This window comes from Equus przewalskii, chromosome 9 (assembly GCF_037783145.1).
Source record: "Equus przewalskii isolate Varuska chromosome 9, EquPr2, whole genome shotgun sequence".
Taxonomy (NCBI): Eukaryota; Metazoa; Chordata; class Mammalia; order Perissodactyla; family Equidae; genus Equus; species Equus przewalskii.
The window spans coordinates 64091158-64213053 of NC_091839.1; the positions used below are offsets into that span (position 1 = coordinate 64091158).

A 121896-nucleotide genomic window follows, 5' to 3' on the forward strand; every position below is an offset into this window, starting at 1 on the left:
GACAGCTCTATATGACAGTCCTTAGAGAAATTCCAAGCTTCAACAAAATAACAGCAGCTTAATGTCTTCCTGGTTACGAGGCCCTTTTCAAATGTATGTTATCAACATGGTTTGCAAGCAGCCTTTTTCAAGGTTACTCACTCAAGATCCACCTTCCCCCCACAGCTTAGTATCGTGAAGTCTCCTCTCCTGTCCCTGAGTGTCGTGACATCGCTCCTCCCCTGTGACCAGCAAACAATGGGGAAGGTGATCTTAAGTAGCACTTGTATAAAAGAAAACCTACAATTTTGATGTATCTGGGAACTAAGGTGTAATGGGCCCCACTCTCCTTGTTTCCTGAAATGCAATTCTTTTAAAAGACAAAGTTCAATTCTAAATTCTGAGCCCATGCTCTTTTATTTCCTACAGCACTAACAAGTGATCACATAACCTGCCTGAGCCTGTGAAAACCTCCATGAAGGCCCATTCCATCTTTAGATGAGGCAGCCCACGGGAAGCATTTTTCTTACACTGAGTTCAAGGTTGTTGGCATACCTTTCTTGTCACATATCCTGCCCTCCCTGCTTTGACCTTGAGCTCCCACCGAGACAAACTACTTGATGCTCCTCACAGCACACTCCACTGTCCTCTGCCCTGAGTCTCTGCACTTGCTCTCCTCTCCCTGAGTTATCCCTCCTTTCTCCCTTTCCTTTCTTTATTTTAGGATTGAACTCAGGCGCACCATTCTCCAGAAAGCTAACTGTGACCACCCCAATCCCACACATACCCCTTCACCCACGTTTGTCCAACACTGTGCAAACTTCCTGTGTCTGTCGCTAGCGTGGTGTCCATTTCATTATCTTGTGATTATCTCTGTGCCTGATACCCTGGTTCTAAACCGTGAACCTCTTAAAAGCTTAGCTGCGTCTTATTCTACTTGATAATCCTAGTATCTGCTGCAAAGTAGTCTCTCAAAAATACTTGTTGAAAGAACAAACTGGGTTTTTTTCCTTCCTGCAACAGTCACTCATTTGTTCTACTTCGATCACGTAGAACTGAATACACGCCTAATTCCTCTTTGGCACAAGGGTCATTCGTCCATTTGAGGAGAGACATCATCTCATGTCGTATCATTCACATATCCATTAATTTGTTCATTTGGTCAGCAATTATTTAGTTAATAGTTTTCTACATGACAAGTATTATTGATGATACCATGGAAAAGAACAGATCAATGAAGTGTAAACCCTATCATTACGAAAAAGAGAATTTTGGATACTGTCCCTGGATTTTATCTTCTCCACTGTAAATTTCAACCACCCACCTCACCAGCCTCATTTTAAAAAATATTTTTTAATTTGGAAATACAGGCACATGGCCAAAATAAAATTAAACTTTAAAGGCTACATTGAGAAACTCAATTCCTACCTCATCCCTGGCTACTCCATTCCCACTCTGCCTGCTATGAGTGACTACATTTGGTAATTTCTATTTTGTTGTTTTATAATTTATTTATGAAAATGAAAACGAATATGACTATATATTATTTCCTCCGTTTCGTAGATAAAATGTAGCATACTATATATACTATGGTGCACCTTTACTTTTTGCTTAATAATATATCCTGAAAATCCTTCCCAGTTAGTACACAGAGAGCTTCCTTATTCTTTTTCATAACTACAGAGTATTCCATTGTGAGAGTCTATCATAGTTTATTTAATTATTGCCCCAATTATGGCTGTTCCTTTTGTCCCAATTTTAGACATCTCACATATCAAATTCTAGACTCTCCTGAGCGGGACCCTAGAGTCTCCCAATTTATTAAACCTAGGTTTGCATTAGCTTTAAAGCACTCGTGTTACTCTTCTGGCGTCATTAATATGTAAGCTTTTTAGCAAGTAAAATGTTCATCTTTTCCACATGAAATAGTATTAAATCATTTCTCCTCCATTTTGTACTTTAAATGATTTATTTTGGTATAAAGGGAAATTTTTGCATTTATCACCACTAAATTTCATTTGTTTGTTTCAATTCATCATTCCCACATTCCAATATGCCTTCCTGAATCTCAACTCTATTATCAATCATATTAGCTACTCCTCATAGATTGGTAGCATGCACAAATTTGATGTGTTTTCTATCTTTATCCAAATAATTGATCTTCTCAGTCCCCCACAATAAATCTCTTTCCCAGAGGATGGGATCTCCTTCCCCATTCCCACAACTTGCCCTTCTTCCTGGGCCCTTGGCTTCATCTCTTCCAAGAGCCTTGGTTCCATGTCCCTCAGTTACTCCCGCTCTCCACAGCACCTTCACTGCACCCTCTCCAGTCACATTATTTGTGTCCTATCCTTAGAATCCTTCCCTTCCCTCTTAGATCCACTTTAAAGAAAATCCACCGGACCTTGCTAACATCCTAATTTATGTGAAACTTCACAGGTAAACAACTCAGATGCACTATCTGTACTCAGAGTCTCTACTTCTTCCCCTTTTGTTCTGGCCAGCAAGTGACTGAAACATGACCACCAATGGTACCAGTCACCCCCAAGTCACCAGACTCCCCTGCATAGTCCACAGACGTTGAAAGCAACACAGGGCTCAGATGCCTCCCTGGCATCTGGCCATTGCTAAGTAGCAGCTAGCTGCCTGTTCTTGACAGAACCTTCTTAAACTCACCACACTTTCTGTTGTCTTATTTCCAACTCGAGTCGCTAAATGAGTGTGGGATCCCCGCTTTGAGGTAACAAGACTGAGTTCTAAACAAATACACCAAAACCACTCCACGTGACCCCTTCAGAGCAGAAGTCTTTACCTAATATGCATTTATTCCAGTGATATGGCCATTGCTTAAAATATTTAGCAACCTGTCTATAGTACATTCTTCTATGTAATCTTAGTGGCAACAAATCTTTTTTCTTGAAGGGTATGTGTAAATTCACCTTTCAGTCAAAAGTTATTTGAAAAGGTGAAATTTTAATTTGGCTAGCCAAATGTTTAGTCAAAAATAAAGAGCAACTAATTTGCATTGCAGAAAACTTTCCTGTGAAATCGTTTTACAAGGCGATTCTGAAAGAGTAATAAAAAATATTACTTGAATAATGGCAGTATTTTTATTACAATAAGCGTAGTTTTTTAAGGAAACTACCTTAAAGATCAACAACCTTCTCAATGTATATGGTTTGGTTTGTTTAAAAATGAAGTCTCTTTACTTACCCAACTGAAATTATGAAACTACCATCTCCAGCTTCCCTAATGCCACCACTAATGGGGACTGAGGAGAAAGAGGCCTCTGGTCTAAGAATTTACTAGTCCTAAGAAGCCTTGGTATGGTTTTTGTGTCGCTAAGGGAATATTCACTAACAAGTATATGGCCAGGTAACGGGGTAATTCTTGTTGCCTGAAAGCCCTAGAAGGATCTAGAAAGATCACTAAAGGGGAGAGAGGGATGAAGAAAAGGCAGTAATACTACTATACATATTAATTTGAAATCATATCTTCATTGTGAGATACAATGAACTTTGAAAATTATGTAGCAGCTAGGAAAATGTTTATCTGTTCTCTTATGAATTTAATATAAAGTATGAAATGATGGCACTGGCCTTCAGGTATGTCATGAAGGACCACATGCCATTGTTTTGTTTTATTTTTTTTTTGAAACAGAACCAATAGGAGATACATAGATATATAATTGGCTGCTCACACAATTATGGAGACAAGCCAGAGACCCAGGAGAGCCAATGGGGTAGTTCCAGTTCAAGTTTAGAGGCCCAAGAACCAGGAGAACTGATGAAGTAAGTTCCAGTCTGAAAGCCAGCAGGCTTAAGACCCAAGAAGAGCCAATTTTTAAGTTTGAATCCAAAGGTTTGAGAAGATGAATTTCCCAGCTCAACCAGTCAGGCAGGAAAAATTCCCTCTTACTCAGTATTTTTGTTCTCTTTTGGTCTTTAATTGATTGAATACGGCCCACCCACCTTAGGGAGGGCAATCTGCTGTACTCAGTCTACTGACTCAAATGTCTATTTCAGTCAAAAACACCCTCACCGATACACCCAGAATGATGTTTGATCAAATATCCGGGAACCCGTGGCTCAGTCGAATTGTCACATAACGCTAACCATCACAATACTCAAAATTCATTTGTTTTCTTCTTAAAAATACGGATTTCTGGCTCCTCTTGACATAATTCAAATTGTACGGCAACACTGGAGACTCGTGCCCATGTAGTAACAAAAATATGGAGAGAAGTAGAGGTTATCACAGTCCCCATCTCTCCCCATGACACTATGCTCCCCTTTTCACTTAATTTTCTTGGCTGGCCTCAGCACGCACTTGAGACCCACTAGCTGTATTGTCTATAAGAGAATATGATATTGGTCTGAGTGTGTGTGTGTGTGTGTGTGTATGTGCGTGTGTGGATGTAGCTATTATTTTAGACAATAGGAAAAACTAAGAGGCATATACACAACTTACATAAATGGGGAGACCTCAAAGAAGAACTGAAATTGGGATGCACAGGGCCACCCCAACACGTTCTAAAGGATTTGAAATATCAAGATCCCTTCTCCCATCCACTGACTAGCCTGAGGTGCAGAGAGTGGCAAAACCCACTACAGACTGTCTTACTGGAACTCCTGGGGCATTATTCCAGAGGGAATTATGCAGACTCAAGAAAATGTCATGTTGGGGACAAAAGACTAGATCTTGAGGCAGGACAATAAATCCTAGAGCTTTGCATTGATTGAAATAGAAGTGATTTTGAAAGTGAGTAAACACACTAGGAGATTGGTTACCAAGCACTTTTTTAAAACATTGATTTCTCAATCCTTAATTTCAGACAAATATTGGCTGTTTCTTAATGCCAAGAGGCATAAGCGAAGATGAAGCACTGAGCCAGAGAGCAGCTTTGGGCTAAAGGGAAAGAAAATCAAACTCCATTACAAAGTGCTGAATCCAAGTACTGAATCAATTAATGAGTGGTTGTTACCTACCTAGGTACCTGGGTCCCTCTGACATCTCCTTGCAGTCTCCACCAGGAACTCCTCAGGTGAATTTACATCAGCTACATGTACGTAGAGTCTGGAGGACTCTACGTTCCTTTAGGGAAAAAACACTCTATTCCCCATGGCTCTTAAAATAGAATTTTCACATCATAATGGCTCAATAACTATATATTAAATGAATGGATTTAATTTCATTAAATATATGCCTCATAGTTGAATACAACATTCAGGTTAACAAAAGGGCTGCCAACTAAAGAAAATGAAATTATTGTAGATAATAAAACACACACACACACACAAACAGTTAAAACACCTTAGCTTGTTGTTATTTAGTTAGCAAGGTGGATGTAGAAAGAGAGAGTCAATTCTCATATTTATAAATGTGTTCTCAGTCACATTTGCATAAGCCCTTTGTAATACATATTAATTGAATCTTCCAAATATTAATAGATTCCTATTTTGGCATGTTTCCCCTACCACTAACATGTACAGCTAGTTTATACTTGAAGACAATGGTAGACATGGAATTTCTGATCCCTCCATATGCAAAAATAGTAGAAAAATCAGAAAATCAGGTACAGAAGACTCATGTTGAAAAAACAGATTAAGGAAACAGAGCTAGATTGCAAAGCACTCTAATGATGTGCCCTTTTTGTTGAAATTGTGAGGACATCAGTGGCTTTTGAGAAGGGGACTAACATGATGTGTTGGTTTTCTAGGAAGAAATAATCTGGCAGGTTCTTCAGATACTCCCCTTCTGAGGTAGGGGGACAATCAGAGGATGCTGCGGTAATCCAGTGATCCAGGTGGGAGGAAATGGGTTTGCATCGGGGCATTGCTGATGAGAACAGAAAGATAGTGACATATATCAGACATGTTTTGAAGGGACAATTGACAAGGATCATGCCCGATAAAGAAAGCAAGAGAGAAGAAAAATAATCAAGTGCAATATCAAAGTTTCTTCCCTTTAGGATTGAGATAATGAGAATTCCATTGATATAAATAAGATTGATAGAATTAGAAATAACTAAATTGGTCCCGGATCTGCCAAGTCTGAGATGACAATAGGACATACCGCCTCTGTGCCACAGCTTCCTCCTCTACAAACTGAAGAAAGCAGCATCTGTTTTTAAGATTTTAATGAAGTTTAAATGAGATATTATAAAGCACTTAGAACAGTATCTGACACATGGCAAATGTGATCTAAGTCTTTGGTCAATATGTAAATATGTATCTATAAGCAGTTTCAGATGTAAAAGAGAATTTAAATATGAGGTCTTCTACTCAGATGTAGATTTAAATACCACCAACCTCTTTCCTGCCTCAGGTCCTTTATATTCGCTGATTTTTTTCTCCTGTCCTTCAGATGGCTAGCTTATTTCTAATCATTCATGTCTTATCTCACTTGTTACCCTCACAGGAACATATTTCCATGTCTAAATTAGCTCAGCCTCCAAGCCCCCACATCTGTCTGTCTTCTAGACCACCCTATTGCTATCATAAGTCTTAGTAACTGTTTTTGTTGGCTATGCCCACACACTAAGAAATAAGCTTCACAGAGACAAGAATGTCACCTGTTTTGTTCACCACTGAATCTCTAGCACTGAACAACATCCTTGGTTCCCAATGAGAAGTTGCGTCTGTAGGGATCAGAAGTTTGGGCAGGATTAAGGGACTCAAAAGAGATAGAGAGCCACACAAACTAGCAAGAAAAGGAAGCTGCCCTTAACTCCAGATCCAAATGGAGCAAGAGGAGGAAGTGGTGTTACCTGAGTCCAATGAGAGCTGCGGGGTAGAGAAGGGGCCAAGCAGAGCTGAAGCCAAAATTGTAGTTCAGCAGTGAAGAGGGAAAAGAAATAATTACCCCAACTCACTTTCCTCCCATCCTTCCACTGTCTAAATCCAACCATAGGCCAGGGCAAGGAGCCAGGATGATGCAATCTACGGAAATCCACCTCCCACAGCACATGGCAGAGCAGAGAAAAACCTGAGGGCAAGCAGAGAGTCACCAGTCCAGCGATCAGTGACACAAACACTTGTAGTTGTTAAATCTACATAGAGATGACAGTTAAAGCCAAAGGAGTGGACCAGAACTCTAGCAGAAGTGTATTTAGAGATGCACAGAAAATCCAGGAACAGATCTTAAGGAATGCCCACATTTAGAGAATGAGAAAAGAAAGGGAAGTTTAAAAGAAGGAGCATGACTTTTGCTGAGGTCACTCCATTTTATTATTTGCCTTTTTTCATGTACTGATTCCACGATTTCACTAGTGAATGTTTTCAATAACCAATCTTCCTATCTCACATTTCAGTTGAGACAAGTTTCTCATCCATTTTGAGGCTTATGATGTTCATTTGACTTTATTGGAACATAGAGTTCTACCTTTGAGTCCATTGGTAAGAAAAATAATGATAAATATAATAAAAAGAGGGAGAAATCAACTGATTGCAATCACTATATCTCTAAGCAAATTACTCTCTCTTTTTTTTTTTTTTTTTTTTTTGGTAAGGAAGACATCCCTGAGCTAACACCTGTGCCAGTCTTCCTCTATTTTGTATGCAGGATGCCATCACAGTATGGCTTGATGAGCAGTGCGTAGGTCTTCACCCAGGATCTGAACCCACAAACTGCAGGCCACCAAAGTGGAATGCACAAATGTAACCACTACACCACCAGGCTGGCCCCCAAATTACTCTATCTTTAAAGGCAAACTTGGAAAAGGCGAAGTAAGTAGGTATCAAATGTCCTGCTTTAACAGAGAACTCAGAAAAACCGAGGAGTGAAAAGTCATGAAAAACATAACAGACAAAAGAGGGAGGTCAATTTCAAACCTGAAGATTTAAGGAGATACTTCCTACTTGGAAATGGAGTAGACCATACACTAAGTCATTCTAGGGGATCACACCTATGGAGCACAATTGCTATCCAGACTACAGCACCTACACAGACTTCATTAGAACGTTCACAAAGTTTGGGAGATCCACAGTCCAAAATAGGATCAAAGTTTCTTGGCAACGAGGGTCTCCTAAGGCCCTTCTCTGCTTTGGTCTATTGATCAATGTTTAAAAGAGCACTGAGATTTCGTTGTTGTTGTTGTTACAGCAACAGAAACACTGCAGTCCACGAACCTCAGCTAGATCCTCACAGCAGAACTGAGTGAAATGCCTGTCCAGGCATCAACAGGATTTGTATTTTCAGTTTCTCTTTAAAAAGGCTATAATTGCTGCCAGTGTCCTTTTGTAGATCCCCAATGTGAACTACGATAACCTAAGCTTTAAAACATTAGATTTTTTTGCAAAAATATTTAAGCAAAGACTCTTAGATCATTTCATATTTAGTTCTATTTAAAATGTCTCTAGAAATTTTCAAAGACACAAAGAAAATTCTGGGGGCCGGTCCCATGGCCGAGTGGTTAAGTTCGTGCGCTCCGCTGCAGGCGGCCCAGTGTTTCGTCAGTTCGAATCCTGGGCGCGGACATGGCACTGCTCATCAGACCACGCTGAGGAAGCGTCCCACATGCCACAACTAGAAGAACCCACAACGAAGAATGCACAACTATGTACCGGGGGGCTTTGGGAAGAAAAAGGAAAAAAATTAAAAAAAAAATCTTTAATAAAAAAAAAAAAAGGAAAAGAAAAGTCTAGTAATCTTTATTTAACCAAGAGGTAGGATTGTCAATTCTCTGTTTTTCAGGCATAGGGAAGTTGAGAATAATTTTAAATAATCATCAAGGTGTTGGAATTTGGTTTGAGAAGAAGCTCAACTACATGGCAGTGCTGGTTGATTATTACAGTCTTTTAGAACTTGGGAGATTAACTACACAATTAGAAGCATTTTAGCTCCATCTCACCTTTCTATGCCTATAATACTGCCCTTCCAGTTAAGGAAACTGCAAGATTCAGGCAGGAATACTGGGTCAGAGTAAGGTTAAGGGTTAAATCACCCTTAGAAGATGGGGCAGAGACTGTGGACTATTTTGTTTGCCCAGTTATCTCCAGGGCCCAGAAAATACCTTGCACATCAGAGGCATTCAATAAATAATTCCTGATTGGAAATGAATGAATGAATGATCATTTCAACCTGATCTAAAACATCCATCTCCAAAATGGAGAAAAGCACTAATAGTGAATCATCCTGGGACTTAGCCTGAGTGTTGCTGAGTTAGATTGTAATGATAAATCTGTTTGACCTGGAAATTTCCTTTATGATTCTGGAAGCTGTTCTGGTAGAACCAGCCCATAGTGTGTCAACTTCTCAGTCTAAGATTTGACAGAGTGTTTCTTATCCTGACATTCAAGTCTCCTCATGTTATTGTCACAAGCCTGACAAACTGATATCAACTATAGCAGGCTTCATGGATACTTAATTTTTGTCTTAGCATGGATGAAAATGGAGACAACAAAAGTTCTTTTATCTAATTGATAAAAGTGAAATGATCCATCTTCACTAAATTCTGTCTCTATTGATCCCAACTAAGGTAACTTCTTTGATTTCACATTGGGAGAAGGGAATGGAGATAAAGAATCTTCATAATATTCAGCCCCGAAGGAAAATTAAACTTAATCCATTTGTTTTTATTTATCCTGGAAGCAGGTATTCTAATGAGTGAATCAGGAACCCTATCCTGTCGTTCCCTATGGAAAGCTTTCAGGAAAAGATTCAACACCACCTGATTTTTTGTAGAAAGAGTTGTAAGTAGACGACTAGTGGAGGATGTCTTTTGATTTGGCTTTCAGGCTACATTCTTCACATTTACTCTATGGTACCAACTGCAGGATGTCTTAATTAACTCGAGGCAGAAAGTTACATCACTTGGCCACCGGACACCAGCTGACCTGGATATATGCAAACCACACCATCTTCAGTATGCCCTTAGGGCAATGTTTAACTTGTTACCTGCTGAGAAGCTTGAAGCCGTGATTTTAGTTGTGGAGGTTTTGGCTGTCTCACACTTTCATTGATTCATGCAAATACCATGTATTGGTTGCCTACTATGCACCACACCGGCACTACAGTAAGAGTTGTCACTTGTGGTGTGAGGCCAGGTCTCTCTAGAACAAGGAATTCATTGTAATCTGCAAGGGCGTTCTGTTCATGAGCATGAACTACTTTCAAGGTAGATTGTTCAGGACCTTCTGTGCGCTGGTCACTTCCATATTCACTATTCCATGTGATACCCCTATTTTAGGAAGTTTTGAAAGTGAGACTTAGAGTGATTAATCAGTCAGCTCCAGGTCACAGAGTCAGGGAACAGGCCTCCTTATCCACACACTAAGTTCCCTCTACCAAACCTCATTCTGAGCTGCATCTACTACCCTGGAGCCAGCTCCCCTAAATCAGCACTTTCTCTTCCATAATATATGCCAGACATGAAGGAAAATGTGAGGCAAATAAACATATTGTATGAGGGTCAATAAATTCTAACATTCTCTAAAGAAAGAGATTAGTGTTTTTTAAATAGGGATAAAATGAAAAGAATAATCATAGTAACTTGAGAAATAAGGCTAATGAAGGTAAATAAAAATAGATTAAACACAAAACTAATTTTTTAAATGTTGATAAGATAAAAGGATCCCTAAGAATTAAACTGAATCTTTGATGAACTAAAAGGGTCAAAAGCTAAAGATGTAAAACTAAGTTCTTTCACGTCTTAAGAGAGGGGTCACAAGTTGAAAATCCTAATTAGAATTTCTTGGACAAAGATCTCCTGAGCTTAAAACTCAGGCTAGAAGCCTATACATTGTCTACCAATATTTTTTCAGACTAGAATATAGGCCCTTGGCTTAGCATGCAATTCCCTTCAAAACCTGGTGTTGGTATCCTCTTCCAACTTGGTCCAACCCTCCAGTCTGACCTCAGCGTATCTCCTGAGCCCTCATAATGGCCCATGCATGTCTGGGTAAGAGCACATACTACACTATGTTACAATGATTGGTTACTTATCCGTACTCCTCATTCATGACCATCTTGGAGGACAGAGACTGGATCTTCACAGCTAACATGGATTTAGTGCATAGCCATGCGCCAGATACCGTCCAAAGTGCTTTTATCATCTAATTCTCAAAGCAAGTCTGGTAATATCCCCATTTTACAGATAAGAAAACAGGTCAAAGAGGTTAAGTAACGTGCTCAAAGCTAACAACTAGTAACCTATATAGAGAATTCAAATCCAATAAGTCTAGCTCCAAAGCCTGACCACATAAGCACACCGGGCTTCCTCTATTATTCGTATTTTCATTCTCAGACCCTAACCCAGTGCCTGGCACAGAGCAAATGCTCCATAACTGTTGATGGATGACCGAACGAAAGCCAAAAGCAGTTCCTCCTCCACCATTCCCCACCTCCTTCTAGCTCAACCTCCATAGCAGGAGATTTACTGCAGAGACTAAAATTAAATTAGATTGCTTTCCCTAACTACACACTGACTAACTTGTGAAGGGAGACAGCTCAGAAATATATTACGTGGCAAGAAGATATCAGCCCAGAACTAAGTTCTCCACATAACCCACTAAGTAGTATTTGAGAGTTGGCTGTATTTGATAACACACACTTGGATCCAAATAGCTCAAGATCTTCATGAAATATTCATGGCTCTATGTTTATGAAACCCTCATTGCAATTCATAAATATTAACAATAATATTTTACCAAGAGCAAAAAAAGAAGGCTGATAGAATTAAGTGATTTGATTTGGCAAAGATCTATCAGTAAATCTCTGGCCAAGACGGAAATAGATACTATAAATCTGACTATGTAGTCTCAAGAGCGAAGAACTAGTTTTCTCCCACTAGCTCAGCATCTTGCTGTTTAACTACATTTTTTGCTTCTTCTTAGTTCCCTTTTTTCTCCTTTACCTCTTATCTCACTTCCCACCCTCTGCCAAACCTAGGGAGTATGAAGTAGGAAAAGTACATCAACCCTGTGTGGAATGTGTAAGGAAGAAATTTCCTAAATTCCTCGGAGAAAGATCCACTCTTTCATTTTCTGCTGCCCTTCTCTTTTCCTGAAACTACTTACTAGTTATAACAGGATTACTGAAAGCTGGCTGTGTAGGTAAATCAAGTGTTCTCTTAAGTGGGCCCAAAGGCAAAATTTTCTCTTAGCACAGCAGTCTGTCAGAACCATACTGAAATTCTAACATTCTGTATTTTCTCATCCATCTTACCCAAGAAACAGTAAGATCAACAAGATGTGAAGTCAACCCTCCACTGGCATTTTTCCAGCATGAACCAAGTAGTGTTTTCTTTCCTTAAAACTCTCTATGTAAGACACTGCCAGAATTTAACCAAATCATGTCAAAAATGAAAAAGAAAATATAATTGTATCACTTATGCAGGAAAAGTGCATGAATCTTTCTAAGTCTTCTTCACAATATTCGAAATCTGATTATCGTAGTAGAATGAACCTGAAGGACATAATTCTTCTTTAGTCAACAAATTATCTTAAAATCATAATATTGAGCAGATAATAAAGTACAGATAGATCAACTGGTTTTCAGATCCACCAAGAAGCATCCATGTGATTTAGGTAACATTAAAATGTTAACATAAAATCAATATTTGACATATTAATATATTTAAATTTTATGCTGAAAATGCATTAAATATTTAATGGAAGAAAATGAAAATATTCTGAAGTTCCAAATTAGGTAGAGTTAATACCACAAACAACATATCATTTTCACTGTTCCCTGAACTAAAAGTTCTAAAGCACAGTGGGGAAAAAATTGTGTAATTTTTCACTGGTATGGTAATAACTTAACTCTCCTGTGATTGAAAAAATGAATTATGGTTAGTAGTTAGTTTTGTGAGTTAGTATTGAAAATGTTTTACTTTTTGTATTAATAACAATCCAAACACCTGTAATTTTTAAAAATTAATTTCACAGAAGTCTGTTCATACTTCTTTGTTAAAAAAGTCAATAAGCAAAGAAAGCAAGCAGAGATATATAAAAGTATTTCAATGCTTTTGAAATATAATTGGGCATGTGGAAAGATATTCAGTGGCAACATAAAAATACATACAAAAATAAGAGCTGAAATATTAGAATCTACATTTCAAAACAGGAACATTCGTGAGGGCTTTATGCCATTAACTCTACTTTGGTGAGAAGCACTCAAAGTCACTTGGATAATTAAGGTTTGGTGAGAAGTGAACGATGTGATTTTGCATTTCTCTGAAACTGTAGGCACCGTGTTGTAATCTGTAATCAATGTCTTCACTGCGGGTCTGAGCATAGGTACTTACGACCAAGTGAGCTTCCTTTTAGTATTTTTTTTAACATGAACTGAATATTATATGAGAATTTCAGGTTATTTTTAAGGTTCTTTTCTTTTTTTCTTGTAATCATAAGCCCTTTGGCAGCAATCTGGGACCCATCTGCTGGTTAGCTTGAGAACTCATGAAATTAATTTACCCTGTTGCTTTGATTTTGCTGTTACTCAATGTTGGCACCCATTCTCATTTGCACAACATTGCACATCTTGCACGATTTAAAATATTTTTAATGTACAGAGACAAAATCACATCTTTGATTTTATCTTTGTTTTTCTCCAAACTGAGTGCCATAAGTTTCTCTAAAATACAGGGAAAAGACAATTAACTTGAGACAATCTTATTTATGCCAAGTCTTTTCTTGAAGATTTGCAAATAATTCTGCAAGGATTTAAAGAGTTTATGAAGCAGTTTCATTTGAAGGAAAATATCTCTCAAATAACTAAATATCCCTTGCTTTTTATTATTTTTGCTTCTGAGTTTTCATTGCAAAAGAAGGGGAAGAGCTCCTGAGAAATCAACTAGGAGAGGATCTCCAGGGTTCCTACCAGCTCTAAAATTCTGTGGTTCTGTGAAAATAGATTGATGAAGATAATGCCCAAGAAAGATTTTATTGTAAAATCACTTCTGTCTGACTCAGGTCCTAAAAATTTGAACTAAGGATACTTTAAAGCCAAATAAGAAAGTTTCTCATTATTCATAAGCCGATTAACCAGATAAAGGAAGAAACATTTCTGCTAAGACTTTGATAATATGTTTTCTTAAAATAGCTTTGTCTTTGTTTTCACTTTTCTTTCTTTTTCCCTTTTATTCTTTTTTACTGCTATATTCTTTGGGGGTGGTTCAGATGTCTTCCCCTGAAATATTAAAACTCAAGCTTCTTATCACCTCCTTGACACTTTTTTAACATGCTTTTAAATGGATTTCATAATTCATCTGCAATGAGCCATATTGTTTCATTTTGAACAATTAGACCTGACATCCATATTCAGGGAAAATGAACAGATATTTTACTTGGAATGCTTGAATTTTTTTCTTTCTTTCTTTTTTTTTTTTTACTGTTTCTCTAGTCCAGGTTAAACTTATATTTCTAAAGAAAAGCTACCTATCAACTCACAGAATATTAGCAAACTAGATCAATCTTAGGGAAACAGGTAAGAAAATTCCACCATGAAGTTTTCACTAAAACAAGGTAAATGGTCCTGGAATAAGAGTGTATCAGTTCAAAATATGTTTTTACTGCATTCCAGACTTTGGTTCCCCTAATAGACACAAATTCAATGAGCAAGATAGCACTTATTCTTTCAAATTTGAGTCACAAAATGTTCCTACACTACATATTCCGGCTGAAATAACTTGCAACAGCCATCCTAACAGCACTCAAACAAAATCTAGTCTCTCTGATTTTTAGAAACACACACACACCCCTCTGCGTGCCACATTCACTGTTACCTGTTGCCTGTCCTCTTACACTCACAACCACATGTGGGGAAAAGCTGCCAGGCCGTGGATGTTGTCCCCATTCACCTCTTGCTCGTGCCTCACACTACTACAGTCTCACTTTTCATCCCACTTTGGTGAAAATGCACTCTTAAGGACCACTATGTTGCTAAAAGTAATGGAAAACTTTCACTTTCCAAGGTCTTTGCCCTCTCATTAACAAGCAATACAATTGGAGGCTCCTTAATTCTTAGCTTCCATGATAACACTCTCCTGATTTCCCACCCACTTCCCTGGCTGCTTCTTCTCTGCCCCAATTTAAGCGCTCCATGTCCTCAGGGACTAATGCTGGGCCCTCTTTGTTTCTCATTCTCCACTCTCTTTCAGCAGTCCCCTTTCCTCATGTGGTTCCCTTATGCCAATTTCTCCTAAACTTTCAGTTGGTTTCATACTTCTCTTCCGAGCTCCAGGTACAGATATTCAACTGCTTAATTAACATCTCAAGTTGGATCTTTCATAGCAACTGATTAGCTAAATGACACCTATGATCATTATTCCCCTTACCTGCTTCTTTTCCGTTGTTCCATATCTAGTTGCTCCTAGAGGACACATGAGGTCATCCTTGATACCTAATTATTCCTCATCCACATAACCAAACACTTATTGAGTGCTGCTGATTCTACCTCCAGATGTCTCACATGTGTTCATTGTTTTCTATATCTCCAGCCGGCCACTCATCTGACCCATCTCATCTCTCCCCCAGACAAGTGGTCCTCCTCAATTGTCTTCTCATATCCTTCTCCATACATTAGTAAAAATAATATTTTAAAAATTCAAATTAAATCATGCTACCAATTTTTAAACTTTCAATGTCTTCCCATTAGGATTAAGAATAAGATTACTAACCTAGACTACACAGCCCTCATGATTGGGACAGGACTTGGCTGGCCAACGCTAACTTGTGCCTTTCCCCCTTATTCCGCACACTCTAGGTGACACTCTAGATCGAGTGGATCTCTTTCAGGTCTTCATCTGTGCCATTCTCTTTGTCTTTGCAGACTCTTTATCTTTGTCGTGCCTCCTTCACCCTGGAGTTAGTGAACATCTTCTCATCCTTCAGACCACACTTAAACATCACTTTCTCCATTTCTCCCCAACTCCTGGACCTGGTTACGGGTACTTGTTATTCACTGCCACAGCACCACACATTTCTACTCCATAATACTCAGTGCAGCCGTAGTTATGTAATTATTTGGTAATTTTTGTGGAATTTCCATGTGTGGTATGATACTATTTTAAGATGTTCATCGATGTTTTTCTCAGGTATTTTCTATTACACTTTGGTCCTTCCACATCAGGCTAGTAGTCAATGAGGCTTTTATTATCTAAAGGAAGGATTATTACAGTAGAAAATAGGAAAACAAGAGTCAAATTCTTGTCTTTTAAAATTCAAGGCTTTTGAAATGTAGTCATCAGTCTTCTGGTCTACCCTGTTCAACCCTACCATCCTAAAAGATGTAATATTCCAATGACAGGGGCAGAATGGAGCCCAAGGGATACATAAGAGGTCAATAGGGCCTTATTCTGAAATGTGAGGAGGAAGAATGTAAGGATTTCCAGATGGTTTGGAGAAACTGAGGGCAGTATTCCCAAGTAGAGTCTGAAAAGGAGGAACTCTTCAGGGTCCTTCCTGACACGTGGTCTGGTGCGGTGTACAGCAGCTCCTGGCCATGGAAGCATCTAGGCAGAGGGGTCAAATGCTTCTTTTGGACCCAAGAAGAATGAGGAAATAGATGATAAAGAGCTAAGACCCATAAGTCACTTCGGATGGAACAGAAGATATCTCAGTGATGGCCACAGGGACAGCTAATAAACTGATATCAGCACTAGACAATTCCAACTCCTACAAAACCTTAACATAAAGTAAGCACTGGGTACTTAGGAAAAACTCCTAGAAATAACTGAGTCTTATTTTCCAACACCTGGTGGAATGGAAGTTTCAAGTAGACAATGAGCCATTCAGAAATTGAGTGTTCTGAGCCAGCCCTGGTAGTCTAGGGGTTCAGATTTGGCTCTCTCACTGCCACAGCCCAGGTTCGTTTCCTGGTTGTGGAGCCACACCACCTGTCTGTCAGTTGTCATACTGTGACACTGGCTCACATAGAGAACTAAAACTAACAACTAGGATACACAATGCTGTACCGAAGCTTCAAAAAAAGAAAAGAGAAATTGCTCCAATCTCTATTGCTAGAGATCGGAAATAATAGTTGCTTAAATAGCACAATGTTTCTCTCCTGTAGTAGAATTTCTGAGGTCAGCAGTCCAAGGCAGGTGTGGCAGCTTTCCTGTCATCAAGGACCCAGACCCTCCTGAGAAGTGACTTCCATCTATAAGATTTCTTCACTATCTAAGATGGCCACTGAGTTCCAGAACTAAAACATAACAAAAGGGGAGAAGACAAGAAAAGGTCCATGCCAGTTCTCTGTCCACCTCTTATGGAACAGTCCTAGAAGTGCTGCCAAACAACTTTTTCTTACATCTCTTTGGTAACCCCTAGCTGCAAAAGAGGCTAAGAACTGTGATCTTTTAGCTGGGCTCCAATAAAATAGGTTCTATTATTAACAAGCAAGAAGAAAGTGGGTACTGGATAGCAGCTGGCACACAGTAAATTAATTCTTAGCAAGAAAACAAGAAGGTAAAATTGGACTCTTAGGTTTATGAGCTAAGATTCATATACTCCAAACTGCCTCCCCTGATAGATGGTAAACTTACAGAAAGCAGGGTCTGTTTCTCTCTTGTTCACAATTTTATCCAAGCATCTCGCCCAATGTCTGCTACTCATAGGCAATCAATTATATTTGCTTAATGAATGGATAAAGTAACTAAGTAAAAGGAATGGATAAATAAGGATACAGGGCTTCCACCACTCAGCATCACTTAAAATTTACTTGACACTATAATGTGCTGTGATAGTGTTAGTGCTGCTTACTGGATATTTCTGGCGCCCTACCTCTGGGTGCATAGTTGGCCTGCACTTCCCACACTCCTTGTGTCTGGGTAAGGCTATGTGATTGTGGCCATAGAGTTGTAAGTTGAAGGGACACGTCTATCTTCTGGGCCGGAGGACTTAATTGCCAACATAGACCCACTGAGCTCTCATTCCCACTGCCAGAGTAACTGTCAACGTAAGAGCTGGTGGTTTCTCCATCAGCTTGGGTCTCTGAGAAAGGTGACAAGAAGCAGCCGACCTGCAGTGAGTATGTGGCACAGGCAAGATCATATTCCCTGGACTCACAGACTTACCTTCTCCAACATACAAATGCAACCTCTTTAATTTAGTCAACTGAGGAAACATTTTACTTGCTATGAAACACATTAAACTCATGATGTGGGTCTGCAAACAACTTGACCTCCAAAAGAGTGACGTCAACTTTTAAAAGTCAAGTTAAAAATAACCAGTTTGAAATAACTAGCATAATGAATAAATCCAGTGTGAATAAAGATAGAACACTTTGGGTAAAATATATTTTCAAGAAAAGGCTTTGCCTTAGTATTTTAAAGAACACAGAAAGAGAAACTTTTAAAAAAATTAAATAGTTGCATTTGAGCCAAGGTAAGTAATTACATTACAATAAGTGGTACAATTAAAAGAGGTTTTTTTGAAATCCTTTTAGCTACATATATAAATTAATCATGTGTAATATACATCCACATGCAATTGTGCAATATAAATATTATTAAAAGGTATAATATAGAAATATACATTTTTTAGAGACAAAAATCTCACTGTGGTACCTTTAAAGTATACTAATCTGGCTAATCAGCTTTGTTTCCCACTTTCTGAATCTACAATTAAATGTCTATTTTGAAAAATGATTAAAAGCTGTGATATCTTTTACCCTGAAATTATGTGGACCATAAAAATTAAACGGAATTTGGTTATTATCAAGCAACTTTATCTTTCACAAATAGTTCAACCAAAGCCTTTATTCTAAAATCTCCGGAAATTATTACTAGACAATGTTTAGCTTCTTCCAAATCAAGCAATTTTAGTTGCTTTTAACCATTTTTCCCTAACATATGATTTCATGGTTGTTATGTTATATGCCTTGAACCCCCTGCACAGCAATAGACATAATGAGATACTTAGTCATGTTTCAGATTTGCTGCCCTTTTCTGGAGGGACTGATTATTTTCCATGAGGGTGAAAAAGATGTTACATTGAAGTCTGTTGCTTTAGATGACTAATGGATAAACTAACCACCCAGGCAAGAAGACTAAATGGAAATAATTAAGGGTCTCTTTCCTTATAACTTAATCTTCTCACTCCTATGTAGACAGTGTCATGTGAGTGCAGACGGAAGTTAAACTTGTTAAGGGTTCTGAATTCAGGGTCTGCATACAACTTTTATTCTCCAGTTTATTTCTAAATGTAATAAACAATTTAAGAGATTTACCATCACTTCCTTAACATAAAAAGAGAAAAATCCGAAGGAGTTTAATGGTGCAATGTAGGCTGTGAAAATTAAAATATTACTGGGGTCATGGATTTAAAAGATTTGTAAGTGTTCTCTACCAAAATTCCCAGCTTTTTTTTAAATCTTATGACACTGAATTTTTGGATCATGTTGAAGATTACAGACCAAAACTTCTCTATAATGATATAACAAAAGACAATACATTTCCAGATGAGCCCACTGGCAATTCAAATGCCCATCCATACAAACCTCATTTACTTATCTTTTAAAGCAGCCTTTCTCAAAGGGAGAACACAACGGCACAATTTGAATAAGTACACAAATTATTACCATTCTAGTTCACATAATGTGTCTTTGCAAAGAGTCCTGGAAAGTCACCACAGACACACTACTAGCCAGGGCATTTGGTCCAGAAACCACATACTCAACGACACCATGAAAGACGTTATTGCAGGTAGGGCATATTCTTGGCAAAGCCATGGATCACCAGCTGAGCCCACTTTCTCCAGGAAGCTCCAGCTGCATGACAGTCGGCATCCTTCCAAGGGCCATGGTTTCTTTTGGGCCATCAGAGAATCAAAAGAGTTTGGGCCCCTTATGGTTCAGTCAATCCGTGCAGTCACCATGCAGACACAAGCTGGAGTAGAATGAGTGAATGAAGGGGCCCAGTGTGCTATTTCCCCATGGCTCGTTCTTTGTCGTCCTTTAAGATTACCCACTCTCACAGTCCACTTTGCAGATGGCTGGTCACCTTGACTTTATCTTTGTTTTTGATGACACAATATTCGGGTTCCACAACTATCAGGAGCACATTCTCTTTCTCTTTTGACCATAGGTAATGTAGACCTATTTCCTTCCTAACCTTCTTAAAAGAGGCTTAATGGAATTTTGAATTTTTCCTACTGTAAAAATTCTTAGGCTTTTGTCAAAAGAGATTTGAAATACCACATGAAATGATCTACTCCCATCCCTCACCACCGCCTCCAAATAACTGAATTACATAAATAAAACATTACATAGAAAGTGCTTTGCTACAATTTATGGGAGGTAAATTTAACAAGAGCTGACTCATTGTAGGAAAATTCAACTTATCTTTTCCTGATCCTTTTATTCTATACAGGGAAAGAAATTTATGTCAGTTTAAAAAAAAAATCTATTACTGCTTCTCATAACTGAATCCATTATTTTTCTCCATGATTCATCAGGTAAAAACAAGAATAATAGATTGCTTTGACAGAATCTTGAACATAAATGTCTCCAAGAATCAAACATAGTAAGTTAAATGGGTTTCAGGTGATATTCAAACAAGAAAGGATAATCTTCCTTTTACATTTCAAAATCAAATCTTACTAAAAAATTTATTATTATTAGCTACCACAAAAAGACAATTATAGTAGTTGAATTTTCACAACAAAATAGCAATATTTCAATTCATTTCTATATACGTTCAAGCATGATTGAACTCCAAGCAGTGAACTTGTAGAAAATGAGCTATTTTCTTTGAATTTTTAATAACTGGTTATTTATAATTTGCTCCTTGATTGCATTAGACTCGATGACTTTAAATAAATAATTGAAGTTGTCCTATACATGGTCAACTAATTAAAAAGATTAGTGTTGACCTTATCTTACAAATATTTGCTGTTTATAAATGAATCAAGGGACTTTATAATCATTAGCTCCACATGACCCATTTTAGTTTCAGGACAGTTTGAGTGATGTATACACACCTACCTACTATATATATATATAATAGGGGATTTTCTCCTTAATAGACACCATCCAGCATCTAATCTTCTCTAATTTTATTCAGATAAGGCTACCTCCCAACTTGTCTCCAAGAAAGGTGAGCACATTCTCAGCTTCAGTGGCAAAATTTACTCTAAGCCAATCAGCACCTAACATTCACATTGTCTATAATTAGGACTGGGCATTTGACCCAATTTACCTGAACAGAAAAAGAATGATTTTTATGCAAGCTGAAAATGCAGAGAGAGAGGTTTCCCATTTTCTCCCATTAGATAAAGAGAAGAGGGTGTCCCAGTTGCTACTGATGGCCATCTGCAACCACGGGAATGAGGACAATGCTGATGGCAGAGGGGAGGGGAGGAAAGGACTGGGGTGTTGGTTAACATCATCCAACTGCTAATGGATTGTGCCTGGAGCCCGCTCTACCTCCTGTCTTCCAGTTAGAGAGTTTACAAATTTACTTAGTGCTTAATCCACGTTGAATTAGGGTTTTTATAACTGTTTAGATATGCTCTTCTTCCCCTTTAAAGAAAGATGACAGAATATACTCAAAATCTTGTTTTCTTCTGACTTCTTTCATTCATCTTGCTGAGCTTCAGAAGATCTTTGAACCACCTTTGAGAACTTTGTCTAATCATCTAATGAGACACAGAATTTGATACACCCTTTGCTTAAGAGGGCAGTCACATTCTTACAAAGTTTAATGCAAACTTAAGATGAGTAAAAATCCTCTTGTCCTACCAGACAAAAAATACAGTTTCATAACCAAAGTTAGACACTTTTCCTCCTCTCTAGATGGAAAGAGAGCTTGACCTGTTTTGTAATCAACTTAAAACTCTTGCTTTTATGCCAAAGGTACATTGTTTTAATTATTCAGAAATCCTAGGCCGTAACATCCTACTGCTCTCCTCTCATTTTCCGAAACTATTTTGATACCTATTTCTCAGATCCTGTGGGCTATTATATGTTTCTTGCATATTTCCATAGATAATAACTCATCAGCTTTACAATCTGATTCTTAACATTAAGAGATTAAAACGAATTTAGATGATTCTCAGATGACACATACTGAGGTACAGAAAAATTCCATCATTTCCTTCTACAAAATGAAAGAGATTTTAATTCTTTTTCTCAACAGCTGCTTCATTTGTTTCTGCATAGGAGAAAAAATATGTGCAATTACTCCAAGTACAATCAAGTCATTTAACATGGCTTTACCATCATTGTAGTTACAGGATATTTTAAAAGAGAAAAAAAATCTCAAAGCACAGGTCCTGCTGTGCAGCAAAGCAATCAGATTCCTTCATAATAACAGGCTGATGGGATTCAGCAATCCGAGGAATAATGAATAACCACTTTAATCAGTAAACAGGAAAATGCTACAACAGTCACTGAGTAAAAATTGACTATCATCTGTTGATCCTCTTGATCGGCATTTCAAACAATAAATAGAATTGTAAGTATCTTTTAAAAAGAAAAATAACTTTGTTTAGTGCCTTTCATCTTGTCAGGCAGTGAGGAGATGATGTATCATCTTAGATAGCCTGTCGTGTTGCCCAGTTAATAAAATGTACATATAATCTTTTTTATAATTCATGGCCAAATTACCCCATCACTTGAATATGTCAAGATAAACTCATTTTACAATTGGTTAACAGGGTCGTATTTCTGGACTGATTATTGAACTTTATTGCTACTTCATTATTTGATGTTCTTCTTCCATGTTCATCTTACGAAGTTTTCCGTATCTGAATATGAAGACGAGTCTGTTTCAAAATAATCCTCAAGTTTCCAATGCAGTGTCTCAAATGTTGGCCGCTCCTTGGGCTCTGCATTCCAACACTCCAACATGATGTTGTAGAATTGCAGTGGGCAGTTAGATGGTTGAGGGAGTCTGTAGTTTTGACCCAACATCTGGATGACCTGAGCACCTGTCATACCTGAAAAATATCAGGTGAAACCAACAAGAAACAAGTTAGAGCTCAGAGTCTTGAATTCATAGACACTTATGCTCTAGATTACAAAGCAAACTGATCTCTTTGGCTGACCTATTAGGTCTACCACCCCCTTCCCAGGCTGCAGAGATTAAACTAAATCCAGAGGCAAGTCATGTCTATAAGACTGTGATTCAGGAGCAAAGGAGAAGGAGGCAATAAAACACCTAATTAATGAAAATTATCATCATCAAATTTTATCTATTATGCTCCCACAGGCACACGGTGTGGTCAGCCTCATAACTCTGCCCTCCAAGTCTGGGCAAAGCAGTTAAAGTCACACCTAAGTAAGTGACCTGCAGCAGAAAGGCCCACTCCAGAATTAATTACTCACCACTATAAGGCATTTTGCCATAAGTAATGATTTCATAAAGAAGGATTCCGAACGACCACACATCGGACTTAATGCTGAATTTATTAGAACGAATGGCTTCAGGCGCGGTCCACTTCACCGGCAGCTTTATTTCGTGTTTAGATTCATAGATGTCTTCATTATCAACCTGTTAATGCATTAAGGAATCAGGCCAAGCTAAAGAGATTTTTTTTTTTTTACCACCCTCGTTCATCTGTAACCTGTTTCACATTAAAATTTAGAGGGAAAAGTTTCAAAATGAGCTTAGTTCAATTGATAATTACAGTAGGAAATTCCAAGTCTGGCACACAAGACTGAAAAATCCATGGGAAGTCATTAATAAAATATTATTTGAGAGGCTACTATGTGCTAAAAATAGCACTGGAAGGAGCATTCTACTAGATATGGGAGAATTCATGTGTGATGATATTGGCTTTACATCTGGTCTTTAGCAAATAAAATACTGAAAGTAAAGTCTGTTTTCTGATTTACTGCTGGTATTGAAGAGCCACTGACTTTGATAATTACTGTGTAACCACTTTCTAATATTGAAAAGTAGGACCGTATGATTTAAATTAATATATCGACTCACTGTTGTTCTAATTGATTTACAAAAAGAAAAGATGATGAATTCATGGAGATCAAAAGAGAATCATTTATTTGTTGTGTTTCATGTCCCAATCTTTATTTTTAGGGTACAATGTAGAAATAAAAAATTAAATTAGAGAAAAATACCTAATATTATATCTTCTATATCAGTTTCTTTTGGCCTGATGCCAAAAAGGCGGGAGAGGGGTGCAGGCAAGAATTAAAAAGCCAATGATTGCTGAAGAATTGCAACAGTATGCATATGAGCCTGGCATAAAGTGAGCAGAGGTGGGTAGGGTAACTGTAGAAAGTGTGCTGTTTTTTATAAGGGAAATAGCCGGACAAACCAAAGCTCCTGGTGCTGAAAAACAGATCAATAATTCAACTACAAACTTAGTTATATACTTTCCCACCTGGTTGGTCATCATTTTCTCTGTTTGTTTCTCTTTGGTGAAGAAATAGAAACAGCTGGTAGTTTGTCTATAAGGCCTTGGGCTCCTGAAGTGGTCTATGGACCACAGAACTTGGAGAAACATTGTTTTGAAAAATAACAGTAAATCTCTTAGTCTACTGTCTGTTAGGCTTTTGACCCATTACAAACCAATTAAAACGAAACCAAATCTACCTTAAAAACTCTTGCAAGTCCAAAATCTGCCACTTTGTAGATATTATGTTCACCAACAAGGACATTTCTGGCAGCCAGATCTCTATGGATGTAGTTCTGGGACTCCAGATAGGCCATTCCAGAGGCAACCTGTGCCGCCATGTCTACCTGCTGAGGCAGATGGATTTTTGATCCAGCATCATCTAGGGAAAAAGAGAAAATAAGAGATTTACTTTGGAGAACATTCAAACTATTGAAGTGAATTCTGAGAATTTTGATAACAAGCTATCAATGAGATTAAGCACCATAGCACTGATCTGTTTAGCAAAGAAATATAACCAATGTAAACCATTTCATTTCTTGTGAAGGGTTAAGGAGGTGACAATTTTCAGAGTCTAAACACATTCCAAGGCTGTGGCCTTCTCTTCTCTGAATGAGTATCAAACAGAGAAAGAAGCAATAGTGTCACATGATCCAAACACAGCTATAAATATCTGAAAGAGTCCAGCCACTGCCCTTTTCAATACCACATATTATTGACTCATCGCTTCATGGAAATTGTTACTTGGTTGCCTCTGGATTTCTTTCAAACACTGCATAGTTTGTTTTAGTCTTTGAATCTATAAAATAATGCTAATTTGCATGGCTGAGTCAATGAAAAGTTCTCATTCTTCCATCATATTGGTCTTAAAAACTAGCTCACTAACAAAATGAAAGGTCTATCAGTAGTTATAAAATGTGTATATTACATTTGTACTCCATTAAGCTTGATAACATTTTTTTAAATTTCTCTTTCTGTCTGAATAAGCCAAATATTATGAAAAGTGCATTGGACTCATGTTCAAGAGTCTTAGACACAACTACTGACTTGAGAGGCAGCCATATACAGTTCAGGGGTTAGGAAGACTGGTTTGAAGCTAGAGTGCCAGAATGTGGACCAGGGCTCTTCCTCACATTTCTTCCTGACCTTGGGCAAGTTGCTTAACACTTCTGTGCCTCATTTTCCTCATCTATATAGTGATAATTGCAATTATCTTATGGTAGTAGTTGTTAAAATGAGAATTAATCAAATGGACATTAAAATGAGTCAATACATGTCAAGCACTTAACACAGTGCCTGGCTCCAAGGAGAACTCAGTAAACTCTACCTGTTACGATTACCATTGCTGCTGTTTAGTTAGAATTAAACAGTTTAGGATTTGTTAAACTAGAGATACATATGGATTACGCAAATAGAAATGCTGAAAAGAAGACAAGCTTACGGGTCTGGAGCTCATGGGAAAGACGCAGCTACAGATATGGATTTGACAGTCATAGTTTATGAATGGGAGTTAAAGTGGCAGAGACTACTAAAAAGTGACAGAATCATGAGAAACACCAATATTTAGGGTGGGCAGAGGAAGATAAACCTGCAAGAAAACTGAGAAGAATCAGCCAGAAGAAAAACATGAGAACCAGGAAAAAATATCATAACAGTTAAAGGTTTTGAGAAGAGAAAGGGCTGAATGGGAGTTGAGGACCTGAAGACAGCAAGAGGGGAGACATGAATTTTCAAAAACCTAGTCAAGAAGAGAAGACAACAGTGAGCTGATAGAGGAAAATGTAAGTCAAGGGAAAGCAATTATCACGAAATTCACAAAAGAAAGGAGTTGTCATTGACAATGTGACTCAGGGGGTTTCCGGTGCTGGCTGGTGCTGGCCATGTTCTCATTTTTAATTTGTGCAGTGGCTGCACAGTTGTTTACTTGCTCACTTTATAATTACTGTACTATATGATTTATGTACTTTCTACATGTATGCTTTTTTAATTAAAAAATGAAATAAATAAATAGAGTCAAGGGAAGTTTTTAAATGAGAAAGACCTAAGCACAGCGCACAGTGTGTATGTGTACATACATATATATATTTTAATCAAGCTGAATATTTAAATAGGATGTGAGGCAAAACTAACAGCTGAATGATCCGTTTGTCGTTTTCTTCCTGGGCATACACAGAAGACTATATTCCCCATTTTCCCTTGCGGTTAAGTTGGGCCACATCAGTAGTTTTGTGCACTGCAATGTGCGCAGAGATGTTCATCACTCCAGGCCTGATCCTTATATTATATCCCACATCTTTGTAGTTAGAAAGGATGAATTTTGAATCAGCAGAGTCACATGATGAAAGGAGCCTAAATCCCTGTGTCAGTGTTTAAAGAAAGCCACCTAGAAGACCAGTCTGACACATGTCAAAAATGCGTATTTTTAGTTACGTCACTGAGATTTTTGAAGTGTATGTTATAGCAGCTAACATTAATTATTCAGGCTAAAATGAGATATAAGCAAAAAGACAAAATATAATTTAGTGTGCAGCATAACGGCAAAGCATCGCTGCTGTGATGACCAAAACAGCTATGCCTTTTGATATCAAATTCACTCAATAAGAAAAGAAACGGGGGCCGCCAAGCGGCACAGTGGTTAAGTGTGTGCACTCTACTTTAGTGGCCCGGGGTTCACAGGTTTGGATCTGAAAATGAACCTACGCACTGTTCATCAAGCAATGCTGTGGCAGCATCCCATATACAAAATAGAGGAAGATTGGCACAAATGCTGGCTCACAGACAATCTTCCTCAAGCAAAAAGAAGATGATTGGCAACAGATGTTAGCTTATGGCCAATCTTCCTCACAAAAAAAAAGAAAGAAAGAAAAGAAATGTAAAAAAGTTATGATAAACTGGTGACTTGTCCTGGGCTGTGTGGTAAGCACTTTCTAAAATGGTTCCCAATGATCTCCGCCTCCTGGTATTCATGCCGCATGAAATCCCCTTCCATTAAGTGTGATCTGGACCTACTGACTCTCTCTTTTTTTTAAACTTTTTATTAAGGTTATGATAGTTTACAACCTTGTGAAATTTCAGTTGTACATTATTGTTAGCTACTGACTCACTTTTAACAAATAGAATAAGGCAAAAGTGATGGGGTATCACTTCCAAGATAAGTTATCAAAGATTGTGACCTTGTCTTGTTGGAACTGTCCACTGTCTTGCTCTCTCATTTGCTCACTCTCATGAAGCCAGCCGCCATGCTGCAAGTTGCTCTGCAGAGACGTCCAGGTAACAAGGAACATAGGGCAGCTTCTGGCCAACAACGAGCAAGGAACTGACTTCCTCAATCAACAGCCCCAAGGGGCCAACTTCTGCCAACAATCACATGAGGGAGCTTGGAAGTAGGTCAACCTCCCCTAGAGCCTTCAGATGAGTGGAGCACCTGCCAACACGATGGTTGCAGCCTTGTGGGAAACCCCGAGCTGGAAGATCCAGCTCAGCCACACCCGGATTCCTGACTACAAACGCCGTGAGATAATAAATGCTTGCCACTTCTAGCCACTAAGCTTGGGGGTAATTTGTTGTGCTGTGACAGATAATAGATACAGGTTGATGTTAGGAAAATAACATCCGTGCTATGCATATGGTTAAAAGCATAGCACTGTGGAGCCAGATTTCCTGGGTTTGAATTCCTGTCAACCACCCTGGATGAGTTCCATAACTTCTTCATACCTCAGTTTCTTCAACTGTAAAATGAGGACCATAATCACAATACTTACTTCATGGAGTTGTTAGAAGAATGAACTAAGTTAATATTTGTACAGGATATCTCAGTGAAAACATTAAGTGAACTGTCCCTGAGAATGATGAACAACATGCTAGGACTTGATTTAGTAAGAAAACGAAAATACGCTGACATATATTAGATATTCTATAAGTATTTATTGGAAAGAAAACAAGCCCAACTAAACTAAAAAAAAAAAAAAAAAAAAAAATGCAGATATTTATCCTCTTTAAATTTCCATAAGAAATACCAGTCATCAGTTAACCTCAATGCTAAAGTTGTTTGACAAGCTTCTTCCATTTTGGAGAAATTTCCTACAAAAAAATATTCAGCCAAGCTTAGGGACTACACAGATGGTTCTATAGAAAAATATGTGTATTATTTCACCTATCAAATACAACATCTAATCTTATTATAGTGGCTATAAAAAGGTTTTCACTGACAGGCACAATGGTGAAGGAAATTGAATAACACATTTCCTACCCTGAAAGAATACAGTGGCCTAGGAACTGCCTAAATAAACCTCAGAGCAGACTTCTAATACAACGGCCAGATGTCAAAACTGATAGAAAGGTTCACAGACCTGTGACAACTTACATCCGCAGCAAGAAAATATTTTCAATTATGTTCCATTACTCAAGAGTCTTTCAGCTTAATAATATTTATCATGATGGGCTGTTTAAGAGTGGCAGATTCAGTTAATGATAACTGCATTGAATTTAAACCCTCTTGATTGGGAAGGGATTGTCTGTAATGAGCATATCTTCATTACTCCTCCTGGCTACTAAGGATCCTGGCTAATGAAGGCCTTGGTAAACTTCACCCTGATGACCCAATCCAGAAGATGACAGGATTCATGCTCGGCCCTGAGTAAAACACATCAACAAGCCATGGAAATCCTCAGCACCAAAGGAGTTTGCAATGTGATAAGTGGATCTTTTCAAGCTGATACCAAGAGTCTCAAAACAAGCTCAACCCCAAGGCCCAACTGTATTAGGTTCAGGATGGCCCCAACTTAATCTCTCCATTAATATATTCATTCAGTCAACACATAATTAGTGCACACTTTCTATGTGACAGACGCTGTTTTAGTACTAAAACAAAGAAAAATCTCTGTCCTCATGGAGTTGTATTTTTCTTCTTGTTGTTAGTACCTTCAATTCAGACTCCTGGTGACCCTGTGTACAGCAGAGCAGAACCCTGCCCAGTCTTTTTGCACCATCCTCTCACTTTGCAGGGATATATTAGACAATAATCTGCTGTTATTCATAGGGTTTTCACAACCAATTTTTTCAGAAGTGGGTGGCCAGGTCCTTGTTCCTAGTCTGTCTTAGTCTGGAAGCTCTGTTGAAACCTGCCCACCATGGGTGACCCTGCTGGTAATTAAAATACCAGTGGCATAGCTTTCAGCAACACACAGCCACCACAGTATGACAACTGACAGATGGGTGGTATGGTCCCCTGAGCATGAAACAAACCCAGGCCATGGCAGTGAGAGCACTGAATCTCAATCACTAGAACACCAGGGCTGGCTAATTGTATTTTAGAAAATACTAAAAAGAAGCTAAATAAATAAGTCATGCAGTATAAGATGATTAACAGCTAAGAAAAGAAAACAAAAGGTAGGAAAGAATAATATAATGAGTCAGCGAACGGAGATTAAATTTTAGAATTTAGAAGTGACCAGTGAAGGACTCACCATGAGAGGGACACCTGAATAAAGACTTTTGGGAAGTGAGGAAGTGAGCTATGTGGATAAGTAACAGGAAAAACTTCAGATAGAGGAAACAGCAACTGCAAAGGGCCTGAAGCAAAGTCCATCTGGCAAATACAGAGAGCAGCAAAAAGCAGTGTAGCTGACAGAGAATGAACAAGGGGAAAGCTGTGGGAGATGTGGTCAGAGAGGCAACGGAGAGCCAGGTCATGCAGGACTTTATGGGTGCTACAGAGAGAACCAATGGAAGGCATTGAAGCTTTTGAGCTGACGAGGGACATGATCTGATGTACACATTTTTGTGTGTGTGTCTGTGAGGAAGATTGCCCTGAGCTAACATCTGTGGCAATCTTCCTCTATTTCATGTGGGATGCTGCCACAGCATGGATAACAAGTGGTGCTATGTCCTCACCCAGGATCTGGAACTGTGAACCCCGGGCTGCCAAAGCAGAGAGCATGAACCCAACGACTATGCCACTGGGCTAGCCCCCTTGATTTACATTTTAACAGGACTTCTCCAGCTACTGTGTTGAGAAGAGACTGAAGAATCAAAAGAGAGAGACCAATTAGGAGGCTATTCAGAATCCAGGAGTTTATGGCAGCTTGGACCAAGATGAGAGTGTTGAGAAGTGGTAAAATCTTGGATATATTTGGAAAACAAGCCAAGGAGATTTGCTTGTTGGTCAGATATAGGACGTGAGAAGAAGGAGAGAGGACTCCAAGATATTAGGCTTGTGCGGTGATGTTATCAAAGATGGGAAGACCACAAGAGTAGCAGATTACTGGGGATAAGAGACCAGGTTTTGGACATGTTGCTTTGAGAGGTCTAATAGACATATGTGATATAAATCAGGGCGGTTCATAAACATTTATTTTTTCCTCCCTTCAAGCACGTTAGAGGATTGTACTCCCCTACTCCCTTTGACTTGGTTTGGCCAAATGAAAAGGGCACAGAAGTTACCTCTGTCACCCTGGTCAGAAGCTGTAAGAGCCAGAATGAGATTAGTCACATCTGCTCCTGCCAAGGTGATCACAAGACCTGAGCCACCAGCCAATCTATTTTGCATATGTAGCAGGAGCAAGAAATAGACACTAGTGCTAAGCCTCTAGGATTTAGAGAGGTTTGTTACTGCATCATAGCTACATTACCCAGACTGATACAGTGTTCAAGTGGAGAAGTAAAGAAGGCAGTTGGATATATGACCAAAGAAATGGAGGTATATAATTTGGGGAATTGCTAATACATAAATGTTATTAAACAATAAGACTGGTTGAGATTGGCAAGGGAACTAGTGATGTTGTAAAAGAGTCCTGGAAAATTCCAAGATATTGAGAGATTTGGAGATGAGGGAAATCACGTAGATCGAGAAAAACCCACAGGAAAGACAGGAGGAAAAGCTGCGGACTGAAGCATCCTGGAAGCCAAATGGAGAAAATGTTTCCAGAAGGAAAGAGTGTCTATTGAACTAAATACTGCTGACAGATCTAAGGATTGAGAATTGACTATTCGATTTAACAGTGTGAATGTTATAAGTGACCTTGACAAAGCATTTTTGTTAGAGATGACCATGATGGCTTCTGTACTTTTCTCCCTGGGAATAAAGCAAAAGGGGTCAATGGCTGAGGTTGGTCTTGCTATGGTGGGTGAAATATTCAGATGCTGTTAAATGTGATGTCTTTATGCAAGGGAGCTAGGCATACTTTTGTCTTTAACAGCATTTAACAGGCCTTATGTTTTTTGCTCTTCTTATCTAGTTTTGCAATTCAATATCACCAGCTTCACAAGCCACCCTGAAATCAGAGAATACTTTTATCTTTCTGATATCTTTGTTTATTATTCTCACCTCTCTTTACCTATATACATTCTATCGATCCCACTTTCAAATTTCAAGAAAATTTAGAAAAAGTCTCTTTTTTAAGCACGAATTATTCTCTCAGTACTTGATCTCCACTACTTTGAACATCTCATTTTAATGCTTATTACGTTGTTGCTTATTAAATTATTCATTTGTAATAAACATCAAAATTTCACAATGCCCTTAAGTCTTCTCTGGCTATATGAAACAGATGTAGAAATAAAGCAGTAGTTTATCTCTGCTTTTTAGTCTGAAAATTCTAATGTAACCTAGCAGTGGAAGTATTTTAAACACTAACAAGTACACTGTTGCCAAACACTAGCAAAGACATTCTCCTAAAGTATTCCACGCCTCCCAATTCTGGGCCATCAAAAATATTGGTCCATGACTGATAATGTTCAATTAGTTATTGTAGGAAACACAGCACCATGCAAAACCTCTATTCTTCAATTTTCCACATTACACTTAAATACTCCAATGTGCCTTCTGTGAACAATTTGTTCTTCCACTACATAAATATTTCCCCCCTTTGAGTACGTAGTGTATATTCTATTAAAGAGTAGTTGAGCAATTCAATGTTAAGACACTCATTCTCACAGATATCCACATAGTAAATATCTTTTGGGTTACAGAAGGCCTGCTAAACTGGCATTTATAGGAGTAGCTAGACCAAATTCCTCTTTTTTTTTTCCTTTTATTAAGTCTTTAGCTTACTTTGGAGATATTCTTGCAGACTTCCATGTCTCATCAACTCTGTAATAATATAAATTGGATCTTCTAAAGTGCAAACGGCATAAAGCTGGATAAGCTTTGGATGTCTCAGGTTCTTCATTATCTGTGCCTCCCTCAGGAAGTCATTTGGATCCATTGAACCTGAAACAAAAAGAGGGAGAAATCACTTTCTGTTATTGAAGCATTTCTATCCTCACAGCAGCCTGGTGGGAATCACCAAGATTGCTTCCTGCCTCTCAGTGAAGTAAGAGCATCAGTGTCACAAATCTCCAGATTTATCAAAGAAGAGAATCAGTTCAGCCAGGACAACCTAATTACTGACATGTTGGTGCATTGGGGGTGTGCAGCTTATGTGTTATGACCTGTAGGTGAAAAGAGGTTGATTCAGGTCCATACGAAAAATGAAGAAAAAGGAGAGACTGACATTCTAATTGATAAAGCAAGGCAGGCATCTTAAGAACACACAGAGAAGACATTCTATTAACATGAACACGGGAAGACACTGGGTGTTTAATTACTGCAGCCAGAGCTTTTTGGTCGAGGATCAAAGGAAGGCTGATAGCTGCCCTGCCCTTGGTACCCACTGTGGAAAGAGCTGGATGACAATCCTAAAGCAATGAAATTCTCCCATATTTGCATCCTTAATTCTGTAGGGACATACAGTATAGGCCAAGCAGAAAACGTTCAAGGGCCAACCCTCAAACTTAGTGTTTTTCTCACCAGTCTTATATGTCTAACTTGAAGCTAATATTCAACATATTCTCCTGTATTAATACTTCTGCAGTCAGAGTCCTAATAACTTGACCAAACGATAAGGGAGACAACTTTGAAGCCTATTTTAAAGGCTCATCTATAATTGAATTGTATGTAAATGGCTAAACTCTGACTCACCATGCAAAGTGCCAGGTAGTTAACATCAAATAAAACTAACAGGAGGAAGGATACCTGGACTTTACATTTCATCAGTAATTTTAAAATCTTTCACTTCTTTTAGGATATGATGTTTCAGAGGCATTACTGTAATTGAAGAAATACTCTCAGTTCACAGGTCAGTATTCACTATGGATAATGCAAATACCATTTCCACTGATGCTCAGAGACATTTGCATTCATCACCCTCTCGTTTTGAAGACTTCACAAATAATATTTGAACCCAGGCATGGATAAGCTTTGACATTCCAAGCTAATACTCTGATTTGTTTATTAACATGCAGTTAAGACAAGTTACATGTGACCTGTAGATCATTTCATGTAAAGCATTTAGGCAGTTTAGCCTTTGGTAAGCCCTTCAAGAGTCTAGAAGTTCAGAATCCAGGCTTGATCAAATAGTGGATTCTGGACAAATCCTAGCTCGTTGTGTGATCTTGAACAAGTTAGCAAATGTTTCTGAACTTCAGTTTCTTCATCTGTAAAACATGGCTAATAATCCTACTGACATCACAAAATCATTATCAAGATAATAGCATCACCTGGCACATAAATATTCAATGACTTAACCATGATTTGTACTATTATTCATATGCATACTCTTAGGAAAACCAAACAGAGCAACAATAAGTATTTTTTCGCGGGCTGAGGGGAAGGGGCAAGGACTTAAAGAGAGAGAGTAGAGGGAAATGGTCCATTCTCTTCTCCATCACTTTATGCTGAGCTCCTTCAACTCCATCTCAACCACTGGTTCGCTCTACATAATCAAATAGGATTAAAATCTTGGATCATAGTGGCAAAATGGAGCTGAGAATAAAAGAGGCCCAGAAACCATAATAAAGGACTGTTCTTGGCTGTTACAATTAGTTTGGCTTATGGTCAAACGTGGATATAATGAGATTCTCTCCACTCCTAAAAAAAATTATAATTCATGAAGCTTCCAGTCATAGCATCAATTATGATCATCATTCAGACAATTTATATGTACAATATGTTTCCGTGTTGATGCTTTGGGTGGCCATCAAACTCGTGGGATGCAGGACACTCAAATCATTGCCAAATCAGACTATCCATAAGAGCTGAAGCCACGGTACAGCAGGAGCCTCTGCAGGTAAAGGCTGCTCAGAGCGCTCTGCGGCCACACAGGTTGCAGCTGACCAGCTGCACAGCGAAGGAGACCATCTCAACTTGGCCAGTAATGCAACATTAAATATTAATTTTTGCCTGTCAAAGCTACTGTGGGAGTTGATTTCAGGTTTGTCTTTATTGCATGGTAGTCTGCTAAGCAATAAATAGCTGCTAAGATTGATTAATGGCCCCAGTGAAGTGAAGACATTTAACCAATCACCGAGGCTGTTTGCTGCTATTACACTGTAAATCAATAACAATTATTCCTGCTGGAGAGAAAACTATCATGGCACTTTTTTTTTAATATAAGAAATCTAATTTTTTGTTTTCTTTTAACCTCCAGAAGGCTTTCCTTAGAGAGCAATGTTAGGATGGATAGCTAGCTCCTTCTTTTTTGGAAAAGAATGATTAGATTGGACAATAAAGTTTAGTCTCAATTGTCAACAAGCTTCAGATTTAAAATCATGCAGATGCAGTGACTGTGCAAATCTCAGGTGCTGGAATAGATTGTCCCCCCCAGAGAACTCATGTGGCCTCTGGCCACTTAAAAGTGTTTCTCCATTGTTTCATGTGGCAGGAGTAAATGCCAAGACTGGACTCCTGAACTATCAAATATGCACTTCAGTAGACATATGTCAGCAGCCTGTTGAAGCTAACATTTATTAAAAACTCACTGCAGATGTTCTTGATTCAATTTGTCCTTATAAAACCCCATGAAGTAAGAACTAATATAATTCCCACTTCCAGAGGAGGAGATCCAAAAAGGTTAATACATTGTCTGAAGTCATAGAAGGCAGAACCAAATTTGGACTCAAGTTTATTTCACACCAAGCTTTGTGCTCTTACCTATTACACCAGAGAGTCTCAAACCTTCTCAGTTCACGGCACCCTCACTGTCTCGGTAACATTTTTCACGATGCCCCTAAGGCAAAATGAATACCTAACAATTCTACTGATTACTTGGTTAAATCCAAACAATTTAAGAAGAATTCCTGTCCTAACAACGCATCCATTTAAAAAAGTAATGCAGATAGATTGAAAGCAAAAATAATATTTTATTTCATTCTTAACCACAATTACTTACTAAAGAGATGTAAGCATCTGCTGGGCACTGCACAATTTCTCAAGTCTTGGAAGCAGACAGAACACTGCGACCTATACTTCCTGCTCCACGTTGATTTTTGTGTGGACCTTGCATGTGATCACAGCAGCCACCAAAAACCCAGCTCCACAAAGATACAGTGTCAGCAAAAGGAATGTAACATGATCTAATCCTGAAACTGCGAACTACCTTACTGTGTAGCAGTTTGTGAGCTATTTAAGATGTTTACCTCAAAACGTTTAAATATCCTGCAGCATCCCTGTGAATTCACTGTGGTGCCCCAAGGCACCCTGGCACACAGTTTGGGAATTGTGATGCTACATTCTAAGACCAGCCAGTAGCATCCAGGTGCTCAAGTTCTGCCACCAGGAGACTTTCTAAATCTCTAAGACTTCGGGACTAGGTAGATAATGGAGGTCCCCCAGAGAACTATATTCTAGCCTCTGGTTATTATTCTTATCTATGTTATTAGAAGTAGATATGAGGCTACTACCATAACATTGCACTTTCATAGAATGTCACTTCGCTGGCATGTGATGCAACAGTAATAGATGTGAGTTCAAATTCTAGCTCTGCCATTTACTGACTTTGTAATAATAATAATAGTCATACTTTTTATTGGTGACTTACTATGAACCAGATATTATTCAAAGCATTTCCACTAAGGACCTTATTTAATCTTCATAATAACTCTGCTTGTTTGGCCTTATTAGTATCTCTATTTTGCAAATGACAAAACTGAGGCATAGAGTAGTTTAAAAATTTACTCAAGATCATATGATTACAAAGCCTTAGGAAAGTTACTTAATCTCTCTAAATTCTCTTATCCCACCTTTGAAATGGAGGGAATAATGCCTGGCTGAATAAATATGGATTTTAGCATACTTTTAATTTCTACTACAGGAAAAAGGAAGACGGAAGAAAAAATAGTTCCTACATTTTCAAATATGAAGTCTTTTCGATGGGCCATTTTACCTTTAACCATACACAGTTAGTGTTTAATAAAATAGTCATTCCCTGAATAGCTCCAAGGTTCTACTGATTTCTTTTTAAGTTTTTTCAGTAAAGACAGTATTTTTTGCCTAAGGCTAGAGGAAAAGAAGAGGAGAGGAACATTGAAGAATTGAATTCTAACTCTAGAGAAGAGATGCCTTTTTGAAAACTTGCATTGGAGACATTTTAAGACCTACCTGATTCCAGGAGCATACTCTTGCCTTACATTCTGAAGCCATGGCCACAGGTTATGGTTACCTGGGCCAGGGAGAGTGATTACAATACTTGCTTGCTGCCCCTTGGCTGTCCCATGACCTCTTGGACAGTGGCAAGTTGAGCGTATAAAAACCAACATGTACCATTTAGTCTTCGACATTCTCATTCCCATACCTGGTTTCAATGTTTTTACTGCTACTGGAGTGGTATTGTTCCACAGGCCTTCCCACACTTCGCCAAACTGACCGGATCCTAATCGCTTCAGAAGCTGTACAGAGTTGCGGTCTATCTCCCACTGGTCCACAGTTTTATATGACAAATCAAAGGGAGCTGGGACTTCTACCTGTTTCACAGAATAATGAGAATACTTGTAAGAAAAAAGTTAGATTTAACAAATTTAGAAGTGGAAAATAATAGTCTGGGTACTTTTAAAGAGAGACATCCTTTTTAAAAACAAAATACTATAAATTTTATTCTAATTACTTTAAAATGTAAAGCAATTTGGCAGAATCTGTGTCATTACCTTTCCAACCTGATCTCCTCCCAAATCCTGATAAGTCCGGCACTGTGCTGTCCATCTGTCCCACGTCACACCCAATGCCTCCCTTATACAGGTGTGGTACGGTTTCTCCCTGCCTCTTAGCCTAGCTAAGTCCTCCCAATTTCAAGGCCCAGTTGAAGTTGTACTTCATCCACAATTATTTCCCAAACTCTTGGACCTATAGCATCTACTATATGTATTATATATTTTCACATAGTTAAAATTTTCATCATTTTTCAAATTCATTTATTTATTCATTCATTCATTTGGTAAATAAATATTTTTCAAGCACCAACTCTGTGCCATTCTGTAAACAAAACAGGCAATGCTTCTGCCCTCCTAGAGCTTATAGTCTAGTTTACCGTCTACTATTGGAAATTTATCTTATCTCCTCCAGCAAGTCATCAACATCTTGAGTGCACAGAACGTTGCCTAAACTTCTTTATAAACCCTTTTCACCACCAGAATTCAACAATATTGGTTAACCTGAGTATTTTTAAGTGATATATTTGTATCAGGTAAGCTACTTCCAATCATCCGGGTATAAAACATAGGACTGGTGGTCCCATTGACAGTATGTGAGACCTGAACCCTGACCAGGAGCTGAGGGCTTGTCCCACTGCACTGTATGACAACTACATAATTTTAAATACATTTAAGTAAAACATGTACACAACTGAATAACAACAGATGTCGATAAATTCTATTAATGTTATTTCCTCCCACCAAATAGGCCAGGTGAAGCAATCCAACTATTAGAACAGTTAGTTAAATGATATCTAGATGCAGACAAGTCAACCAGATAATGAACCTGGTAATTTAATACCATATTCTTGAACACAGATCTAAGTAAGAATTATATTCTGGCACTTTTTTTTCCTTCTGCCATATCATTAAGTGCACCCCAGGCAAGATACCAAATCAATGTCTTAGTGCAAAGGATGAATATTGTCTGTCTTCAGTGACTGCCTTAGGTCAGAGTTTGGCAAATTTTTTCTGAAAAGAATGAGATAGTAAATATTTTAAGCTTTGTGAGCCATATAGTTTCTGTTGTAACTACTAAGCTCTGTTATTACAGTGCAAAAGCAACCAAAGACAATTTGTAAACGAATGAGCATGTCTATGTTCAAATAAAATTTACTTATAAAAACAAGGGTGAGACAGTATTGGCCCATGGGCCGTAGTTTTCCTATCCATGACTTAGGTAATCAAATGATGTTTTTTCTGAACTGATATGTCGCACACAAATACTCCAATATCGGAAAGAAAAAAGTTAACTTCAAAAATAAGTGAACATAGTTTGAAAGCAGCTCACCTTTAAGCATGGTTTTCCCAGTTTCACGCATAGGCCATCGCTTGTTTTCATGTAATGACTCACGAATTCATTCAGTGTTGAGAAGGTCTGTCTTCGGGTAAGGAAAAAGCCCCCTTCATCCAGCCTTCTGATTCTGTAGTGTTTCACAACCCTGCCATGTAAAACTGGAACCCAGAATAAGTCCTGTTAATAAACTTCTTGCCAAAGCCAAGCAGATTTATTTATTTTGTGGTGATAGTTTCAATCCATGGAATAAAATTTTAACAAAGTCTATTTATTTCTCAACATTGTTTCAGAAAAGACTTCAGGAAGTTTACAGAGGACATATAACAAAATAAAAAAAAAAAGAACTGGGAAATCACGTTAAAGAAATGATAAAAATAAAGGAGTGAGGTTAGCACTAAAAAAACCTGTGCTTTGAGGCCTTAGTATACTTGATTAACACAAGACATAAAATTGACTCCATCTAGCACTGCAAAGAATGAAACAGTATCAGTTTCAGAAATCACAGCATCCATGTGATAAAATCACAAGAGGTGTTTAGAAACAGTTCAACTCTTCCTGGTACAGAAACCAGGGACAATTTTCTCCCATGAAATCCTATAATGTGGACACTGAAATAGAATAAATAGTGTCCTCAGTACTTCCCTACAATAATATAAAGAATTTTAGAAGGCCATTCATGATACTGTCTCTCACGGCAGGCTGATAACAGAATGTCCTAGTGTAGTCCAATAAAAGCAATTCCACAGGGCCTAAAACCAGGCAGTCCATGTATACAGCTTTCCAGCAGAATTGCTTAATCCAAGGGTAAATCCTGTAGCATCTAGAGGAATAAATGGACTGCATACCTTTTTTCAAATTGTCTGACTTGTAGTAGATATTTTGTTGCTTTTGCCTGCCACTATAACCATTGTCCCTTCTTCTGTTAATGGCACCCAAATTTTCCTCAGAAAATTGTTGTTACTCTAAGAGTAGGTGGCCCAGAGGAACCTGGTGCCAATGCTAGGCCAAGGAAGGCAGAGTCAGAGCCAAGAAGACTTAATTCCATGGCTTGTTTTAGATATTCTGAATTCCTTGCTAAATACAGAAACTTATGCTTCGATGATCAGTCAAGTTGGAGCAATGCTCTCATGAAAAGAAAGGAGATGGAGTAGAAGACATCTCAATCCCAGCGTGGAGGTTAACTGAAGGCATGCCAATGGCTAAGACAACATTTTCCTCAAAAAATAATTGGCACGCACCAGAATAGCTAAAAAGAAAAAAGACAGTATCAAGTGTTGACAGGAAATGGAATAATTGGAACTCTCATACACAGCTGATGGAAGTATAATTTTTAAAACCTCTTTGGAAAACTATTTGTCATAATCTACTACAGTTGAACACAGTCATACATAGAATATAGTAATTCGACTCCAAAGTTCATAATCAACAGACATGCACAATACATTCACCAAAACACATGTATAAGAATGCTTTTAGCAGCATTATTTGTAACAGCCTAAACATGGAAACAATCCAAATCTCCCTCACTATAGAAAGGACTGAAAGTGTTGTGTAATTGTCCAGTGGAACACTACACAGATTCATAAATAAACTGTAAATACACTCATCGACAGGAATGAATCTCACAAACACAGAAATACGGTTTCATTATTTAAAAGTTTAAATAAAACTATTGATATTAGGGATCAGATTAGGGTGTTGGTAATATTCCATTTCTTGACTGGGTGTGGGTTACATGAGTGTATTTCCTTTGTGAATGTTCATCAAACGAAACTCTTATGAAATGTGCACTTTCACTATGTGTGTCATACATCGATTTAAAAGAATATCAAAAAAAGGTTATTTGCTCCACTTCATGGACAAATGGAAATTCAAGTCCCCCAAATACTACATCATGGTGCATGATGAATTATTTCAGTCTGGAAGTTTTTAATGGAAGTGCTACCCAATTCTCCCTTGGATACTAAAATTTCTCAGTACTCATACAGTATTAAACTTTAAGCAAAGTAATTTTCTGATAAGCATTGTGAAAAATCTGGTTAGAAAACGTCCTCTAAAATAACTGAGTGAGTTGATCGCTGGTTTAGGGGTATTTATTATAAGCCAGAAAAATCCAGTGGAATATCAAGCAAAAATGAAGACTTTGAATGTGTGATACAAATTTAAAGGTAAGCCTTTCTATAACAGCATCAACAAATGTAATGTAACCAATAGACCAGACAAGCACAATAATGCAATAACACCTTTCCCCTTCTTCCCAATGCTCTTTGAATTTTACTCAGTGAGGATAACACACTCCTGCCCGTACATGAAAGCTCCAGCAAAGCTTTTCTTCTCACTTTTTGCTATCAGATAGCCCTACTTTCACTTAAAATCACAAACATAATCTCACCTCAAACTGAGAATGTCCAGCCCAAGATATTGATCAAACACTCTACTACCTGATTTAATCTCAGATTTTCTCCCCTTCCACAGCTCAGGCCTGCTTCAGACTGAAAGGCAGCAGAGGGAAATGTGGGTGTGGGTGGCTTCCTCTGTTTCTCTGCCTAGGGTTCTTCCCTCCCCATCCCTTTGCCAGCCAGGTTTTGAGCATCCAGGTAAGAGCAGAGAAAGGAGGGGATAAAGGACGGGGAAGGCCTTACTTGGACCGGCAGCAACCTAGATCAGCTTCAGACTCCCAGCCTGGAAGATGTTCAAGCTGGCTCTTCTCTCAAGGAGACTCATGCAGGCAGCTTGGAGCTTTCCCATCTCTGCAGGACCTCCCCCTGCACTTCCCAAGATGCAGGTGTTTCCTAGGCTGCCTACACCCAATTGCCTCTCAGCTTCTGTTTCTGTGGCAGTTCACCCACCACTCTCTCCCCTATAGGTCTCTCTTGATTCTCTGGCAGAATCCCTCTTAGGCAGAACCCCAAACTCCTCCAGACCATTTATTTCTGGCCCCTTGGCACTTTTGCTCATGTAGGAGCTCCACTTATGGTCCTGAGATAATACTCACACCTCCCTTGTCCTAATCATTGCTGGGAGGACAGGTGGATGCCACAAAGAGCCTCTATCCTACTGTTGCAGGCTGTGTTAGCCTTCTCTCACTCTGAGTCAGGCTCCAGGGTTCTATCTTCCCAAGTGCAGAGAGCAGAGAGCAGACTCTCAGTGTGGCCTTCCTGAAACTCCCTTCATTAAATTTAGAGTCCCACTCCTCCCGCTCAGAAGAAAGGAGAGATTCATAATGTGCCAATAGCTGTCTCTAAAAGCAAAACACCCTCCCAAATCCTTCCTCCTTTCTACTGCTAGCACCTTTGTAAAATCATTAACAAGTGAGGGATCCAAGAGCTGCAGTACCTGTCTTTGTAAGCTCTAGGTATGGGGACTTGGCTTTGGAATTTTACGTCTATAATATCTTGATAGCCTCAGTCAAAAATTCCATTTAAGATTCTGTTATACTCACTTTTCTTGAACCAAACACTATGCTAAGCACTATATTACATTATCTCTTTTTATCCTCATAATAGTCACATAAGGTAAGTATTAATAAGCCCATTTTATAACTTGTAAAAGCAAGTAGGTGGTACTGCCAGGATTCAAGCTTGAGGATTTGTGAATCTAAGATTCCCTATAACCAGAGGGTTTCAGACAGTAGATCCAGTTGTCTAATAAGACATCTCCAGTTCACGACAATAAAATCATGTCATCTGTTGATATTATACATAGAAGACCCAAAAGACTCCACCAAAAAACTGTTAGAACTAGTAAACAAATTCAGTAAATTTGCAGGATAAAAAGTTAATATACAAAAATTAAGTGCATTTCCAAACACCAACAACAAACTATCAGAAAGAGAAATTAAGAAAATAATCCCATTTACAACATCATCAAAAAGAATAAAATGCTTAGGAATAAATTTAACCAAGAGGTGAAAGATCTGTACACTGAAAACTATAAAACATTGATGAAAGAATTTGAAGAAGACACACATAAATGGAAAGACATTCCATGATCAAGGGTTGGAAGAATTAATATTATTAAAGTTTCCAAACTACCCAAAGTGACCTATAAATTCAATGCAATCCTTATCAGAATTCCAATGGCATTTTTCACAGAAGTAGAACAAACAATCCTAAAACTCCCATGGAACCACAAAAGACCCTGAATAGCCAAAGCAATATTGAGAAAGAAGAGAGCTTGAGGCATCACACTCCCTGATTTCAAACTATACTACAAAACTATAGCAATCAAACCAGTATGGTACTTGCATAACAACAAACACAAAGATCAACGGAACAGAATAGAGAGCACAGAAATAAACCCAAATATATATGACCAATTAATTTATGACAAAGGATCCAAAAATATACAATAGGAAAGGAAAGGCTCTTCAATAAATGATGTTGGGAAAATGATGTTGCATGTGATGTTCAGCCACATGCAAAAGAATGAAACTAGACACTATCTTGCACCACTAACAAAAATTAACTCAAAATGGATTGAAAACTTGAACATAAAACCATAATACTGGGAGAAAACATATGGGGGAAGCTCCTTGACATCAGTCTTGGCAATGATTTTTGGATTTGACACCAAAAGCAAAGGTGACAAAAGTAAAAATAAACAAGTGGGACTATATCAAACTAAAAAGCTTCTGCATAGCAAAGAAAACCATCAACAAAATTAAAAAGCAGCCTATGAAATGGGAGAAAATATTTGCAAACTACATATCCAATAAGGGGTTAATATCCAAAATATACAAGGAACTCATACAACTTAATAGCAAACAACACAATTAGAAAATGGGCAAAGGATCTGAATAGACATTTTTCAAAAAAGGCATACAAATGTCCAACAAGCACATGAAAAGGTGCTCAACATCACTAATCATCAGGGTAATGCAAATCAGAACCACAATGAGCTAGCACCTCACACCTGTTAGGGTAGCTGTCATCAAAACAACAAGAGACAACAAATGCTGGCAAGATTGTGGAGAAAGGGGAACCCTTGCACACTGTTGGCAGGAATGCAAACTAGTACAGCCACTATGGAAAACAGCATGGAGACTCCTAAAGAAATATAAAATAGAACTACCATATAATCTACAATTCCACTTCTGGGTATACATCCAAAGGGAATAAAATCACCATCTCAAAGAGATATCTGCGCTTCCATATTCATTTCAGCATTATTCACAATAGTCAAGGTATGGAAACATCCTAAGTGCCCACTGACAGACAACTGGATAAAGAAAACATGATACAGTGGAATATTACTCAGCCTTAAAAAAGAAGGCAATCCTGTAATTTGCAACTACATGGATGAACCTGGAGTGTATTATGCTAAGTGAAATAAGCCAGACAGAGAAAGACAAATACTATATGGTACCCCTTATACATAGAATCTACTTTTTAAAAAAATGAATTCATAGAAACCGAGAGTAGAAAAGTGGTTGCCGGGGCTGGTGGGGACTGGGGTGGGGAGGACGTTGGTGAGCAAAATAGGGAAAGTTAGTAAAAGGGTACAAATTTTCAATTACAAGATGATTAAGGTCTGATGATCTAATGTATAACACATGACTACAGTTGATAACACTTTTTATTCTCAGCAAGAAAAAAAGGTAAATATGTGAGGTGATAGAAGTTTTAATTAATTCAGTGGGAAATCCTTTCACAATGTATACAAATATGAAATCACAACATTGTACACTTTAAATGTCTTACAATTTTGTCAATTATTCCTCAAGAAAACCAAAAAAAAAAATCATGTCACCTGCATACAGGAAAATATTTCACTTTCAGTTTTTGATATTAAAATACAAAGGACAGGAGCACATTTAACTCCTCCAAAATCAATATAACTTTCTTAAACTATAATATTTAAAGTATCTGGAACACATTCTTGTCATCTCTGATCTGTCAAGTTACAATTCCCACTGACTATGACTCTTGGGGCAATGTTAATTGCCCTCTATAATCATCACCAAATAGAGGGGTTTTATTAGAATATATAACTAAGCTCATAACAGATCCCTGTATGTGGATCAAAAGGCTAACAAAAAATCAAAGAGAGCTATAAACAATATTTGCCCCAATTCATTTCTCCATTAAGTAATAAAAATATTACAAGGAGGGGCTGGACCTGTGGCATAGTGGTTAAGTTTGGAGTGCTCTTCTTTGGCAGCCCAGGTTTGCAGGTTCGGACCCCAGGCACAGACCCACACCACTTGTCAGCCATGCTGTAGTGGCAACCCACATATAAAGTGGAGGAAGATTGGCACAGATGTTAGCTCAGGGCTAACTTTGCTCAAGCAAAAAAAGAGGAAGATTGGCAACAAATGTTAGCTCAGGGCTAATCTTCCTCAGCAAAAATATATATATATGTATTCTTCTATATATATATTAGAAGTATATACATATATTAGAAGTATAAAGTTAGCTACATATAAAGTACACTTACAATTTATCTAAATTATTGGCCTGAAAATTCAAGCCTTGCCATTTATCAAAAAGAAAATTGCCTAAATTATAGCTGAGTTGTCTAGCAAATTGATAGGTCTATAATTGGAAATGATGGGAAGCAATAAAAAAATTCCCCTTTTTTGACAAGATGGACCATATCAGTTCCAAATTGAAGTGGACTACATGGAAATTAAACAGCCTTAGGAATGCCTTTTTTTTTTTTAAAGATTTTATTTTTTTCTTTTTCTCCCCAAAGCCCCCCGTACATAGTTGTATATTCTTCGCTGTGGGTCCCTCCAGTGTGGCATGTGGGACGCTGCCCCAGCATGGCCCGATGAGCAGTGCCATGTCCGCGCCCAGGACTCAAACCAACGAAACACTGGGCCGCCTGCAGCGGAGCACGCGAACTCAACCACTCGGCCATGGGGCCAGGCCCAGGAATTCCTTTTTAATGCATCACAAAAGATCGAATGATTTCTAAGCTAGAGACTAAAGTCAATAGATGACTGAAGAGTTAAAGAACTCCCTGTGATTTTCTTAATAAGGGATGCAAATCACAATGATTGATATGGCTTTGGCAGTCACTATTGATTACAAAGAAAGCCTAAACAAATGTTTGCCAAGTATTTGTAGATAAAGGCTTAAACTCTCAACTGTAAAAACCAGTACTTTGCAATATATCTAGAGTTGTCAAGCACAATAAAAGTGATTTTGTTTAATAGAAAAAGCTATAGACTAGGGTATGAGAGACCCAGCTTACAACTTAACTAGTATATAACCAAAAACATGTCAATCTCACTGGGCCTCAGTTTCTTCATCATGAAAACAAGAGAGCAGGCATTAAGAAATCTCCAAATTTCCAAATGTTTCCACCTTAGTGGTCAAACATTTCTCATGGCTGTTGCTTTCTCTCCCTGAAGTTCCATTTCTTTTGTAGTCTTCACAAAAGTTAAGTAACTCTTATCGCAGGGCCTTGAGTATTACTTCAGTGTGTTTCCTATGAATCTTCTACTAGCTAGAACTTTCCTTCAGGTCTCAGTTTAGATCCTCAGACCCAGCCTTCCCCAACTACCGTTTTGAATGTACCCCCTCCCCAGCTTCTTTCTTGATCAATACCTAGTCAGAGCTTGGCATAGAGTAACAACTAATAAACATCTGCTAACTGAGTGAATGATGTCACTAATTCTTGGATTTGCAGTGAAATATAAGCTTGCAAAATGTCTGCTGCAAAATTAAATAGGTAATTATACAAATACTTTCCAGACAAGACTTCCCTGGAATTTTGTTTTTAAAGAGAGGAAAACAAACTTAGCCACAGGATATAAATACTATTAGAGGACAATCATTCATGTTTATATTTGATTTTGTTATTTTTGCAACATAACACAAAAATAACTACTCCCTCTCTAACTGGCATCATGATTATTTACATGTAGTTCACGCAAGTTTTCAATCTAAACAAGACTGAAAGATATATCTAATTGAAAAACTAGACCACAGAAGCTACATCAAGGAAATTCAAGACATTACAGTCATGATGAAGGCACTTTCAGTATTGTAAACCTGAGTAATCAAATCCAAAATACATGATTGTTTTTTAAAAGTGGTTTTAATTTGTTAGTGGTGAGTCCACACATTTGAAAATTGTCATTCCTAATAAAGATTGAATTCAGGGGGTCTCAGAACTAGGGAGAAATGAATTTTCTATTTCTTTTCTGGTTCACTGTGATCTCAATTATTGAACCAAACCTATTCCAAATTCTACAGACTAGAAGTGAGTGATAATGCTTGCGTTATTCTTATTGTGAATTACTCTAAATTCAGATTAGTTAAGCCTTTTTGTAGTTGAACTACAAGAAATATAAGGCTAACTATAAAATATAATGGAATCATCCATCAACAAACTCAGTAGCATCATGATTGAATGAATTGAGCTAAAAGGCCAGGCATCCTCAGTGTCCACCTTGACTCTCATTTCTGCTGTTTGACCTAGGGGAAAATGCTTCACCCGTCAGCTGATTAATCTGCCAGAACATGTCCGAGAATTGAATGCTTCACCTGTCAGCTGATTAATCTGCCAGAACATGTCCGAGAATTAGGATATGATGCAGAGATGTAGGTAAGCCTGTGTGAGGAGTAAAGGCTCGTTGAATGTTGAAAGAATCCAACTATTTCTGCCCATCAACTTCTATAACGACCGTCTCATGGATCACCTGATTTTTTGGCCATCTTCACATCCAGAGTAACTGATTCTGGGGGAATCCATGTGATATCAATTGAGTCTCATGATTCCAGTCCTATTAGCCAGGCCCAAGTGCTTTTTAAAGGAGTTGATGGCAGATGTAGAAGCACAGCTTCTCCCCATGGCGAGATCTTATTCCACATCATCTCTGATGGTAGAAAAGAGTTTGTCTGCTCTGCACAAAGGAGTGCTGGGAGATTTTATCAAAAGGCTCTTTCAGAGAGTTTTGTCCCCATCTACCACACTGGTAACATGATACTCAGAACATAGTAAATAATTATGAAACCCAGGATATTCTAAAATTAGGTTTTAAAAAGACAGAACCTCCAGAAATTAGCTTTAGAATACAATATAAACATAAAGTTAGAGGCTGTGTCTGTGAGACACAAAGACAAGCTAGTAGGCTCAGTGAAAAACATCCGTATAATGAGCAGTTTGGCATTTTATAGGTAAATAAATGGTTGATTGAGCAGATTTTCATTTTTCAGCTGGTCTTCCAGCATCATCTGGGCATAGCCTTACTCCTACTGACTGATAATAATCTGTCCCCGTACTGAGTAAAACAATATGACTTAGATGATTGAGCAAAGGATGGAAAATCAAGAACTCCGTGCCCTAATCTTATTCTGCCAGTGATTTGTTCTTTGACCTTAGGCAAGGAATTTCATTTCAGTTTCCTTATCTAGAAAATGAGAATAATGATCTTATCTATATACCCCCGCAGGGATAGTTTCATTCATAAAGGATGATAGATATTTCTAAATGTGCAATGTGTGAGTACTATATTAGAATATCAGTATTATCAAATAGCATTGTCAACAAAAGAGAGCCACTTGCAAAGTAAGATTTTCCACTCTTTACACAATAATGGCTACATAACATAGTAGCTGCCAAACATATTGAGTGAAGAAATTTCTATTAATTTTGTGTGAGAGAACTCTTGCACTCGTAAACTCCTGTTTATTTGGTTTCTCTTTGGAAAGTTTATTTGTATTTTCAAATATTCAATATTTTCAAAACTATTACAAAGATAATCATGATAACTCCTCCTATACCATTGCCTCAGAAATCATGCTAAGATAGGTCTACACCCATAAGTAAATAACATTTAACGGAGTTATTGTATTGTATCCCCCATTAAAACAGAATTCAAGACAACACTCACTGTATTTTGTTCTACAAAAAATAGTGTAAGATTCTAGTATGAGTAGTTTTGACCGGAGAAGGTACAACTGTCATAAAATATTAAAGTGGTATCATGTTGAAGAGTTGTTCTCTCCTTTCCTTGGAAAAAAAAAGTCCACTACACCAAAGGGAACAAACTGAACTGACTCTTTTTATACATGCAACTTACCTAGTGGGTCCCCAAGGGCACCCGCCTCCCAGCCCAGCATATTCAGTGTGCGGTGGACACCGTCAGTAAGTTTGACTATTAAAACGTTAGGCTGAGGGGCCGGCTCCGTGGCCAAGTGGTTAAGTTTGCGTGCTCCGCTGCGGCGGCCCAGGGTTCAGATCCTGGGCGCGGACATGGCACCGCTGGTCAGGCCACGTTGAAGCGGCGTCCCACATCCCACAACTAGAAGGACATGCAACTAAGATATACAACTGTGTACAGGTGGGGTTTGGGGAGATAAAGCAGGAAAAAAAAAAAAAAAGACTGGCAACAGTTGTCAGCCCAGGTGCCAATCCTTAAAAAAAAAAAAAGTTAGGCTAAGTGAAGAGCCACAAAGAGGATGCCTATTTCACGTGACTTAAAAAAACTTATTAAAAACGCTATTTGAGGATACATCTGAGAGCTCTCATGGCCTGAGGTCTTTTGGGATTGTTCCTGGTCCAGGGGACCAGCTGAGGTAACTTTATAGTCAAAGATGACATAATCGGTTACCCTTACACACAAAACTCAACCATCTCTTCCATATTATATAGCACAGAAATCATGAGCCTGAACCATATATCTGTTCAAATATCTCGGATACTTTTGAGAGAAATATTGATCTTATCCTCAAGACCCTTATGGTCTAACTCATAAAAATAGGCCAACCCCTTATCAAAGCTGGCTCTCAAATTTTCAGAACAGATAACAGTTTTATTTTTTATACATATGATATCTTAAGAAGATGAGTATCACTTTAATCAACATTACTTAATTGTAACATTCAATATTTCGTCAGATAATTTAATTGAAAAGCATACCATAATTTCACATGAAAATAGCTTTTGCAGCATCTGATGTTACAAAGTCTCTGGGAAACAATTTCACTCTTTATTCCTCTTGGGACTTGAACTTCTCATTCAAGATTATATTTGCAATAAATCACCAGGAATTTACATACTTGGATTATATTATCTCAGTTTCCTACAGAAAATCCTTCCCTGGGTTAATATTTAATGTGACTTGAGAGCCAGTGCTTCTACTTTTCAAAACTTACCCTAAGGAAATAATCCAAATATTTACATGCATTTATTGAGTTATATTCCCACTTTATTCCAGAAAGATCCAAAGGTTTGCATAAATTATCAAAATAAAATAAAATTTAAAATAAATGGATGAAAGAAATAGGACTAAAAGGAAAGGAAAGGAAGATGCCTCCAGGAACAAGACTGAGATGCTTTATGGAAGGTAGTCTTTAGATTGTAATCCATGTTTGCTAGATGTGGGCCAAAGATTTGGCTCTCTGCATTTCTGGCAGCCCATAGCCATGAGGGAAATACATTCAGTTACCTGATTGCCTGAAGAAAATATTAATAAACTGTTACTGAAAAAAAAAAAAAAAAGAACCTACAATGAGAGAGAAATTTCTCACATAGGTCCTCGTAAAGAAATCACACCAAACGTAATGAGCAATATCATCATCAACATTCTTAATAGTAAATACACCAACACACTGCAAAGGGCTGGATCTTATAATATCCATTAATGTGGGCCCATTTCCAACACGAAATTCAATAAAAGCATTTGTATCGGATCCTAACCATGGTTCATCATCCAAAATAGGAAAAGCAATATGTATAAGGATGTTCGCTGCAGCATTTTTACGGCACTAAAAGTCTGTTAAATTGCAGTAAATCTGAAAATTGAGAGTTAAAAATATAATCATAAAAATTATGTTGTAAAAAGAAAAAACATAAAATGTGTTAAGTGAAACAAGAGGGGTGCAAAATTAAGAAAATACTATAATTGCAAACATGAGGATATGTCTGGCAGCTCACATGCCCTGGAGCCCTTTACTGCGAAAGGAACCCAGCTGAGGTTCCTTGTGAAAACCTTAATTGCATAAGGGCAAAGATGATTAAATTTGCCAACATGAAAAGAGTTGCATTCGACTGGCAGATTTGTGAGTATTTTACTCCCTCTGTTTTCCAAACCAACTGTTATAAAGGTAGAGTGACTTTAAAATAAGAACATATACACAAAGCTTTCAGCGTTTTTAGAGGCAATATAAGAATTAACCACCTAAAACAATGTCTCCACATATTGCTCAAGACATTGTCTATTATGATACTTGATAGTCTTATATAAAGACACCCATGAAGTTATTTCTCTTTGAACTTAATGCTTAAAAGCATAATGCATCTCTTCTTACATAAACCAGTGAGAGAAGCACAGTGTGTCTCCCTTTTTGCCTTATCTGCCAGAGAACCCCTGGCTAAACTGATTTCTAAACTGCGATAATTATCTCCCATTAGAGGCTCAGCAAGATCTATTTCTCTGTTCTTTTTCATTGATTTTGTCTTTTTTTATGTTTAGCTTTATTTTATCCTCTGTTTCAGCAATGTAAGCCAACCTAAAACCTTTGTGGAAGTCAATAAACACATGCACAAATGAAATGATAAATAATCAAATAAAATGGCACATCCACCAAACATAAAAAAGATTTTTTTATTGAAATGGACGGCCCAACAAAGGAATAGGCTGGTTCACTGGGGTTTCTGTTTATGGGAGTTTTGATGTTCCTCTTAGGAGCTTCAAATTATAAAAGATCCCTCAGAAAGAACAATGTTAGACTAGACATTCTTTGCAAAGTCTACTATTCTATCAACAAAAAATGAATATGACATGTAAACGACACGAAATTTTAAAGATGAGTTAGTCCAAATCTCTCTTTTACTGATGAAGTCTGAAATAAACTGCTAGTTGTTTGCAGGGCTGGAATCCAAGTCTAGCTATCTAGGATGTCATATGAATGACAGTACGAACAGTAAACTCCTTTAACTATTTACTTCCTGTTTCCTGTTTTATAAAAACAGAAAGTAATAATTTACTAATTTTCCAGTACAATGTTTCAGGTCTCAGAGCTTTCTGAATGCCACATTTCCCCTCCCTCTCAACACTCTCCCACAACTCTCAGGAAGCCTTCTCCACAATGAAGGAGAACCTGGGGCCTGAATCCTCTCCTTCCTCCAGCCAATTTCAGTAATTACCTGACATGCTAAACAGAGTGAACATGAAAGTCACTGAGAAATGTAATGCATGATAATTTAAATACCTTGAAATTCATTTTTATCTCCTTGTGAAAATACAAAGGACATTCTCATGTATTAGCTAAATTATTTCCACAGCAGAATATTGTCTCCTCTCATCTTTTTTTCATTGTTTTTACCTATGCAAGACAACTATTGGCAATTTGCTAATTATTCATTCACACTCCCAAAAGCAGATAGCTCTCCTTTTTGAAAATTTCTTCATATTAAGTGAGGACCCATGATATAAGATATGTTCCTGCTGTTTATTTCAGACATGTATTACATGAAGCTTACACAAGGCGGGGTCTGTTTATTTGGATTTAATTTCATTTGTCATAGCTCACTGCAAACATAGTTCAGGTCACGTTCAGGTAAACACTCCACATAAAGACAAACCATCTCCTAGTCACAGCTGGCACTTCAAAGGCTGGCCAATCATCTTCCTAATGACTCTGACTAGTTCAAGGGTGAACCAGGAGAACTGGGAATACTCAGCATGACTCATCACTACCCCCAGAAAAACAGTTCAAAGTACATGTTCCAATGCAAGGTGGGCCAACGTCTCCATCTTTCCGTGCAAAAGGTAGCACTCCTTGTACATCATAATAAAAGCTACTGGATTTTCACTGAGCACCTGCCTTAAAGTAAGCACTGTGCTAAATGCTTTGTGATGTAATATTTCACTTAATTTTCATAACCACCCTCTGGGATATGGATATTATTTTCACCATTTTACAGAGGAGAACCTAAATTGTATAGAGAGATTAAGTAATTTGCCCCTAGATACAAAGCGGGTAAACTTTGATTCAAAACCAGGCACTGAGACGGATTCCCCTACACCTACCATCTCCCTCCATCGCCAACCAGCAAGTGTTTTCAGGCAGCTCTCACAAGGCCCCGCTCACAGATCTGGAAGTAAACTTATCGCTACTATTTAATAATGACCTGATGATAAGGCCATGGATAAGGTCTGTTTCTGCAACTGCAACCTTTTCAAGGGAAAAATAGGTTGAACATTCCCTCCTGGAAATATTTTACTCCATCTAATACCACGATTCCTCTTAGGCTTGCTCCTTCTCAGCTTCTCCCCCTCCATCTGCTCCTCAATGTCAGTTCTGACCTGGGACATCATGTAATTCTCACAACCTGTTCTTGGTATGCTTGCAGAGCTTCAGCTTCAATGACTGTAAGGAACACGTGCTGACTGCCCAGCCTCTCTCTGCAATGCTGCCTTCCTCTTGCCTTCTAGATCCCTGCAAGCACCTCAAATGTACCAGGTCAAAATTTTAATTCACACTATCTTATTCCCCAAGTTTCCTCCCCAGCTTAAATTCTTTATCTCAGTGAATGGCAATGCCGTCCTGAAACTCAGAGAGTAAAACCAGAGAACTGGAGGGAGGTGGGGGTCACCCTCAATTCGGCTGTCTTCTGGACTTTTCATCTCTGACTGGGCATTATGTTCCATTGATCTGTCATCCTCATTGCCACTATCTTGTGGAGTGCCCCCTCAGTTTCTCTTTCCTGGAATATTGTGGTAAACTTGTATGCTTCTTTCCCTGTCTCCAGTGTCACTGTCCTTCTTCCGCAGTCACTGGAGTAGTCTTCAAAAGCACAAATTTGAACTCGTTATTTCCTAATTAAAGCTCTTTAAGTGTTTCCCATTGCCTAAAGTTCAGATGCCTTAACAGCGTTCTCTGCTGCATCCTATCCTCAAAGTTTAAATGCTTACCTGTAGTTCCCTGATTTCTGCGCACTTGTACAAATGCTCTTCCCTCTTTCTGTGCATTTGAAAAAACTATTAAATCCAACTACAATGCCATTTTATTTACATATTATAGACAAATTCTTTTTTCAAGGTCCAGCTCAGGCATCTTCTCCTCTATGTAGCCTCCTGGCTTAAGCAAGCAAAGAAGCTCTCTTGCTCCTTTGTATCCCACATACATGACTTCTGCTATCAAATTCATTCCACAGTATTGCTCCTACATATTTACACTGTATCTCTCCTACTGGACTTCAAGCCCTTTGATTGCATTTATTTATATAAGACATGAGGTCAATGAACCCTTCTCTCTTGGCCTTTGCCATGGCTTCCAATAGGTGGAAAATCCTTTCTCATCCCACTCAGGATATGGCCATGTGACTTGCTTTGGAGTGGGGGCAAACATTAAATATGGCACATCCTAGCAGAAGCTTTAAATAGTCTTAATAGTTTACTCCACCCACACGCCATCTTCTGCTCTCCACCATGAGAGCACAATACGCCAGACAGCAGCTGCTCCTTTGACCTGAGTCCCAGAAGGAAAGACACATGGAGATGAGCCTAGGCCTGCCTACCCCAGGCAGAGCCAGCTGAGCACAACTAACCAACAGCCCTCATGTCACGTGAGTAAACTGCTGAGATCTAGGGGCAAAAGCTTACTAATAAAATTCTTTTTAAAGAAAGCAGTGTGACTTCTGAGTAACATTTAAAAGAGCTAGCTGTGCTCACATCTCATGGTGTTACCTCAGGTGAGTAACTTATCCTATCAGGCCTCCAATTCCCCCGGTTACAAAATGAGTATTTTGACTGGATGATCTAAAAGTCTTTTCCAGTTCAAATTCCCTAATTCTACTAGTGAGCAAGGAACTTTACAGAAATAAATATAGGCATCATAACATTCGAATGTGGTAGAGAAAAATTATGATTTCTACTCTCCGAAAGATAAAGCTAAGACAAATTTAAGTATTTATAGATGAAACCTGAAAATCCTGGAGACTCATCATTAAGGCAGAGGCACATCCAGGGAAACCTGGTGGGTTAAACGTGGAGTGAGGTGCCTGACATTGGGATTCTGCTCTGTCCACTGGGCAGTCCTCCCACCCATAACAGCAGCTCCATTAATGTACCTAATCCTGTTGTTTACAACCTAAATTACCAAAACAAACCCAAAAAATGAAGCTATACCACAATTTTCAAATAGCAAAGAACAAAACCAGTGTCTTCTTCCTTCTACCCCACACAGCAATTATCATAGTTCCACAGTCCCTTCATTATGCCGTGACACCAAGCTAGGATCCTGAGACGAGCTCTTTAAAGGCTCATTATTGCTCAGGTTTGCATCCGAATGACAATAGCAAATATTCTTATTGCTTGTTTTGTGCCAGACAGTGCTGTAAGCACTTTTCATGTATTAACTCATCTAATCCAAACAACATCACTGAGGGGTAAACACTATTTTGAATCTCCACCTCGCTGGAGAGGCTAAGTGATTTGCCCGAACTCACACTGCTAGCAAAGGGAAGAACCCAAACCTAAGCAACCAGGCTGCAGGGTCCCCTATCTTAAACTTCAATACTGTTCACAGAAGCATCCAGCTGAAGCTCTGAGGACCTCATCTTCACAACCAGCATAATCTTAGCATAAAATTCTGCTTCCAGATTTCTTTCGAACTCCCAATGTAAGAAAGCTCTCCTCATTGCTACTCCAATGTATCATCATTCTGCATAGACAAAATGTTTTCCTTGATTTCAATTATTTGCTCACTCTTATAAAAACCAGAGTAACACAACAAATAAATAGGTATCTTGCCTATATAGTGTGTCTTTTCTATTTAATTGGCATCTCCCCTCCACTGCCAACTAGAATGTACACCTCATGAGGGCACAGACTGTCTTGTTGGCCATTGCAGCCCAGTTCTCTGAATATTAACTGTGCATAATAGACATTAAATAAATATTTGATGAATGAATGAATGAATCACAAGTTCTTTAAGCCCTGGATCATCACTTTGTTCAGGATTATGCACATACAAGATACATAAAAAATGATGCTCACTATAATTACATGGAAGCAGGAATATAATTTTTTGCTTTCTTCTTTTATGCTTTTCCTCCCTCCATATTTTCTCACAAAACCTTTTAAAAAGCACCTATAGGTGATAAGGAGATAGCTTTGCAGGGAGAGGAGATTTAAAGAAAGTCCTTGCCCTGATGAAACAAATAGGAAAATAAATTTAGTCCCTGCCAGGCATACACTTTTAAGACAACAGAATACCTTCTCAAATTGTAGTTCCCGTGCCAAAGTTTCTAATAACTTAATGCAAAGCACGTTGTGAAAATGCATGAGAAATGACTTCATGATTGATGCGATGCTGATAAATAGTTATAAAGTAGCTAATATGCATATATCATTTTAAATACATAGTTTAAAATTAGAGCTACTAATTTATTAAATTGGATTGTATTCATTTCATTCACTTTTTACATCGTGAACGCGTTTTGTGTAACTATCACCACCACATAGAAACTAGATGCCTGAATCATTAAGAAAATTTAAATCTTGATCAATTTTTTGATATTAACAAAGTAAAACTACTGCCAGTTTGATGTGTTTTCATTTATACACAAGCTGCTTGAGATATTTTTAAACTGTACACTTATGTTCAACTAAAATCACATATCCTTTTGCTTCCTATAAATTAATGAGTCATGAAAACTAAAAACAAAACAAACAAAAACCTGTATTTTGTTTTCATATGGCATGTTATTTCCTGACATGCCACACGGGGGAGCAAGTGCCTGATTGGAAGCCCTCCAAAGGCTCCCAGTTGTAAAGAAAGAATGGGGAGCAGAAAGTAGAAGCCAGCTTGGTGTTTTGGTTTTAAAACAGAGGTATACATATAGCATTCAGAATGAAGACACCGTCCCTGTTTGTGTAAATACCATATGAAATATGCTAGTTAGCCTGAATTTTACAGTATTTTTTCAATAATACATTTTTGCCACTTAGAGTAGCAAAAGAAATTGCTTAGATACCTTATTTGATCTAAGAATCAGGCAGCCTTGAGATGCAAATGTTTATTTAGTTATTATTTCCCCAAAGTATAAACTGACTAAATTGCTCACAACCAGTGGGAAGGGGGAACTGGAATATCTGTAGGGTCACTGACTTTCACTTCCAGAGATAAGATGTCTTAATTTCTTGTTCAATCCAAAACTCAGCACCACGCCTTCTCAAATGTTCCCCCCTTCTTTTTTTTGCCTCCCTCTGTCTTCCACTGTTCAATTCTTCCTCTAATCCTTCCCCTTTTTCCGAGTTTGAGATCATGAACTTTATACATTATCTTGGCCCAAGATCCAGAGAGACCCATGTTCAAATCTCAGTTCTGGCACTGTCTTGCTATCCAAAAATATAACCCATATTGAATTTATCATGATCACATTTATAATATATACAACTGAGTATCTTTGTTAGTTGTTTGAGCATATAGGTGGGAATGGATGAACAATATACAGATCTCCGTTTTACTTCTTAAAAGGTTCAAAAGTTCATAACAGAAAATAATTCCCCATTTTTAATCTAAACAGCAACATCTAATTTTTCAAAGAAATGTTCTTAAGAAGGGACATTATCTGAACAAAATAAAAAGGATTTTGTTCACACTATTTTCCATTTACTTTCATTCACTCTTAGGTACAGTGTTGATCCTTGTCTCATTTCCCTGTAATGACCTCCCTTATTAATCCCTTCCAGAAAATTAATTGTTCTCTTTCCGGGGTTCTTAAAGCACTTTGCATATATTGTCATAGTATGAGCTAGCTAGTTACTCACACAATTATGCCACATAGCAAACACAAATGAAAGTTCTATCATGAACGGTGGAATGAATGTATCTATGAATAAATGATTGTTAAAAAATAGTTCAAAATATTCCCCCCAATATTTTTGAAAATTGCTTTTGTATATAAAGACAAGGTGAGGCAAGATAAAAAATCAGAAGTGTTCTACTAAAACAATTCAAGTTTCAGTAAACAAACATTCATCAAACAAAATTTCTACATGCAAGACACTATGTTAAGTCCTGAGTAACTCACTCAAAGAAAGTAAAAACGAAGGTACTGAAGAGCGGCAGTGCAAGGCGTGATCATGTAAGAGCTGATGTTCATCTTGCAGGAAGCTTCGTTTGACTTAAGGGAGTAGAAAAGATTAGCTTGGAAAATGGGTTTTGGCAAGACTATGAAGGGCTGAAATGTCCACGTTGATAGGAATTTACGTGGTTAGCAAGGGAGAGTTATTAAAGGTTTTTGACCCTTGAAAATAAAAGAAATTAATGAGAAATAATAACCAAATGCAATGCATAATCCTTTATTGAATCAAAAATAAACAAAGAGCTAGCAAAGACGTTTGGAGAGATTTGAGCATGAACTCTATTTCTTGGGTTTAATAATGGTATTGTGGTAATGTAGGAGAATGTTTTATTCGCAGGATTTATATACTAATGCTAAAGTTTTTACAGGTGAAGTGACATGTTATCTGCAACTTACATATTGATGTCTCTAGAGAGACCTATATAGATGCATGAATGATGGAGAGAAAGAGAAAGAGAAAGTAAATGTCACAAAGTGCTAACAATTGGTGAATTTAGGTGAAGGTATACAGTTATCTTTTCAACTGTATCTACAAGTTAGGGGAAAAAGAAGAACACCACCCTATATGTTTATATTGAGTTTGGGTATTTCATGGTATGGAGAAGAATTCTGAGACCAACTCAATTTTCATTCTTTTGGAATTAATTTTTTTTCTGGATGCTCACAGAATTGTTTCACTTATCCTTGATACTGAAAAGATACCATAGGTATCAATCCTTTCATTTATTTTGTTTGGAACATTGTGAATCATTTCAATCTGAAACACTGATTTTCTTTCTAAGCTCAGGAAAGTTTTCTCCTACTATATATTTAACTATTGCTTGCATTTAATTATTCCAATAAATTTCAAATAAATGTTTTTCTCTCTCTCCAGAGAGCATCTCAAGATTGCTCTTTATATCCCCGAAGTAGCAATTTTATTGTGTGCTGTCTCCCATCTATTATCTTTTCACGTTGCTTTTACTAACTAATTTCACAGAATTTACGTTTCCTGATATTTTATCATTTCAAATCAAATGCTTTTAAAATTTTTCATCTGTTCCTTTTAGGGAATAGGTCTCAAAAGTATGAGATTTCTCTACATTTTCAGATTATTGTCTATCATCTCATGCTATTATTTTTTCCAAAACCATGTTTTCTAGGAAAAGAAATGGTTCTATGATCAAGTAGCTTGTGTTGAAAAGGTTAAATTTCTTTGCTGTAGGATCTCAGAGATTTTAATGTACTTTATCAAGTCAGGGCAGAGAGAAGAAATATGAGGTGTTCTTAAAATGCATTCAACTCCTGAACCCTCTGTTCTATGGAACACTTTTGGCTTATCAAAGGAGTTCTGTTCTAGAACATAAGTTGGGAAATTCTTTTACTGCATTTCCAGAATCTCCTGACATCTTCTTTTCATTATACTGATCCTTAAATGAAAAGCAATTTAGTGTTTAGGAAAAAACCATATGCACCTGTCCTCCTATCAATCTACTTGGATGAATGTGCATCTCCCTCTCTTAGCTCATACACAGCAGGGCTGCTAACACACCAAGCCTCTAAACACACTGCCAATGTCTAGCAAATGTTTGGCCCCCGTGGCTTTGCTGGAGGAGTGGTGGATCTTCTCATGCTCCTCTGGTACACCTGCTGACAGCGAGAAACAGAATTCAGTCCCTTGTAACTGCTATGGGCTGGACATTTGTGTCTCCCCCAAATTCTTATGTTGAAGCTCTAATCCCCAATGTGATGGTATTTGGACATGGGACACTGGAGGTAAGTAGATTTAGATGAGGTCATGAGGGTGGAGGCCCCAAGATAGGACCAGTGCCCTTCTAAGAAGAAGAAGAGACCAGAGTTTTCTCTCTCTGCCATATGAGGATATTGCAAGAAGGCAGCCATCTGCAAACCAGGTAGAGAGTCCTCACCAGACATGGAATCTGCTGGCACCTTCTTCTTGGACTTCCTAGCCCCTAGAACTGTGAGAAATGTTTGTTGTTTTAAGCCACCCAGTCTATGGTATTTATTATAGCAGCCAGAACAAAGACAGTAATGCTGTGTTGTTAAACAGAAGAATGTGTGAAAAACACAATCATAAGAGAGCAGTGCTCTTATTTCCTCCTTTCTATATGGTCAGCTTCACCCAGTTTACAACATAGTATCATTGCCTGTCATCTTCCACCCTCATAACGGTTGCTGTGCTGGTAGTTGCTGTTCCACTTGGATGTAAAAAAGAAGGGGCAACACCCAGATGCCTAGGGAAGGCCTGGATCACTGTGTCAGTTCCACACAGGAGGGCAGGGGCTGCTTGGTTTCCTGGTAGCTGCACCTCCCACCTCTGTAAGATAGGCGTACACACTGAACACAGGCCAAAGCATCCTCCCACCTTCTTCATGACTAGGACAAAGGTCAAAATCTGTTCCAGCCATTTATATGTCAGTTCACCTACATTCACACTGAAGTTAGGCCGAGTCTAACAAATCACTGACAGATAGACTCAGTTCACAGGGCCACTCTGATTCTGTAACTCTGATGTATGTTCTTGAATAGAAAATAGGAGGATGCTAAGTCAAGTGATTGTTAGCTAGCCACTATCTTCATCTAGAAATACAACATGGGACAAAAATGTACATAAAGGATCAATTTAATTTGGCAAGTAATAAAATGAAAAGAAATAGATGGAATATGCCATGAATTACAAAAAGGTAGCAATTTCACCAACCTCCACATGACTTATCAACTTCCCACTTATTTGTTTCATATCCGGAATTGATTATTAAAAAGTTACATTCAAAGGGCATTTATATGCATCATTTCTTTGTTGTACTTTCCTCAGAGTAGCTCAGAATATTCATACAAAGAAGATTTTTTTAAATAAAACAAAGCAAGCAAAACCAGAAGAGAAAATTTAGATAAGGCAATGTATGGTGTTCACAGACAAGCGAAAGAAGAAAAAAAACAGAATGCAAACTCCCTATAGGTTACTGTGGGTTCCAGAGATGCTAGTCATGGATTTTCGATAAGATGGTAGATTTCTCCATGAGCCAGTGCCCTAGAGAAAAAAGGTTCTTTGCCTGTGCATCTGTGTGTGTACGTGTGTATGCAGACACAAACACAGATATATGTATTACATAATAAAATGTTAATTTAACTTTATAGAGTATTTAAAACATTTGAAATATAATTTGTCAGTAGTAATGCTAAGAAAAGGCGGCATATACCATAACTCATGAAAAAGTCACTTACTATTATAGGCAATGATATTTGCAATTAAGCTGAACACAACTAAATTATGACTTTAATTAAAAGGCATTTTCTAAGATGGTACCAACATGTTTAAAATTTAATACATTTTATATGAGATACTGGAGTTATTAACATAAAAATTTCTTTCTGCAGCATGTGCACTTTTTAAAAAGCAAAACATCTTTAACCAATATCAAAATGCTCCCAGAATCCGTAGAAGTTTCACTGCATAATAAATTCAAGGAGCAATTTTTTCCAGCCATTAAATACTTGCCCTTACTTGGGATGTACAATTGTATTTACATTCATGGTTAATGGTAATAGAATTACTGACACACTCCTGTGGCCACTATGTCCACATGAATTTTAAATGAAGAATGAATGGTTCGCTCAGGGGACTGATAATGAAACACACAGCCTTTTGCCATTGGGCCAGCATCAGATTAGAATGAGTCAGCAGAGCTTGAAAAGTGTGGAGCAATAATGGTATCTCAGTGGTCGGTGGAAAGTGAGTTTGGGTGTGAACCCCACGCCAAGCAGAGACAGAGGGCCACACTGCAAATGTTACCCTTTTCCAATTTTGTCTCCTCTACAAAAGTCTTATTATCTGGAAACAACTAACCTGTCAAGGTAAGAAGTTGTCTTTCTAAAATAAATCTGAAACACAGCAAATAGGAGGATTATTTGTGATCTTACATGGTCCAGACTTCAGAGGTTTAAGAGACAGTGGGCTTGTTTATCTTTCCTCCTGGTAGACTCCAGGGTAAAGAGACGTGTGCTTGAGCATCTATTGTTTTTCCAAAACTATACTGGAAACAATGGAGGTAGAGAAGAAGCATGAAACAAAAGCAATAAAATTATGTTTCTTCTGCTCAAGGAGTTAATAATCTAGTTTGAGGAGCACATTTTTACCTACAGTGAAAGAGCTACTTGTAAATATAAATGAAACTTTGAATATGTAAGTTCAACATGACGGATACTCACAAGGTCAACATGAAAGGGTGCACACCTTCCCTAATGAAGCTGCTGTTATTTGCATTACTTTCTGAATTGCCTTCAGAATTAATTTACAAGGCATGCAGAAATATTTACAAAGCTGTAAGTCTGAGGTATCACTCAGGTTAATCATCCATATTATTCAGAAGGTTGCTTCAGATAATTCTGGCCACTTTCAAGTATCAAAGCGGCCCTTAATGAACACGTAAGTGCCCCAGCTAAGGGCCTTTAACAGAAAGTGATATCCTTTCTGTAAAGACACTTCTACCACTTGTGCAATACTGAGCAATGGCAATCTCTTAACTTTGAAGTGTAAACCATTTATTTGGTTCTAAAAATGCTAGTATATTTTAAAATTAAATTATGTGGCTATAGAGTCATATCTTATATTCTCAAAAAGGAACTTCATAGCAATCCCAAAGAATTATTACAAAAGTTGTGCCCATTCCATGGGATCTACATTTTCACTGTGATGGAAATTTGTCATAGTAAGTACTCTGCCCCAAATCAGCACAAACCAGTCAAAAAAGAGGTAATGACTACCTGTATGTCCGCCCACAATTGCCTCAAACAAGTCTGAGCTTACTTCCTTTGGTCCTCTCCCCTCTCTCCCTGTGAATCATCTCCTCCTATACCTCATCTTGGCTAAAGTCACCACTGCCCCGCCATCGCTCAAGTCAGAGGTCTGAGAGTCATTCTAGATTCTGCATTCTCTCTTATTTTACCCCATTTCTGATCAGCCACAAATTCTTGTTGGTTCTATCTTCTAAGTGTTTCTTATCTCCATTCCCTACTCTATTTGCCATGCCTCTGCCCCGATTCAGGCCATCATCTGTGGAGATGAGAGGGCTGTCTAGTAAGGAACCCCAGGAGCTCTTTCTGGACTGCATGGCAAAGGGCCCACTGAGCTTGCTCCAACATCATCCCCTAAGTCCAGCAAGAAGGGCTTCCCTGAACTCAACTTCCCTCAGGTTCCATGGGTTTCCTCTTCCACAAAAGAGAAGCTACAATTTCCCACAGTGCCCAAAGTGCATAGGTGCTGGGCTTTCCAAACAACTCTGCAAATAGTTGATATCCAGACTCAGACTGCTTAGCACCAAAGCAAAGATTGCTATCCTTCTCCCAAGATCACTACCACACCTTCCCCATAAAAGAAAGAGCAACGCAGGGGACTGTGGCTTTCTGGGGACAACCTGTGCTGGAGCAGAGCCTCAGCGCAGCCAGTTGAGCATGGGTCCCGTAGCCCATCTCTGCAGAATGCCGACCAACTTGCCTCCTTGCACCTGTGATTTCAGACAGCAGTGAGTGATGCCACTGTGTCTGTCCCTGTCACCCCTCCCCAGACTATTCTCTATAAATCTCTCATCAGTTCTCCATACTGCTGTCAAAGCTCAGACCAGGTCACTTTCTGCTTAAACTTTCCTTTGTAGAATAAGGTCCAAATTCCTCAGGATGATATGCAAGGCCCTGAAAAGTCTAGCTCCGACTTTCCTTTCCAGACTCATTTTCTGCCATTCTTCCCTTCCTCCATCCCTGATCCCCATGGACATACACACATACACACACCCCACACACACACCCCCTGTGCTATCTTTCATCTTTCCCACCCTCCACTCCACAAAACACTAGAAACTCACAACTCTGTGCACTTGTCTTACCAAGAATAATCCCTCCCATGTTCCCACGTTGCTACCTTGTAACACAAACTGGTACAGAACACAAATGCTCCCTCCTCTGTGGAACCTTCCTGACTCCCCCTCGGAGACGTGGCCCTGCCCTCTATTGTCTCCCAACAAGACAGCTGCATTATAATTCTCCTGCAAACCCAGCTCAGGAACAGTGCCTTGTTGCCTTTTCTAGTCTTCACCTAGCAAAGGCCTGGCACAACGTAGGCACTTTGAATGTTGAAGAAATAAACAAACATGTAAATAAATGATATCAATTCTAGATACATCATCCCGAATATTGTTGTTGAGTTTTTTTGCCTCATGTCCTCAATGTAGGCATTTTTCAACTATCTTCAATATGTCATCATTTGCTCTTGAAAGGGTTTCACTGAAGATGAGTCTGGAATTCTCTCTACTGCTCTGGAGGTTTTTATATGGAATTGCCTACAGTTAAATTACCATGTGCAGTGCAGGATCTCTTCTGAAAAACTCACCGGCAGCTCAATTTTAGTCCCCAAAGGGCATTTTCCTTAAAGTGTGGTTTAAACGATAATAAAAGTGCTTATGGGACACCGAGCATCAAACTAACATCAAAGGCAAAAACAATAATAATTTCCTTTAAAGTAATTGATTGAAGTCAAGAAATAGCCAAACAAGTTGACATGCAGTCAGAATTTTATAGTTTCCATCAGAAAAACAATTCACTACCAATGACAAATAACAGTAGGGCCACTAAAACTACCTGTCATGCATCTAATGAAGACAGATTCTCTGGTTCCCACATATAATATGTAATATCCAAAAGCGCTCCTGTAATTCACAGCTAATTAGTGTCTTGCCGTTATGAGAGGTGTCACAGCCCTAACTCTCTTTCCAGATCTACTCAGACCTCACAAGAGCCGACAGCCGTGCAAGGATCACAACAAGCCAATTAGCACCACCCAAACCTTGGGCTGCTGCTTCTCGAAGCCCATCCCAGCATCAATAAATCATGCTCCCTCATGAAGCTCTTCTGACAGCTGCAAGCCATTGCCACCCAAGGAATAAAGACAATACTTCTAAGGAAAACTCACGTGGGAAAGACAGAGACAGAAAAGGGATATTATTTGCCTTCCTCTGGCAGCACAGCATTCAGCACAATTGAAGACCATCAATTCTGACTGATTAAGGAGACAACTACTCTAAGAAATAAATCTGTGAGTGGTGTATCTAAGGATCCTTAGTGGTAATCAACGGTCAGCAATTGGGTTGTTTGTTTGTTTTAATGTAGATATATTGAAAACCTCTTCCTTTCCATTTTCCTCCTGTATAGCCAGCCCTCCTTCTGGCTAACAAGCAAATTTTCCTTTCAGTTGAACATAACGGTCTGTGTTTACTTTGTCCCCCAGTGAATACACAGCAATCAGATAATTTGTTCGAAAGACTCTAAATTGTTTGACTTCATTGAAAAAGAATCTATAATGATATGCTGCTTTCCAAGTAAGGCCTACAAATCTTCCTAAATCCACAAGCAAGCAGTAGAGTATTCTCAGTACTTAACAGCCAATATCCTTAGAATTTTGTTCCAAGCTTGAAAAGCTATTTTGTTCCATAATATTCTTCTTAGAGAAGGTTCAGAATAGTCACTGTAGCCTGGACGTTATTGAAAGATGTGACTCAGGTAATTCTACTTTCAGTTTGTTTTCCTTATGGAAATATTCTCCTTCCATATTTTTAACGCTAATCTAAAACATTTAATCTAGTTTTTGGCTAAATAATGACTACTAAATTTGATATGTAAATATTGGCAAAGTGAAACAAACATGGATTTATTTAATCAAGGAATTCTCTTACATCTCTTCTTATCATTAAGCATAGAGATTTCCAAAAGATTCATTTTTCTTCCTGAATATAATATTCTTATGGAAATCTTCAAATATTTATCTACAAGAATGTCCACTGCATTATATTGTATATCAGCAAAATTACTAAAGATAATGAAAATATATAGAATATGAAACAGGTTAAATAAATGATGACACACCCATACAATGGAAAGTTATGTGGCTTTTAAAAATAATGATATAGAAGAATATTAAAGGACATGCAAATGTTCACAGGTTGTAAGAGACAGAAATAAAAATGGAGCCTAGATCCATATAATACATACATATATATTTATATTTATTTTTTATTTACAAGATGATCTCAGTTTTGTTTTTCGTTTATGGGGGGGTGTGTGTGTTTGTTTAAATAAATGTACTTATAGGTTAAGCAAAGAAAAAAGCTTGCCAGGAAAGGTACTTCAATATTAAAAATGCATCTTCAGAAGGTAATATTCTAGATTACTCTTCTTTGAGCTTTTCTGTTTATATAAAAATATTCATATTACTTTGACAGTCAGAAAAAAGCTAATGTACATAATACAATATTCACTTATGTCACCTAGGTGTATTCAGGTGTGAAGGCACAGCCTGCTGGGGCATCAATTCTGAGTGGCTAGCACTCATCCTATATCAAATCATTAAATATTTTGGTTATCACCCTGAGTATAAACAAGATTAGAAAGGTCAGTGGCACATAATACTCAAGCACATTTCAAGAATGGCAATCAGAACAGCCTTTTCTAACTAGGTAGAGGTGGCGTTGAAGCCAAACAATTCTAGAATACCATACTTACTTGGTGCCAGAATAGGCTGAAGGAAGAACCCTCTGAAAAACCTGCCTCAACACCACTGCCCTTGATTCTCTCCAGCTCCAATCCATCTGCCCTGATATTTGGGACCACCAGGTATGAGGAAGGAAAATGGGCACCAGATACACACTGTCTGGGTAGTTCAGGTCAGGTCAGAGTCCCCAGTACATGTGGGCTCAGGGTCTGCTTCAATATCACACTCTGGAGGCTGTCCTGACTGCTAGCAAGTGAGCCAGGAAGACACAATGAGGCTCAGGGGCATCGTGTATAACAGACATTATTGCAGGACAACAGGGATAAAGGGAGGCAAAACCTCTTCCTCCAAAGTGTTTACATCTAGTTGGAGAAACAGAGTACGTGTGTTTAAGGACATAACACACATGATGGGCCTGGACGACACAGAAAGCAGAACAGGGCAAGGAGAGAGCAGGTCTGACATGAGAGATGGACTGGAGCAGAGACTTTCTAAAGGACATTCTGCAGCACTGCAACACACCCCGAGAAACATCGATTCCCGAAAGCAGAGACATGCATATAAGTACCTGTAATTCAAAGATAATCTCAGGTCCCCTGTGCAGCTTCTTTCCTAGGACAGTGTAAACACCTACCTGCCTCTTAGCTGGAAAGCTACATTCAACCAAATTTTATGTGTCATGGCATTAATTAAATGCATTTGCATGCAGCAGTTCAATTCACTTATCAGGCAAAAACAAACAAAATGCAAAAAAAGATATTGTATTGTGGCAAGATCAATTTTGACCACAATGTAGTTTTTGCTTCTTGCTTATCGTTTCCCTAGAAGCCAGGCTCCTAGGTAATGCAAAAGTGAGAAATCGCAGCCAATCCATGTGTTTTTCATTTCATATCTAGAGTGCATGTATTTGTTTATAAAGACTTCTAGCTATAGATAGAAATGTTTTGCTAATTTCTGTATTACTCTTGGGTAGTTCATTAGATTTAATTTGGGTACTATTTTGAAGATAAGAAATAAGACAAATTTAAATTAACATGTCCATGTTCACACAGCAGGTTCATGACTATAGACTCTCAAACCCACACTTAGATCATACAAAATAATGCCCATACCTGAGAGGGAGAATTCTCCTTTCTGGCTTTCGCTTTCTCTGATTAGAAAAGCACCCGTCTGATTTTCTGAATATAATAGCTGTTTTTCTGCATCTGCTCTCTTGATTGCTCCAAAGAACCACCTAAAAAGAGAGAGATGTAAACTCTAATTAACCAATCAACACTCATTTCTTAAGGAGCAGGAAATTTGGCGAGAACGTGTTCTAACATCAGAAATGTTTGATATTCTTTAGGGAAACTGTTACTGCTATAAATGGTACTTTTGATAATCGAGATGATTTTTCTGGATGTCTGTAACCCTTACCAGGAGTCTTTAAAAATGAAAAAATAGGAATTTGGCTGATGCCTGCTGCCACATCCTTTCTGAGCCCTGCATTCTGTCTGAGAGGTCCTTTGTCCTCCTTCTGTCAAATCCAAAGCCTCCGTGGTGGGCCTGCCACATAAGCCTGCCATGTTCCATGCTCTAAAATTGCTCATCATCACCATCCAACTGCCCACTGCCTCACCCACACCTCCTAGGTGTTAGGAGGCAAATGTTCCAATCAAAGCATTCATATATTTCACATTAAAGTAAAAATATAGTTCTCTCAACACTAATTCCCTTCTTTGCCCACCTCCATCACTGGCCAACCCCACCATAATATGAGATGATCTTTCATGTTTAGGAAGAACTTATCAATATAAAGAACATTTTCATCAGTGGAGAGATTATGTGAAAAAGATACTTCTTCCTGGGAAGCATCTTCTTAGTGCCACCTCCACTTCTTACCTTTACCTCCTTATCCTTAACAGTCCAGAAATATAAGAGTCAGATACCAAACATGCAAGTTCGTGAATGTAATTAACCCAAACAAGAATTATGGATTTTAGTATCAGAACCAGTCTGAAATGGGTATCAAGTTGGTAGACAACAATGTGATAAGAAGAGGAAGCTGAGAAAGCCTGCTCTTCACTAAGGACCCCTCATGACAGGGTCATAAAGTTGATCTTTATCATTAAAGATGTTAGGTAAAACATTTATCTTTTCAGGTATCATCTCTTAAAACGTAGATACTCAAAGAGAGGAAATGTCGGCTTGAGGGAAGAAATACAGGCTGAGGGAGCAAATGCAGGCTGGGAGAGGAAATACAGGCCATCAAAAATTGTCTCCAGGGGCTAGCCTGGTGGCTTAGTGGTTAAGTTCAGGGTGCTCTGCATCAACAGCTGGGGTCCACAGGTTCACCATTCATCAGCCATGCTGTGGTGGCAACCCACATATAAAGTGGAGGAAGACTGGCACAGGTGTTAGCTCAGGGCTAATCTTCCTCAGCAAAAAAAAAAAAAAAAAAAAAGGCTTCAATTGGTTTGACAGGTCATGGGTATTAGGGAATACGAATCTCACTAAAGGTGACACAATTGGAAGGAAGAGGGGGAAGGAATTGAAAAGAAAGAAAGACATTAAAATGTAAATATTACCTTCTAACAAATGCAAGGTGTTTGTTTACCATTTTCCCAATCATCAAACTGTAAATTACATGATATTAACTATGTTACTTGGGATATGCTAGGTTATGTTGGAGTAATGAACAACTCCAAATATCTCAGTGGTTTAAGACAACATAGATTTGTTTTTCACTCAGCTGCATGTCCTTTGAAGGTCATCTGGGAGTCTGCTCTATGTCTATCTCTGTGTCTACCAGGGACTTCCCATCTCCATGCTTACATGATTGCCAAAGCAGGATTGGAAAATGTGGCAAATCACAGGATGATTTCTGGAGCTTCTATTCAAAACTTCTACTCAAGAATGAACCCATTGGCAAATAAGTCATATGTTTGTGCCTAAATGCAAAGAGAGAAGAAAATGCAATCCCACTATTGCCCAGAAGGTAGATAACTGGAAACATTTGGTAGACTACACTAATGACTACCAAGTTGATTCAATATCAGGGGCCAAACTGATGTCCATAGATTATTGTTTGTCCAGCTGAAATTGTGGAAGACATGGAGACATTCCAAAGTGGCCATGTAATGAATTCACAGAAAAATAGAAATGCATGTTTTCTACTACTGTAGAAATAAGTCAGTAGAATAATGGAACATAATGAAAAACTCAGACAGACCCAAACATGCAAATTAGCGATGAAAGGATGGATTATTCAATAAATGATGCTGGTACCCCATTATAATACATATGAAAAAAATTAATTGATGCTACCTACAGCATACACAATAACTCTACATAGATTAGAGACCCAATGTAAAACACAAACTTTAAAACTTTCTGATATTGGACAAAGGAAGATTTCTTCGAGAAGACAAAAAAAAAAAAAAGAAAAGACATGCAAACCATAAACGAAAAGATTGATAACCACAATTAAAAGCTTCTGAAATAGCAAGATTGCCATAAAATAAAATTAAAATACAAGCCACAGACCTGGAAAAAATATTTCCAAAGTATGTAACTCACAATAGAATTAGTATTCAGATTATATAGAAACCTATAATCAATTAAAAAAAGAACACAACACACTAGGAAACTTGGCATAGTATTTAATTGGACAGTTTACAGAAAAGGAAAACTCAATAACTAAAAAAAATAAGGAAAGAAGCACAGCCTCTATCTGTGCCAGTAATTAGGAATATTAAATATAAAAACAATCAAATACAATTTCACACTTTTCAGGCAGGACAAAATTTTAAACTCTCACTTTCAGATATTGGGCCAAATGTGAAAAAAGAACCTTTATATATTACTAATGGCAATATAACTTGGTACAACTAATTCAGAGAGAAATTTGGCAATATCTGGTAAAGCTGAATATTTGTATATGACTCAATTTCACTTCTAGATTATACACTATATGTGCTCAAGGAAACATACCACAAGAACACTCACTGAAGAATTCTAGCATTGGAAAATTGGAAACAACCTAAATGCCCATCACAGGGGAATAGATAAACCAATTTAGCTATGAATATAAAATGGAATAGTATACAGGAGTTAAAACAAATAAATTGTTGACAGACAAGGAAGTTGAAGAATGATACATACCATTGTAAAGCCATTTATATGACGTTTAAGCAAATACATAAAAAATACTATACATTTTTTAGGGGCTGGCCTGGTGGCGCAGTGGTTAAGCACGCACGTTCCACTTTGGCGGCCCAGGGTTCACTGGTTCGGATCCCAGGTGCAGATATGGACTGCTTGGCAAGCCATACTGTGGTAGGTGTCCCACATATAAAGTAGAGGAACATGGGCACGGATGTTAGCTCAGGGCCGGTCTTCCTCAGCAAAAAGAGGAGGATTGGCATCAGATATTAGCCCAGGGCTGATCTTCCTCAAAAAAAAATACTATATATTTTTTAGATACATGCATGCTTAGTGAAAGCTAACAGTTAAAATACTCGGGAATTTTTTTTTTAGACTTCATTTCTAGAAGTGGCAAAATTTCTTCACACAAATATTTCAAGTAAAGAAGCAACATGGACCAAATATCCTGATCAACCTCACGCATTTTCCTGATTCTGAGTACATTGAGTATGCATCACCACTAAAACGTTTGATCAAAATGTAAATATGTAAACCATTACAAGACTTACAATTTACCTAGAAGACTAAATTCTTAGTAATATGATTACATCTCCCATATCATTATTCTCAAGAACAAATACTCCATTATATAAGTTTTATGTATATACACTATATTTGTATTTTGGATAATCAAGCCTATAAATGATGTATTTTCTCTGCCCAATATATATATAAGCAAGCAGTTTTTATAAATCGAAATTACTATATGTCTAATAAATGAATAGTAATTTTGCTACATTTGTAGAGAGAAGCACTGTGACAATTTTTTTAATCCTTTTCTGTCTTACCAATTCTGGATACTTGTACAAAGGATTGGTACAATCACTTTACAAGGCAAATCACGTGAGTAATGAATCCACACTAATGATGAAATGGATGTAAATATTTGACTGGATGCATCAGCTCACTTAATACCTGGAATTTTGCTTGGCTGAGCTCCCACTAGGGAGTGAAGAATATAAATAAAAAATGTTTTCTGGATGCAGTGGCATTATAATGCCCTCTTTCATACTCAAAGATGACGCAACTGCTATAGACGGCCATCGCTAGCGCATGTGCTGCTGTAGAGACTAACGGCAAATGATAGTTCTTTCCACCCTCGGTACATGTGAAAATTGTTCCCTAATGTGTGGCTGAGCCTCTGGTAGAACTGTCATTCTCTTCAGTTCTGCCTTTTCGAGCAACCCCTGCTGGCCGCATTCTGGAAGGACAGGCACACCCCAGGCCTGGTTGTCCACCACAGCCACTTTCAATGCTCTCTATGAGCTGTGATTCTGGTGTGCAGCACACAGTGAGTGCTGTGAAGGGAGCAGGAATTCCTAGGAGGGATGAAGCATCAGGGGAGAGTCACAAACACCAGTGATCCTCAAAGTGTGGTCCCTAGGCCAGAAGCATCAGCAGCACATGGAAATTTGTTAAAAATGGAAATTTGCAGGCTTCACTCCGTAAACACTGAATCAGAAAACCTGGGGGCTGGGCCCAGCAACCTGGGTTTTAATAAGCTCCAGGGTGAGTCTGGTGTATGCTAAAATTTGAGAACTACTGAGGTAGAAAAATAGTAAAGAAATGAGAAATTTATATAAGACAGCTGAGAATAAGTTAGAGTTTGGCACTTAATATGTGAAAAATTATCCAACAAAATGATACCACACACAGACACACACACACATACACATTTTATTGATATTTAATGGAAAAAAATCTTTATTGCTATTCCATACTTGCCGTGAAAAGGATCTAGATTAAGAATAACCAAAAAAGAGAGAAGACCCATAAAAACCTGCAGTCTGCGAGAAGGAAATGCTTCAATTAGATGAAAATGGAGCAAAAAGTATAGTGTCTGTTTTGGATGAAAGGAGTATGTGATTGAAGTCGAAGACTTATTTTGCAAACATTTGAGTGTCTACTGTGTGTAAATTCTGTGGAACTGACTTAGAAAGATCTGCAAGACAATGTTGGATCAAAAAGGGTAAATTTCAGGAATATTATAGTTTCATTTATATTTTTAAAAAACAAAAATTGTATGTTCTTACTTCTCCGGAGATTAGTGAGAGATGACAAACATGATGACAAAGGATTTTCACTTTTCACTCTGCATTCTTCTCTATAATTCAGATGTTTACAATAAGATGTAGTTTTCTATCATTTTACAGTTTAAACATAAAAAAATAGAAAGAAGTCAATCAGGAATATGTTACAAAAACCTACATGTTGTAAAGATCTGGACTAGAAACTTTGGCAGTTAGAATTGAGAGATACAAGAAAAATCTTTAAGAAATGTGAGACACGTGATTATGAATGAGCGAGGAAACAGATGGAAGATCAAACACGCCATCGGGGTTTCAAATCTGGACGACTGAAGGACAACATACCCGGCAACACATTAGAAGGCAGAGAATAACCACGGTTATTCAGCATCTCATTGGGAAAGTGATTTATTCTCCCTGTGCCTGGATTTCCTCATTTGTTTACCGGGATAATAATAATTGCCCTGTAGACTTGTTCTGAGACCAAGAAAAATAAAACATGGGAAGTGTTTGATACCTGGCCACATTCATGCTCAATAAATAGCACCTATTTAAGAGAACTAATTTAAGGAATAAATTACATATTTGCTTTTAAACATGTTGGACTTGAAGTCAATGACGGAACATGAGTGAATATGTGAATATGATCTCATTTCTCTGTGTTTATATTCAAAGTTTCCTCCTGAGCGACTTTTCTGTCCTGTATGCCCATTCTTGACTAGGACATGCTGCCACCAGGTGGCAGTAGGCCATTTTACTAACTTAAAAAAGGCTAACGAAAGCTATACTGTGATTAACTGGAAGTTCTTTCTTTTACAAAAAAGACAAAATGAGTCTTTTAAAAAATGACAGAATTTATGCAATGTTACTGAATAGGAACATTTAAATAATGCATATGATGAGAACTTTTAGGCTGGTTACTTTTAAAACTACAGATGAGAAGCAGGCTCCGAGGACTGGAATTTTGCTTGCCCTTTTGAGACATTTGCGTTTGTGAAGGAAGGGGGGGATGAGATTGTAGGGACCTGAAATTGGCCACCCCAAGATATGACTCTTTGGCATCGGGATTGTTTTGGGCTGATAGCTTTTGATAAACTGGGACAGGGAAGGAGGCCCTGGGGAATGGAACTTGCCCTTGTTGGGACACTTACGTTTGTAAGGTAAATCTCTATCTGTAAAAGGTGCCTCCCTCTCTGTACCAGGAAGAAGAAGAGAGATGACCTTATCCCTAGAAACTCTTTTTTTTTTTTTATTCCTTTTTCTCCCCAAAGCCCCCCAGTACATAGTTGTGTATTCTTCGTTGTGGGTTCTTCTAGTTGTGGCATGTGGGACGCTGCCTCAGCGTGGTCTGATGAGCAGTGCCATGTCCGCGCCCAGGATTCGAACTAACGAAACACTGCGCCGCCTGCAGCAGAGCGCGCGAACTTAACCACTCCGCCACGGGGCCAGCCCCATCCCTAGAAACTCTTAATGGGGAAGGCAAGAACTTAAGTTGGTTGCTGTCTGGCAATCTCATGTAACTGATGTAGGGTGATGGCTTCTGACCTTTACTTAATCCGATTTGATTCTTGTCTAAAAGTCATGGGATCACCCAATGACCAGACCGCACCTGCACTGATACCATTTTAACTTTTTTTCATGTTCTTTCCTTTGTCTTCATAAAGAGATGAGTCACATACCTATGCCTTAAATTTAGCCCTAACCCTCAACTCGGGGCAGCAGCAGGAGCTCTGACTGCCCGTGGGTCCTGTCCCCACACACCAGCTCTGCCTGCCCATGGGTCCTGACCCCATGCCAGCGGGGGCAGCAGCAGCGGCTCGGCCTGCCCATGGGCTCTGTCCCCATGCCAGCGGGGCAGCAGAAGCGGCGGCAGCAGAAGCTCTGACTGCCCATGGGTCCTGTCCCCATGCTATTCCACACTATTCTCTAAATAAAAGAGCACTACTGCCAGATCTTGAGAGTCTAAGAAATCTTTCTTTCTACTCCTCGGCTCACCGACCCCGCATCACATATATCGATCAAAATTTAGAGAAATCAACTTGTAAATAGATGTGGTATCTCTGTTACTGTTTCCTCATTTTATCTAATAGAGTTTGACTCTGTCCACTCTGCTACCTCAGTGACATGCACACCGCAAGTGCCTAAGACATTCATAATTCCAGTCCGATGTAGGTAATTCCCTCATACATTTTTTCAAAGAGAAAATCCATCCCCAGTATCTGAGGGGTTAAGGTTTACAAAATTTAACATATAATTTCTTTTCCCAGTGTCTCCTTTAAAACCAAGACATTTGGCCTTAAACCCCAGTAAACAGACTCTGACAAGATAAGCTTCTAAAATCAGTCTCAGAAAAACACTTGGATTCTCCCAGAAACTGCAGAAAGGAAAGTGGGTAGATCAACTTCCATAACTACCCACAGGGAAAGTACCTGGGATGACTCCCACGGGGGGAACTCAGGGTTAGGGATGTGTTTATTGCTGTCATCACAGTTACACAGGATATAATGGGAAAAACCACCTATCAACCTCACCAGTGTGGCTTGGGAGGCATCAGGGGCACTAACATTTGCAAAACCCCCTCAGTCTGTAGGGGACACTCAGCATCACATTTAGCCATTTATCGTACCTGATTGAGGCTTGGAATTCTGGACCTTGAGCTATGGTGATTCGATATGACTCACCTGTGTCAGCAACACTGCCGGGAAAGCCTCTGTGAAGTTCCTTCCCATTCAGGTAATCCCATCCCTCCCCTTCCACAATCTCCTTGGGCTCAGCATCCCCCTCAGCCAGCAGTCAATGATCGCTGCCACTCTTTTCCCACTCACACAGCATGATAAGAACAAAGAAAAGAATAATAATAACGTCCATATGTATTTTGCTATTCATTCCTTCCTTTCCATTTCCTCCACTACAATCTTCATCCAATTCATCATCAGCACTTGGATGACGGCAATATTTTACCATCTGTTCTCCTGAGTATTAATAGCTTCTGTTTATACCACGAACAAGGAGTCAGACACCGTTGCTCAAGTTTAACAAAGAATATCTCAGTCTCTCCCTTGCTCACACCACTACCTCTGGATTGATCATCTGAAAGTACGACCTGGTACATCTCTCCAATACATACTGTGGGGACCTGAAATGGCCACCCCAAGATATGTCTCTTTGGCATCAGGATTATTTGAGGCTGATTGCTTTTGATAAACTGGGACAGAGAAGGAGGCTCTGAGGAATGCAACTTGCCCTTTGTTAGGACATATTTACATTTGTAAGGTAAATCTCTATCTGTAAAAGGTGCCTCCCTCTCTGTACCAGGAAGAAGAAAGTAGATGACCTTCTCTCTAGAAACTCTTAATCAATACCAAAGGCAAAGACTTAAATCTGCATTTTATTGCGCCTGTTTCTGGTAAACTCCTGTAGCTGACTTCCCTCCCCCTCCCAACGTTGGCATTTCTTTAAGGATTAAGCATCTTTGCTTAGGCTAGGAACTGATTGCTGCTGCCTCACCTGTGACCCCCCAGCTCCAGACAAGCGACTTGCCTCCTGCTACGCCCATCGAGATAGCAGACCCACTACCTGCTGTGTCCATCAAGCACTGTGCCGACAGGGCAAACTTGTGACTACTATGGGAGGGACATTTCAATCACATGTGAAACACCCTGTTTGGGGGTATATAACCACTATGTGCACCCCACTTCTTCGGTGCCCTTTCTTCCTTCGGGAAGAAAGGCCCCGGGCCATGGTTCCTCATAAAGCTTTGTTTAATTTTCTCTTGCTATTCTGTCTCATGTGAATTTAATTCGTTCTCCGGCCAGATGAGCCCCCATTTGGGAAGAGGAAATGTCTTCCTCCCCTACAATACATAAATAATAAGTAAGTTTTAAGGGTTCCCTTTGCTTATGGAATAAAACCCTTGTTAACCTGGAATTTCAGGCCCTCCTCCATTTGGACACTAGCCATTTCTTCAACGTAATCTTCCCCACATCAACTCTCTGCTCTGGCTAAACTCACTCTTACCACTACTAAGTTAGTGGCACTACTTAAACTTGTCTACCCAGAATTCCTACAGAACTCAGTGACTACCTTTCTGGTTTGGCATGTAGCATACAAAAGCTAGTGCTGTGTTTTTTTAATTTCTTATTTTTAGATTATTCCCTGTGTTCGCTCAAGGCTGCAACCTCAAAGACTGAGTCTGTTAATAAGACATATGCCTTTGGGAGCAGTTAAATAAACACTTGTTGATGAAACAATACATTATACCTCAATGTGGGCGTTTTACATAGTCTTTTGGTTTATACTGGATGTTGAACTCTAGATAAGGCCTGCGTTCTCATATAATCTTTTATTTGTGCTTGCCACATAGCTCAGAGGGCAAAGCGCTTAAGGGAGAAGCTTTATCTGCTCCAGGCCAGTTGCAGCAAAGGTTCAAATGTGAATTGGTCTCAGACCACAGATTCCAATCTGATCACTCTCTTCTCCCAAAAATAACACTTACCTCTGAACACAAAGATCACAAATGAAGCTGACTTTTCTGTCCTCCAGAACACAAGCATATCATGGCTGCACACATGTCAAGAATGTGTGATAAAGCGACAGTTGCACATCTAGTATCTGAGGTACGACACGAAGTCACATAGAAACCAGGAAGCTCCTTGCTTGGGTCATTTCATAAGGCCTTTTTGTTGCCCTTGTTCACCTCTATAGTCATCAGAGAAGGGGAATTTTGAAGGAATTTCCTTAGAGAGGAAGTAAGGTGAATTAATTGGTACTTTTCCCCTGGGGAAGGTGTGGTGCTGCCTGTGAAAGAATCTGATTACTACCTGAACCCACTTCCCTGAGTCTAGTAATCAAAAGGAGGCAATGCCTCACAAAATGTTTATGAAGAATACTACAGCGTTCGGATAGGCATTCGATCTCAGGGCAGTGTTTTTGCTTTACAACCATCCCCTATGTGTGTAAAAGGAAATGGGAGTGAATATTGATCTCTCTTTTAAAATAAAAAACAAAGTGTGTACGTATATAATGGCATTTCCAATCATTAAGCCTGAAAAAAAACTGTAAATTTTAACCTATCTACTTTGCTTTTGCACATTTGTGATAATGTTTGTCCTAGAAGCTAGAGGAGTGTGGGCGAGAGTTGAAAGCATTAATCATTAAATAGTTTCTATCTTTGTTACATCTAAAGAAAATAAACGCAATCAATCTTATAACTCCTGGGGAAAAGCCTTATTGTGCAAAACACCACAAATGTTCATTCTGATTCTTTATATGACTAAGTGTTTGAGTCATAGTATTTCTTTTTACTAGTTATATGGTGCACTAATTTCAGAGGTGACAGTCCCACCTAGTTTCCTACCAAAAGAAAATAGTTATCTCCTTTTATGAATCATTTCCTTTCTCACCCCAAGAAGGAAAAATAAAAGGAATTTTTTAATTTACTTAATTTTAAAGAATTTTAATTTCCAGTGTCATTAATGGTATTATCTCACCCCACTTTAAAGCACTGAGTATTCTTTAAAAATCTACAAAACAACTTGTTCTTTGGGAATTACTTTCATGCAATAAGTAAGTTCAAACGTTGAGTCTAGTCGGCTGGTGGTCTATGTGTGCACCCTGATCCACATGGGTTAATAATGTCATACTTTAGATGTGACAGCCCACTCTGCATTTCCTGGATCCAGGTTTTTCTTACCAAAAGAAAAAAGGGGAGCATCTGTCTTCTTTTTGCCTATACCAGAGGTCATATTCAAAATATTTTATGGCTGATACAGCACATGCGCCCACCATCAGAATAGACACCAGCAAAACCAGGGGCTTATGTGTAAGTTTCAGCCACGGTACTATCACTTTAACACTAAATGATGCCCTATGCCATCACTTACCTTCATTAAATCCTTTATCCCAAATAAAAGATAATGATCATCTTAAAGGTATCTTAACTTCTCATTACCCTACAGGGTAATATTGTTATAGCTTTCTACGTGCTTTATATGCAGAAATATGTCCATAACACTTATTTCATACTAATTACATGGAGAAAAGATGGAAAAGCAAAAGAGCAAAAGAAGGGTATATTTATTTTCCTTTGAGAATCTTAGAGTATCAAGAGAGGAATGAAAGACCATTTTAATGGAGTAATAAACCAAAAAGAAAGGGATAAAACAAAGACAAAAAGAACATTCAATTGCCAAGGGTGTGCAGTCAGAGATATAAACAACAAACAGTGTGTCAGCGATGGACGACTACTTAAAGAAAATACACAATGAATAAGGATTGAAAGAGATGAGAAACTCCCAAAAATGAAGGACAAGGGCACGTGCACAGGTGAAGAACTAACAAGGCGTCTGTGAGCAGATTGTTTTGGTGGGCAATGGTGGGGGCAAGAGGGTCCATTAAAGCAAGAAGCAAGAAAACTAGTTCTTTGATGTTTACAGGTAATTCCATGTGGAAACTGCTAACACTATGGAAGAAATAGATTTTCAGCAAAATTTCAAAAGCCCATTGGGAAGATGTTGGATATTCCGTTTAAGATTTAACACAGAAGAGAATTTTAAGTTCTAGGCACACCAGCAAAAATGACAGAAAATTTTGCCTTGTTCTTTAAAAATTATTTAATGAACAAATTCAAGAGGTGAAGCTGTGGAGAACAAGGAAGAATTTTCCTATGGCAACAACACAGAAGAGTTTATCAGAATTTTAAAGCTGGAAAGAAATTTTTATGAGGGTCCATAGTAAACCTCTGAAACATTGTAAATGTGTTTAATGAGTACACGCATTTTTCTGGGAAGGGAATCCGTTGTTTCATTAAATTCTTAATGATTCCTGAACAGAAACTAGCCATCTCCTTCAATAAGGTAAGTGGTTCTTCCAGGATCACACAGAGCTGGTGACAAAGCATAACCACAGCTAACCACCATAAGAGTCCTTCACTCATTCATTTTTCTTTCAACAACACCTAATACGCACAGGTACAGGCACAGTTGTAGAATACAGCAGCGAATGCAACACACAAAAAGTCCTGCCTTGGGGCTGGCCCCGTGGCCGAGTGGTTAAGTTCGCGCGCTCCACTGCAGGCAGCCCAGTGTTTCGTTGGTTCGAATCCTGGCCGCGGACACGGCACTGCTCATCAGACCACGCTGAGGCAGCGTCCCACATGCCATAACTAGAAGAACCCACAACGAAGAATATACAACTATGTACCGGGGGGCTTTGGGGAGAAAAAGGAAATAATAAAAATCTTTAAAAAAAAAAGTCCTGCCTTTATGGAGCTCACATACTAATGGGGAAAGGCAGACCATAAACAGAATAAACAGTAATACAGTGTGTTTGAGGATGATAAGTGCAAAGGAGGAAAAAAAAGAAACAAAGTAAGGAAGAAGGACAATGCATTTTTAAAATCACTCAGTGGGTAGCAGTATGCAGCAGGTGAAATTCCAGAGTTTTCCTGTGTGTTCCTAAAATCAAAGTAATCAGGAGAATAAATAGAGCTGTGGATAAAACCTGGATAGATTCTTTGAGAGGAGTAGATGAGTGAGGACCATAATCCACTCTAGGATGGAAGCCAATATCCAGATTTCTCAACTGTGGCTTGGCAAAGATCTACTAGGATTTTTTTCTAATTAAGAAATAAACAATGTCCATCAACTTCACTGGTTTCTATTGCAGATGTTTATGGAAATGCAAAACATTGGAAGCTACAAGGATCTCCTCGGGGGATAGGGCTCTTTAGCCAAAGAAAAGTGAGCAATCTATTTAACGGGAAGAATATTGTTTTATGGAAAATAATTACACAGAATAGAAATAACATTTCCAATTATAATGGAATAAAGTAGGATTTCTTCATAGATGTCTCTTAAATTCATATAAAAATCAATATGTTTAAATGAAATCGTCTTTCACTTTTGGCAAACATACAATGAAAAACAAAATCTCTATTGTCTAAAACTACTCCATACATGGCACAGAGACACACAAATACATGGATGTGGACATATGGATGTGTGTGTGTGTGTGGCCACAGCTACCATCACAGATAGGCACTAGTTTCACTGTCTTTTTGGGGGTCAAAATGAAACAGGTGTTCCCAAGCAGACAAGGTGTGAGACAGACAGTCCACGGAAGGTCCGAATGGGCACATATTCTCTTTTTTTCTTCTCATTTCTTTTTTTTAACAATTTGGCCCTGTGCACCCAGCTACACACTAAACATTGCTGTCATTAATAATTACCTAAAAAAATGCCAGCATTAATAACTGAAGGTTATTTATAATCCATGTAAATGCCACCCACTGGACTTTGAAATGGTAGAAGCTGAACATGTCCACAAAGCAGCTTGTTCTTGTCAAAAGGAAAGCCAGAAACAGTGCCAGAAAATACACCTTTTGTTTCAGTGTCAACAAGCTATTTGTCAGGAAACAAAAGGAAGGTTCTGCCAGCAGTGGTGGATTTTTCTGAAACCTGAAAATTAGTTTTCCATTTGTTTTTGGTTAGAATTAGAGAAAAAGGCAGTGGCACAAGTATATTATACCTCACTCCTCAGGACTGTCACGGAGAAAGGCTGTCTGAGAGAAGGAAAGGTGTCCCTCCCCATGCACCCCACCACACGCAAACCCGTGCTACTCAACTTCCCCCAGGGCCTCAGTTCTCCACCGCCACTTTGCCTAAGCACGCCCAGGGAGAGTGTGTACACGACAAATGCCACCGGGTGGGTCTGAGGGGGAGCTCTGGATGCTGCAAGTTCCCAAGGGCAGCAGAGAATTTTGAGGCAGGGAACCCAATGCTGCATTTCGACAAGCACAGCCCTGTTTTGTGAGGGAAGAACTTTCTCTGACATCTGCTGTCACCCACCCCAAAATTTTGTTCTCTCTGGTTTGCTCTGCCCTGCCCTGGACGCCACAGTCTTATTTTCAACTCATCCAAAACATCTTAAATTCAGTCCAAATTTTAGGCAAAATTTAGGAAGAGCAAAGACTTATGTACAATCTAGAGTAGAAAACAAGTTCAAACACATATGAGAAATCTCTCTTCATAGAAATTTAACATCCTTTCCCCTGAAGAGGGAATTTCCCAAAACTTTCTCTTCCTTCAGGGCCCCCTGCCAGACTGCTAAGGCCCCTCTCCTCTTCCTCTCTCCTCCAGACCCGGCTTTTATAACAAAATATCTCCTGCTTTTGTATGCAAAGCAATTTGATTCTCTAACCTACCCTCATTCCAAACTAGATTCTGGGCCTCGGGAATACTCCCACAGACAAAACCAAACCAAAACCGTGTGGAGAAACTTTGGTAAGAAGGGGAATATTTATTTAGAAAAGAAGATATCACTACAAATTATTTAAAGATGCTTACAAATATAGTAAAATATTAATGAACTGCCTTCTCTATAAAATTTTCCCATTTTTGACTTCATTTTCTTTGATTCTTCATGTGACAATGATTTTGTAATACAATTTTCTATAGAAAGAATAAATGATAATTTGGTTTTGTGAAACATTTGATCAAATATTTTTTGTTTCTAGTTTAGAAAAGCTTCTTTAAGCTTCAGAATTCATTATTTGTAATGTCATCTATAATTTAAAAAATTAATAATGTTTTAAATAATATGTATTAATAATATATAATTTTAAATACTTATTTAAATATTTATTTTAATCTTATTTTGTGTTACTTTTTCAGAATTTTGATCCTCATGTAACCAAGACTACTGCTAAAGAACAAATAGAACTTAGACAAGTAAAGAACAAGGATTTTGTCTACGCTTCCCACAGTATTCATGCCCATTGTTTATAATTAATTGAAATTAAATTTACAGCAATGATCATGTCATTTAAAAAAAAATCTTTTGGGGCCAGCCCAGTGGTGTAGTGGTTAAGTTCACACCCTCCGCTTCGTTGGCCCAGCGTTCACACATTTGGATCCTGAGTATAGATCTACACACTGATTATCAACCCATGCTGTGGTGGCATCCCACACACAAAATAGAGGAAGCTTGGCACAGATGTTAGCTCAGGGAGAATCTTCCTCACCAAAAAAAATAATAATAATAATCAATATCTGCAATTAAAGGGGACCATCACAGATTCCCACAGACATTAAAACAACAAAAAAGGACGATTGCTAACAACTATATGCAAATAAATCTGACAATTTGGATGAAACAGATATGTCCCATGATAAATACATCTTACCCAAACTAACCCGGAGAGGGAAAGAAAATCTTAATAACTTTACATTTGTTGAAGAAATTGTATTCATAATTTAAAAGCTTCCCACAAGGAAAACTCCATATCCCCAGGGCTTGTACCAAAACTCAAGGAAGAAATAACATTAATCTTACACACAAACTCTTTCACAAAATAGAGAAGAAATATTTTCTAATTTATGAGGCCAGAATTACCCTGACATCAAAACTAAAGCTATTTCAAGTAAAGAAAGCTAAAGATGAATGTCTCTCATGAGCACAGATGCGAAAATCCTTAAAATATATAAGTAAATCAAATCCAAGAATATACAAAATGAAAAATATATAAAAACTAAGTAGAGTTTATCCCAGGAAGAAAGTTTATTTAGATTTAAAAATCAATGTAATTGATCCTGTTAACAGACTAAAAATAAAAACTACATAATCAGCTCAATAAATGCAGAAAAAGCTTTTGAAAAATTCAACGTCTATTAGTGATTAAAAGCAAAAATACTTAGCAAACTTGAAATAGAAGCAAGTTTCCTCAATCTGAAAAAGGACAACAATGAAAAAGCTTCACCTAACATCATACTTAATGGTGAAATAAAGACAGAATAGAGATACAAGCAGTTAGTTACACAGCTTGAAGGAGACAAGTTTGCTGTTAGATTCCAGGCAACCTAACAATCTACTAAAACAGAAGGCCAAGACTTCTCAGAAGAATGTGACGGGATCTAGATGCACTACCACAATGTCCTGTATTCAACCCAAAATTAGCAGTATTGCAAAGAAACAGGAAAGTGTGTTCCACACTTGGTGAAAAATGCAGTCAATAGAAACTAACTCCAAGTAGGCCCAGATGTTGGCTTTAAAGACGGGCAAAATCTTGAACAGACACTTCACAAAAGGAGATATAAGATTGGCCACTACACACAGGAAAAGGTGCTAACATCATTAGTCATTAAGGAAATGTAAATTAAAACCACAGTGAAATATTTCATACCCAGGAGAATGGCTAAAATGAAAAAGACTAAGAATATCAAACATTGGCAAGATATGAAGCATGTCTCATATGTTCTTGTAAGAGTGTAAAATAGGACAAACCCTTTGGAGAACTATTTGGCAATATTTTACAATGTTAAACATACATCTACCCTATGAGACAGCAATTCCACTCTTGGGTATTTACTTAAGAAAAATGAAAACATATGTCCACAAATAGACTTGCACAAAAATGTGAATAGTAGTTTTACTTGTAATGAGAAAAAATGGGAAACAGCCCAAATGTCAATCAACAGGAGAATGAAAAAACAAATTGTGGTACAGTCATACAATGTGGTAGAGTCTACTACCTGAACTAGTACTCAGCACTAAAAAACTGATACAAGCAACAACATGGTTGAGCCACAAAAGCGTTACGTTGAGCAAAAGAAGTGAGACACAAAAAGGTAAATGTTGGGGCTGGCCTGGTGGTGTAGTAGTTAAGGTGGCACACTCCTCTTCAGTTGCCCGGTGTTTGCGGGTTCATATCCTGGGCATGGACTTACACACCACTCGTCAAGCCATGCTGTGGCGGCACGCCACATACAAAATAGAGCAAGACTGCCCCGGAAGTTATCTCAGGGACAATCTTCCTCAAGCAAAAAGAGGGAGTTTGGCAACAGATATTTAGATACTTAGGACGAATCTTCCTCACACACAAAAAAAGTAAATGCTGTATGATTGCATTTATATGAAGTGCCAGAATAGGCAAAACTAAGCTATGGTGATGGAAATTATGAAGTGCCAGAATAGGCAAAACTAAGCTATGGTGATGGAAATTACAGCAGTGCTTGTTCAGAGGCAGGGGAAGAGGTGTGTCTGGGGAGGCACTATGAGGGAACTTTCTGAGGTGATGGCAATATTCTACATCTTAATTGTTGTGTTGTTTATATGGGTGAATACATTGATCAAACATCAAAATGTAAGCTTAAGATCTGTACATTTTACCGTATGTAAACTGTACTTCATAAAATTAATTTTACAAAACTATACTATGTAGTTTTTATAACACTAATATTTCCTTAGTCAGACTTGAAAACAACTAAGATGGCATTTGAGAAAACGATTCAATTGGCCAGTTTGACCTCAGAAATCTCCACTTCATAAAGTTTGTGTCCACGCTGCCATGGACACCTGAGAATGCCCTGCCGCCCCTCCTCCACTTATTAGACCTCCCCTTGTGAATAGAACTCTTGGCTTCCTTAGGTCCTATTCTCATTTAAGGGGTGTGTAAAGAAATGTGAGTCACTTGAGGATATTAATATCTGCTCTCCTGGTAGGATATCCACCTTTTTAAAAAAGACCTTCCAGAGAGAGGCTTTAACCCAGAGGACAGCAAAAATGTCAGGCTCCATGAAAAGGAGAAACTGGGATTAGTGAGGCCCCAGAACATCTGTCAGATGATACCACATAGACTGCCACTGCTTCTTTGTTTATAAAGGTATAGACATATTCACAATTTTCAGGAACTAGCTGAGGCTCAAAGCCTGGAGTCAAGAAAGCAAATATCTAATCTGCAATATGTTATGCAACATTATGCTTCTGGTTAGCTAGTTTTTTTAGAAAGGAAATATTAAGACTGAGAAGTAAACAAAAAGTATTGTTTGCTTTCACTTTTATTTAAAAAAAGACTATAAACTTCATCTTAAAATCTATATCTGAAATCTATGCTGTATTTAACTGTAAAGAAATTATTTTAAACTTCAGTTCCAAAAGGAAACTCCTACCACTACTGGTGAGGTCATCATGAACATATGCCTGGACCATAAGCATATTTTCAAAGTAAGCCAGCCCTTTCCAGAAATAATAAAGCTTGAAGCCACACCTTTATAATTTTGACCTTTTAAAAAGACTTATTTGAAGATCCAAATACCAAAGTATGTGGTTATATCTTTCTTTGTTATCGTCTATTTCTCAACAATGTTCTTACCTATTACTACTCTTCCGTGTGTTATAATCCTTTAATAATATGAGTCATCCACCGTTGGTTCCGTAATCCAGGATAGTAAACACTCTTAGGAGAACAAGCTACTGTTCTCTGTTTATGCTTGACTCCAAAGTCTGCCATTTACTCACGGTACATGAGTGTGTTTCACAAGTTGCATGGCCTCTGGCCTCAGCTTCCTCCTTGACATTTCTATTGGATGCCCCTTATTCCAGTAATCTACCCATAACTCTAGAAGCCGCAGAAAACTGGGGTCCTATCTTTCCACGCTCTTCCTTCCTTCATTACAGTACCTGCAGAAGAGGCACTTTATGTTTCTTTATAATGCTAGAGCCATCAAGAATATTTTTTAAAGACTCCAGCTATATGGACTATGACTAATTCATCCATATATTCATTTACACAGTTTTTAACTTTGGAATCAAGATTACTGATTTCAGTTGAGAAGAGTGCAGTAAGCAATTTTCTACTTAAAACGCACTGATGTAAAAAACAAGGAGAAAATCTTCAGGATCAAGGGCTAGGCAAAGAGATCTTTTCACCAAAAGTATGATTCCTAATAGGAAAACATGATAAATTGAACCTCAGCAAAGTTAAAAACTTTTGCTCTGTGAAAGATTCTGTTAATAGGATAAAAAGATAGTCTACAGACTGAGAGAAAATATGCAAAGTATTTGCAAACCACATATTTGACAAAGGACTTATATTTAGAATATATAAAGAACTCTTAAAACTCAACAGAAGAAAAAAAAAACCCACTAAGAAAATGGACAAAAGACATAAAGGGACATTTCATAGGAGAGGATATACAGGGGGTAAATAAACACATGAAAAGACGTTCAACATCATTAGCCATTAGGGAAATGCAAATTTAAATCATAAGATATCATTGCCACTTATCAGAATGGCTAAAATAAAACATAATGACAATATTAAATGCTGATGAAGATGCAGAAAAGCTGGATCACTCATACATTGCTGGAATATAAAATGGTGCAGCCACTCTAGATAACAGTTTGGCAGATTTTTATAAAACTAAACATGCAACTACATATACTCAGCAATGGCACTCATTCATCCCAGAGAAATGAAAATTTAAGGTCACACAAGAACCTGTATAAGAATGTGAATAGAAGCTTTATTTGTAATAGTCGAAAAATGGAAATAATGCAGATGCCCTTCAGTGGGTGAATGGTTAAACAAACTGTATATCCATACCATGGAATACTATTCAGCAATAAAAAGGAACAAACTATTGATACACTGAACAACCTGAATGAATTGCCATGGAATCATATTGAAAGGGGGGAAAAAGCCCATCTCAAAATGAATGATTCCATTTATATAACATTTTTGAAATAAAATTAAAGAAATGGAGATTAGTAGTTGTCAAGAGTCAGGGACTGGGGCTGGGAGGGCTGAGGGTAGGGTGGTGAGAAGCAGGACCGTGGTTGGCCATAAAAGAACAGAAAAGAGCTCTTTGTGGTGATGGAACTGTCTGTATCTTTTTTTTTTTTTACTGAGCTAATATTGGTTTAAGACATTACATAAATTTCAGGTGTGCATCATTATATTTCGATTTCTGTGTAGATAACATCATACTCACCACCCAAAGACTAACTACTGCCTGTCACCATACACATGTGCCCAATCACTCCTTTCACCCTCTTCCTTCCCCTCTGCCCCTCTGGTAACCACTAATCTAATCTCTGTGTCTATATGTTTGTTTGTTGTTGTTGTTATTTTTATTTTCTACTTATGAGTAAAATCATACAGTATTTGACTTTCTCCGCCTGACTTACTTTGTTTAGCATAATACCCTCAAGGTCCAATCATGTTATTGAAAATGGTAAGATTTTTTCTTTTTTTATAGCTGAGTAGTATTCCATTGTGTATTTTTATCACATCTTTATCCATTCATCTGTTGATGGGCACTTGGGTTGTTTCCAAGTCTTGGCTATTGCAAATAATGCTGCAGTGAACATAGGAGTGCAAACATCTTTACACATTCATGTTTTTGTGTTCTTTGGATAGCTATCCAGAAGTGGAATAGTTGGTTCATATGGTAGTTCTACTCTTAATTTCTTGAAGAATCTCTATACTGTATCTTGTCTGTATCAATATTAATATCCTGGTTCTGATATTGCAGTATAGTTTTGAAAGATGTTACCATTAGGGGAAAAAGGGGTAATACCAAATCTCTCCATATTATCTATATCAACTGCATGTGAGCCTACCATTATCTCAAAATAAGAAGTTTAATTAAAAGCTTTTTAAAGTTTTTAAAGACTGATGTCTACAAACTGCTCACTTTCTTAAAACTCAGAATGTAATCAGTTGTCCCACTTGTTTATATTTTAACGTGCATTCTTGTTTGAGAATAAAAGAGCTAGAAAGAAGAAATAGAGGTTTATTTTATTGATGCTGCAGGCATTAATGGTTGTGGCAATTACAAATTACTATGGCATGAGATGTCAAAATGACAGTTGTGTCAGGTACTGAAAAGTATTAAAATTACTAGTTGTAACTGAGTTCCTACTATCCTTAAGGAACAGAATCTGAATAGCAAGCAAAATAACATATATAGATAGGGGCTGGCCCCGTGGCCGAGTGGTTAAGTTCGCGCGCTCCGCTGCTGGCGGCCCAGTGTTTCGTTAGTTCGAATCCTGGGCGCGGACATGGCACTGCTCATCAGACCACGCTGAGGCAGCGTCCCACATGCCACAACTAGAAGAACCCACAACGAAGAATACACAACTATGTACCGGGGGGCGTTGGGGAGAAAAAGGAAAAAATAAAATCTTTAAAAAAAAAAAATAGCATATATAGATAAAGGAAAAAATGAGAAAGAAGGACAAAGAGGAAATAAACATCCACTTCTAGAAAGACGGGAGAGAAAAAGCCACAGGGCACCAATCCTTGTACCCCAGTTTTCCAGTAAAAAGTCTAAAATCAGTGAGATGATGAACAAGACACACTGATAAGTAAGGAAATTCTAAGTGACTGAAGAAGAGATGAGCCTAGAGTAATTCTTGAGTTACGGTGCCCAGAAACTTGATGCTGTTGTTTTTTTTTAAGTAATCCGCACATCCATGGCCAAAGCATAATAGGAACAACTAGAGGAGCCAAAGTAGATCAAACATCAGCTACTATAAGAACATGATAGATAGATACACAGGTACATAGATGCATAGATACAGATTTAAAAGATAGATGACAGACTGTTAGGTTTGTTTTCACTGATGAAAAAGTGTCAAGAATGTGGATAAGGCAACCTTCAAGAAGCCAAGATCTTTGGGATTCAAGTTGGAGAGAGCTGGTTGCCTTCCCACAAGAGCAATCAGGAAAGAAAAAGTTTTGAGAAGCCAAAAGGTGAATTATTAGAGAAATAATTCTCACAAATTATTTACCAGAAGAAAGGAAATGCAGCATTCAAGTGAATGATGCCATAACTTGGCACCTGAAGAGATGGAGAAAGATGTGTGAATATGGGGCAAGAAACAAAGAGATGGAGTAGGGACATTATAAGGAGTTCATAGTAAATCTCCAGTAGTATTGGATACTGGCCATCATGTTTGCTTTATGTTGAGTGATGTGCTCCCGAAGGGCTAGGATCAGACCTTAAAGAGTTGACCATGGACCATCCTAAACTGTTAGATGTGTTGAAGAGAATAGTTACTAACTACTTCACATGGCGATTGCAAGGACTAATGAGAGAACATGTTTAAATCATCCAACAGTATTCAAACACTCCACTCTTTAAGATGAAATAACTTCCTTCCACCATACAAAAACAGTCTCGAATAAAGCCCCTCAACAGAAAAAAGACAAGGAGGTATAATTTTTAAAGTGTCAAATAGGATGCTGGATGATAATACTTAGAATAATGAATATCATTTAAGCAAATGAATATTATATAATGAATAATGAATATAAGCAGCCTAAATGGCCCATCAAGTCATAAAATTTAAGATTGGTTTAAAAAAACAAATCTAACTAGATGTATATTATTTGACACCAAAGGTAGAAAGATACAGAAATAATAAAAGTAAAATGTTAGATAAATACTTATCAATTTATTTTTTAATCTAGAAAAAAACATTAATTTAGAAAAAGAATTGAGAGACTTTTTAAAAGGGTCAAAATAAAGAGGTCATTATAATCGATATCAGTTATAATCGAAAATTAAAATATGCTAATATATGTTAAATAGAAAAAATCAAAATAACATAAAACAAGAACTATTTGAAATTAAAAGGGAAAACTGTAGATTTTTAATTCAGTATTATAGGTCTACAACAGATCCAATAAACAAAAATTGTTTAATGGCTTAAAGAAGGAAAAAAGAATATGATGAAAAGATTAAGATAGAAGACATCAGAAGAACAATTCAAAATAAAATAAAAACTTTGTTTTTTTAAAAAATGCTAATGTACAGGAGTGAGGTGGAATAGGTAGAGCCACCGATCAAAATGAAGTGTTCAGAGATAGGATCAGGGCTCAAGAGAGAAGCCAGCCAGTATCTAAAGGAAAGGAAAACTGAAAACCATTATAATATTCATAAAAAGTGTCCAAGGCAGGGACCGTGCAACATAAGGTCATGAGAAGATGGTGGGTTAAGGCACAAAGTCATTCCAGTCACAAGTGGCTGGAATGAAAATTAATGGTACAGATATTATGAATGAGTAGAATCCACAAACAGCACTACCTAGGGAATTCTTTTGGCTAAGTTCTTGAATTCATTGGAAGCAAGTTAGCAATACCATAGAGTGGCTAGGCGTCCACACCAAAAGAAATAGCATTTTGTGGGACACCTGAGGCATCATTCTCTCTCCCTTTCCCTCTCCCCCACCTTGAAACAAGAGAAATTCTTTGAGAGGGGCTGAGCTATGGAGTGGCTGGCTCATTATCATCTCACACTCTGTCCGCACTATGATGAAGCAGGGAAACCAACTCTATACCACACAAATCTGAATTATACCTTCTTACAAAGGTTCTGTGGTTCATAAATAAAAACTGATCATGGGAGGCCACTAAGAGATTCAATAAGTTTAAGAGTAAGAGTTTACATAGTGCTTTTTGAGATGGTCAGAAAATAAGACCCGGAATTAATAAAGTTAAACTAAAACAGACAACAAAAATACGAAATAATTGGAAAATAAAAAGTTTTCCTAAGAAAAATTAGGTTAAAGGAGACATTAAGAATATAATAGCAGAGTATTTTATTTCTAGGAGAATGATGCCAAGCAGAAGAATCCCCAGAGAACAAAAGGGGTGACTAACACATCTGGATTTGCATTCTAGCCCTGAGACTGGCTACTTCTCAGTTTCTTTGTCTACAAAGTGAAGATAAGAGTGCTTACCTCACATGGTTGTTCTGCAAAATAGATAAATAATCAATGTAAATAACTTGCAGAGTTCCTGACTCTTCTCTTATGCAATAAAACATTAGATCCCTTCCCAGACCCCAAAAGCAATACTCAGAGGTAAATTCACAACTTAGGAGGCTTTTAGTCTTAAAAGAGAAAGAGAATAAAAAACAAAGAATTGAACTAAGTGTGAGTCATGATTACACATGCAGTACCTAAATAGGTGCTCAATAAATATTTATAAGATAAAGGAATATTGAACTTAAAACCTTAACAATGACAATATCATTTACATTGGTACAACCAAAAATATAATACTTAGGCATAAATCTAACAAAATATATACAAGATCTACATGATGAAAACTATAAAACTCTGACGAATAAAATCAAAGAACTAAATAAATGGAGAAATAGTCCAGCTTCATAGATAGGAAGATTCAACATTGCCAAGATGTCAGTTCTTCCCAACTCAACCTATAGATTCAATGCAATCCTAATCAAAATCCCAGCAAGGTTTTTTTTGGGACAGCAACAAACCAATTCTAAAGTTTCTATGGAGAGGTAAAAGACTAAGAGGAGCTGACATAAGCTGACTAAGAGGAGCTCAGAGGATTTTTAGGGCAGTGAAAATACTCTGTATGATACCATAATGATGGATACATGTTGTTATACATTTATTCAAACCCATTAAATGTACAACACCAGGAGAGAACATCAACTTAAACTGTGAACTTTGGGTGATTATAAAGTGTCAGTGTAGGTTCATCAATTGTAACAAATGGACCACTTTAGTTGGGGATGTTGATAATGGGGGAGGCTATGCTTGTGTGGGGACATGGGGTATGTGGGAAATTTCTGTACCTTCCCCTTAATTTTGCTGTGAATCTAAAACTGCTTTAAAAAATTGTCTTAATAATAATTAAAATAATAATAATAAAACCTTAACATTGTAGTATCTCATAGCACTCATTGCATCATAATTCTGTCTTCATTCATTCATTGCATATTGATTGAGCATGGTTTTCAGCTCTGGGGATACAATAGTGAATAAAACAGACAATAATCCCTGTCATTAAGTAGTTTGTATTCTAGTGGAAAGGCAGACAACAGCAAAATAAGTAAATTATAAACTATATTAGAAAATGATAAGAAATTTTGAGAAGGTTAAAGCAGAAAAGAGATGGTAGAAAGCAGATGCAAGATGGGTAGTGACACCACTTTAAATACGACAGTCAGAGAAGGCTTCACAGAGTTGAGCACATTTGAACAAAGAATTGAAGGGAAGAAGAAAGCCTCACAGACATCTATTGGAAGAACATTCTAGGCAGAGGAAAGAGAAAGTGCAAAGTCCCAAAGGAAGGAGTGTGCCTACTGTGCCCAGAACATGGAGACCAGTGCAGCTGGGGCAGGGTGAGAGAAACAGAGAGCAGTAGGGTCCACATCTAAACTTCCAGCTCCATAAGGCAGGAATTATATCTTTCATCTCTACTTCCAATGATTAGCACAAGGCTTAACATTGTAGGAATCACTACATAAATGTTCATTGCCTAAATATTATCCAAAAATATTATCAATAATATTTTGATATATTGATCATAAATTGATTGGTATATTGATGCTAAATTGATAATATATTGATAAGTTACTGAATGGTATGAGTTGAATTATGTCCCCCTAAAGTTCATATGTTGAAGTCCTAACTGCCTGTACCTCAGAATGTGACCTTATTTACAAATAGGGTCATTTCAGATATAATTAGTTAAGATGAGGTCATACTGGAGTAGGATGGGCCCTGAATCCAACATGACTAGTGTCCTTATAAAAAGTGGAAATTTGGAGACTCAGACACACACACAGGGAGAATGCCATGTGAACATAAAGGTATAGATCAGGGTGATGTGTCTGCAAGCTAAACCAAAGATTGCCAGCAAACCCCCAGAAGCTAGGAGAGAGGCATAGAACGTAGATTCTCCCTCATAACCCTCAGAAGGAATCAACCTGCCCACATCTTGATCTCAGACTTCTAGGCTTGAGAACCGAGAGAATGAATTTCTGTGGTTTAAGCCACCTGGTTTGCGGTCCTTTGTTACAGCAATCCTAGCAAACTAATAGACGGAATGAATGTTTCCTCTTGACAGAGCCCATACACAATGTTAAGGAAAAAAATAAGATCCAATTCTTAAATGGTCAAAAGACTGAAAATTCATTAGAGGAAAATATAGTTAGTAAATGAGCATATGGGAAAAGTTCAGATGTGTTAGTATTGAAAACATTTCTAAAAAACCAATTGTAATTTCGTGTTGATGAAAGAATTATGATACTGAGTAGTGACAATGGTTTTGTGAGAATATAACCATTCTACACGGTATCAGTGGAATCCTTTTAAAGAAATTTGTTAATAAGCATTAAGAGCCTTAAAATTGTTCATTACCTTTGGCTCAGTAATTCAGATTCTGGGAATCTATCCTAAAGAAATTATACAAAATATGTAAAAATCTTTATGTAGAAAGGTATTTGTTGCTATGCTATTCAAAACACTATAAAAATTAAAAATAGAAGAAAACCTAAATGCTAACCATTAAGAGAAGAGTTAAATAAATTATGGTACATTCACAGACAGGAATATTATGGAAATTAGAAAAATTAATATAAAGAATGTGTAGTACCATAAAATGCATAGAAGTAAAAAAACAGAATATGTACACTGATTACTTTCATGCAGAAGACATATGCAAAGGAAACTAAGAAGATATTTGTATATTTTTATATTTGTTATATATGCATATCACTTGGGAAATGTATTTAATAATATTCAAGAATATCAACATAAGACAACATATAATTAAGCACCAAAAATACTTAAAAGAATTTCAGAGAAGAGGAAAACCACATCTAGTTAAGGGGAGATGTAATGTAGCAAGTGGATTTAAACCCAAACACTTAACTTAAAGTCAGAGAAACAAGAAAAGGACATTCAGAACAAAACTCTTAACTTCTGTTCCAACCTCCACATCAGCTTCATTTGGAGAAGTAAGGAATCTGCTCAATGGCTCTATGTACATCTAAGCCAATCAGACTTAGGGTCCAAAGATTCCCATAAAGTCATGTGACCTCCAACTCCATCATCTAAATAACATTAAGATCAGCTAGTAGTAGATTCAGTTCAGGTTTCTTTCAATCCAATCCTTGGAAAATGAAACTGTCACAAAAACACATAATGATTATCTTTAACCAATTTATGTACAATTTCTGATACAATGGATAGGCAATAAAATTCATTTTAAGAAATGTCATGGCGGCTGGCCCAGTGGCATAGCAGTTAAGTTTGTGCACTCCACTTCAGGCCCAGGATTCGACAGTTCAGATCCTGGGTGCAGACCTACGTACCACTTAGCAAGCCATGTTGCGGCAGGCATCCCACATATAAAGTAGAGGAAGATGGGCACAGATGTTACCTCAGGGCCAATCTTCCTTGAAAAAAAACAAACACAATGAAAAAAATGTTTTTTAAATAAAAAAGAAATGTCATGATCATTCACATGAAAAATTTCCCAAAATCTCAGATACAAATTTCTAAAAGATGATCACTGTGGCTTTTGATAGACTATTTAGTAAAAGATGTCAGTCTAACAAAGTAGTCAGTTGAACACTAAAATTTACCAATCTTCCCATTCCTTCCAGATTTGCAAATAGTGATTTCTTCACTACTCTATTCTAATAGAGCTTCACTATAATTCTGAAATTATAACTAAATTGAGATGCAATAAGATATACACAAGAGAAGGTAATAGAGAAATTCCCAAAGTAAGTTTCCTTCCTTAGGGAGGAAGAATAAAAAGAATCTTGAGGGAAGAGGATTGAAAGGAATCCTTTATTGAATTCTATGGTCTACGGGGTCAGGGACCACGTCTCATTCCTCAGACTCACTAACGATGTTGAGCAATGGTAGACAGTAAAGTTTTTTCTGAAAAAATCAACACAGTTAAAAATCATAAAGTTAAAGACTGATAAATAATATTTTGGTAAAAATTTTAAACTTTGTATTGCAAAAAAATACCACAAAGTCAAAAGGCAAGCCACAAACTAAAAACATTCTTTGCAACATATGTCAGAAGAAAAGTGTTGCTTTCCTTCTAATGTTCTCTTACCTATGAATAAGAAAAGATTAACATCCAAGAAAAAAAAAGGCAAAACTTGAATTTCAATTCATAAAAGGAATATTTGAAATAACCAATTGGCATTCTAAATATGTTCAATTCTACTAATTTTAAAAATTGCAAATTAATATGATAATACTACTTTTCACCTAACAGAAAGGCAGAGATGAAAAGGAAAAATAATACGAAGTCCCATTGCAGGTATGTGGTGAAGTGGTGAAGGATCACACAGTATATATAATAGATTTTGTTTTTCTTTTAAAAAATTTTATACAAACACACACATATACATATACAAATAATTCCATGATATATATAATTCCTACATAATATATATGCAATTCATATATGCATGTATATGTATATGCATGTATGCATATACATATATATAGAGAGAGAGAATTCCTAAAAGACTGATATGGAAAAAAAAAAGAATTTCTAAAAGAAGATATACATCAAAAATGTGGACAGTACTATCTCTAGACGTTCAGAAGAAGGAATTTTTCTTCTCATTTTTCAGTGTTGTCTGAAACATTTTGTAGTGAGCATTTAATAGTTCTCATAATCAGAAAAAAGTAAACCTAGGTCCATTTCGAAAAAATAAAATACTAACAGCCAAAATTTTTAAAAAGGAAGCTCTGCTTCTCCAAGAACCACACCTCCAATCAATCTCTCACCCTGGGGTGGTACCTCTCTCAACCCTGCTGACTCAGACCATGGAGCCTGTCCCCAACAACACTATATCCATATTTATAGAACAAGTATAGTAGAAAACTCAAGATTCATGTGGTGGGCATAATAAACTTGTTCAATAATGCAGCATTCAAAAAGAATCTTTTATAGGCAACGAAGTGTATTGATGAATGTGCTTAAACTATTCAGCACTGTTCTTACATTCCATGTTTAAGGCACTTTACATTGTTAATTAATGTTGGTTAATATTAGAAATCCTGTTAATTACTACTAAAATGTCAAGTAGCATTACAGCAAACACATATTCATTTATATTTCATGTCTGTGTTTACTTTCTTAGGAAAGGGACAAACATATTTGAGATGCAGAAGGTAATTTTACATGATGACAATACAGAATTGACTCATGTCACTTTTTGTGTTAGAGCTATTTTTAGATGTGCATATATTGCAATGAATTCATTAAGAAAAATTCCTCTTTGAAGATTTAAACAAAAGAAAAACAATGCAATGTCAAAGATTTTGAAATGCCTACGGCTGAAATCCAGACACCTGTTAATTATTGTATTATTAATAATACAGCCTTTTGTTGATATTATTAGAAGTACAAGAGACTATTTTGTTCAACTCCCAGATTTTCCCTTCTTGCACTCATCATTCTTGAGCAAGAAAGTCTGTGTTCTCAAGACTGTACAATGGAACATAAGCTGCCACTTACTAATGAGACTCAGTTTGAAATGCCAAACACGGATGAAACATCAGCACAAGTTAATTAAAAGGCCACTCTTCAATTCCAAAATCTAAGTGAAAATCTCTTTCCCACACTATCAATAGACCTGAAACTGGCTATGTTCTCCAATATTCTTGGGATGAATGTACATCTATGTGGACCAAAAATGACATTTTCCCCTTTAACATCAAAATAAACAATTTAGGGGTAATTTGGCCACATCTTATAGATAAATGGTTCAGGACAGAGCAAGGTACTACATCTGTGAGACTACCTGCAAAATCCTTGGACTTTTAAATTCTATTTGAGTGAGTTGTTATTCTCCTTATTTCTTAACATGCTTATTGAGCAATAGTAATTCAAATTCCAGATGCTAAAAAAATTTTACAAAATTATTTTCAGTTAGACCTACATTCATCCCCCCCACCAAAAAAACATCTTGTGGCAAATGTAGAAGAAGCCAAGAGGAGAGAAATGAGAATGAAGTCAGAGACGTAGTGATGGAAATGGGATAACTGAAGGAGATTTGGGAGTTAACTCTGAGTGAGATAGGAAGCTGCTGGAGAATTCTGAGCAGAGAAGTAATTTTAATTTTTTGACATTTTAAGAGTCACTCTGCCTGCCCGGTTGAGCAGACTATATTTAGGGCAACAGTCGAATCAGAGAGGCCAGTTAGAAGAGTATCACACTAAGTCAGATTGAAAGACTAAGGTGGGTTGGATCATATGGTGGCACAGCCTGTTGAGAGATGGTTGATTTGTGGTTATATGTTGAAGTAGGAGGCAAAGCGATGTGATTGACTAGAAGCGAGGTATGAAAGGAAAATGGGAGTCAGCGTTTGGCCTGAGCCAATGGAGGCATAGTTGCTATTGACAAAGCTGTGGAAGACTCTGTGGGACTGGTTCATGGGAAGAATGTAAGAGCTCAGTTTTGGAAGTGTTGGAAATGTCTGGAATTTGGAAACTTCCATTTGGATATAGTGATGTCAAGTAGATCATTGAATATACATGTCTCAAGTTGAATGAGATGACTGAGAAAGTGAAGGCAGACATAGAAGAGGAGCCAGGTTAGAGGACCCAGCACTCCGACATTCAGTGCTCAGGCAGAAAGAATGAGGCAGCAAAAATGTCTCAGACAGTGGTGCAGGAGGAAACCAGGTGAGTGACGTCCTGGAGTTCAATAAAAGAAAGTACATTAAGAATGGTGGCAGTATCGAGTATGTTAAATAGTGTTGATAAGATAACTATAATGAGACTAAGGACTGACCAATGGATTTTGAAATGTGGAATTTCCCTGCAGACTTTTGATAAAAGCAGCTTCCTGGAGTGGCAAGAGTAAAAGTCTAATTGTGGGGGGTTTCAAGAGAGAATTAGTCAGCAAAATCCAGATTGTGGGAAACTCTACAGGCAAAAAATAAATAAATTTCAAGGAAATAAACATAGAGGAGGGATCCATGTTAAATGAGATTAAAAGAGATTGATCAACCAATTGTAATGTGTGGACTTTATTTGGATTCACAAAGAAACCACAAAGTAAATCCACAAAACTTTTGATTCAAACAGATCAAGCAAAAAAAGAAAACATGTATAAGACTTTGGGAAGTTTCACACTGCCTGGATATTTGATGATATTAGGGTTACTTTATTTTTCAGGAGTAATCATCTTATTATAATTATGTTTCTTTATTGTTTGTTAAGAGTATTTCATGTCTTTTAGAGATGCCTACAAAAGAATTTACATATAGAATTATATGATGCCTAGGATTTGCTTCAAAATCACCCAGTGGTTGGGTGGGGGTAAAAGAAGTTTAATGATGAGATAAGATTGCCTTATGTTGGTAATTGTTGAAGCTGAGTGATGGTACATGGGGTACTGTTTTCTACACTTCTGTAAATGTTTGAAAATTTCCATAGTAAAAACATTACAAAAGAGAGAGAGGGAGAGAGAAGAAATATGACCCTGAGTATAAGCAACTTTTTCAAAGGTTTGTTCTAGGGGCTGGCCCCATGGCCAAGAGGTTAAGTTTGCGCACTCCACTTCAGCGGCCAGGATTCACAGGTTTGGATCCTGGGTGCAGACCTACACACCAATCATCAAGCCATGCTGTGGAGGCATCCCTCATAGAAGAACTGGAATGACTTACAACTAGGCTATACAACTATGTACTGGGGCTTTGGGGAGGAAAAAAACAAGAGGAAGATTGGCAACAGACGTTAACTCAGGGCCAATCTACCTCACCAAAAAGCACACCTTTAAATTTGAAAAAAAAAAAAAAAACAGGTTTGCTGTACAGAAGAGGAGATTAACATGCAATAGCCAGAGGAGAAGAGGAGTTGAGTAGTTTTGAGTCAAGAATCTCGATTTTATTTGTTTGTTGCTGCATGGCTTTCCTAGAAGAAATTACTTATGAAAAATCATTTAACTTTTTACTAATTAAAATTTAAATTACAGTGGTGAACTTAAGAATTTTTATAAGAAATCAATATCCATATATTCAATTTCAGTTGAACCCACAGAATGTTTAAGAATCAGGCACATTCTGGGGCTGGCCCCGTGGCCGAGTGGTTAAGTTCTCGCGCTCCGCTGCAGGCGGACCAGTGTTTCGTCAGTTCGAATCCTGGGCGCGGACATGGCACTGCTCATCAAACCACGCTGAGGCAGCTTCCCACATACCACAACTAGAAGGACCCACAACGAAGAATGTACAACTATGTGCCGAGGGGCTTTGGGGAGAAAAAGGAAAAAAATAAAATCTTTAAAAAAAAAAAAAAAAAGAATCAGGCACATTCTAAACTTGCTAATGTTCTTATTCTTTTCCAATATGACCATGACCATTACTCACTCCTACCCATCCACAGAAAACATACCTTCAGAAACCTTCTACCTAATAGCATTGATTGAAAATTCTGCTAACATATTTGATTAGCAAAGTATTGTGCATGATAGTCAATACATTTGGATTAAATGTAAGAAATGCCTGAATCAACAAACGAAGAAGCAAGGAAAACTGTCATTAATTCATGTAGCTATTCCTTACAATCAAATTTTCCAAGTCATTGACCTCATTACAGAGTTACTACTAAATGTTTTCCTTAATTCTCCACTGTACTGTTTCTTTTTTTTTTCAATATTGGTGGCTAAGCTAATAGGGACTGAATTTTTGTGTTGCAACAACTATTCCCAAATACATAGTGAGCAGGTGAATGTCTGTTTCTATGGTTTCTGCTTATAGTAGAGAAGACCATTCACAGAAATTGTTTGACACTTGTTACTTTCCTTTGTAACAGAAATTTAAGTATTGCCTTCTCCCCCCATTCCTCTCCTCATTCTCAGCCATCTTGCCCTCATTCCCTCTATTTCTCTTCATCTGGCTCTCTTTTTTCATGACGATTACCTCTCAAGTTCCATTAAACATGACTTCATTTCAGTTTTCCACTCTAGGAAATGTGTCTGAACAGAAAAAGAGCACACAGTAGGAGATCTGTCTGCTCTATTCGAATAAGTTTGTCTTACCAAATACTTTCTTTCTGAAAATCGATCAGCAATTTAAGAAGAAATGACAAAGTTTCCTTCTTTGCTTCAACAAAGCCTCTTTCCATGACAAATCCTCCAGTAATAGGGATAGTGTGCTCCCCTCTTTCAGCAGGGTCTAGATCCATCAGATAAGGTAAGCTCCAGGAATGCAGCGAACTTTGCCAATGACTTGGGTTGCCCTCAGAAAATACTCTTACTTTCTGTTGGATCAAACTAAACCATTCATTATTTATACTCCTATTTCTTTACAACGGCCCAAAATTATAGCAACCAAAAGTTGCTAACATATGTCAAGTGGATAAAGACATGGGGTTGAAAACCAACTTAGGGTCATTTTTCTCATAATACCCCCTGGACAAAACTAAATCACTAAGCGTGTTCAATGATCTCTGTCAGTTGCAACAAGGCAGTTTGAAGGTTAAAATAAAATGCTTTTTGAAATATTATGTCTTCCCAGAACTGCTGAGCAAAGATTCCTGGGAGATGTTCTTCCTTTGCATTTGAAGATTAGCTTCTGTTAAGTTATTTTCAAAGTCAAGTAAACTGAACATATTCCTTTGTAAAGGAAAACAATATTATTTTGTCCATTAAATAAATAAAATAGCTTTACAGATAAATATCAGTCTACTTAGCTGCAAATGGAAACGTAGAGATAAGATGAGTGAAATAAGTGAGCTCTGTGCTAGGAAAAGGCACCACTGGGTCTATGAGAAGATTATGTAAACCTTCCCCCATATACGTTCAGCTATTTATTCTTTTAACTCCTGAAAAAACAGTTTTATATTACACGTGAGCATGTTGTCAGAATAAAAGTTGTTTTTATTAACATATTATATTAACATAATATCTCTTTGACTATTACATTCTTCAGGTTTGCCCTAATGGAGAATGTCAGACACACCCAAATGTGTCAGTTCTTTCTTTGTGAGACTTTCTGAATCACTTGAGCCAAGCAAGCCTATTAACTTCCTCTAATTCCCTACAGAAGTCTTTTGTTTTACCACCTTGCCTACACAGCCAATGTCCATCAGCAAATGTAAAAGACTTCTTATATCACTATTAAGTTGCTTTAACCCAATTCACCCTCAGTAGAGGAAGTCAATTCATTTTTAGGTCCCTGAAGTCCCTTCCTTGGTCTCACTGTCTGTACGATAGGTATGTATAGTTTTCTGGGTTCTGAAGGAGAGAAAAATTCACCACCCCAAAATATGCCACTTTGGCAAGAAAGACGCTCTGATCCTCCTTTGACCCCGTGAAAGCAAGAAATAAATCTCTCATGTAAAAGGTACCCTCCCTGTACCAGGAGAGTAGAAGGCATTCTTATCATCAGAGATAGAGAATTTAGGGCCAGCAAGGCTATATAAACAAACCATGTTACTTCCACATGAATTTACCACCCCAAGCCCAACTTCTCTGTCTTGTCAATTCTTTACAAATTTATTGTTTCTTTGGTTAAGAGGTATAAAAGTTGTCTGCTCTGGTCACTTCTTTGAGTTTCATATTTTTATGAGCTCCCATACATACAAAATTTATTTGTTTTTCTCCTGTTAATCTGTCTTATGCCAATTTAATCAGACCAGTCAAAGAACCTAGAAGGGAAGAAGGAAAAAGTTTTCCTCTCCTACAGTTTTCTTTTCACACTGTAAAAGATAAGCAACCCTAAAGTGTAATACATCATTTGGATGTATAAATGAAGGTAGAATGAGGGAAGAAAAGAGTTTAAGTTATTTTCAGTGACAAGGATTATCATTTTATTTTCTTCACTATGGACCCAACAGTAAAGCCTGAGTTGAAAAGTTGTATCTAGTTACAGTTACCTTAGTATAAACGCTTATGTCACACAAATGCAAAAGCTCCAGGGATTTTTTTTTAAACACAGTTAAAATAATATAAGCCAAGAATCATGAACTTCTCTACATGCCTAGATTTCTCTGACTTATTTTCATACTTAACACAGTACCCTTATCTGGTCTTCCCTCAACCACAAACCAAGCCATACTATCATCTGTCTGCTTATCAGTCCCATTTCTTATTCTCTTTAGTTTCTCACACATTCTCACTTGACGTGTTTTCCTTAAGCATTAGCTACATTTTCTTTTATTTTTGCTTATAGAATCTTCTGTAGGCTCCTTACATCTTCTTCTCTGATGTTTATTAAAAATTTATCTGCTCTTTTTACCCACATGTTAAACCACTGTCCCCTCCTCCCCTGCGTCTCTCTTGTTTTCTCAGCTCCTTGTCTTTCTCCTCCAATGCACATGGATCTCACGCAAGGTTGAGGCCCCTACTGAGGGCACTTTCCCGCCTCGCTCTGCAGGTCAAGAGATAACCAGAATGAATCCTACAGGTGTACACCAACTCACACTGACTGTGATCCTGGAAACAAGGAGAAAGGGCAGGGGCAGTGTCAATTCTCCAGCAGACAAAGATGTGTGCCTTGTTGCAATTGAAAAGAAATGAAACAAACAACGTAAGAGGCAGAGGAGACAGCACCAACCATTGGCAGAGCCAGGAAAGCAAAGTAGGAGCGAGGGAAAGGAGTGCCTAGGTAGGTTTTTAGCCAATAGTCATTAATTATATTCGATCAAACAAACTGTCACATTTGGCTTAGAATTAGTCTTTCAATCAAGCTCAAAAAGACAATTTAAAAAAACGTATTCTTTAATTAGTACATAGATGAAGATATAATGTTTTTATAATTTAAATTTCTAAAGCATAAAACACGTTTAGACTAAAAATTATTATTTATTTATTAAAGTAGGTTATAAGAACAGACCCCTACAAAATTCAATATATGTTCTACAGAATAAGAATAAAAAGGAATCCAAAAAACGAAAGAGAGGGGGCCGGCCTAGTGCATAGGGGTTAAGTTCTCATGCTCTGCTCCAGCGGCCCAGAGTTTGTGGGTTTGGATCCTGGACATGGACCTACACACCACTCATCAAGCCATGCTGTGGCAGGGACCTACATACAACATAGAGGAAGATTGGCACAGATGTTAGCTCAGCGACAATCTTCCTCAAGCATAAAGAGGAAGATTGACAATAGATGTTAGCTCAGGGACAATCTTCCTCACCAAAAAAAAAAGGAGAGAGAGAGAAAAGGAAGAAAATAAGCCAGACTTCAGGTCAAATATGGTTACTGTGAACAAGCATTTAACTGGACTCTGAGCTTCCTGGTAGCAAAGAGTAAAGAAAAATGTCACGTGTAACACATTCTTATTACCTGCTATAAAGAAATAAATCAGTTTTTCAAGAGAAACAAACTTTGCTTGTACTAATTTTATAACACAGGTTCTTATACTTTTTTAGCATGATTCCTCTAGAATATCTTAAAACCTATAACCCCTTGTCCTAAAAAGTTGCACAAATATACATCACACAAATTTTATATGTAATTTCAGAGAGTTCATGGACTATCTCAGGTCTCCCCCTGGAACCTCTGTGAGTCCATGATCATCAGGTTAAGGATCTTTGTCATTGGAATTTGGTGGAAGGGTACCTTAAAAGTCATCGTGGATAATGACAACATAAATTGCAAAAGCTATATGTTTTTCTGTCTTTCTTGTTTATGTTAGGAGGATAATATAAAAGGATAATTCAGTGAAAATCATTTTGTGAGGAAGGTAGAGTCAGGAACTATGTATGTTCAATCACACTATCTTCTTTTGACCTTTTGGCCAGCATATTTGCTATCCTTTATTTTTTGTGAGATAAGCAACTTCTAATCATTTCTTTAAATGTTTTACAGAAGTATGCCACCTACAATACTCAGATGAGTAAATCAAATAGCTGTTTATCATTTGCTTACTTTATTTTATAGTTTACTAACATACATGCCCAAACAATGTATTATTTAATTTTCCTTATTTGTAGACTTTATAAAAATAGAATCATATTATATACAATCGCTTGAAGTTTTCTTTTCACTCAACATTATGCTTCCAAAATTCATCCATGCTGTTGCATGCCACTCACCTCATTATTTTCACTATTGTACATTTCATAGAATAAATAAACCACAATTTATCCCTCTCCTATTAATGAACATTTGGATTGATTCTAGTCTTTTGCTATTAGAAATTGAGTTGCTATCAACATTTTCTAGGAAAAAAAGTTTTACTCTGGGGATGGAGCAGAGAAAGCACTCATAGGCCCATTATTAGTAATAGTCTAGGTCATGGGCTAGCTGGTTATATGGATGTTCATTAACCATTATGCTTTAAAACTTCCTTTAAAGTTGCACATATTCTTTTGGATTTATCAAATATGTTTTTAAAAGAATGAAATTTTCAAAGCCTTTGATAAACTAGAATATTTTTTAACATTAAATTTTTAGGAAATGGACAATTGTGCTTTAAAACATATCAGAAGTTTCATTAAGTACCAAAAGAATCATAAGTGAAAAATCATCTGTTGGGATTCTTTGCTCTCCACTAATTATCATGTAACTATTTTGCTTTCTACCATTTTACCAAGACCTACTAAATCAACAGTATGACTTTCCATTTTCCTAAACTAGTGCTTCTGTAAGCTAAGCTTTTGATAAGAGCAGAGTTCAAAGTGATTCAGCATCAAAACCAGTATCTGCCTGTTTTCCTATAAACTATTGCATAACACAGATACAAGATACCGAGTCACTTTTGTATTGTTTTTATCTGAAACATCATTGTATTCGCTGTATTATAACAGCCTGAAGCTAAGCAGAGGAATATCCTGTAAGTGTAGGATACAATAGAAGACAATCAGGGCTTACTTTACCCACTCCCCATCTGTCTTCTAGGAAAATGCAGAGGACCGTGTATTTCCCGTTGTATCTAAAACCTTACTGGAATAGGTGGATCTGTGTGCACTCTTTCCATTTTGTAAAACAACACTAGCACTATACCATAGGAAAGGAGTATACCATAGAAAAGCAGATGCAAGGTATATAATTAGGTCTTGAAGTATTTTGAAGGAGCTGTTAACATGACTTAGTATTTCCCAGTAAGTTCTGATGGTGATGCCTCTTTAGTATACTGTGCTCTCTCTCTCCTTTCCTTCACAGACAAACTTCTTTAAAAGTTACATGTATTTGCTGCCTCTACTTTAAGACCCAGAACTGAGCTCAATCTTCCCACATGACCCCAAAATTTGGGAGTACAGCACCCAAGAGAAAAACTCATTAACTTTTCTGAGTATGGGAAGGCCAAACTGAGCTAACAATGAACCCTTAACCTATTCTCACTCTGCCCCAACTTCCAAACGCCAAACCTCCAAACACACCAGAGAATGTTGAAAAGCTACCAACTTTGATGCCACAGAGAGGGTGAAACCCTTTGGAAATCTCAACCAGACAGACATAGTCCTTAGGACCCTGCAGACTCTGTTCAGAGATGGAGGCAACTGGGTTCCACTGCTTCTTTTGCTTTGCTTTCTCTCAGTTCTGATTCTCAGGTTGGACCCAAGTCCCATGTTTAAAGCCTTATCATACAGTACTTTTTCTACAGCTCAATCAGCCTAAGCCACCCAGTGCAGAGTCCCAGATAGAGAATGAAGCTCCCCATTATAACTCTCCCTCTTTACTGCCTGCCATGACCTATAATTCCTTTATCATATTGCTTTTTAGTATCACCAGTCATCTTCCAGCATATCTAATGGCCTTTACCTCTTCCTCATTACTTTGACCTTTCTTTAGCATTTGACCCCAAACCTCCTTCTTGACATTCTATCTTCTTATTTTGAAAAAGATGCTCTTTGTTTTTCTTCTACTTCTATGAATTCTTCTTTATTATCTCCTTCAGTGGCTCTTCTTCCTCCCTGTATTAGTTAAGTTTTGCTTCTTAACAACTGTTTAGTTAACTCACAAATCTAAAGGTGGGCAATTTAGGATGGGCTTTGCTGATCTTAGCAGGGCTTGATCATGAGTCTCTGGTCAGCTGATGAGTCAGGTGGGACAAACAGGACCTCTCTTCACACGGTCTTGCATCCTCCAGAAGGTTAGCTTGGGTTTTTTCATGGTAGTTGCAGAACTCTGGGAGCAGTAAGAAAGGAAGCCCCAGTGTGCATACACTTTTCAATCTCTGCTTTTGTCACATTTGCTCCTGTCCTATTGGCTGAAGCAAGTCTTGGCCAAACAGAGTTAGTGTCAGAGGAGACTACCCAAGAGTGTGGAGGCAAGAAGGTGTGAACACACAGGCCCTTACTACAATCTACACGCTGCACTTACTCACCTACATTATGGGCATTTCTAAAGATTTGATCTTTGGTCCCCTTCCATTTCTTAGGGTCTCTCTCTATGGTTCTTATAACCCTTGTGAAGTCTACAATACTCTGTGGTTCCTATACTTCTGTGACATCTATAATACCTCTGCACAAATGCCTTCAAAAATCCATCTTTACAAAATGGACTTGTCTCTTTACCTCGATTTTGTATTTCTAAATTTCTCCTGGATATTTCCATTGAGATAACTTACTAATACTTCAATTTAACACACCTAAAAGGGAATGTGTTGTCTTCCTTCCTGTTTCAACCATGCCCTTTCAATAAAAATTACTTTACTATGAATCATATGTTTCTCTTAATATTTCACCTGGTCCCAAATCACATATTTTTTTAATTCTCTCTCTTCCTCTTCTCCTACTTTTAATTTGTAGTTTTGCTTCTACTATTTACCAAATAAGAATGTTCTTGGATTTATTTAAACTTTAGGTTCAATTTTCTCATCCTAAAAACAGTGATAAGAAAATTTGCCTTGCAGGGCTTATTATAAAGACTAAGTTAGCTTGTATACACAGTTTTGCGTGCTTAGCACATCAAAGATACTTGAAAGTGTTGATTATGTCCCTTACTCTAAGTCTTCTTGATTTTTCATTCATGAAATATTCCTACTCTTCTTTTTTTAATGGTGCCACAAATTGAAATTAAGCCCTGTTAACCTCACATTGAGGACCTTTGGAACAATTTCCCTCTTGCTGCCCACCTTCTCTCTTCTCCAAACCATTCCTACATCATCACAGTCTTTTCAATGCTCGGCTTTCCATTTATTTCCTGTCAGATAAAACTCAAACTCTTTAAACCAGTACACACGGTCTTTTCCAAAAGCTCATCCTAACCTCTCTTTCCAGATTTATTTCTCATTGCTCTCTCCATGAATGCTTCAACTAAACTATACAATTTATTATTCCCTGGACATACTTTTACTTCCTTTTTTCCATGTTCAACAACTTGTACTGAACTGTCTCATCAACAAGCATTGAGTGAATAAGACGATGCTTCCATTACAGGGAATTTACAATTTCAGGAGGAAATAGATAGTCTCACCTCCAGAAATTATAAATTCTCTGGAGCAGAAGCACTGTGTTAAATAGTTTTCCAGGCATGATACAGGAAACACAAGTATCTTACCCTCAAAGACTTCACAGTTTCATATGAAAGATGCAACTTTTACAACTAGCCATTATATGACCAAAGCACTCTGGAGGCAGGCTGGAAGCAGGCAAATCTCAGTTTTATCATTTATAATCTGTACAGCCTTGAGCAGTTTACTTAACCTCTTGTAGCTTCATTTGTAAAGCTTCCTCCTCATCTGCAAATGGAGATAATAAAAGCATCTACCTCCTAAAGCTGAATATATAAGGTGATGCAAGCAAAGTTATGTGGCAAGTAACACAATAGTAAGCCCTCAGTAAGTGTCAGTTATTATTAACTATCGCTCTACTAACAAGAAATACAAAATCATAGAAAAAACAAATTATGAATTCTTCCTATGAAGGTTAGGAAAAGCTTCTTGGAATAGGGTCATATGAGTTGAACTCTGAAAGTAAGGCATGATTTTCCCCAGACCAGGACTGATTTCTACTTCTGCACACCTTCATCCATGTATTTGTTTCTTCATTCATCCATTGAACAGTGATTTTTTTAAGTGCAAGCTACATGATAGATAGTTGTGTTACTCTTATGGCATTTATCAACATCTGTCTTATTCCTGCTGAGAATGAGAGAAGCAGCCCCGGACATCCAGAAGCAGGCCTGGCACTTATGACTAGGCCTTGGTGTTCTCCTGTTGAACATAAGTAATCTGACAGGACATCAACATCAGACAAGGTCACTCTGTGACCATGATGGATCACGACAAAAACAAGGTCAGATTACTCTTAATCATGTCTGAACACCCAGAAAAACAGGGACATTGTCCAACCACAAAAATGCCCCAACACCCACCTATTTTGGCTAATACAAGTGACTGTTGTTTCTTTACCAATTACAGCTTTAATCTCAAACTAGTCTTCCCTCCTTCTCAACAAGATTTCCTAAGATTTACAATCATACAGTTACCCCTGCTTCTGGACAGCAATCAATCCAGAGCAAAGCCCCGCTTCCTTAAACCCTCCGCAAAATCACACCCCCAAATCCTATAATGCATCCTTTCTACCATCTTCTTACTGAGATGCTCCACTGTTGTCCTTGGTGTGTGTTCTCCTTCACTGCAACGAGTAATAAACAACTACAGGTGTGATCCTGGTGGGTTTGACTAAAGGGCACAGACATACATTCTTGGTTTATCTCCAGAGATTATAAAATTTTCTGGAGAAGAAGCATTGTCTTATGCATTTTGCTATCTCGCACTGTACAAAAACAGTGCCTTTAATAAAGTAAATATGTACAAAAAGTTTATTGAATGGATACATGAATCCCATAGACTCTATCTTCTTCAATGACTAGAAATGCTGGAAAGATTCTGGAGAAAGTATCCTGAGTTCCACTTCACAGAAATGACACAGGCACCCTCAAGAGATGATTTCCTGACAGTGACTTTGCAAGGAGCACAATTTTCCAGCTTACAGGATGATGTCCCTCCTGTAATGGGAATCTTGGTTTGTCATTACTAAATCATATTCAGAAATGGCAAAAAAGATATACGTGAGGTCAGAAGAGAATTACAGTAAATTTAAATCCATCAATAATACTGGCCTTTAATAGGAATCATATGGAATTCTTCTGAATTGTCAAATCATACAGCCAATGTTGTATGCAACATTTGTATTTATTTTGATATGATTCTAAATGTCTTTAAAATCAGATACTTAAAGTTCAAAAGTTCTTAGTAATGGCATTTCTTGAATTGCATTCTCATTTTACCCTTAAAAAGGCACAGAATTCATGAAAAACATCACTAATTGAGAAATTTAGTCAGAAGTTAAAGGCACTATAAAATTTGCCATAGAAAAAAAAAAGAAGACATACAGAAAAACATTGAAGAATCTAATGTTAAAATTAATTCAATTTTTAAACAGGAAAAAATATAACTGAAAAACTTTGTAGAAAAAATGACATCATGACAAAAAAGATCTTACACAAGGGCTAGTCTATTCCAGCACGTGAAATTAGCCGTATAAGCAAGAAAGTGGGTAATCCAGCTCTACATTCGCATCTATGCATTTTAGCAAAATTCTTTGGTTACGTTAATCTTCAAAGAAACATCCACATAAACTAATACTAAAGTTGCAGGCTTCAGGAAAATAGCCATAAGGAGGTATGAAATACCATCCACACTGTTATTAATCTGCATAACGACCTTCCCCAGAGAAACTGGCACGATCCTCCCACTGCCTGGAAGTTCTAAGAGCCCCCATTAAAAATGGGAGTCAGAGAATGCTACAGAGAAATTAGCAAGTCATTAGTAAGAAAAGCAGTAAAAAGAACATATAATTATTTTGTTTGTTAATGTTTTAGAACATAGCGAAAATTATTAATATTCAGCGACGGAGTCAAACTTTCAGCATGCACAAACGGACAAATATTTTATACATGTAGTAATTTGAAATGATGTATGTTGGGCATAAAAACTGAAATTACAAATCCGGCCCCACAACATTAACTTTATAAATTGAGTTTTGGCTCTCTGTCCAATGAAAAGCTCACGTCAGTAATTCTTTTACTCTAAGTATCACCACAGTGGAGTTTAATATGTATATACGTGATTTTTAGATATCACTTCAACGAGATTCACAATCTGTTCCTGGCTTGATATTCATTCTACATTACAAAGAATATTCGAATCAGTCTGTGACCCCCTAAATATTTTTTCCCCAGGGGTAGATTGGAGCGACTAATTTCTGGGAGCCTGAATTATGCTATTATGACTGTAAGTCTAAGCAAAAATTAAGGCTGGAACATCGCATTGAGAAAAGAGTGCAAAATATTCTGTGCCTTTAATGAGAAAACTCAGCAGATTTTCCTGGTGGGTAAAAAAGCACTCAGGGTGGAACAGCTGAAGAAAAGAGGTGGCTCTGTCAGCTCCTCTTTAAAGGATCTAAGATTTGTAGATCAGGAATCATTCATTTCATTATTCATTCACCCAATCAATATTTATGAGTACTTAATATGCATAGGCACCACACTAAGCTCTGGGGCCCAAGGCAATGGCCCCCCTTCCCACCTCCCACATCCAGAGCTTATAGTCTCACATAAAATAAATAAGCAATAAAGACAAAGGATGCTAAAGGCTCTACGCAGAGACTCATAACGTGGTCTAGAATGTCAGGAAAGACTTTAGAGAGAGGAACAAACCAGGAGCGACCTGCAGGAGGAGTGAGAGTTAATCAGGAAAGGAGGAGGGAGAGGGCTGCAGGCAGAGAGAACAGTCCACTCACATGAAGCCCAAGACAGCAGGTGAAGGAGGGTATGGAACAAAGACTGAAAGATGCGCAGCGTGTGACAGACCTGTCACAGGAAAAGAATGTTGTGAGCTGAGGCTAGAGTGGGGTGTACAGTATACGATCCATTTAGGCAGAAGTAAAGGAGGAGCTGGCCAGCTACATAACAGGTAACGTTTCCTAGGCTTTTACTATATGTCAGGTTCTCCACAGTGCATGCCTGCCGCACCCATAATCTCATTTATGTCACATAACGATCCTTTGAGATAGGTGTCATTATTATTCTCATTTTACAGATGAGAAACTGAGGCAGAGGGATCAAATAATTTGCTCAAGATCACATAGCTAAGTCATGACAAAGCCAGATTCAAATCCGAATCATCTGGGCTCATAGCCTGTGTTCTTAAACACACCACAGGCCAGATCAAAAAGGGTGACCAGTATTACATTTCAATTAAAACTCTATACCACTAATGCTTGGACCTAGTTGAAATATCTACCAGAAGAACCCAAAGATTGCCCTGATTTTTATTTATCATATAGATTCTTACTGTGGTATCGGTTTTTGGAACATCCAAAGAGAATTTTCTGAGCTGATAACCACACAGAATTAATTGAAGCAAAGTCTTGTTTGTTTGTTTTTCTCTCGGGAACCTTAAGACCTAGTGCAAAGGACATAGAAGTTGCTCAACAAAAGTTAGTCCTAATTTACTGTATAAAAAAGGTTGTGTCTACTTTGACAATGTCAGTTTTGTGAGATGCTTGATTTTTATTCATTAAAAAGTAACATGAGGGGGCTGGCCTGGTGGCGCAGCAGTTAAATTAGCACATTCTGCTTTCCGTGGCCCAGGGTTCACCGGTTCAGATCCCAGGTGTGGACCGATAAACCACTTGTCAAGCCACGCTGTAGCAGGCGTCCCACATATAACGCATAGGAAGATGGGCACAGATATTAGCTCAGGGCCAGTCTTCCTCAGCAAAAAGAGGAAGATCAGTGGCAGGGGTTAGCTCAGGGCTAATCTTCCTCAAAAAAAAAAAGTAACACAAGGATGTATGTACAGAGACAAACCAAGAATTTAAGTGAATTCACTTAAAAGCAAACCAAATTGAAAAAAACAAACCAATAAAACATTTTTTCTTTTGTCAAAGAATGAATTTGGGGGGCCAGCCCCGTGGCCGAATGGTTAAGCTTGCATGCTCTGCTTTGGTGGCCCAGGGTTTTGCTGATTCAGATTCTGGGCACGGACCTAGCACCACTCATCAAGCCATGCTGAGGCGGCGTCCCACGTAACACAACCAGAAGGACTACAACTAGAATATACAGCTATGTACTGGGAGGTTTTGGGGAGAAGAAGGAAAAAAAAAAGAATGAACTAATCAAGTTAAAATTTCAGTTCTAATCTTTAGGACTGAAGCACCGTAGTTTATGAGCTATTTCACTCACAAAATTTTTTCCCTCATTAGTAATTTGTTGAAAACCTGAAAGAAAAAAATAATCAATACCTTTAGTAGAAAGAGAGTGGTCCTGAATGGCATAGTGCAGTTGAAACTTTTAAAGTATGATCAATTTTATCAATTTTCCTAGAAAAGGTTAAGAATGACTCCTGACTCGTTTTAATGACTCCATACTATGTCACTTCATTGCTTCTCAAAGGTATTTCGAGATGCATGTAATCAAATTTTATTGATATGAATCAACTATTTAAACTTTTATCAATTATACTTCTACTTCAACTGTGATTTTAACTCAGTTCAGTTGATTCCTCTTTTCCTCACTTCTATGAATTTGCCATTATTCTTATAAAGTTTATTTTAATTTAGCAGTTAATTATCATTTTATGTAAAATACGACAATTTATATAAAAATTCATTATATAACAAATTAAGGAAACACATATTAATATAAACATAGTACAGTTATATTTACATGAAAAAATCACATAATATTATACCTGAGATATAAAGGTTTTGATTAATTATTTTAGCAATATATTTGTCATATTGTTATTTTACATCATATGATAGGGAGAAGAGAATACACCATAATTCTATACGTAATACAGTCGTTTAATTATAGACTTTCCTAATTAACTCAAAACACCTAAATGTGCTTTTGTTGATTGAAATTATTTGTCCTAAAACTCTTATCTTGGATTTATCCACAACATTTAATTTGATAAACAGCAATATATATACTTATAATGTACTTTCCTTATATATGTAAGCCTCTTTTTTACTTAGTTTCTAAAACTATGGTATTTAAGTATACTTTGTCTTAGAGGAGAGAAACTGGAAATGCGTTATTTTCATTTTCCACACGTATGCATTTAGTCTTCCTTGGAAACTAGCACAAGGGGAAAGAAATTAATGATCCGAATAAAGAATAAGTGGGGGACTGCTTGCCCATAGGTGATTTTCTAGTGACATAAACTACTGAAAGTAGACAAAATCTGTTATGTCAGATAGGTTTGTGTGTATCCTGATGCCTTTTTCTTTCTTTCTTTCTTAACAGCAATTTTAGTTTTAAACCACATTCTTCCTCTACCTTTAATTAAGATTCAAAAGCTGGCTTCACATCCCAGCTAAGAAAGAAATCTACTGACATCTAGGTTGAAAGTAAGTGGGAACACTGTGTACAACTTGCATTGGAGAGTTATTCAACTCAGCAAGATTCAATCACCAAATTGTCAAGTGCAATTCTATTCTAAAAAGGTGGGGAATCTTTCTGAGAATACACCACTTTATTTCTCCATGCTACTTTCTTCAAGCCAGACAATGGCCATGACCTTAAATTAGATAAAATCTTGCCAGAACTCTAGCCTGACACAGTAAAGAGGAGCATGAGTAGGGAAACATGCCCAAAACAGATGGAGAGAAATCCCACTCCTTTTATACTTCACAAAAGTTCTAACGCTTTTATCCCATAAGCATAAACTACCAACAAAACTACAAGTTACACCTATTTATTCTTGCTTTCTTTTTCTGGGTAACCCCTAAAATGGTGAATATGAGAAGAATCGAAAATAATCTACCTTTACGTGGTAATGAAGAGGAGAAAAAGCTTTCCACAAAATACTTCTGATCCTAGTCCAGTTTAGCATAAAAGTGAGTGGACACCACCTAAAGCACACTTAAACAATCAGGCACACAACTTTTAACTCTTTGTAGACAAATGATGCTAGGGCATAAATCATACTATTGCTGATCATTTTGCTTTTCATCAATATATTGCATTACTTGAACTTTTTTATAATAAAAGCAATGGAATTTAATACCATTGCTCTTGGCTAAAATTTCTATGTAATTTCCATACTATTATTTTCTGGGTGAACTTTATATGTCTAAAAACTCTGTGAATAAAAAAGTTAAAGAGGGTCGTCCCAGTGGCATAGTGGTTAAGTTTGCTCACTCCACTTCAGTGGCCCAGGTTTCACAATTTTGGATCCTGGCGGCAGATCTATGCACCACTCATCAAGCCATGCTGTGGCGGCATCCCATATAGAGGAACAAGAAGGACTTACAGCTAGGATACACAACTATGTACTGGGGCTTTGGGAAGAAAAAAAAAAAGAGGAAGATTGGCAACGGATGTTAGCTCAGGGCCAATCTTCCTCACCAAAAAAAAACAAAAAACTGTAAAGAGAGTTCTGAGTAATCAAACTCTAAGCGTAAGGTTTTTGAGGGATTCCATGTTGAAGATGTGGAGAAAAACACTCATCCTTGAAAGGACCTAGGAATTCAAACTGAAGATAAGATAAACACAATGATTCTTCCTAGAGATAAGATAAATCATTGAGAATATGTTTATTATTTCACTAATGCTAGATATTTAGAAAAGGTAAAGCATTTCTAACTGGAATAATAATCAATTATTAAATTTGTTTATTTTTTTTAGCAATAGTCTGGTTCTTTTTTTAACATGTCTACTTTCTAGTATTAAAAAAACAAACAAACAAATAAACTAACCATATACTAAAACCTTCAACTGATTTGCCCTGGCACTAATAACTCCAGAAGTATTTGTAGTTTTCTTATTAACCCAAATCAAGAATAAAGACATATGGGCGGGCCACCCGGTGGTGTAGCAGTTAAGTTTGTGTGCTCCACTTCGGCGGCCCAGGGTTCACCAGTTTGGATGCCAGGTGTGGACATATGCACTGCTTATCAAGCCATGCTGTGGCACACATTCCACATATGAAATAGAGGAAGAGGGGCACAGATGTTAGCTCAGGGCCAATCTTCCTCATCAAAAAGAGGAGGATTGGTGGCAGATGTTAGCTCAGGGCTACTCTCCCTCAAAAAGAAAATAAATAAATAAAGACATGTGGGTCTGGCCTGGTGGCATAATGGTTAAGTTCACACACTCCACTTCAGCAGCCAGGGTTCAAGGGTTCAGATCCCGGGTGTGGACCTACACGCTATTCATCAAGCCAGGCTGTGGTAGGGTTCCATATACAAAGTAGAGGAAGACTGGCACAGATGTTAGCTCAGGGACCATCTTCCCTAAGTAAAAAGAGGAAGATTGGCAACAGATGTTAGCTCATGGCCAATCTTCCTCACCAAAAGTAAAGACAGAAAGAATAAAGACATAAACAGATGAATACTAATATACATTGCACTAAACTGGTCTAATTAGGAACTAGATGACTCAATTTTCATTGGTTTCCCATTGTCTCTCATCTCACACATATGATTATAAACGATAATCTTCACTTGTTATATATGAGCTCATTGTAAAATAAACTACACTAATTTTCACACTAATCCATAAAAAAATGAAGTATAGGTTTGAAAAAACTCACTGAAGAAAGACATTAAAAGAAGTTTTTTGTGGGGGGGGGGCCAGCCCAGTGGCACAGTGGTTAAGTGCGCACATTCCACTTCGGTGGCCCAGGGTTCACCAGTTCGGATCCAGGGTGCGGACATGGCACTGCCTGGTAAGCCATGCTATAGTAGGTGTCCCACATATAAAGTAGAGGAAGATGGGCACAGATGTGAGCTCAGGGCCAGTCTTCCTCAACAAAAAGAGGAGGATTGACAGCAGATGTTAGCTCAGGGCTAACCTTCCTTAAAAAAAAAAAAAAGAAGAAGAAGTTGTTTTTGTATAATTCCCCGGGTACTATGGCACTGTGTGGGCCACTTGGACACCCTCACTCAAAAGACTAAGTTAAAATCACTTCTATTGAAATGGAGTGGAATTCTAGAGGCTACAGCTACCTGCACTAATAGTATTGAAGCAATTTAACCATTGGTGGCAAGAACCCTCACTAGTAACCTGGGTCACAGGTGAAGGCCATGGCATGTACTTAAAAGGAAACAAGTAGCCCATGCTGACCAGGAGGCAGAACAGTGGCATCTTCTGGGCCTCAGGTTTCTATTCCAGTGGATGTGAAGATCCCAAGAGAAGCCCACTAGACATCTAGGATGGTCGTGACACGAGGGACCACTACTGAGAACCAATTCCAAGAGGAAAGGTCAGGAGTTACGTGCCGAGGGAAAAAAGTATTCTTGGCTACAGATAGCCCCTGAGAATCAAAAAATAGCCACAATACTTTAGTTGCCTTATTTCACATTCGTTAGGGAAAGGGAATCTAAATAAGTAAGGACACTGTGCTTGAGCCTGTTACCCAGAAGGTTATCACTTTTGAATGGCTTGTCTTGTTTCAGTTCATTGCTTTCTTCAGCATTTATAGTTCTGTCAAGTATGAATGCAGCTGAACCACTACATACAAAACATAAGAGCTCATGTTCCCAGACAATCAGGAAATCCAGAGGTCCAGGCGACCCCAGAGATCCTAGAGATGAGGAAACAGGCCCTAAGCAGTTAAATGAATTGAATATATTTAAAACTAGTAGATTATGAATTCAAGACACTAATATTAATATTATGATATTTATTCTAATAATATACCTATGTTACACTGACTATAACACATACATAATACCACATCTTACATGGAAATCACATAGTAGTGAAAACATAAATGCACACAAGAAAGCATTCAACGACTAAGTAAAGATATCTCCTATAGATTATCACAGAAAATAAATGTTCATACAGGTGATTTTCTCACTTGAGAACTGATCAATTTCATTCATCAAAAGCCTAGATTTCAATTCATTTCTATTTAGGCATAAAATAAGACCCTTCTTAATATTTATAGGCTCTTGGTGTTGGAAAGAATCTCAAAAATCACCAGACCTCCCTTTACATTTGGATTTGAGTCTGGAAGGCAGCCATGATGCTCCACGGCTCTTCCTCATCATCGTATTCCCTGGGCTAGTAAGGGATGCTGCAGCTCGCATAGAAAGAAACACTAATACAAGAAAACGAGTGAATCCCCAGTGGTGCCTCGACTAAGGATCCATTCTATAAAATGAATCCATTTCCTGAGAGAGATGCCCAGTTTCGGATTTTATTGAACCAGGCAGCATCAAAGTTAGGGCCAATACAGTCTCCACTTGTTTCTCAACCCACCAGACCCCAAGTATCCACAGTCAAACCATGCTTTACCTACTTCATATTCAACCACCACAGCATAACCTTCCCCTCCGCCTGCCTCACTCCCTCACGCCCACTACTGTGCCTGGCACTTGCGTGGATGGATGGATGGATAAGTGAATAAGTACATAAAATTCTCCTCTTTTGTTCCACTATAATTCATAGGACTTATTCAAATATCAGGGTAAAGTCTTTATCTCCTCCTCTGGGGAAATATTGTCACTCTTTTTATTATTTAAACTTACTAAATATCTGTAGCTGCTCAGTTTCCCATCATAACAAAAACCAAAAGATATCATAATTTAGGTAGCATAATTCCAGATCTAGGGTTCAAAGAAAAACGTCTAGTAATGATTTCACTGGGAAAACATAGTGAAAAATTAGCATCTTCTAAATGTTACCATCTATGTTAGCCTGGTGTCTGCCTATCAGAATGAAAAGGATTTCAGATTAGAGTTAGGGCTGGAGTTGATGCTTCAAAAGTTTAAAAAAAGAAAAAGAGCAGGACTTTAGATTTTAAAATGTGGCTGAAGGAAGATCTGTGATGTACCCACAAATGAAGTACAGTTCTGTTAAAATGAGGCTGACTTATTTTACTACCAAAGAAAACGTCGCGTATTAACGGTGCCATTTGTTTATGCTGATGAAAATGCACGCAGGGCCTGTGGGTATACATACTGTACTAGAAGTCAGTTCAACAATAATTACCTGCAAGTTTCACTCTCTCTTAGCAGGAGAGGTGTGTTTCACTTAGAAGGTTCTTGCCAGTACTTCCTCATACTTCCTAGGCAGCTCTTTCAAAATTAGGGGGTGGCAGACAGGTAGAAAGGAAAACTCATCACCCGCCCTCAGAGTAGAGAGAGAAAGTGTGATTTGTACTACTCACGGCTCTGCCTGGAGGCTCCTGTCCTCAGCCACATAGTTCGAAGGAATATAGCCCTGCAGTTGCTGGCCGGAGCCATCTCCCCTTTTCTCCAAGTGCCTGGCGAACCACCAGCCCTCGTGGGAAGCGTCCAGGACTTGGAGCTTGTCACCAGCGCGGAAGCTCAGGTCCTCTGCAGTCCGAGCCTGGTAGTCAAACAAAGCCACAAAATAATGGCCATGGCTTCTCTCAGGCTCCTGACTTGGTGGCTGGGGAGCATCAGGCAGGGAGCGGGCCCCTGGGTTCTCAATCACCACGGGCTTGTCTGCCTCCTGGAACAAGCAGGGGAGACAGGGCTCCAAGTACGCCCGGAGCCTCAGGCAGACGTTGCCCATGGTGCACCTGTGCGGAGGAGGAGAGAGGGGCTTCTCCCTCTCCCCTTGGTCTCCGCTGATCCACTTTCTATTCCTCCACCAGGCAGCTTTGAAATCAGCACCAACTCACCAGGCTGCAGAGAGTGTGCAAAGCCCTGTTTTGCTACAGTCCAACAGACCTGGCTGCGGCAAGCCCTGCTTGGAGGAACTCACCGGCTTGCTTTCTGTGGCCGTAGCTGCTGTCCCAGAGCACAACCGAGTGAGAGCTGGGCAGCTGCTCAGTGGGAAGATGCCTTCTCTTCTTGTCTGCTTGGGAATCCCACAACAAAAATAAAACTCAGCAGGCTTTATTTAGACAAATGTCTGAGAACAGAAAAGAGACATCTTGCCTTTTGTCCCAAAGAAAAGTTAAGAAGAGAAAGATGTTAACTCCAGGTAACATCTCCACGGCCTGCCTTTGCCAGGAGCTCTCTCCCTGCTTCAAGTCCGGCTCTGTAGTTTGACCAGTCCTGACCCCCACTGCTCTTTCCTTTTTGCTAATGAATAACCAACCAGCTGAGGCTATTGCCTTTAACATCCTGAGCTAGGAACAGACTGTGATAATTTCTCCTTACTTCCTGGTTTCTTTTTGTCTGATCTAAACGAGACTGCCGTCCTCTCTACCTCTCCACTCTCCCTCACCCAAGAGAGACCAGCGCCCTCACCAGGGAGCCAAACTCTTAAAAGCAGCTGCCAAAATCCATACTCCTGGACAAACAGGCTAGCCCAGGTAGGTTTTTGTTTTGCCACGCTCCCGACACAGAAATTAAGGGCAGAGATTTTTTTTTTTTCCTCCCACAAAGATGAGTAGGATTGTTTTGCCACCACTAGGGGAAATAAAAAGGCAAATGCAAGTGTTTAGGTATTTGTCACGGGACAAAGGGAAACTGGGAAGGAACCACTGAGTCCCTACCTTTTTTCCTCACCATGAATAGATTTGAATAGCTTCAAAGTATATTTACAGTCTGAAAAAATACGAGAGCAGCTGACTAAAACGCTGAGAACCCAAAACACTGCTTTTTCCCACAGAGACATTTAATTTCCCATCTCTCATGTACTATTTCTGAAACATACACACACACACACACACACACACGACTAGGTGATCAGAGGACAGAAAGAGTCGACGGGCTGCATGTGGCTGCTGTGAAGGCTCTTTCTGTTCAACTTTGACCTCCAGGTCCACACTAGTTCTTACTAACGTTGTTGGCAGGAGCTCAGGAACTAAAGAGAGCAGGACAGTGATCCCGACCAGCAGTGGGATTTGCTCTATTTCCTCTCGTTCAGGGCAGCTGTCTCACAACTGTGTGCCCTGGATCCCAAGAACACCTGGGCAATGAGTGTGGACAGTAGAACTCACTGCCATTTTCATTAGTAGAGAGCATTGCAAACTTGTTATGATATGTCACTTGTCTTTGTATATGACATTGATTAAAAAGTTTCTCTCTTGAAAACAATCTCTCTAAATGTCGGTAGAGCCTTGAGCCTGGCTACCTGGCCCCAGTACAATCTAAAATTCCTGTTCTTTGTCAAACAACAAGGCATTTTTAGTAATCAGAATAATTAAACTCAACAAAAAGAAAAAGAAAAGAAGGAAGGAAAGAAAACCATAGAACCACGGTCTCAGCCCAATGTGCTATTACCTTGTACTAAAAGCAGGCATTCGTGGTGGACAGATCCACTGGTTAGATCAAGATCTCATGTTATACTCCCAGGTTTCTCCAATCGTAGTCAGAGTAGAAGTACCAATTTGGCAGGGATAGAAAAGCCAAAAGCTGAGCCAGGTTGGTTTGTTTATTTGTGATAAGGGACCTAAAATATAATTCCACATATAAAACAGGAGAAAATAGCAATTATATAATATTGAGAAGCCATAGAATATTTTTTTCTCCCCAAAGCCCCAGTACATGGTTGTATATCCTGGTTGTAAGTCCTTCTAGTTCTCCTATGTGGGACGCCACCACAGCATGGCTTGATGAGTGATGTGTAGGGCCATACCCAGGATCCAAACCCCGTGAACCCAGGGCTGCCGAAGTGGAGCGCACAAACTTAACCACTCAGCCATGAGGCCAACCCCTAAAATATTTTATTATAAACACAATATAAACTGTAAAAGTATAGAATTCTATTAACGCTCCTAAGCAGAGGCATAGATGCTAAGGTCTTTCTAGAGGCATCTACATGATCTAGAAATGAAATAAGATTTGGAAGAAACAAGAGAGATGTATTCAAAACGAATTTGTAAGTGGAGTCTGAGACTTCAAAAATGTGAAGTTTCTAAATTCAAACATGCCTCCGTTATGGTTATGACAAGGCATTCTGGAAAAAGACAAAGTGGGAAAGCACAGTCATGGAGCTAGTGATGAAATTGAAAAAGCGGCCAACCATCCAAAGATGTCAGGCGAGCAACGGCCTGAGAAAGCTGAGCCAAGGAGTGGGGAGAGAAAGGGTTTCCTTATGTCAATTGTTCCGGAATTCTGCAGTCACCCAAGCTTGAAACCTGCAGTCATCTTTTACTCTTTCTCTGGTTTCTTTGAGCTAATCAATCACTAAATTCTGCTCAGTCTTCCTTTTCATTTATTCCACAAATTCTTTTTTATTCCTTTTTAACAACAGCTGGGTACTGGACAAAAAAATAGAAGAATACTCTTCCCTAGATTATTCCAGAGGCCTCCTAACTAGTCTTTCTTCCTCCAGTTTATCCTCCTATGACTGAGTCATCTTGCACATCGCTCCTAGAACGGTTTTTATAGTAGTCACAATGCCAGAGGTGACATGAGTACTAGAAAGAAAAGCTACCAGTTTTGGCGGCTGTCTATGTGCCAGGCACTGTGCTAAGAATGTCATAAATGGTACATCCCTTTGTTCTCAGAAAAGAAAAGCCATAGTACTTATGAGGAAGGAAGTACTTTGGGTTTTTTAGAGAAGAAGAAACCGAGGCTTAGAGAGGTTAGGTAACTTGCCCAAGGTCACACAGCCACCAAGTGGCTGAGCCATGAGTAACACCCTGATCTCAGTCTGACTCCAGAGCCTGAGACTGTAACTGCTCAGTATTGATAACTCTAAGAAAAGCTAATGTCGATCTTCTGTGTAAAATCCTTCAAGGACCTGCACACGATTGGAATAAAACCTCAACTCTTCAGCAGGACACACGGCCCTGCTAACTCTCTAACCTCGTGGCCCTTCACTCCTGCGCACGCACCCTGTGCTCAGGTCCACCGAGCCCTCTTTCCTGCTGCACCTTTGCTTCCTTCTCTCCCTGCTCCCCCGGGGACTTCCTTGTGATTTTTTCAGGCTGGGTTCAAGTGGCACCTTCTTGAAGTGACTAGAGGCCCCTACTCTGTGCACCCTGAAAATCTGGCACACACTCCTACTTGGTTACCTATGGAATTCCACTTGATTCCTTTACTTGTTTGCTTTCCCCCAGAGAATAAAATTTCCTTCTCTGAATCTCTGGTGCC

At 38.0% G+C, this 121896-nt stretch overlaps 1 protein-coding gene across 1 annotated transcript; it reads right to left on the bottom strand.

The window, feature by feature from the left end:
- Nucleotides 1-18664: 18664 nt before the first annotated feature.
- FRK (fyn related Src family tyrosine kinase) lies at nucleotides 18665-118564 on the bottom strand. Its single transcript, XM_008518270.2, has 8 exons — nucleotides 118047-118564; nucleotides 67276-67397; nucleotides 38569-38732; nucleotides 36887-37055; nucleotides 32329-32487; nucleotides 24479-24660; nucleotides 23248-23413; nucleotides 18665-22859 (listed from the first exon to the last, which is right to left on the bottom strand). Exons 1-8 carry the CDS (start codon nucleotides 118415-118417, stop codon nucleotides 22645-22647), a joined length of 1548 nt encoding a protein of 515 aa, XP_008516492.1. The 5' UTR covers nucleotides 118418-118564; the 3' UTR covers nucleotides 18665-22644.
- Between the last annotated feature and the right edge of the window lie 3332 nt (nucleotides 118565-121896).

What these genes read in the sequence shown, in the direction of transcription:
- FRK (XM_008518270.2), bottom strand. Translation starts at nt 118,417, where the DNA reads ATGGGCAACGTCTGCCTGAGGCTCCGGGCGTACTTGGAGCCCTGTCTC. An exon ending in AGTAAAAACATTGAAACCAG is followed by an intron (nt 32,488 to 36,886) that starts GTATGGGAATGA and finishes TTTTTGTTTCAG; the next exon opens with GTTCAATGGATCCAAATGAC. An exon ending in TGGCAAAATGCCTTATAGTG is followed by an intron (nt 22,860 to 23,247) that starts GTGAGTAATTAA and finishes GATATTTTTCAG; the next exon opens with GTATGACAGGTGCTCAGGTC.